The 121896-nt window shown below is 41.7% G+C and overlaps 7 protein-coding genes, 1 non-coding gene and 2 pseudogenes across 9 annotated transcripts; 3 read left to right on the top strand and 7 right to left on the bottom strand.

Moving 5' to 3' along the window:
• Positions 1 to 835: 835 nt before the first annotated feature.
• Positions 836 to 4872, bottom strand: LOC121796394 (cytochrome P450 71AP13-like). Its single transcript, XM_042195254.1, has 2 exons — positions 3955 to 4872; positions 836 to 1718 (listed from the first exon to the last, which is right to left on the bottom strand). The coding sequence occupies exons 1-2, from the start codon at positions 4855 to 4857 to the stop codon at positions 1068 to 1070; spliced, it is 1554 nt and encodes a 517-aa protein (XP_042051188.1). The 5' UTR covers positions 4858 to 4872; the 3' UTR covers positions 836 to 1067.
• Positions 4873 to 16517: 11645 nt separating this feature from the next.
• On the top strand, positions 16518 to 19999 carry LOC121797089 (probable polyamine transporter At3g19553). The gene is made up of 4 exons (XM_042195819.1): positions 16518 to 16539; positions 17149 to 18105; positions 18188 to 18197; positions 19117 to 19999. The coding sequence occupies exons 1-4, from the start codon at positions 16518 to 16520 to the stop codon at positions 19652 to 19654; spliced, it is 1527 nt and encodes a 508-aa protein (XP_042051753.1). The 3' UTR covers positions 19655 to 19999.
• A 383-nt stretch (positions 20000 to 20382) lies between these two features.
• Positions 20383 to 21973, bottom strand: LOC121796393 (UDP-glucuronate 4-epimerase 4-like). The gene has a single exon (XM_042195252.1). The coding sequence runs from the start codon at positions 21883 to 21885 to the stop codon at positions 20611 to 20613; it is 1275 nt and encodes a 424-aa protein (XP_042051186.1). The 5' UTR covers positions 21886 to 21973; the 3' UTR covers positions 20383 to 20610.
• Positions 21974 to 23363: 1390 nt separating this feature from the next.
• LOC121797087 lies at positions 23364 to 26623 on the bottom strand (annotated as a pseudogene).
• Positions 26624 to 39000: 12377 nt separating this feature from the next.
• Positions 39001 to 40723, bottom strand: LOC121797086. The gene is made up of 2 exons (XM_042195818.1): positions 40622 to 40723; positions 39001 to 39553 (listed from the first exon to the last, which is right to left on the bottom strand). The coding sequence occupies exon 2, from the start codon at positions 39529 to 39531 to the stop codon at positions 39001 to 39003; it is 531 nt and encodes a 176-aa protein (XP_042051752.1). The 5' UTR covers positions 39532 to 39553; positions 40622 to 40723.
• A 29442-nt stretch (positions 40724 to 70165) lies between these two features.
• LOC121797547 lies at positions 70166 to 70272 on the top strand. The gene has a single exon (XR_006049908.1). It is a non-coding gene; the product is annotated as a small nucleolar RNA R71 (small nucleolar RNA).
• Positions 70273 to 73717: 3445 nt separating this feature from the next.
• On the bottom strand, positions 73718 to 75937 carry LOC121793404 (MYB-like transcription factor ODO1). The gene is made up of 2 exons (XM_042191408.1): positions 75575 to 75937; positions 73718 to 74607 (listed from the first exon to the last, which is right to left on the bottom strand). Exons 1-2 carry the CDS (start codon positions 75835 to 75837, stop codon positions 74106 to 74108), a joined length of 765 nt encoding a protein of 254 aa, XP_042047342.1. The 5' UTR covers positions 75838 to 75937; the 3' UTR covers positions 73718 to 74105.
• A 10414-nt stretch (positions 75938 to 86351) lies between these two features.
• On the top strand, positions 86352 to 88643 carry LOC121793402. Of its 2 annotated transcripts, none has more exons than XM_042191407.1 (8): positions 86352 to 86533; positions 86612 to 86758; positions 86860 to 86957; positions 87568 to 87640; positions 87723 to 87783; positions 87859 to 87944; positions 88022 to 88111; positions 88363 to 88643. In XM_042191407.1, the coding sequence occupies exons 1-8, from the start codon at positions 86435 to 86437 to the stop codon at positions 88417 to 88419; spliced, it is 711 nt and encodes a 236-aa protein (XP_042047341.1). In that variant the 5' UTR covers positions 86352 to 86434; the 3' UTR covers positions 88420 to 88643. The 2 variants fall into 2 exon arrangements, with proteins under 2 accessions (XP_042047341.1, XP_042047340.1); XM_042191406.1 differs by having other exon boundaries at positions 86355 to 86533; positions 88357 to 88643.
• Positions 88644 to 103417: 14774 nt separating this feature from the next.
• LOC121793665 (pectinesterase inhibitor 10-like) lies at positions 103418 to 104223 on the bottom strand. Its single transcript, XM_042191704.1, has one exon. The coding sequence runs from the start codon at positions 104075 to 104077 to the stop codon at positions 103526 to 103528; it is 552 nt and encodes a 183-aa protein (XP_042047638.1). The 5' UTR covers positions 104078 to 104223; the 3' UTR covers positions 103418 to 103525.
• A 6560-nt stretch (positions 104224 to 110783) lies between these two features.
• Positions 110784 to 115560, bottom strand: LOC121797085 (annotated as a pseudogene).
• Positions 115561 to 121896: the final 6336 nt, after the last annotated feature.

The following is a 121896-nucleotide window of genomic DNA, read 5'->3' as shown; positions in this document are numbered from 1 at the left end:
TTTTGAAATAAAACGGTTGCATTTTTTCCATATTCGTGTCGAAATTTTAATTCCGTAAATTGCATATTTGTGAGTTTGTGAATTTTTATTAGGGTATCCACTATAAGGCGGACACGCCCAATAGCCCCGCCCCAGTTTTTGTCCATAACCTCAGTTTTGTTGTCCACAGCCCCAAAATTGTATTTCCGCCACTATAGTGGACACCTCCAATAGCCCACAAATTTTGTAATTAAAATAATCGCAGTGTAAATAAATAGAAAACGAGGTAATTAGGGCCGAATATTCGTTGTATTGCTAACCGGTAAAATTATACAACGAATATTCAGTGCATTTTTAGAGAGTGGTTGTGTAGATAGTGAGTGGATGAATTTTGCGAAAATAGTGAAAAATAGGTGGTGGAGAGTGGTATTTATAGAGGTAAATAAAAAAAAAGAAAAATTTCGAAATTGAATCCGCCGCGCCGGTTGTCCGCCCCCTATGGGCGCAGCTCCTATAGGCGCGGCTAATTCTCCCCAGCCGTGGGCTCGCCCCAACCCCGCCTATCCCGCATCCGCCACCCTTTCGCCACCAAATGTTGTCCGCCCGCCCTCCGGACAACTTCCCCACTATAGCTGCCCGCCCTCCGCCCCAACCCGCGGCTATAGCCGCTGGCTCCCCATAGTGGACACTCTTATTGTTCTTATCCGCCGGGATGTCCTTGGGATGTTCGCTATTGTGCAGTGGGATGTCCTTATGACGTGACAGTGCTGTGGGATGTCCTTATGACGTGACATGAGGTATTTTGGGGTGTCCGCCGGGACATCCGTCCCTATTGTGGATGCTCTAACACAATTAATAGTAGATCATTATAACATTATTTCAACTTCTTCCTTCCACAAAATAAGGTCTCATTTTGACATTTCGAGATGTCTATAATTTAAAATTACATTTAATTTTTTCCATTTTAGATTAGTGGGTCTCACACTCTACTAAATAATTACAATCATAATTTATTATTAAACTAATAACTAATAGTCCAAATAAAAGTAGACACGCACTTCACTAACTCTTGTCACGTAATTCCCATTTCATCGTGGATGAATGGAGTACTGATTTTGAGTTTTAGAACCTAAAACATGGTGGTTGGCAACAACCAGGAGAGGCGATTTCCGGTGCATGGTGATGCCAAAAACCTCGGTCATGTCAAGATCATCAGGCTTAACCTGATACGGCAGCTCCCAATCAAAATCATGGACAAGCTGCGCCAATCCCATCTCCACAGTCGCCAAACCGAAGGTTATAGCAGGGCAAATTCTCCTGCCCGCTCCAAAAGGAATCAGCTCGAAATGCTGGCCCCTAAAATCAATATCTGAGTTCAAGAATCTATTGGGATCAAACTCCTCTGGATTCTCCCAGTATTTAACGTCCCTACCTATGGCCCATGCATTGATGAAGATGCGCGTCTTGGCCGGAATGGTATGGCCGTTGATCGTGATTTGTGCCATGGATTCACGAGGGACAAGTAGAGGTGCAGGAGGGTGCAATCTCATGACTTCTTTGATCACGGCTTTCATGTACTTTAGGTTAGGAAGATCAGTTTCAGACACCATTTCTTTTTCTCCGACTACATTTCTTACCTCGGATCGGAGGATTTTGAGGATTTCTGGATGAGTTAGCAGCTCTGTCATGGTCCAATCCAAGGTTATGAATGTTGTGTCCGTTCCTGCTGCAAACATATCCTGCACCCAAACATAAATACCTATCATCATTACTTGCATATGACAATAAAATGCAATTTTTGGAGTTACATAAGCATAATATCTATTTATTCATCCAAATTCACACTTAATGCAACCCAAGAAAGGTGAAAATTTATTAGTAAAAGATATTAAAGTTGTCGTGTAGGACGATCATTGGAATACTTTTATATGGTGTACAATAATGGGAGTATTTTTGTCAATATTGTAGATTGCAATAAATTTAAGCAGTAAGGGTGTCCACTATAGTGCCGGCGCCGCCCCCATTCCGATACCGCCCCGCCGGCCTATAGTGGAGGGAGCGTCCACCCCGGGGCAGACGATTTTTGTTGGGGTGGACGGCACTCCGGCGAGTTATGTGCGAGGACGCGCCGGTACCCGATCGCCGCGCCTATATGCGCGCCGGCCTATAGTGCATCGGCGATCGGCGCGCCGGCCGCCCCCATTAATTTTTTTATTTTCGAAAATTCTACTATAATTACCACTCCACCACCACCCATTTTACACCCTTTTCAAACAATCTCCATTCACTCTCTACACTTTCATTCTCTAAAAATGCACGGTGGAGACGACGAATCACCTAGCACTGATGAATCAGGATATGGCGACTATCCTTCCCAGTCGTCGGGTTGGAGTCAAACTTCCCCTCCGTGGGGATCGAGTCCAACTCCTCCTCCATCTCAGCCGTGGAGGTCGAGTCCCACGCCCCAACTTTTTTAGAGGAATTTGAGTCGGTCGGCGTTTGGAGATTACAGACCCAACATCGACGCGGTTAACCATCCGCGGCCGGAGACCCCTTTCCAATCCAGCCAATCTCCTTTCATCGATGTAGATCGAGACGCACTGGAGACGATGATGGGTCTGCTCAGTCTGGGAGTACCGGAAACGCCGGCAGCACGCGTGGATACGCCCGTTCCGACGAGAGTCGGCGGGGGCGGCAGAAGAGGCGGCAGCGGCGGTGGCGGCGGTGACTCGGGCAGCGGCGGCGGCAGCGAGGCAGCGGCGCCGGCAGCCGGCGGTGGACTGGCCACTCACTACATCAAAGTGGAGTCCATTATCGTCACATCGGACCCCATAGTGGGCACCGATCAGACCGATGGGAGCTTTTGGAAGCACGTCATGTTGGCATACAACGAGTTCAAACCTCGAGGCTCCAAACCGCGTGACGGGGATTAGCTACTCAAAAAGTGGTCTAGGATTCTGCATGCCACCAAGTGGTTCAGCTCCATATACGAGATGAACCTGCTCAGTGCTGAGAGTGGCCGAAGCGAAGCCGACGTGAAGGCGCTGTCTATGGCCCAATTCAACACGGCAGGCTGGCCAAAGTTTACCATGTGGGAGGAGTATCTTGTTCTCGAGTACTATCTGAAATTCCGGGCCATCTGTGTGCAAGAGCGGGCCGGAGCTCTTGGGGTGAAGCGTACTAGACATAACATAGCCGGGGACTACAACAGCGGCTCGCAATCATTCGACCTCAACGACGAGCAAACCGAAGAGCCCTCCGCTACACACTCTAGGCGCCCGCGCCCTCCGGACAACAGGACTCTATCCAAAGCGCTAGAGTGGCTGGGAGTTCCTCCCGCCTATTGTCGGCCGCGTCGGGATCGCGCATCCCGCAGCCCGCCCCTATACCTCAACCCATGGCCCCTGGTCCTCACGAGGTCTTGAGGGAGAACCTAGATGTGCAGTTGTTGAAACAACTGCAGGACAACTGCCGTTTCTACGATATATACTGGAAACTCATAGGGGAGATCCAGCGCCGGCTAGGCTTGTCTGATGAAGATTATACTGGGACGGCCGACGGCAGCGAGGGAGGCGGCAGAGAAGAGGAGGAGGAATCCGATTCCGCCACCGAGTAGACGGTGGCGGTTTTTTAATTTGTATTGTTTTTAAATGTTCGTTGTATAATTTTACCGTTTCTAATACAACGAATATTCGGTCCCAATTACCTTGTTTTCTAATTATTTACATTCTGATAATTTTAATTGATTTAATATAGACGAAAAAAATAAAATGATAAGTGGCTAAAAATTTTGGGGCTATTGGAAGTGTCCACCTTATAGCTGCGGACAATTTTTTTTGTGGGCACGGCAAATAAACTGGGGCTGTGGAAAAAAAGAGGGCGGGGCTATTGGGGCTGTCCGCCTACAGTGGACACTCTAAATCTATGAAATTATGGAGCTAGTACTATATAGTAAAAACAAAAATAGGAAGTTACCAAGAGGATAGCTTTAACATTATCCATGGTGAGTGGAATATGGGCATCTCCATTTCTCTGCAAGTGAAGCAAAATATCCACAAAATCCATACATTGGGCTTGTGTTGTGTGCATCTTCTCCTCAATAACATCACTAAAAAGCTTATCAAACCGCTGGAAAGCACGCCAAAGTCTCCCCCTATGCCCCGTCAGCACCTGCAAAATCTCCATCGACGGGAAGAAATCCCCAAGGGAAAACCCCCCAAGCAGTTCCTGATACTCATCAAGCATCTCCTTAAACCCAAACCTCTCATACTCTCCGCCGCCAGAGAAGTCCTTGCCGAACACAATCCGGCAGAGAACGTCGCTGGCGTACAAATTCAGCAGCTTCGACAGGTCGACAACACCGGTGGAACTGGCGCTGGCCGACACACGGCGGACGAGTCTAGAAGCTTCCTCGGCTCTAACGGAGGAAAAAGATTGAACCCTTTTGGTGCTGAGCAGCTCGAGGGTGCAGAGCTTCCTGGTGCTCCGCCAGTGGGGGCCGTAGGGGGCGAAGGCGACGTCGGTACAGTTGTAGAAGAGCGTTTTGGCCGCGGAGATCTCGGGCCGGGTTGCGAGGGCCAGGTCGTGAGTTTTGAGGGCTTCCTTGGCGGTGGCGGCGGAAGAGAGGATGACGGTGGGGATCTCACCCAGCTGGAGGTGGAAGAGGGGGCCGTATTTTTTGGAGAGAGAGAGGAGGGAGAGGTGGGGGTGCTTGCCTAGGAGGTGGAGGTTTCCAATCAGCGGGAGCTTGGGGGGGCCAGGTAGCCTTGGGGGTTTTGTAGAGAGAGAGAGGAAGATTAATGTGCCTAGCCCCAGTAGTATGGGGAGGAGAAGAAAAAGAAGAAGGTAGCCTTCGTGCAACAGCTGGACTGGATTCATTCTTGTATGATTTTGATTTTTTATGGAGTATTGATGGGGTACGAACTAAACCCTAATGGCAAGCCCAATAACAGTGACGACCCATCAGCCCAGAGCCCAAGAAAGAGTATCTGTTCGGCACCAAAGAGTTCGGCACGACCAAAGAGTTCGGACTCAGCCTACAGCTCGGTAAAAGCCGACCAGTCAAGCTCTCCTCTCAGATCAGTGGGGTACGAACTAAACCCTAATGGCAAGCCCAATAACAGTGACGGCCCATCAGCCCAGAGCCCAAGAAAGAGTATCTGTTCGGCACCAAAGAGTTCGGCACGACCAAAGAGTTCGGACTCAGCCTACAGCTCGGTAAAAGCCGACCAGTCAAGCTCTCCTCTCAGATCGGCAAGAGCTGATCGGTAAAGTCCAGCAGTTCGGTCTCAGCATTCGACCGAACTAGGAGTTAGTGGACTCATGAAAGGCCTCCACGACCTCCGCTATACCCACGATCTATTTAGTGGTACGAAGCAGTTATGGAGCAGTTATTGCTCACCCACGATCTTGTTAGTGGGGCTGCAAACCACGATCTTAGTTCCATGTATAAATAGAACTTAGATCAGATAGAAAAAGGTTAAGCTCTCTAGAGATAAAATACCATATAGCAAGTCTGTGTTGTAAGCTGTAATCCCAGATCAAGCAATACAATCTTGCCCTCCCTTCTTCCCGTGGACGTAGATTTACTTCAGTAAATCGAACCACGTAAATTCTTTGTGTCGTAGTTTTCATTCTCTACCAGCATTTACTAACATCAGAAATTCGCGGATCCATCACTGGCGCCGTCTGTGGGAAACAGAGAACAAAATTTGTGATAAAGCGAATTTTTGATCCATTTTTTCCACCCAAAAAATGCATACCAGATCGCAGAGTACCCGTATTCCTGCCCGTGAGAACCAGGAGGAAGCCAATCCATCCCACAGGTCTGGAAAACAGCCTAGGGATAAATCCACCACCAGTTCTCATGGCGAAGGAACAAGCCGCTCCAAAAATCGTCCCACTGAGTCTTCCCAGCAGCCCGATTTGAATGAGGCTGTCAAGCAGTTTTTGGAGGCGAAGCAGGAGGAATTCTTAACCTTCCTGCGAAAAAGCCAAAAGCAGCCGGAGACGAAAACGACGGATTCTCCTTCTCCCTCCGCACAAGAAAGTCACTACCGCAGTAGTGTCGCATCTCCCAGGAGAAAGAATCCCCGTCCCCCACATGTTCCAGTTCCTCCTCGGTACCGGAATCACAGGAGAACTCAATCTCCTCCATACCGACGAGATATCGGATTCGCCGTGTACGGAGCACTGAAGACTCCGTTCTCGGACGACATCACCCGAACTCCCCTACCACAGAACTACCGAACTCCGTCGATGACTTACGACGGGCTCGTGGACCCTCACGATTTCTTGGGGCGCTATCAATATAACATGGCGAACCAGGGTCTCAACGAGGTCCACATGTGCAAGCTGTTTCCCGAGCTGCTCATCGGGAACGCGAGAAGGTGGTTCGATAGCCTCCCCCAGGGCAGCATCAGATCTTACCGAGATCTAATGGATGCCTTCCACAGGAGGTTCTTTCAGAAAGCGGAAGCCCGAATCACTTCGGCTCAGCTGCTTTCCATTCGTCAAGGTCGCGACGAAAAAATCAGCGACTTTATGACAAGATTCCACAAAGAATGCCTGCAAGTAGACGATCTCAACGATCTGCTTGTCATCTCGGCATTCCAAAATGGAATCCTGCCCGGAGCTCTCTACAGGAAGCTCGTTGAGTGCGGTCCGCAGACAGCTCAGGAAATGTGGGACATTGCGGACCAGTACTCCCGGGCCGATGAGGCAGACCGTCGCAAACGGTCGTTAGACAGCTCATCGACCCGAGGAGACAGAAGGAAGCCCGATCATAGCGATCAGGGGCATCCTCGCCGGACTCCATTTGAAAGAATTCAAAGGGCTCCGGTGCAAGACAGATTGGGACCTCGTCTCAATCCCGAGAAGTCGCCCGCTCAGTTCGTACCGCTGAACAAGCCGAGAGCGGAAATTTTCGAACTGCACTCTGACCTATTCGAAAAGCCAAAGCGGATGACGAAATCAGCCGCGCGCCGACCACAGGATAGCTACTGCTCCTACCATCAAGACCACGGTCACGATACTGAGGAGTGCAGAAACTTGGCTGCAGGTATCGATGTTCTTGTGAAGGCAGGGACATTGAAAAAATACCGAAGCAAGCAGCCAAAGAAGAATAAAAAGCAGAGTGGTGCGAACTGCGCTCCTCAGGATCCGAAAAGGCAGCCGGATCCCGAAGACGATGACGAGCCGCAATATGATGGAGTAATCCAGACTATTGACGCGCTCCCTGCCGGGAAGACCAAGTCGTCCCTAAAGTCAGAACGCAGAGGCTCCAATCGAGAGGAGCCAACGCATAAAAGGCTGAAGCAGGACGAAGTGATTACGTTCTCGGCTGCTGATCCCGTCCCGGCCATCTCTCCTCACCAAGACGCCATTGTCATCCAAGCCGGAGTGGCAAACAAACTGATCCACAGGGTGTTTGTGGATACAGGAGCGTCGGTTAGCATTCTTTTTAAGGAGTGCTTCGACAAACTAGAAGTGGACCCAGCTCGGCTCAGTCCGGCTCCGCTTCCCCTGAAGAGCTTCACCCAGGAGGACACCCGCCCTGAAGGTATTATCAGCCTTCCGATCACGGTGGGGAAAGCGCCTACTAGCTCCAGTACGATGATTGAGTTTTTCGTGGTGAAAGCTCGGTCCCCGTACAACGTCATCCTGGGAAGAGACTGGCTCAACACAGTTCGGGCCGTTTGCTCCACCTATCACCTCACCATCAAGATCCCTACTAAAGGAGGGATAGCGGTCATCCGAGGTGACCAAAAGAGAGCAAAGGAATGTCTGCAAATTGCGCTTAGAAGTGCCGAGCAGTCAGATCGGCACCACCAAGCATAGCAATCACAGCAGCCGGAGTCAGAGGCGATGACCGAAGTCATACCGGAGCCGAACTCGATGACAGTTCAGCTGTACGAAGACGATCCATCCAGAACGGTTAAGATCGGCTTCGCGGGAACGCCCCTACTTCGGGAAAAAACCATCCAGCTCCTCAAGGAGTATAAAGACGTCTTTGCATGGTCTCCGTTGGACATGACCGGAGTGCCCCCCGAGGTAATCACTCATCGGTTAAATATTGATCCTTCAGTCCGGCCGATAAAACAGAAGCAAAGACTCTTTGCGGCAGAACGAAGTCAAGTCATCCATGACGAAGTCCGTCAATTATTGAAGGCGGATGTGTTATTCGAAGTGAAGTATCCTTCGTGGGTGGCCAATCCTGTCATGATCAAGAAAAAGGAAGGAGGATGGCGGATGTGCATAGATTTCACCGATCTAAATAAGCACTGTCCCAAAGATTGCTATCCCCTTCCGAACATAGATAAAAAAGTAGAAGCTTTGATAGGCTTTGAAATTTTTTGTTTTCTTGATCTGTACAAAGGATACCATCAAGTTTTAATGGATGAGATTGACGCTTCAAAAACGGCCTTCATTACTGATTTCGGCATTTTCGCTTATAAAAAGATGCCATTCGGTTTAAAGAATGCCGGAGCCACTTATCAAAGGATGGTAGACAAGCTTTTTCGGCACCTGATTGGAAAGGAGGTCGAAGTGTATGTTGACGATATAGTCGTCAAAAGCAAAAGCACTTCGGAGTACGAGCACAACCTCAAGTCCACTCTCAACGTGCTCAAGAAAGCCAACCTCAAACTTAATCCCCAAAAGTGTACCTTTTTGGTAGATTCGGGAAAGTTTCTGGGTTGTTGGGTTTCAAAGGACGGACTCAAGGCAAACCCCTCAAAAGTTCAAGTTGTTCAAAACATGGCGATGCCGAAGTCCATACATGACGTGCAAAGGCTAACCGGATGTCTAGCCGCACTGAATCGATTCCTTTCTCAAGCAGCCGAAAAGCAACTGCCGTTCTTCACGGTGTTGAAAAAGGCACCAAAGTTCGAGTGGGGAGCCGAGCAGAAAAAGGCCTTTGACGAGCTCAAAAGTTATCTAGCCGAGCTTCCTATTCTCTCTGCTCCAACCGAAGCCGAAGTAATATTCTTATACTTAGCGGCATCGGATCAAACCATCAGCGCGGTGCTTGTACGAGAAGAAGGCCTAAAGCAGCTTCCCATCTACTTTACAAGCCGAGCATTAAGAGGTCCAGAAACCAGGTATCAACCTCTGGAAAAGATTGCTCTGGCATTAGTAAATGCAGCAAGGAGACTGCGGCCATACTTCTATGCTCACAAGGTATGCGTCTTAACTGATCTGCCACTTCGGCAAGTGTTGACCAAACCAGAAGCATCAGGCAGAATCGCCAAGTGGGCTATAGAGTTGGGAGAGCACACAATTGAATATCTACCTCGGAAAGCCATCAAGGGACAAGCCTTGGCAGATTTTCTTGCAGAAGCGAAGTTCGATCAAGCAATTCCTGTTATTGCCGAACAGAAGAATTCTGCTAATGTCGAACTAACACAGCCCTTGGAATCCGAAGTAGAACCGCCGGACTGCTGGAGCGGATTCGTAGATGGAGCTTCAAACAAGATGGGAAGTGGAGCTGGTATTCTACTTGTCGCTCCTGACGGACACGAGGTAACCTACTCACTTCGGTTCCTATTCCCCACTACTAATAATGAAGCCGAGTACGAAGCCCTCCTGGCCGGACTCCAGTTAGCGCAAAGTCTGCTCGTCAAATCTCTCAAAGTCCATTGTGATTCACAAGTCATAGTAAATCACATGTTGGGTACAAGTGAAGCTCGTGACGAGAGAATGAAGAAGTATTTGGACAAAGCGCAAAGCATCAGCCGAAGTTTCTCCTATTTTCGGATAATCCGCATTCCCAGAGCGGAAAATAGCCGAGCAGATACCTTAAGTAAGTTGGCCTCAGATCCGAGCTCAAAGGCGGAAGAATTAATGCATCGAAGCATTGATGAAGCCGAGGTACATTCAGTATCCAGCTCGCCGAACTGGATGACGCCGATCTTGCAGTATCTGGATCAAGGACAATTGCCCGAGGATAAGAGAGAAGCTCGGAAGATCACGTGCCGAGCACTTCGGTACGAACTTCATGAAGGAGTCCTCTTTAGAAAGTCTTACCTCCAGCCGTTATTGCGGTGCGTAGGACCAGAAGAGACGGACTACATCCTCAGAGAAGTTCATGAAGGATCGTGCGGTAGCCACATCGGAGCCAGAGCTTTAGCTAAAAAAGTTCTGAGATGGGGATATTATTGGCCAACCATGGTACAAGAGGCAGTGCAGCTCGTCAAGAAGTGTACGAAGTGCCAAATTCATGCAAATGTCCCAAGGATGCCGCAGACCGATCTATACACTATGCAAAGCCCTTGGCCTTTCATGCAATGGGGCATAGACATAGTGGGACCACTTCCTCAAGCTCCTCGGCAAATGAAATTCCTTATCGTTGCCGTGGACTACTTCACGAAGTGGGTGGAGGCGGAACCATTAGCTACGATAACGAGCTCAAAGGCATTGGACTTCGTCTGGAAGAACATAGTGTGCCGATTTGGCATACCCCACATCCTCATCTCGGATAATGGGACTCAGTTCACCGACAAGACGTTCAAGAATTGGTGCCAAGAGCTGAACATTCAACAGCGGTTCACTTCGGTCTCCCATCCCCAAGCAAACGGACAAACGGAAGTAACGAACCGGATTCTGGTGAAAGGGTTAAAAGCTCGGTTAGAACAAGCCAAAGGACAATGGGTAGAAAATCTCCCTCAAGTCCTATGGTCCTACCGAACTACACCCAAAACCTCCAACGGTGAAACTCCGTATAGTCTGGTGTATGGCACTGAAGCCGTAATTCCGGTGGAGATCGGCGTACCCAGTCCCCGAACTCTAAATTTCTCCTCAGAAATGAATGACGACGGACTGAGAGCAGAACTAGATCTCGCCGAAGAAAGAAGAGAATTGGCGTGCATAAAAGCAGCCAAGTATAAGGAGCAAGTAGCCCGGTATTATAACCAAAGGGTGAAAAAGCTTCAATTTCAAGTGGGAGATCTCGTCTTGAGAAACAACGAAGTAAGCCGAGCAGAAAAGCTGGGCAAACTCGAGCCCACATGGGAGGGTCCGTATCGGGTGTCAGAAGTCCTCGGCAAAGGGTCTTATAAATTGACTCACATGTCAGGAGAACAAGTACCCCGAACATGGCACGTCTCCAACCTCAAGAAGTTCCACTTGTAAGAGACAAGGTCCGGTCAGTCTGTCTTGTGTCTAGTTCGGTCATAGGGGTACATGTTTTTATTTGTTTGTTTTTTACTTGTACCTTTTACTTGTCGTTTTATAAAAAGTTTAAAGTTTTTTTCTTTCATCTTTTTCATTTTTTCTCTATGTGTTTTGTCTCTATGTGCTTGTCGTCTCTTACAAATGGTACCAAGGTATATCGTTCTTTAAAGACTGATCCCCTTTTTAGATCGATTATTAAAGACTATTGTGAGTCCAAGCTTCTAAGGAGGATATAAGACTACAATTCAGCTTAACAAGCAGTCCGTCTGAAACGAACTGCAATAAGCCAACGATTGTGAGTCCAAGCTTCCAAGGAGGATACAAGACCGCAATTCAGCTTAACAAGCACTTCGTCTGAAACGAACTGCAATAAGCCAACGATTGTGAGTCCAAGCTTCTCAGGAAGATACAAGACCACAATTCGGCTTAAGAAATAAGCACTTCGTCTGAAACGAACTGCAATAAGGGAAAGTCCGATCCACGCGATAAACCTCGCCGAATTAGGACGACCAAGTTCGGTCAAAGAAGTTTACCTCATAAGACCGGGGACGACCATGTCTAGTCAAAGAGGTTTACTGCATAAGACCACTTCGGTTAACTGGGAAAGTCCGATCCACGCGATAAAACTCGCCGAATTAGGACAAGGGAAAGTTCGATCCCGGCGACAAATCGCCAAATTAGAACACAAACCAAGTCCGGTCAAAGATGTTTATTTCATCAGACCAAAGACGAGTCCGGTCAAAGATGTTTATTTCATCAGACCAAAGACGAGTCCGGTCAAAGATGTTTATTTCATCAGTCCAAAGACGAGTCCGGTCAAAGATGTTTATTTCATCAGACCAAAGACGAGTCCGGTCAAAGACGAGTCCGGTCAAAGATGTTTATTTCATCAGACCAAAGACGAGTCCGGTCAAAGATGTTTATTTCATCAGACCAAAGACGAGTCCGGTCAAAGAAGTTTACTTCATAAGACCAAGGACCAAGTCCGGTCAAAGAAGTTTACTTCATAAGACCGAGGACAAGTACGATGAAATTTTTTCGCTAAGCTGTAAATACAGTGTTAGAAGCGAAAACAAAATTTCATTTTTCAAATCTTGTTCGGCATACAACTCCGCTACCCTACAAAATGGCGTTACGCTATTACAAAGGACTATTCTACTGTCCAGGGTTGCTGAGGTTAAGCCACCTATCTGCAAAATCCTCTGGAAGCCGAGTTCGGTTGTTCCGAGCAGATGAAGAATAAGCAGGTCGACGAGATGCTATCCTCGACCCAACGCCTCTTCCCCGAGCCCGAGAAGTCCTAACACCTCGGCGATGAAGAGTCTCTGCAATAAGCATCTGCTGATCTTGCTCGCTCATAGTCACAACTCCTCGGCGAATTTCAGTCCGTCCCTGTCTTGACGATTCCGGTTGCTCCTGAGCCCGTTCTCGTCTTGACGTTTCCGGCTGTTCCGGAGTTCGTTGTTGACTGGGAGTAGGATTTTGAACAAGGGAACCAGAGGTTTGATCTGGAGTGCGAGCATCTGTTGGCACGATATGCCGAAGGAATCTTTCTATGGAGGGGCGCCGAGAAAGAACAATGTTGTACCGAGAAGCCCAGCGCCGCAATGATTTCACAACTTGTTGGCAAGCCGAGCTCTCCAGCGCATTGTTCCTCCGGAGTACATGATATTCCTCCCACAGTTCGTCAACTCGACTCTGAACATCTGATATGGTCACTCCCCCGCGCACACGGATGTAATCCTCGTACGCAGTCCTCTCAGCAATGGTCGTATTCAGCTCGGCCTCCAGATCCTTCTTATCGGACTCTAAGTCCTTATTATCGGCCTCCAGCTTCACTAAACGAGCCAGAAGCTCGTCATTCTTCGTCTGATCGGCTATAGCTCTTTTCTCAGCTTCGTCTAAAGCCGAAGAGTACAGCCGTTTCCAGTGAAGTATCTCCATCTCCTTGAGTACAAAGCAGCTATATTAGTTCGGCAGCTGTACCGAGCAGATAGTAAAATACAACAGGAATAAAGGCGAGTACGAAAAGCTATACGAAGACAAGTGTAGAGAATTTTTCATTCACAAGGAAAATTTTTTACACCAGGAGGGCTTCAAGGCCATTTTACAAGGAAGAAACTAGACTAAGAGAAGGGAGACGAAATCATACTCCACCAGCTTCGTCTCCGGCTCCTTGGTCTGGTTCAGCTTCTTTCTCCTGAGCTACCTCAGCCTCGGCCTCGCCTCCTGCCGGCCTCGCCTCCGCCTCCTGATCGGCTTCCTTCTCCGGATGCCCGGCCCGCTCGACTTCGGCCTCCAGCTCCAGCGGCTCGGCCTCACCCTCTCCGTTGTAAGTCGAAGCGGGTGAAACGGGTCCCACGGAGGCAAAGATAGCCTCCAGGTTCTCGTCCCGATCAGCTCGACAACTCCGGACTCGGTCTGCAGAAAGCAGGACCGAGGATGAAGCGAGCTCCTCAAGGAGCGGCAGATTCTGAAGCCGAGCTGCTATCTCTCGGCTGTACAGAGGCAGCACGACGTCAGCCCCCTGCTCGCCCTTATCGGTAATTAGCCTTACCAGACTACCGACAAAGGCCGAGAACTGGCTGCTCAAAAAGAGTTTCTCCGTGTAAACACGGAGAGCCTCCCCCTGGGCAGCCACGGCGGCAGCATCCCTCCGTTTCGTCTGCTCTCGCTGGATGACGAGCTGGTTTTTGGCAAACTGAGCTTCATCCTGGGCCGAAATCCTAGCAGCTCTGGCTTTCTCAAAGTTAGCCTCAGCCTGTTCGGCCCGATGACAAGCAGCCGCCAACTTCCTCTGCATCTCAGCATAGTCATTGGACGCTTTGGAGAGTTCGACGGCGACGAGCTTGGAGAGCATATCGTTCCTCTGAAAATGGATAAAGAAAAAAGTCAACAAAGGGGCCACAAAAAATACAGGAAAAAAGCAAGGCCAGAAAATCAAGAAGAGAATTCACCTCGGCGAAGTCCGTGGGCCATAAAAACGGCTCACAGATATGTTCCGAAGGAGGCGCCAAGACCACATCTTTCTCTGGCGCTCTCGGGGGCTTCTGGGCCTTCCCCTTCCCCTTTGCCGAAGTCGACTCCGGCTTCTTCGGATCCGAAGAGGTTTTTTGCCTTTTCGGAGTCCTCTCGGCATCAGACGCCGAGCTGGTGGTTTTCGGCCTCTCCGGCTCCTTGGACTCCGAAGATTTGCGGCTAGCCTTACTCAGCATGTACACTGCCAAAAAGCAAGAAAGCAAAGTCAGGTTTTCTTCGTTAAAGCAGTAGAGCATAAAGATAAAGAGAAATCCTCACCCTCGGCCTCTTCGTCCGAAGACGAGATGTCGAACACGACGTCGCCCTTGACGAGCTCAGACTCCGTGTATTGTTTCCTAATTATGGGAATCTTGTTGAGCTCGCCATCGAGCTCGTCCAACGGTTCAGGCCGAGGATGACGGATAACGGACTCCGGCCCTCTCCAGGGAAAACTAGGAGCCGCGGTCCTATCATAGTAGAAGAAGCGATTTTGCCACTTCGGCCACTTCGTTTTACAAAAGGCCCTAAAGGGCTGTAAAGGGATCAAGTAAAACCAAGACCCCTTCCTCTTAAATTGAAAGAATTTAAGGATCGCCTTCAAAGACAAATCCCTTCCTAACCTACGGAGTTCGGCAGCGAAGGCCGACAAGTGCCTCCAAGAGTTCGGAGTCACTTGGCCTAAAGGAAGCTGAAAAAAATCTAGTAAATCTATAAAGGCAGAAGGGAGGGGGAAACGAAGCCCGCATTCTAAGCAGGCCTCGTACACGGTGGCGTACCCCTCCGGCGGGGAGTCAGCCCTATGATCACCGTCAGGTACCACCGCCTTCCCCCCAGGAAAAAAGTATTTTTCGGGTAGGGATATCACAGTATCCTTACTCAAAATACTATGGAAATACTCTACGGTCTTCTCCCCGGACTCTTTCCGGCCAGAAGACCCCTTATCCCCTTTCCTACCGCTACCCGACTCCGAAGAAGAAGAAGACATTTTTCTTACTTTTTGAAGGTGAAGAAAGTCTGAAGAAGCTCTTGAAAGCGGAAGAAAATTTCTCGAGAAAGAGAGAGTATAGAAGACGCAACAGCAAAGGTGTTCAAATGAGGAAGAAAGAGCATATTTATCAGATTCGGGAAAGATTTCGAGATCGTTGCGCCGTTTCGAATCCCACCTTTTCAGGATTCAACGGCCGGATTTTACTGTCGCATTTAATGCAGGCACGCGCAAGGCACGTCCCCTGACGTCAGCCTCCCTCTTACCATTATCCAGAATGCCGAAGTGACTCACCTCGCCGAAGTGATTCACTTCGCTTTTCGGGGGGGGTAGTGATGGGGTACGAACTAAACCCTAATGGCAAGCCCAATAACAGTGACGGCCCATCAGCCCAGAGCCCAAGAAAGAGTATCTGTTCGGCACCAAAGAGTTCGGCACGACCAAAGAGTTCGGACTCAGCCTACAGCTCGGTAAAAGCCGACCAGTCAAGCTCTCCTCTCAGATCAGTGGGGTACGAACTAAACCCTAATGGCAAGCCCAATAACAGTGACGGCCCATCAGCCCAGAGCCCAAGAAAGAGTATCTGTTCGGCACCAAAGAGTTCGGCACGACCAAAGAGTTCGGACTCAGCCTACAGCTCGGTAAAAGCCGACCAGTCAAGCTCTCCTCTCAGATCGGCAAGAGCTGATCGGTAAAGTCCAGCAGTTCGGTCTCAGCATTCGACCGAACTAGGAGTTAGTGGACTCATGAAAGGCCTCCACGACCTCCGCTATACCCACGATCTATTTAGTGGTACGAAGCAGTTATGGAGCAGTTATTGCTCACCCGCGATCTTGTTAGTGGGGCTGCAAACCACGATCTTAGTTCCATGTATAAATAGAACTTAGATCAGATAGAAAAATGTTAAGCTCTCTAGAGATAAAATACCATATAGCAAGTCTGTGTTGTAAGCTGTAATCCCAGATCAAGCAATACAATCTTGCCCTCCCTTCTTCCCGTGGACGTAGATTTACTTCAGTAAATCGAACCACGTAAATTCTTTGTGTCGTAGTTTTCATTCTCTACCAGCATTTACTAACATCAGAAATTCGCGGATCCATCAAGTATATTTCAACTCTCTTATTTATAAGGGTTTCATTCTCTGGAAATTTTTAAATAAAATAAATTGGAATATTTACGTATACACAAAACTCTCTTCATATTCCGTATATTTTAGTAATTGTAATACTATGAATTTTATTAGTTTTGTGAAGGTGTGTATCAGTGTATGCATGCATGATTACTTGATCTGTATAATGTTAGTAATTCACTCCTGTTTAATTTTTCATTAATTATTTACTATTAATTGATTATTTAAATAAATATGAACTTATTAACTAAGAACGGTATCGTACAATTTTATTTTATAGGAGTACTAATGTTTTAAAAACTTTTTACAGTTAATAATACAATACAGGAATAACAACCTTTGCATTCACACATTGTTGCAAAAGCACAATAATCATTTTTATTTTCATCTCATTTTACCATCAAAGTTTTTAGCTTATTGAATAGGTGGAGTAAGTATTTTGACATTAACATTATTACTCATCGAATATTAATTAAATGGTGGAATATTTCAGCTTGTTGATATTGTCATTAAACGTGGTTAGAGTGAGAGGACCACACTGAGTCAATTTTAAAGGAAGATTGTAGCATCAGAAACTTAAATGAGATATTTTTGGGGGTTGGTGGACATCATTTAAGATTATTTTTATGATAAATTTAATTTAAGGTTGGATCTCGAGATACCGACAATTTCTCCCGTCTCCGCACGTGTGAATTGAAGGTTACACGTGGGTGGGATGGAGATAGAATTTACTATGTAAACAAGTCAAACCTCCATAACTATATCTTTTCACATTAATCCTATGCTATGAATCTGATGCTTTGGTGACCGCCGATCTTTTCCCTCCCATTCTCTTCTTTCCTGTAATCAGTTATTCCCACGTGAGTCTCCCTCTCTCCCTCTGTGCGCGAGGACGAGGAGAGGGAGGAGCCAAATCCAAATCCAAAGCTGACGATACTACCTCTAATCGCCTTGATTTTCTACGAGGTCTCCGGAGGCCCCTTCGGAGTGGAGGATTCCGTCAGAGCTGGCGGCGGCCCTCTCCTCTCTCTCCTTGGTTTTCTAATTTTCCCCTTTTTCTGGAGCATCCCCGAAGCCCTAGTCACGGCCGAGCTCGCCACCAGTTTCCCTGAAAACGGCGGCTACGTGCTTTGGATATCGTCTGCCTTCGGCCATTTTTGGGGATTTCAGGAAGGCTTTTGGAAATGGTTCAGCGGGGTTATGGATAACGCCCTTTATCCGGTACTCTTCCTCGATTATCTCAACGACTCTTTCCCCATTTTCAACCACACCATTGCCAGTGCTTTGTTAGGGATTACAATGTCGTTGACCTACTTGAATTACAGAGGATTGCACATTGTCGGATTCTCAGCTGTTTTACTCGCTTGCTTCTCGCTTCTGCCGTTTGTTGTGATGGGCCTTTTGTCGATCCCCCGGATTAGGCCCAGGCGCTGGTTGGCGTTGGATCACGCCAAGGTGGATTGGAGGGGCTACTTCAATAGCTTGTTTTGGAATCTCAATTACTGGGACAATGCTAGTACATTGGCTGGGGAGATTGAGAATCCCAGTAGTACCTTTCCCAGGGCGCTGCTGGGGGCGGTGGTGCTGCTGGTGTGCTCCTATTTGGTCCCTCTGCTTACTGGGACAGGCGCTGTGGAGACCGATCCCACTGAGTGGACTGACGGTTACTTCGCCCAGATAGGGATGCTCATCGGTGGTTCTTGGTTGAAGTGGTGGATCCAGGCTGCAGCTGCTTTGTCCAACATGGGCTTGTTTGAAGCTGAGATGAGCAGCGATGCCTACCAGCTGCTGGGGATGAGCCAGATTGGGATGCTCCCTTCAGGTTTCTTTCTTTTTACACTTGTCTATCTCTCTGTTTATGTGATCTTCAACTTGATCATTACTGTCTTTACCATTATATCTAGGAATTTATAGGTTGTTCAAGCAATTGAATAGCTGAGCTTATAAGTTAAAAAGAGAACAGTGAACTAGAGAGAGAACTTTCTAGTTGGTAGAGATAATTTTAGTTGGAATAGATTGGTAGGTGGAAGGACTTGGAAAGAGGTCGAAAACACAAATAGAATGCGGATCAAGTTATATAGAATGATAACCGAACCGATTGGATCAGTTAGCAAATGCCGTTGCCACTTAATCAATGCAATCTAGCTCTCGCCCTTTCCGCCTTGCACATTTAACACTTGTTTTGCGCGATAAACCGATCAAGTAGCATGTATTTCACCCTTAAACCAAACCGATGCATGAAATGAGCCTTATCAGTAGGATACATATCGAAACCATAGTGTTTTTTTTAAAATTGATTCTTGTTTATAAGATTATGAAACAATAACTTGAGGCCTATCAAGAACTTATTCCTTGGGGAGCTTATAAGTTGTCTGAATTTATTTTCTTAACCCATAGTAGTATGTTATTTTGGAGCTTATTTTGCCCAATGCTGCTTAAAAGTTCATAAGTTCCTAAACAACTTGTAAGTTTTTATTCAAGAGCTCATACTATATAATTTAAAATAACTTTGTTGATTGATATTGTATTTATAAACGCCCCCTAAAAGCACCATGCGAAGGTTTTTTCTTTAGTGGAATCTACAACGACAATAGTGGTATTCTACTAAGCAACCACATGTAGAAGTTTTACAACAGTGTACAAGTTTAGTTACTCTCCATTCCCATCTATAGCGTAAAATGTTTGATTGGCCAATGTTGTCCTAGTTTGCTAAAAGAGTTAACACTTCAGTCTCCAGCACATGAATTATTGGTTGTTTTTCCCAGTTGTAGACCATGAAAAATTCACCTTATTCAGCTGGGAAACACTGTAACAACTGCTCCTATTTTTGCAGATCAAAATACGGGACTCCCACATTCAGCATTCTGTGTTCTGCAAGCGGCGTCATATTCCTCTCATGGATGAGTTTCCAGGAGATTCTTGAATTCCTAAACTTCCTCTACGCCGTTGGAATGCTGTTCGAGTTTGCAGCCTTCATCAAGCTGCGAATACAGAAGCCAGAACTACACAGGCCTTACAAAGTCCCCTTGGATACATTTGGTGCTGCGATGCTCTGCCTGCCTCCGGTGTTGTTGCTCGTTTTGGTGATGTGTCTTGCGTCCTTGAAGACGTTCATAATGAGCGCTGCTGTGATCTTTCTGGGATTTGCTTCGTATCCCGTCTTGAACCATGCAAAGGAGCAGAATTGGATCAAGTTCAACACAGATGAAACTACATTAAGGCCATCAACTGACTCTGATCTTGAAGGCCATTTGGAGCATCAAGAGCTCACCGATGAGGAATCTCACAACCTTCTAGCAGATTTTCCGTCTTCTACAACCGGCCAAGCCTCGGCTGTCGTCTCCTCGGAGGGGGACCCGCAGTTGGAGTAGAAGGTAACTATATATATCGATGATCCACATGGTAGCAGTTTATATAAAGGAAAAAGATCTGGATTTTTTCAGCTTTGGCTTCCCAACCACTATTTGAGAATTTCATTCGTGCATGAGACTGAAAAGAGAAAATGCACAAAACGGGCAGATGATAAATTAATTTAAAATATTCATGTAAACGCAGTGTATCTATCGTTCTCCAAAAAGATAGGAAATTGCTTATATATTTTCCCTAGACGCTGGAATATATAAGAAAGAGAAGAACGGTTTATGGAAAGGATTTTCTCATTAACCTTGTGTTCAAACATAACCTAAGGATTTGAATTCATATGTGAAGTTGCATAAGAGCAGCAAACTATGTATGTCCTTGCGTACGGTATTAATATTCACATATGCTACAATTTATTTTGATAAAAAATGGAAGTTGAATATTTTGGAATATACTTGACGAAATCACCAAAAAAATGAAGCATTAGATGGTTATGTAGGAATGTGATCTAAAATATTTTTATCTGGATTCTTGTTATCAAACTGAGTCATCGTTGTTATGAAGAGAATGCCTATCCCGCGGCATTTGAGCTCAAAAGTAATCCTTGTCTATAATTAATGAAGTAATGATGAGGTAGCTAGTAATGAATATCTAAGATAGGGGTAGCTGCATCATAATCATATGGTTGAATCACCAACGAACATTGTCCAAGAAGCATCCATCTTTATCAGCGCCGAAATAATCATGAAAAGTTGAAAACACAAACGAATCATGAGAGGCATTGTTTAAGAGCTGAGAGGGAGAGATCATCTATCATCAGCATCATGAAACACTTTTTCTAAATAACTTCTCCCTGCGAAACTAATGTACAATACCTATTAGTAGGTAGTAAAAAAAGCAATAATTATTGAGTCCAAGACAGAGGTAGTACTACTAGTACTAGATAGCAAAATGAGATTGGAAATCATCAGACAGTCTTCTTCTTGGACGCATAGTAACTAACATACCACTTGACAAACCTAGCCAGCCCAGTTTCAAGATCAACAGTGGGGTTATAACCAATCTCCTTCCTGGCCAAACTTACATTGGCATGAGTAAACAAAACGTCGCCGTTCCTGGGCATCTGCAGCACCTTCTTCCTGGCCTTCACCTCGAGCAACTTCTCCAATATGCTGACCAGCTTCCCCACAGGTACGGGGCTGGTGTTCCCCAAATTGTATATCCTCAGCTGGGCTGCCCCCCTCTTGGCCCCCCCGCTGCTGCTGCCGGTGCTCTTCTTGGCCGTGTCTAATGCTGCCAAACAACCCTTCACCACATCATCAATGTAGGTGAAATCCCTGGCGGCCCCTTGGAAAATCTTGATCTCTTTCCCTCTTAGTATGTCCTTGGTGAAGAAGTAGTAGGCCATGTCGGGCCTCCCCCAAGGCCCGTAGACGGTGAAGAAGCGCAGCCCGGTAATGGATAGGCCGTATATGTGGTTGTATGTGTGAGCGATCTCTTCGCCGGCCTTCTTGGTGGCGGCGTACAAGCTGGCAGGCTGATCGGTCCTGTCCTTCTCCGAGAAGGGGACCTTGGAATTGAGGCCGTAGACGGAGCTGGAGGAAGCCCAGACGATGCTGGGCTGAGGGTTTGCGTTCTTGCAGGCTTCGAGCAAGCTGACGAAGCCCTTGATGTTGCTGTGGATGTATGAATTCGGATTCTGCATTGCGTAGCGGACTCCGGCCTGTGCGGCCAGATGCATCACGTGACTGAAATGGACGATCTCGAACAATTTCGCCAGCAGAGAGCCGTCGTTTATGTCGCCCTCGATGATGAACACGCCCTGCCGTTCCAGGAGGCTTTTTCGGGCTTTCTTCAGCCCGGTTTCGTAGTAGCTGTTGAAATTGTCGAGGCCGACCACTCCGTCGCCGCGCTTCTTCAGGGCCATCGCCACGTGGGTGCCGACGAAGCCAGCGGCGCCGGTGACGAGGACGGTGAGACCGCCGCCCTTGGCCGAATTTCGGGCCTTGATTTCCCAATTAGGGCTCAGGGTGTGGAGGCTGCGGCGCTTTCCGGCGGGGGAGGCGGCTGGGGGAGAGCAGAAGAAGAGGAGGAGGACGAAGAAGAGGAGGAGGAATGACCAGAGGGTGAGCCTCGGGTGGAAGCGGACGCGGTGGAAGGCATACGGCGCCGATTTGAATTTTCCGGTGGAGGAGGGGATGATCGGGTCTAAGTGTGAGAGTATGGGCTTCAGTTGACTCATCGGAAATACCAGCGATTGCGTGTCTGATGTTGGGACTCAAAGGGGATTTCGCCATCTCGGTGGCTTTTGCATTTTTATACCAACACTCACATTCTACAAAATTCAATTAATGTCACTTTTCAATCAGGATTTTATTTTTTAAAATTATTTTCTACTAGTATTTCATAATTATTTCTCGAAACTAAATACATTCTAAATGGTCAATAATCAAAGTCCAGTCCACAGCAAATGGTAATGATAGGTCACATTTATTGTGTTGGACATTTGTGATTATTATGGTCACAAACTTCGTATAATTCAAAGAAAACGCGTACTCTAATCATATTGTCATAAATCCTCCGTGATTTCATATTTATACCTATTTTATTAATTAGAAACGTCTTTCAACTTTAATTATAATATCATTAATATGCCCATATTTTTTCTATGCGGATAAGCGAATTTTTTATATTATTATCCCTTTTATTTTATTCTCTTTCTATTTTAACTATTTATTATATTTTTTCAAAATGAATGCTTAAAACAAAACACTCCGCAAGTTGGTGTACACATAAATATTAAGATTATACATGAAATAATTTATATATTGACTAATTAATTTCATGATTCAATATAATTTAACAATAAATATTCTCTAATCCCTATCCAAACTCAAGTGACCATCTTTAAATAATTATTTCAAAATTTAATGATCGATCACAAGAAAATTAATTAAATCCACTGCTTAATTACTTAACAAATACTAACGAGTTTCCAACATTGAAATCACCTTATCAGTTTGGCGACCCCATACTCCTAATTTTGTGGGTGAAGCATAATGGTGTCTCAACATTAAAATATGATCCCAAAAGCCCAAAAAGAGAAATGCACGCAACAAAATTGGCTGAATTATAATTTTCGACCCAATGCCTTTTCATCGTGCTAACTAATTTCTGGCCTTTTTACTAGAATCGGGCGAAACTATCTCATCAACGTATACTACTAATATCATAAAAACAATTATAAAATTCTCATAGATAGAGTCTTTGAGAATTAAAGTAATAAAACAATTGCTTTTTCTCAAACCCTAGCACCTCAACTAGCAACTAGGGAATATCTCTACTATTTTCTGTCAAAAACGTGTTCTACCATCATCGATAGGATCCCACATCCTATCATTCTCTCTACTCCCTTCTATCTAACTCAAAAGATTGTATTTTTGTTGGAGATTTAGAATTGCGTAACTGCCGTAGAGTTGGAAGTGTGGAAGATATGAGAGTCAATGAGTCAATCTTATAAAAGAGTAGCTGATTTTGGGCCTCTCAAAAGTGTCTTCAATTAAAGGAATTGGGCTCGCAAAAAAGAATTATTTTCTTAGGCCCATATGTGTATTCCTTCTCCCCCCATCAATAATATATGTTTCGTTCTTTGAGTCCATTCGCATCGTTTATATTGGTCGTGAAGTCAAGTCCTTCAAACGAAAAAAAGAATCCAAGTTCTTAGGAAAAAAAGTCCAGCTAACATCCATTAAATAATTCAGAGTGTTACAATATATTACCCAATCTAAGAGTGGGTATAGCAACCGAAGTATTTGTCTTTTGCAGCACAATTCCAAGACTTACTGACATATCAAGCTTCTTACCATCTGCTAACTTCCAATCAAATGAATGCAGAAACGTAGCCAACAAATAAGCAACCATTCTTTCTGCCAAGGGCAATCCAGGGCACATTCTTCTCCCCGATCCAAACGGAATAAACTCAAAATAGTAGCCTTTGAAATCCAAGCTTGTAGAACCTAGTAGAAACCTCTCAGGCTTGAACTCTCCTGGGTTGTCCCAGATTGTAGGATCCCTTTGTATTGCCCAGACATGTAGTAAAATCATGGTACCCTTGGGGATTGTGTATCCTCCGACAGTTGTGGTCTGAAATGGCACTCTTGGGACTAGCAAGGGTACTGGAGGATGCAATCGGAGTGTTTCCTTGATGACGGCATTTAGAAAATTGAGTTTGGGCAAGTGGGACTCTTCTACTATTTTGTCCATCCCCACCACCTCAGATAGTTCCTTCTGTGCTTTTTCCATGGCCTTTGGGTTGTTGAGGAGCTCCGACATTGCAAATTCCACTGTTGTTGCTGACGTGTCCGACCCTCCACTTATGATCTCCTGTACTATATATTTTCATTTTTCGGATACAACTTACTAGAATGAAAATGAAAATGAAAATGAAAATGAAAATGACTAAAATAAGGCACTTACAACTAACAAGGACGTAATTTAATCTCGTGAGAGAGTTGGCAAATCTGAATCCTTTTGGTCCAACACGATGTGCAGAAAATCCTTCCAAGCTTCTCGTGCTGAGAGATGAACTTTTCCGAGTATTTTATCAAGAGAATCCACCACTTTCTCCATCTGTCGCTCCACTCCCTGTAGATCAAGCCTCGACAAAACAGGGAATAGATCAGAAACATTAGGTTTCCCGAGGAGATGACTGATCTCCGAGTTGATGGCTCGGAACTCAGCTCCAAGCCTCTCTGTCTCTCTGTCTCTCTCCACTCCGCCCCACATAAGGCTCATCAGCAGGCTGACTTCCGTCTGAAACACGAGCTGTCCGAAAGCAACAGGTCGTCCGATGTTGTCGTAGATGGATCGGACGGCCTTCCTGATCTGGTCCCTCCTCAGCTCGCGGGAGGCGTCGAGGCCGGAGGTGCTCTGCGTCTCGCGCACGAGCACCTTCCTCATGGTCCGCCAGCTGGAGTCGGGGGGCGAGAAGACGACGTCCCTGGCGCCGCGGCTGTAGGCGAGGTCGGCCACGGTGGGAGAAGAAGTGGTCCTGGTCGCGGACGACCTGCTTGAGCAAGGAGGGGGAGGTGATGACCACCGCCAGCTTGTTGCCGAGGCGGAGCTTGTAGATGGTGCCGTACTGCTGGGACAGGTCGGCCAACTGTTGGAGCATGTTGTGGCTGCTCATGAATGGAAGATACCCCAGGATCGGGATGCCACGTGGCCCCGGCGGATATTTTCCACCATCCTTGCTTTTGTACCACAATATCAATATGGATGCTTCATGCTACTACTATTACACCTCCCAGGATTATTGAATCCATCCTATCTCTTCTGTCTCAACTTAATTTAACTACTCCAAGTAGTATACTTATTTATACTAGTACTATAAGAATTGCACCTTGATCCCAAAGTCTTGAACTGTGGTTTAACAAATTAATACTAGTAATTGTGTTCTTCGGTTGACTCAAATGAATTCATAATGGACGCCGCACACGCTATTCTTATTTCAGAAAAAATGGCAATTAATGTTTTCAAACCTTTCATATTCTAATTTTGTCATATTCACACCTTCTAGGGAAATGCGCCCGGAAAGATTTGGGTAGGCATGGCCCACATAATTGAAACCGGATACATGTGTTCAACTTGCATGAAATAAACCTAGATTTGGGCCGAAAACATTTTAAAGAAGGTTCATGACAATGTAAAGTGACGAAAATGACCCCTTTAAAATTTCAAACTTCCCAGCTTTGAAAGCTGGAAAGCAAGGGCAGCTTTGAAAATTCATCATCAATTCTGGGCTTACTCTTCAATGCAGATATAAAACTTACCTATTTTTAAAGAAATGAATCTACTCCATTTCATGTGAATAGTGAGGGCCTTCTCTTATTTCTAGGGCTCCAATGAATTAATTAGGCAACACTGAACATTGGAAATGATCAGATTTGACATCATTTCATGGTATTTTTTATAAAGCGAACACGCCCTTAATTTATTGCATGTACCAGTGAATGTCACGTGGCATTCTTGCATTTGAAATTTAAGGGTGTAAGAAAAATATACAATGAAAGTCATGACGTACCAATTTGAAGAGTTCTTGCTATATAAAGGGTAACCACATCCGTTGACTTCATACATTTAATTTTCATTTTGATATGGAGATGTCAATGATGATGAAAGTAGTGGGTAGAATGATCCTCTCAGAAAGTCAAATTTTAATTTCTTTTCCGACCATTAATTTTTTTTATGTGAAGATTTCAACATATACTGTATTAATCAACAAACTATATGTCACATGGAAAACTCATTCAACGATGACGTAGTTCGTGATTTAGTTAATCGAACGGCTTTATTTTGCACCACAATTTATAATTTCATTTTGATATTGAAGATAATTTGAATGAAAATAGAATACATCCTACTTTATTTAGGAACAAAATAGCTATATCACATCTTAGGGCTAATGAATAAATAGACGTATATATCATATTGCAGAAAAAATAAGATACTATTATGAAGATAATACGAAGCATAATTTGCCAAACAATGAGTTAGTACGGTTGGCCAAGGAATCAATCATCTATCTACCTGTCCCACCTAACATAACATAACATTCAGAGAAGTAAATGTTCCCCCTCAAATTTTCTAATATATGTATATGATACGAGTATATCTTCGGAAATATCTCTGATCTTTATTATTATATTATCATATCTTTTCCATATAATTGTTATCTTATTCACCAAGTTAGGTTATTCGTAGGAGTATTATAAATATGGACTTTGTTATTCTTTTCTATCATTCAAGAAATATCAAATTATCTTATTTTCCTTTCATCGTGTTTTACTTTCTTTTGCAATCCTAAATCTTGGTTTGATCGACGGGCAAAGCTCCTTTGATTACCGTTTATCGTGTTAAGGGAACTTCACCCTTAACAATTGGTGCTTTAATTCGGTTCTCATCCTCCGAATTACCTCCATCATATCATCCACCTATGCTGCCTATTACCATCACCAATTCGACTACCGTCGGCCGCAATTCGCCCACCACCTATCGCAGCCCATATACCAGCCACCACACCACTACCCATCGCAACCCATATATCAGCCACCACACCATCCGATTGGATCATTAGATCTGCAACAATCCTATCCACAGGATAGGCACTTCCACCCACAATATCATCCCTACCAGGCCCGACAGCCCACTTGCTGGGACCCGCCATGGGTGCTCACGCAGCAGAGTTCTTCGACCTATGATCAGTCGCCGCCTCACAACCCATACCTCGCCTATGGTGAAGCGACATACCAAGGTTCTGACCCCAATAATCCTGACCTCATGGCTCGATCGTTCTCCTCTGCCCAACTAGCCGCCGTAAACGATTACAACGAGAAGTTACGTGTGTATAGATTGGACCAAGCCGCCCTGCTCGCCCATGTGACCGCTTGGTTTGAGGAGAACACTGATGATGAGAATATAACCGATGAGAACATTGATAACACTTTCACGATGGTATTGACTGCGGATGTTCCCAAAGACATTCACGATGTTCCTAACAGCATCACCGAAGTTGCCATCAACACTGCTGTCGGGGTAGATGTGAGCGATGAAATTGAACAGAGTGAAGGATCTCAAGACGAGGCACGTGAGATGTCGCTCGCAGAGTCAAGGCCGTGGCCGGTGAACCCTGCTCTATAGACAGCTCCACCCTTCCTCAACCAGCAGCCTATTGCTGCCTCCGACTGGCATCCACCGAGCCTCTACTCGACACCTAGCAACCCTGAATTCAGTTATGATTCCCTAGAACTAATTGCTGATGTTACTGATGCATCAAAAAAACCTTTCCCAATAACTGCAATTGATCAACTACTTGACCGAGATCACGTTGGAGCGGAAGGGGTATTTTTAGATGATGAAGAGAAGGTTGGAATTTTGACAGATTCATCGCCTTCCCCAGTGTATCTAAAGATCTAGGAGCTTTGTTTTTGGGCTCGTAGTGAAGCGCTAGAGTGCATGCCAACTGGACCGGATTACTGGGCGACAACCTACATTTCCGATGTCAATGCACTTATGATTTATTGTCCACGACGACTGAGATGCTCTACTGTTTGGTGTGTGATGGGGTACGAACTAAACCCTAATGGCAAGCCCAATAACAGTGACGGCCCATCAGCCCAGAGCCCAAGAAAGAGTATCTGTTCGGCACCAAAGAGTTCGGCACGACCAAAGAGTTCGGACTCAGCCTACAGCTCGGTAAAAGCCGACCAGTCAAGCTCTCCTCTCAGATCGGCAAGAGCTGATCGGTGAAGTCCAGCAGTTCGGTCTCCGCATTCGACCGAACTAGGAGTTAGTGGACTCATGAAAGGCCTCCACGACCTCCACTATACCCACGATCTATTTAGTGGTACGAAGCAGTTATTGAGCAGTTATTGCTCACCCACGATCTTGTTAGTGGGGCTGCAAACCACGATCCTAGTTCAATGTATAAATAGGACTTAGATCAGATAGACAGGGTTAAGCTCTCTAGAGATAAAATACCATATAGCAAGTCTGTGTTGTAAGCTGTAATCCCAGATCAAGCAATACAATCTTGCCCTCCCTTCTTCCCGTGGACGTAGATTTACTTCAGTAAATCGAACCACGTAAATTCTTTGTGTCGTAGTCTTTATTCTCTACCAGCATTTACTAACATCAGAAATTCGCGGATCCGTCACTGGCGCCGTCTGTGGGAATCAGAGAACAAAATTTGTGATAAAGCGAATTTTTGATCCATTTTTTCCACCCAAAAAATGCATACCAGATCGCAGAGTACCCGTATTCCTGCCCGTGAGAACCAGGAGGAAGCCAATCCATCCCATAGGTCTGGAAAACAGCCTAGGGATAAATCCACCACCAGTTCTCATGGCGAAGGAACAAGCCGCTCCAAAAATCGTCCCACTGAGTCTTCCCAGCAGCCCGATTTGAATGAGGCTGTCAAGCAGTTTTTGGCGGCGAAGCAGGAGGAATTCTTAACCTTCCTGCAAAAAAGCCAAAAGCAGCCGGAGACGAAAACGACGGATTCTCCTTCTCCCTCCGCACAAGAAAGTCACTACCGCAGTAGTGTCGCATCTCCCAGGAGAAAGAATCCCCGTCCCCAACATGTTCCAGTTCCTCCTCGGTACCGGAATCACAGGAGAACTCAATCTCCTCCATACCGACGAGATATCGGATTCGCCGTGTACGGAGCACTGAAGACTCCGTTCTCGGACGACATCACCCGAACTCCCCTACCACAGAACTACCGAACTCCGTCGATGACTTACGACGGGCTCGTGGACCCTCACGATTTCTTGGGGCGCTATCAATATAACATGGCGAACCAGGGTCTCAACGAGGTCCACATGTGCAAGCTGTTTCCCGAGCTGCTCATCGGGAACGCGAGAAGGTGGTTCGATAGCCTCCCCCAGGGCAGCATCAGGTCTTACCGAGATCTAATGGATGCCTTCCACAGGAGGTTCTTTCAGAAAGCGGAAGCCCGAATCACTTCGGCTCAGCTGCTTTCCATTCGTCAAGGTCGCGACGAAAAAATCAGCGACTTTATGACAAGATTCCACAAGGAATGCCTGCAAGTAGACGATCTCAACGATCTGCTTGTCATCTCGGCATTCCAAAATGGAATCCTGCCCGGAGCTCTCTACAGGAAGCTCGTTGAGTGCGGTCCGCAGACAGCTCAGGAAATGTGGGACATTGCGGACCAGTACTCCCGGGCCGATGAGGCAGACCGTCGCAAACGGTCGTTAGACAGCTCATCGACCCGAGGAGACAGAAGGAAGCCCGATCATAGCGATCAGGGGCATCCTCGCCGGACTCCATTTGAAAGAATTCAAAGGGCTCCGGTGCAAGACAGATTGGGACCTCGTCTCAATCCCGAGAAGCCGCCCGCTCAGTTCGTACCGCTGAACAAGCCGAGAGCGGAAATTTTCGAACTGCACTCTGACCTATTCGAAAAGCCAAAGCGGATGACGAAATCAGCTGCGCGCCGACCACAGGATAGCTACTGCTCCTACCATCAAGACCACGGTCACGATACTGAGGAGTGCAGAAACTTGGCTGCAGGTATCGATGTTCTTGTGAAGGCAGGGACATTGAAAAAATACCAAAGCAAGCAGCCAAAAAAGAATAAAAAGCAGAGTGGTGCGAACTGCGCTCCTCAGGATCCGAAAAGGCAGCCGGGTCCCGAAGACGATGACGAGCCGCAATATGATGGAGTAATCCAGACTATTGACGCGCTCCCTGCCGGGAAGACCAAGTCGTCCCTAAAGTCAGAGCGCAGAGGCTCCAATCGAGAGGAGCCAACGCATAAAAGGCTGAAGCAGGACGAAGTGATTACGTTCTCGGCTGCTGATCCCGTCCCGGCCATCTCTCCTCACCAAGACGCCATTGTCATCCAAGCCGGAGTGGCAAACAAACTGATCCACAGGGTGTTTGTGGATACAGGAGCGTCGGTTAGCATTCTTTTTAAAGAGTGCTTTGACAAACTAGAAGTGGACCCAGCTCGGCTCAGTCCGGCTCCGCTTCCCCTAAAGAGCTTCGCCCAGGAGGACACCCGCCCTGAAGGTATTATCAGCCTTCCGATCACGGTAGGGAAAGCGCCTACTAGCTCCAGTACGATGATTGAGTTTTTCGTGGTGAAAGCTCGGTCCCCGTACAACATCATCCTGGGAAGAGACTGGCTCAACACAGTTCGGGCCGTTTGCTCCACTTATCACCTCACCATCAAGATCCCTACTAAAGGAGGGATAGCGGTCATCCGAGGTGACCAAAAGAGAGCAAAGGAATGTCTGCAAATTGCGCTTAGAAGTGCCGAGCAGCCAGATCGGCACCACCAAGCATAGCAATCACAGCAGCCGGAGTTAGAGGCGATGACCGAAGTCATACCGGAGCCGAACTCGATGACAGTTCAGCTGTACGAAGACGATCCATCCAGAACGGTTAAGATCGGCTTCGCGGGAACGCCCCTACTTCGGGAAAAAACCATCCAGCTCCTCAAGGAGTATAAAGACGTCTTTGCATGGTCTCCGTTGGACATGACCGGAGTGCCCCCCGAGGTAATCACTCATCGGTTAAATATTGATCCTTCGGTCCGGCCGATAAAACAGAAGCAAAGACTCTTTGCGGCAGAACGAAGTCAAGTCATCCATGACGAAGTCCGTCAATTATTGAAGGCGGATGTGTTATTCGAAGTGAAGTATCCTTCGTGGGTGGCCAATCCTGTCATGATCAAGAAAAAGGAAGGAGGATGGCGGATGTGCATAGATTTCACCGATCTAAATAAGCACTGTCCCAAAGATTGCTATCCCCTTCCGAACATAGATAAAAAAGTAGAAGCTTTGATAGGCTTTGAAATTTTTTGTTTTCTTGATCTGTACAAAGGATACCATCAAGTTTTAATGGATGAGATTGACGCTTCAAAAACGGCCTTCATTACTGATTTCGGCATTTTCGCTTATAAAAAGATGCCATTCGGTTTAAAGAATGCCGGAGCCACTTATCAAAGGATGGTAGACAAGCTTTTTCGGCACCTGATTGGAAAGGAGGTCGAAGTGTATGTTGACGACATAGTCGTCAAAAGCAAAAGCACTTCGGAGTACGAGCACAACCTCAAGTCCACTCTCAACGTGCTCAAGAAAGCCAACCTCAAACTTAATCCCCAAAAGTGTACCTTTTTGGTAGATTCGGGAAAGTTTCTGGGTTGTTGGGTTTCAAAGGACGGACTCAAGGCAAACCCCTCAAAAGTTCAAGTCGTTCAGAACATGGCAATGCCGAAGTCCATACATGACGTGCAAAGGCTAACCGGATGTCTAGCCGCACTGAATCGATTCCTTTCTCAAGCAGCCGAAAAGCAACTGCCGTTCTTCACGGTGTTGAAAAAGGCACCAAAGTTCGAGTGGGGAGCCGAGCAGAAAAAGGCCTTTGACGAGCTCAAAAGTTATCTAGCCGAGCTTCCTATTCTCTCTGCTCCAACCGAAGCCGAAGTAATATTCTTATACTTAGCGGCATCGGATCAAACCATCAGCGCGGTGCTTGTACGAGAAGAAGGCCTAAAGCAGCTTCCCATCTACTTTACAAGCCGAGCATTAAGAGGTCCAGAAACCAGGTATCAACCTCTGGAAAAGATTGCTCTGGCATTAGTAAATGCAGCAAGGAGACTGCGGCCATACTTCTATGCTCACAAGGTATGCGTCTTAACTGATCTACCACTTCGGCAAGTGTTGACCAAACCAGAAGCATCAGGCAGAATCGCCAAGTGGGCGATAGAGTTGGGAGAGCACACAATTGAATATCTACCTCGGAAAGCCATCAAGGGACAAGCCTTGGCAGATTTTCTTGCAGAAGCGAAGTTCGATCAAGCAATTCCTGTTATTGCCGAACAGAAGAATTCTGCCAGTGCCGAACTAGCACAGCCCTTGGAATCCGAAGTAGAGCCGCCGGACTGCTGGAGCGGGTTCGTAGATGGAGCTTCGAACAAGATGGGAAGTGGAGCTGGTATTTTACTTGTCGCTCCCGACGGACACGAGGTAGCCTACTCACTTCGGTTCCTATTCCCCACTACTAATAATGAAGCCGAGGTACACTCAGTATCCAGCTCGCCGAACTGGATGACGCCGATCTTGCAGTATCTGGATCAAGGACAATTGCCCGAGGATAAGAGAGAAGCTCGGAAGATCACGTGCCGAGCACTTCGGTACGAACTTCATGAAGGAGTCCTCTTTAGAAAGTCTTACCTTCAGCCGTTATTGCGGTGCGTAGGACCAGAAGAGACGGACTACATCCTCAGAGAAGTTCATGAAGGATCGTGCGGTAGCCACATCGGAGCCAGAGCTTTAGCTAAAAAAGTTCTGAGGTGGGGATATTATTGGCCAACCATGGTACAAGAGGCAGTGCAGCTCGTCAAGAAGTGTACGAAGTGCCAAATTCATGCAAATGTCCCAAGGATGCCGCAGACCGATCTATACACTATGCAAAGCCCTTGGCCTTTCATGCAATGGGGCATAGACATAGTGGGACCACTTCCTCAAGCTCCTCGGCAAATGAAATTCCTTATCGTTGCCGTGGACTACTTCACGAAGTGGGTGGAGGCTGAACCATTAGCTACGATAACGAGCTCAAAGGCATTGGACTTCGTCTGGAAGAACATAGTGTGCCGATTTGGCATACCCCACATCCTCATCTCGGATAACGGGACTCAGTTCACCGACAAGACGTTCAAGAATTGGTGCCAAGAGCTGAACATTCAACAGCGGTTCACTTCGGTCTCCCATCCCCAAGCAAACGGACAAACGGAAGTAACGAACCGGATTCTGGTGAAAGGGTTAAAAGCTCGGTTAGAACAAGCCAAAGGACAATGGGTAGAAAATCTCCCTCAAGTCCTATGGTCCTACCGAACTACACCCAAAACCTCCAACGGTGAAACTCCGTATAGTCTGGTGTACGGCACTGAAGCCGTAATTCCGGTGGAGATCGGCGTACCCAGTCCCCGAACTCTAAATTTCTCCTCAGAAATGAATGACGACGGACTGAGAGCAGAACTAGATCTCGCCGAAGAAAGAAGAGAATTGGCGTGCATAAAAGCAGCCAAGTATAAGGAGCAAGTAGCCCGGTATTATAACCAAAGGGTGAAAAAGCTTCAATTTCAAGTGGGAGATCTCGTCTTGAGAAACAACGAAGTAAGCCGAGCAGAAAAGCTGGGCAAACTCGAACCCACATGGGAGGGTCCATATCGGGTGTCAGAAGTCCTCGGCAAAGGGTCTTATAAATTGACTCACATGTCAGGAGAACAAGTACCCCGAACATGGCACGTCTCCAACCTCAAGAAGTTCCACTTGTAAGAGACAAAAGTCCGGTCAGTCCGTCTCGTGTCTAGTTCGGTCATAGGGGTATATGTTTTTATTTGTTTGTTTCTTACTTGTACCTTTTACTTGTCGTTTTTTAAAAAAATGTTTAAAGTTTTTTTTCCTTCATCTTTTTCATTTTTTCTCTATGTGTTTTGTCTCTATGTGCTTGTCGTCTCTTACAAATGGTACCAAGGTATATCGTTCTTTAAAGACTGATCCCCTTTTTAGATCGATTATTAAAGACTATTGTGAGTCCAAGCTTCTAAGGAGGATATAAGACCACAATTCAGCTTAACAAGCAGTCCGTCTGAAACGAACTGCAATAAGCCAACGATTGTGAGTCCAAGCTTCCAAGGAGGATACAAGACCGCAATTCAGCTTAACAAGCACTTCGTCTGAAACGAACTGCAATAAGCCAACGATTGTGAGTCCAAGCTTCTCAGGAAGATACAAGACCACAATTCGGCTTAAGAAATAAGCACTTCGTCTGAAACGAACTGCAATAAGGGAAAGTCCGATCCACGCGATAAACCTCGCCGAATTAGGACGACCAAGTTCGGTCAAAGAAGTTTACCTCATAAGACCGGGGACGACCATGTCTAGTCAAAGAGGTTTACTGCATAAGACCACTTCGGTTAACTGGGAAAGTCCGATCCACGCGATAAAACTCGCCGAATTAGGACAAGGGAAAGTTCGATCCCGGCGACAAAAATCGCCAAATTAGAACACAAACCAAGTCCGGTCAAAGATGTTTATTTCATCAGACCAAAGACGAGTCCGGTCAAAGATGTTTATTTCATCAGACCAAAGACGAGTCCGGTTAAAGATGTTTATTTCATCAGACCAAAGACGAGTCCGGTCAAAGATGTTTATTTCATCAGACCAAAGACGAGTCCGGTCATAGATGTTTATTTCATCAGACCAAAGACGAGTCCGGTCAAAGATGTTTATTTCATCAGACCAAAGACGAGTCCGGTCAAAGATGTTTATTTCATCAGACCAAGGACCAAGTCCGGTCAAAGAAGTTTACTTCATAAGACCAAGGACCAAGTCCGGTCAAAGAAGTTTACTTCATAAGACCGAGGACAAGTACGATGAAATTTTTTCGCTAAGCTGTAAATACAGTGTTAGAAGCGAAAACAAAATTTCATTTTTCAAATCTTGTTCGGCATACAACTCCGCTACCCTACAAAATGGCGTTACGCTATTAAAAAGGACTATTCTACTGTCCAGGGTTGCTGAAGTTAAGCCACCTATCTGCAAAATCCTCTGGAAGCCGAGTTCGGTTGTTCCGAGCAGATGAAGAATAAGCAGGTCGACGAGATGCTATCCTCGACCCAACACCTCTTCCGCGAGCCCCAGAAGCTCTAACCCCTCGGCGATGAAGAGTCTCTGCAATAAGCATCTGCTGATCTTGCTCGCTCATAGTCACAACTCCTCGGCGAATTTCAGTCCGTCCCTGTCTTGACGATTCCGGTTGCTCCTGAGCCCGTTCTCGTCTTGACGTTTCCGGCTGTTCCGGAGTTCGTTGTTGACTGGGAGTAGGATTTTGAACAAGGGAACCAGAGGCTTGATCTGGAGTGCGAGCATCTGTTGGCGGGAAATGCCTAAGGAATCTCCCGATTGAGGGACGCCGGGAAAGAATGATGTCGTACCGAGAAGCCCAGCGCCGCAATGATTTCACAACTTGTTGGCAAGCCGAGCTCTCCAGCGCATTGTTCCTCCGGAGTACATGATATTCCTCCCACAGTTCGTCAACTCGACTCTGAACATCTGATATGGTCACTCCCCCGCGCACACGGATGTAATCCTCGTACGCAGTCCTCTCAGCAATGGTCGTATTCAGCTCGGCCTCCAGATCCTTCTTATCGGACTCTAAGTCCTTATTATCGGCCTCCACCTTCACTAAACGAGCCAGAAGCTCGTCATTCTTCGTCTGATCGGCTATAGCTCTTTTCTCAGCTTCGTCTAAAGCCGAAGAGTACAGCCGTTTCCAGTGAAGTATCTCCATCTCCTTGAGTACAAAGCAGCTATATTAGTTCGGCAGCTGTACCGAGCAGATAGTAAAATACAACAGGAATAAAGGCGAGTACGAAAAGCTATACGAAGACAAGTGTAGAGAATTTTTCATTCACAAGGAAAATTTTTACACTAGGAGGGCTTCAAGGCCATTTTACAAGGAAGAAACTAGACTAAGAGAAGGGAGACGAAATCATACTCCGCCAGCTTCGTCTCCGGCTCCTTGGTCTGGTTCAGCTTCTTTCTCCTGAGCTACCTCAGCCTCGGCCTCGCATCCTGCCGGCCTCGCCTCCGCCTCCTGATCGGCTTCCTTCTCCGGATGCCCGGCCCGCTCGACTTCGGCCTCCAGCTCCAGCGACTCGGCCTCACCCTCTCCGTTGTAAGTCGAAGCGGGTGAAACGGGTCCCACGGAGGCAAAGATAGCCTCCAGGTTCTCGTCCCGATCAGCTCGACAACTCCGGACTCGGTCTGCAGAAAGCAGGACCGAGGATGAAGCGAGCTCCTCAAGGAGCGGCAGATTCTGAAGCCGAGCTGCTATCTCTCGGCTGTACAGAGGCAGCACGACGTCGGCCCCCTGCTCGCCCTTATCGGTAATTAGCCTTACCAGACTACCGACAAAGGCCGAGAACTGGCTGCTCAAAAAGAGTTTCTCCGTGTAAACACGGAGAGCCTCCCCCTGGGCAGCCACGGCGGCAGCCTCCTTCTGAGCCTCCCGGTGCTTCGTCTGCTCTTGCAGGATGATGAGCTGGTTTTTGGCTGACCGGGCTTCATCCTGAGCCGAGATCCTAGCAGCTCGGGCCCTCTCAAATTTGGCCTCAGCCTGTTCGGCCAGACTACGAGCGAGATGCAACTTCTTCTGCATCTCCTCGTAGTCGTGGGATGCTTTGGAGAGCTCCACGGAGACGAGCTTGGCTCTCTGAAGATGAACAAGGAAAAAACTCAACAGAATGGCCATCAAAAAATGAGGAAAAGAAGCCAAGTCAGAAAGCTTACCTCCACAAAATTCGTCGGCCATTGAAAAGGCTCAGGGACGTGTTCCGGGATGTCTGCAACCACCTCGGAGATGACCAGGTCTTTCCCCGGCACTCTTGGGGACTCATGAAATTTCCCCTTCCCTTTAGCCGAACACGACTCCGGCACTTTCGGATCCGAAGAAGAGGTTTTTTGCCTCTTCGGATTCTTCTCGGCTTCAGACGCCGAGCGAGGGGCTCTCTGCCTCTCCGGCTCCACAAGCTCGGAGGACTTTCGGATAGCCTTATTCAGCATGTACACTGCCAAAAAGCAAGAAAGCAAAGTCAGATTTTCTTCGTTAAAGCAGTAGAGCATAAAGATAAAGAGAAATCCTCACCCTCGGCCTCTTCGTCCGAAGACGAGATGTCGAACACGACGTCGCCCTTGACGAGCTCAGACTCCGTGTATTGTTTCCTAACTATGGGAATCTTGTTGAGCTCGCCATCGAGCTCGTCCAACGGTTCAGGCCGAGGATGACGGATAACGGACTCCGGCCCTCTCCAGGGAAAACTAGGAGCCGCGGTCCTATCATAGTAGAAGAAGCGGTTTTGCCACTTCGGCCACTTCGTTTTACAAAAGGCCCTAAAGGGCTGTACAGGGATCAAGTAAAACCAAGACCCCTTCCTCTTAAATTGAAAGAATTTAAGGATCGCCTTCAAAGACAAATCCCTTCCTAACCTACGGAGTTCGGCAGCGAAGGCCGACAAGTGCCTCCAAGAGTTCGGAGTCACCTGGCCTAAAGGAAGCTGAAAAAAATCTAGTAAATCTATAAAGGCAGAAGGGAGGGGGAAACGAAGCCCGCATTCTAAGCAGGCCTCGTACACGGTGGCGTAACCCTCCGGCGGGGAGTCAGCCCTATGATCACCGTCAGGTACCACCGCCTTCCCCCCAGGAAAAAAGTATTTTTCGGGTAGGGATATCACAGTATCCTTACTCAAAATACTATGGAAATACTCTACGGTCTTCTCCCCGGACTCTTTCCGGCCAGAAGACCCCTTACCGCCTCTCCTACCGCTACCCGACTCCGAAGAAGAAATAGAAGCCATTTTTCTTACTTTTTGAAGATGAAGAAAGTCTGAAGAAGCTCTTGAAAGCGGAAGAAAATTTCTCGAGAAAGAGAGAGTATAGAAGACGCAACAGCAAAAGTGTTCAAATGAGGAAGAAAGAGCATATTTATCAGATTCGGGAAAGATTTCGAGATCGTTGCGCTGTTTCGAATCCCACCTTTTCAGGATTCAACGGCCGGATTTTACTGTCGCATTTAATGCAGGCACGCGCAAGGCACGTCCCCTGACGTCAGCCTCCCCCTTACCGTTATCCAGAATGCCGAAGTGACTCACCTCGCCGAAGTGATTCACTTCGCTTTTCGGGGGGGGGTAGTGATGGGGTACGAACTAAACCCTAATGGCAAGCCCAATAACAGTGACGGCCCATCAGCCCAGAGCCCAAGAAAGAGTATCTGTTCGGCACCAAAGAGTTCGGCACGACCAAAGAGTTCGGACTCAGCCTACAGCTCGGTAAAAGCCGACCAGTCAAGCTCTCCTCTCAGATCGGCAAGAGCTGATCGGTGAAGTCCAGCAGTTCGGTCTCCGCATTCGACCGAACTAGGAGTTAGTGGACTCATGAAAGGCCTCCACGACCTCCACTATACCCACGATCTATTTAGTGGTACGAAGCAGTTATTGAGCAGTTATTGCTCACCCACGATCTTGTTAGTGGGGCTGCAAACCACGATCCTAGTTCAATGTATAAATAGGACTTAGATCAGATAGACAGGGTTAAGCTCTCTAGAGATAAAATACCATATAGCAAGTCTGTGTTGTAAGCTGTAATCCCAGATCAAGCAATACAATCTTGCCCTCCCTTCTTCCCGTGGACGTAGATTTACTTCAGTAAATCGAACCACGTAAATTCTTTGTGTCGTAGTCTTTATTCTCTACCAGCATTTACTAACATCAGAAATTCGCGGATCCGTCAGTGTGCATTTGATCCAGGAGGGAATAGCCCGCAAAGCGTATGTTCGCGATGCTTTTCATTGTGTTGTGGTTCCCACCTTGAGGACAAGGTGGATTTTAACCGTGGGGGAGTTGATACGAGTATATCTTCGGAAATATCTCCAATATCTTTATTATTATATTATCATATCTTTTCCATATAATTGTTATCTTATTCACCAAGTTAGGTTATTCGTAGGAGTATTATAAATAGGGACTTTGTTATTCTTTTCCATCATTCAAGAAATATCAAATTATCTTATTTTCCTTTTATCGTTTTTTACTTTCTTTTGCAATCCTAAATCTTGGTTTGATCGACGGGCAAAGCTCCCGCGACTACCGTTTATCGTGTTAAGGGAACTTCACCCTTAACAGTATATAACTCATTTATTTTAAGTCATATCCATGAAAACATACACCATCAAAAATTTTATGTTTACCTCTAATTTGGTGGAGTAGCTAGTTGCCATGACCGACTTGCCGCCTAACTGTGCGAGCACAATTTGCAAAATATCTGACCAGTTGGGCACATTTTAGAGGGTCATTAATATGTTCCTTGTAGCAATTTAAACATGCAATCTTCTCGTCAAGGCACGGTATGGGCTTGCTATTTCGAAGCTCGAACTCTTTATCATGAAGACCCTTTGCTCTTTCAGTGACCTCCTGCAACATGTTCTCCTCATTCTTACGCAGCCTCTCCACGACTTTCTCGCTCTCCTCAAGGACAGACCGGATGGCCTCTAAGTTTGAATTTGGAGGTTTATGAGAAGGCAGTGGTGGTGGCGGGTAAAGAGAAGGCTGAATTGGCCATGCAGTTGAAGATGGGCCTCCAAGTGCCTCTAAATCACCAGGAACCTGTTGTGCTTGAGGTTGTTGGGGATTTTTTTGTCTTGGCTTCCTGGTTTTCTTTTTTACCTTCTCAGTCTCACCATCATCGAGAAGTTTTTTAACTAAGTTGCTGCTGATCTGAACTGTGAATGATTCATCCATGACACCAGTTGCTCTTTAGCTCCTGAAATATTTATTCCAGCAAGACAAATAAACACGTGGAAATAAAATTTTAATTGATGGTTCCACCTAACCTAAGGTTTTACTGTCTTAACTTGAGAACGGTTTAGGAAACTCCAGAAGATGAGGATATCAATTAGGATCTTATTTCCAATGAAATTGATTACTCACAAGCATCCAGTAGATTTCTTGACCATAATAAGATTCTCTTGATTCTTGATAATGGTGATCCAAAACCAATTAGCTGATTGCATTATATGAAAACAATGTACATTTTCCTACTCAATGATACATTCAATCTTGCCATAGCTGGAAACAAATCAATCAATGATCACCAAAACTAAATAATGCAAACATAGTCATTGTATTATGTTCTATAATCAGAACATCAACAAGAGCAGAACTAATGCATACCATAACTATTCATTCTGTTCTATCATATATGCTATAGTACTTTACCTATGTTCATCCATCTACACCTATGCCACATCCAATGAAGATTATGGAGAGAAAAGAATAATTGTTAAGTTAGGATGAAGTAGAGCCGGTTCCCTAGGACTTGGACTACAACCAATTATTGAGTATCAAAAGTGAAGTAATAGATAGTATCAAGCAGAATGTCATCCAGGAAAAATAGCTACATAAGTGAATTGTTCTTAGAAGAGTAAAGACATTTGACATTGTGTGAAAAAATGAATGGCACAAAACAATTAACAGGAAACATGGCAAGTCAGCATTGGGTAATTGAAAACAAGCAGCATAAATTTTGGCATGCTATTCACATTAAGATTTAGATATGCTATTCACGTTGAGCTTTAGATATGCAATTCACATGAGAATTAGATATCCTAGATAGTCTTTCATCACCGGGTGAGATTTAGATATGCTATTCACAAATACAACGAAGGTGAGTACAATAACTATTTCCGAATCAAATTGTACCTTCTCAATTGAAATTTTCTTTTTGGAAGAAAAACAGTGGAAACCCAAACCACATTACAAAAATTGCAAAAAAAAAAAAAACGCCAGAAAACATGTAATTTAAAGAAGAACAAAGAGAGAATATCGTTACCTGAAGACGGAAACTCCGCGAAATGATGGCAACGAGCAACGAACGACGAAGTCCTAGATGCTGACGGGGTGGCGGCGGTTAGCGTGGAGCTGAGACTGAGAGACACAGTCGCAGGCCGCAGAGATCGCATAAGTTGCGACTTGCGACTAAAGGGTTCATTTTTTATTTGTTTTAGTTTTAGTTTTAGTTTTAGTTTTAAATTTATTAATCCCTCGTCTCATAATAGATCACACACTTAGGGATTGGTACAGAATTTTAGGAGAAGTTGTTTTGTGTATTAAGTGGAGAGAATAATATATCTATACATATATAAAGGGAGAGTTTTGGGGGTATTTATGAAATTACCATTTAAGTTTAAATATATAATTTAGATACTATAATCTAGATATTTAAGAATAAACACTATAATATATAATAATATATATGTTGCCATAACGCCACCAATTGAACATGAAACGTATGCATAATTATTTTAGCCATTAGAGCTAAATGGGGCTGCAATTGAACATGAATATAAAACGCATACTCCTACGTTATTATTTCAGGTATTAGAATTAAAAGGCTCCAATTGAACATGAATATAAAAAGCCATTATTAATTACAAAGATTATAGAAAGCCAACGGACTCCAATTGAGCATGAAACGCATGCACTATTATTTTGGGAATTACAGCTAAAACTTTTAATCTACCCCATCTTGACTCTATATAAATAAATGGATGCAGTATTGAAATGGCAAGCACAAGTAGATAAAGAAAAAAAATAAATAGCGAATTTTAAAGTGAGCACAGGCAATCAAAAACAGCCATGTTTGCTCTTCCCTCGACCACCGGCGTCATTCCGAAGATGATGAAGATCGATTTGTTTTCTTCCATTTGTGTGTGAATGTGCATAGCCGGGTTGTAAAGGCTTCAATATTTTTAAATGAGCTTCAAGATCTGCATTGAATGTATGTATTATTAGCATGTTTGTACAAGAGTTGTAATAAAAGGACAAGTCAACAGAGATTAACAAAATGCTTTGGAAACTACACCAACTTATTACCGCGCTGTTTGTACAATGGTAATGAGAAGATACAAATAAGAATTCCAGTTACTACGCTCTAATAAGCATATCGATATACATATATGAAGCCACACAAAAGCAATTCTTAAGAAAGTCCAAACAAATAGTACAATTTGTCTATTTTTACTAACAAATTTTGTGTATAAAAATAATTATATTTTATTCTATTTTTATTAATTTTCTCAATCAAATTTTTAACTCTTGAAAAATATAGATTATCATGTATTTCATGTCAATTAATTATTTTAGTTGTTTTTATGGATATGTTGTTAGACTGTTATAGCCTTTGAATACTGTTCAAATACTATTAAATTTTTATAGATTATCATTTTTGTTAATCAAATTCAAATACTATAAATTTGGACATTTTTTAAACATTTTTGTATTAAAACTCAATTTTTCCATAATTTGAACTATATGGATCATGGCCTTTCAAAAATAAAACTAAATCAGAATAAGAATTATAATTTTTAAAATAATATAAGTATATGTTGTTTATCGATGACCACATTCTCTATAATCGAGATCCAACCATGTTGTGACCAACATGCATGTTCGTATTAATTTATTTCAAAACTTATTGAATTATACTCAATTTAATTAACCATTTGAAATTAGAATAAATAAAATTAACAACGGCTGGCGCTTTCAAGATGCAAGTGTGTAAAGTGTGAACAAATCTTTTATTTTCAAAATGTTCTTATTTTTCAAATAATTTTGTAAAATAATTATTATTGTTGGATATTTAAAATATATCTATATATACATACATAAAATGGTAGTTTTGGAAAATTTTAAAATAATGTTGTTTTAATTAAAAATTATCTATCAATTGAAATTATTTTTATTATTTGAAAGGTCAAATAATTATAACTCTATATATAAAAGGGGAGTTTTAAAAAAAATTAAAATAATGTCATTTTAATTAAAATTTTATATATCAATTAAAATTATTTTTATTATTTGAAAGGTCAAATAATTATAACTCATTTACATAAACATTTAAAACTAAAATACCAGTAACTAATACCCTAAATAGTAAGCTCATTAACAATCCATATTCCTTAATTTTAGTTTTATTCCTATTGTCATCACACTCCATCAAATGGCGTGACGCGTGAGTAATGGAATGTGATCATGGGGAGCCCTTTGGCTTTTCACTTCTTATAACATTCATTACCTTAATTTTATTGTTTATAGTGTTTTAATTTCATATCTTTCTATATTCTTATTTTGTGCCTATAAAAAATATCAAGTTGTATATGGATTACAATTTGTGTTAGGAATCCAAAATATTTTAATTAATATTCTTGAGTTTATTTAATAAGTGATTTTTCCGGTGCATAATTTTTTTTGATGTCATATGGAGTACGTGTCATGTATAGCATTGTTTTTTTATTTAATTTAATTAATTAATAATTTTAATTATTGTTTTGAAAATATTTTAGCCCGTGCATAGCACGGGAGTGTATAAATAAATAAAATATTAGCTGATAATAAAATCTATATCTATAACTTCAATAGTGTAGTGTATAATTGTAAATTACACGACAAGTGGCTTCTGAAAAATTCGTTACCGTCTAAATGGTATTAAGTTACCAAGGGAAGTCAATTACTTATTATTGTATTTCATTTCACCTTTGTATATTTATGGAAATACCATTTAAGTTAAAAATTAATACGATTAAAGATAAAATGACTGATTAAACATATGATTGAATGTAAACGTGTGATTAGGAGAATTCTAATAGCAACTAACAACGTATTTCTTTAATAAATGGAAGACAGTGACAATTGGAATTAAATTTAATTCACTAAAACCTAATAATATAAGTAGTGGTTGAACTTCTACATCCATTTGGTTCAGATTAAAAAAAATTCCATTGAGAATGATTAAAAATTTCTATGCCATTTTATTACTACTTTAATTTATAATAAATTAAATTGGAATCACTAAGAGTCAATAAAGAAGAATATAAAAGGAATTAGAATGCTATTTATATTAATGTGAGAGAGAACTTTTACCAAAAAAGGAAATGTGACAACTTTTATGGGATAAACTAAAAAAGAAAGTGTATCATCTATTATATGGGACGAATGGAGTATCATTCATGCTAATTTAAAAATGAATTTGAATTGAAAATAGTGTAATAAAAATAAATGTAGCAACCCAAGTACCCAACTTTCTTTTTATTTACTAAATCCCAAACCTTAACAAAAACAATTAACCAAACTGTTGCAATGTATTGTTTTATTCAACTTAATTTCTCCTATGATATACAATCCTTTAAATAGGATGTGGATTATACAAATTAGGTAAAGACTTACCCTAATCACAAATGCCAATTACACGGTGATATCAATTAATTCCATAATTCCCTTGATTTTCTTCCTTGTAATTTGATCTTCTTTTATTTCTTTCTAACACTCCCCCTCAAGTTAAGTAGGGGATCATCCATACTTAACTTGCCCAACACTTCATGAAAACTTCTTGAGTCCACAGCCTTGGTGAGGATGTCTGCTAGTTGGTCTTCGGATCTGACAAATGGTAGTTCCACAATTTTTGCCTCGATGTTATCCTTGATGAAGTGCCGATCTACTTCAACGTGCTTTGTCCGATCATGTTGCACTGGGTTTTCTGATATGCTAATGGCTGCCTTATTGTCGCAGAAAGGTTTGCAAGGACTAGGGGGCATTAACTCTAACTCGGTCATTAGTCTCTTCAGCCACAGGATCTCGGTCAGTCCGCTTTTCATTCCTCAAAACTCAGCCTCTGCACTCGACAATGCTGCCACCTTTTGTTTCTTACTTCGCCAGGTGACTAAATTGCCGCCAACAAAGGTAAAGTACCCTGCAGTTGATTTTCGATCATTCGGATTTCCTGCCCAATCAGCATCGGTATATCCATGTATGTCCATATGTCCATGCTTCTTGAACAACACTCCATGTCCTGGTGTTCCTTTCAAGTATCGGACAATCCGCAGAGCTGCTTCCCAATGAGCCGCATGTGGTTGGTGCATAAACTGACTTACCACTCCAACGGGATATGCAATGTCAGGTCTAGTATGAGACAAGTAGATCAGTTTTCCAACTAAGTGTTGATATCTCGAACGATGAGTAGGTTCAGCTCCTTCTACTATCCGCAAGCCATGGTTCTGGACCATAGGCGTGTCTGCTGGCTTGCAGTCCAGCATTCCAGTTTCTGCTAACAAGTCGAGAACATACTTCCTTTGATTAATGAAGATTCCTTGTTGAGATCTTAGCACTTCTATTCCCAGAAAGTACTTCAGTAGCCCAAGGTCCTTCATCTCAAATTCTGAAAAGAGATTCTGTCTCAGCTCCTCGATTTCTTCCTCGTCATCACCAGTAAGAATCATGTCATCAACATAGATAATAAGACATGTGATCTTTCCTTCCCTTTTCTTCAGGAACAACGTGTGGTCGGAATTGCTCTGGTTGTACCCATACTTCTTCATCACCTCGGTAAATCTCCCAAACCAAGCTTGAGGCGACTGCTTCAATCCATACAACGTTTTCTTGAGCTTGCATATTTTCCCTCCTTCAAAGTCTTCTGAGAATCCTGGTGGAGCCTCCGTGTAAATTGGCTTCGGGAGTTCACCATGCAGAAAGGCATTAGTGACATCAAACTGGTGTAAGGGCCACTCCTTGTTGGCCGCAATAGAGAATAGAACCCTGATCGTGTTTATTTTGGCAACTGGAGAGAATGTCTCGGCATAATCAACTCCATAGGTCTGAGTGTACCCTTTTGCTACCAGTCGTGCCTTATATCGCTCGACCGATCCATCTGACCTCCTTTTTATGGTTAAGACCCACCTGCATCCTACGGCTCGTACACCTTCTGGCTTGTCACACACTTCCCATGTCTTGCTCTTCATCAGTGCTTTCATTTCTACTTGCCTTTTTCCAATGGGGAAGTTTCATAGCTTCCTCGGCAGTTTGAGGAATCTCTTCTTCTTCTTCATATAAGGCGGTTGTGAACGCCTTAGCCATTTCTGTGAGGTTGGCTTGAGCAAGATTCGCCACTGAATATCTGCTCTTAGCCCATATCCTCTCTGGACTGTATCTCTTTGGAGGAATTCCCTGAGTACTGCGTTGAGGGAGAATGTATCAACCAGTATCCCCATCAATAGCGGTGACCTCATTTGTCTCAGAGTTGTCAGATGTAATTGTACTTTCAGAGTTAGGTTCGGGATTTACCTCGGATATCACTGGAGGAGAATTGGATTGAGGCATGGTTTGCTGAGGAGGATCTACAGTGGATGTGACCTGCTCGGCGGTGACGCTAGCTTGTTCTGTGAGTTCCACCTCTGAGTTACTTGGTTGAGGCACCAACCAACTTGGGGGTCCACTAATATCCCTTAGGCTATTTCTACTCTCCCCCTGACCCCGAAGTTGGGTGTGATAGAAGTATTCGCACTCAAGAAAATTACAGTTCATAGTGGTGATTATTTTCTTAGAGGACGGATCATAACATCTATACCCCTTCTGATTAGTCCCATACCCAAAAAAACACATTTCACAGCGCAAACAGAAAACTTTGTTCGCTCGTGTTTCGGTATATGCACATAGACAGAGCATCCAAAAATTTTAAGCGGAAGAGTGAGAGGTTCAGGGATTTTTGTCATTTTCGAAAGGGTTTGAATGGGTATTTTCATGTTGAGAATTTTTGTAGGAAGACGATTTACAAGATAAACTGACGTAGCTACCGCTTCGGGCCAAAGGAACTTTGGGATATTTGAGTTAAAAAACAAGGCTCGAGTTATTTCAAGAAGAATTCTATTTTTCCTCTCAGCTACCCCATTCTGTTCCGGTCTATAAGGACATGTGGTTTGGTGAACTAACCCATTTTTCTTAAAAAAGTCTTCCATGTCTTTATTGACAAATTCCCTACCATTATCGAACCTAAGAATTGAGATAGGTTTTTGAAATTGTGTCTGAATCATTTTTAAGAAGATGGCAAATTTTTCAAAGACTTCAGATTTATTTCGCAAAAAATACACCCAGGTCATTCTAGTGCAGTCATCGACAAATAGAAGGAAATATTTAAAACCATGATCACCAGTAATGGGCGCAGGGCCCCACACATCAGCATGAACAATAGAAAAAATATCCTTAACACGTGTATTACTGGATTTGAAAGATTGTCTATGATTTTTAGCTAAAACACATGACTCACAAGAAATGTCTTTAATATGTGAAAATTTTGGAAAAAGCAATTTAAAATAACCCGATGAGGGATGACCCATTCTCCGATGCCACAACCAAGCTTCTCTATCAGCAGATCCGTGAGCAAGCATTGCGGCGCCACCTTGGTGAGCTATCTCATCCACATAGTAGAGGCCTTGACGCTCAGTGGCACGCCCAATTATCCTCCTCGTCCTGATATCCTGTAAAACGCAGAAGTTCGGGTGCATCAATAAAGTACAATTTAACTCCTTGGTCACATGGCTGATAGACATTAATTTGTGAGACAGTTTAGGCACATAAAGACAATTATTGAGTTTCAGGTTCGGGGATATCTCAATAGTTCCACTCCCACTTACATACGTCAATTCCCCATCAACAGTCTGAATTTGGCTTTTATTGCCCCATTAAAAACAGAAAAATCATTCCTATCATAGGTCATAGTATCTGTAGCCCCACAGTCAAATATCCACTCACTTGAAGTACTATCCTGTAATTTTTCAGCCATGCACACAATATGGGTATTTTCAAGAGGTGCAAAATAATTTGGGGTAATAAATGAGATTTCTGAAGATCCGGGGTCAGTTTTCGGGTTTCCAATTTTTATGGGGTCCAATCTCCTATTATTATCACCATGGGGTAGTAGTTGAGTTTTACTAATCTTGGGGGATTTATATGCAAAATTGGAAATAGGGTTAGGGTTAAACACCTCCAACCCGTTACCTCCGAGAGATCCGCCGCTCTTCCTGAAATCGGTGATTGCCGCTGCTCCGATCGCGCCGCCCCGGTTCTCCTGCCATCCATGAGCGTCGGCGGCCTCCTGGTTGCCCGCTCTGGTCGCTGAAAACAGGCCCTCACCATTTTCGGTTACACCGATTGCTAGTTTTGCCTTGGCCTTCTGATTGTCGTCCCACCACTCCGGGAATCCGACGAGTATGAAGCACGTCTCCTTGGTGTGCTTGTGCTTCCCACAGTGTGAGCACCACAATTTTGACTTGTCCTGTTTGAATGGCCGGCGATTTGGAGCAGTCGGTGTGCCGAGTCGATGCGACAGTTGTCCACTCCTCTGCTGGTTGCGGGCCGCGAATCCGAGCTCGATTCCGCCCGATGATGACGTATCGTTGGTTGCGACGGTGGATTCGATGGTGGTTGCCGGCATGATTCTACGCCGGGCGGTCTCCCTCTTAATCCACCCATACGCGACCTCGGCTGAGGGCCACGGTTTGTCTTTGAGCACTTCCCGTTTCATTTGGTCGTATCTCGGGTTCAGGCCGGTTAGAAATTTGAATAGCCGCCGTGTTTCAACGTACCGCCGGAATTGCCCTATCCCTTTGTCGTAACACATGACCGGCTGTTCTTGGCTCCGATCTACATCAATCCACGTTCCGTGTAAGTGACGCCAATAAGTTTAGAGGCTTTGTTCACCTTGCTTGACATTCTCTGCTTTTTCTTCCAGATCGAAGAGCAAAAACGGATCAGATTTGCTCTCGAACGTCACGGCTAGGCTCTTCCATAGGGCTTTGGCCGTCTGATGGTGTGCGAAATCGATGACTATATCAGTCTCGATGTTATCTAAGATCCACGGGAAGACAATCAAGTCTGTCTCCTCCCACTCCATGTAATTGGCCGCCCCTGGTTCGGGTGGTGGCGGGTTGCCGTTGATGTGTCAGAGTACTCTCCTACTCCCAATCTGGATCTTCATTAGCCGTGCCCACAACGAATAGTTCGTTCCATTGAGCTTAACGGCGGCGGTAACATTTTTGCTTACCCTCGGTTTGTGATCGTCTGAAAGTTTGGGTTTGGTTTCATCGTCGGCCATGGCTTGATTCTGCCTTAGGTCGAGAAATGGTTATCGGGCTATGATGAATTTTTTCTGAGCCTTTGCTCTGATGCCATGTTGCAATGTATTGTTTTATTCAACTTAATTTCTCCTATGATATACAATTCTTTAAATAGGATGTGGATTATACAAATTAGGTAAAGATTTACCCTAATCACAATTGCCAATTACACGGTGATATCAATCAATTCCATAATTCCCTTGATTTTCTTCCTTGTAATTTGATCTCCTTTTATTTCTTTCCAACACAAACCCATCTCAATTAACTCAAAACATTTATTTCTCATGACATATAACTTGGACTCTCAGGAAAAATCCCTCTCAGCCCAATTGTATGATGTATTTTGGCACTATATTCTCAAACATAATAAAATTTAATTACGAATTTAGTCTTTAGCTGATAACCTGAGTTTTAACATTTTCAGTATCTTGACAATTCTATTAGTGCTATTATTCCCTAGACATAGATATAATCACTTTAGAGTTTAGAGAGACTTTATACTATTCCTGGACATTTTTATTCTTTTAGCTATTTTTTTGAACTAAGAGCAAAATTATCTATTGGTTATTCTTTTACTAATAGTATGTTTTATTCAAAAAGCATTTGTAATGATATTAAATACTTTATCAAGTACCTTCTTTATTATTTTTGTTTCAATCAATTTTCACGTTATTTTTTCTCTTATTTTTTTCTATTTTTATCTTTTTTTTAATCTTTTTTCATTTGCTTATTCTTTTTTTTTTCCTTCTTATTTTGCATTCTAAAAACATGAATTAGAAATCATATTGAATTTAATAATCATAAAATATCAGTAGTGATAAATTGGAATATATAATGTGTTATTATTGTTTTATATATTTATGAATATAATATCCTAAATTCATGAGTGATTATTGTATTAAATTTTAAACTATACGATTTGTACCAAAAATGTCTTAAACATTCAATATATTAATAAAATACTCAAAAACTAATTATATCAGATTAACAGTAATATTATAACAACAGTAAATATATAAAGTATTTATCAACACAACTAAAATCTATACATCAAATATAAAAGGCATAATTTAATTAGTTGTCGATTCACTTATTTGCTGGTTTTTTTAATTTATTAATCGAATTTGATTAAATGATTAATAATTTTGGATTTTTGTAATTAATTTATTCAAATTTATATTTCGAGAATAATAAATAAAAATAGAAAAGAAGAAAAATAATAATAAGAAAACAATGTATAAAACGATTTAAATCCAAATCACAAAAAATATACCCGATGAAATATTTATATATAATTTCAGGTGCCATTAATGACACATATTAGATATAGTCAATGGACAATTTTTTCCCTTAGCTCAAAAAAATAGTCAAAAGGATAAAAATTTCCAGAAATAGTGCAAAAGTCCATCCAACTAAGGATGACAATTTTTGATACGACACGGACCGGCACGAAATTAACACGACACGAACACGCACATTCAGAATTTGGGTCCTTATAGGGTCGACCCAATAAGAACACGAAGATAACGGGTTGGGTCGGGTCGGGTTTGGGTTATACGTTTAAGAAAAAAAATTTATTTTTTATTAATTAAAAAATTATTAAACTTTAATTTTTAATTATTTTTGTTGATTAAAAATATTATACTTTAATTTTAATTAATTAAAAAATATTATACTTTAATTTTAATTAATTAAAAAATACTATACTTTAATTTTATTAATTAAAAAATATTAATTAATATTATTTAATTTTATTATATAGATTTAATATTACTATACTTTAATTTTATTATTTTAATTAAGAAAATAATTATTTTAATTTGGCAATTTTTTATTTTATCGTGTAATATCATGTTTAAATCGTATAATAACATCATGTTTTAGTCGTTATCGTGTCGTGTCAAGCTAACTTACTATCATTAATAGAGAGTTGACTTTTTTCTGGGTACACGATAACACGCACGAACCCGTTGGGTTGGGACACGATAAGAACCCGATGATTTTGGGTTGGGTTGGGTTGGGTTGGGTTGGGACACGATTAGATTGGGTCGATAATGGGTTGACACGATAACGACCCAACCCGCACGATTTGACAACCCTGCATCCAACGTGATTATACCATACGTTTAGTAACTAATGGTGCTAATAAAATTGTCCGAGTACCGAAAATATTAGAATTTAATTATCCAATGACTAAATTTACAGTTCACTCATTAAAATTAAAGCAAACGCCAAAAATTTTAAAATTGGACAGATAAATTAATAAATGTATGCTTTTAATACTTTTTTCCATCATAAATTTCATATCTTATAAATAAATAAATAAATAAAATAAAATAAAATAAAAGGACCGCATGGGTTATCTCTAATTTCTGAAAATGATGGAGGCTAGGAAATAAACTAAAAGTCTAAAAAACACAGTATTATTTTTAGAGCACCACAATTTTTTTTCTTTTGATTTGATTATATTTTGATATTTCACTATACACTTCGGTCACGTTTGGTTGACGGAAAAATAAAGCTGACTAGAAAAATGATTCATGGAAAAATGATTCATCAGAATATGATGTTGGAAATATTGCAGCCTTTATTAGGGCAACCCTTGCTATTACAAAAGAACAGAAACTGTAAGGTAAATGTAACAATATGAATTACAACGAACGTAAAGAGATGCAAACTATAGTATTCTTCAAGTCTAGTCGAGGTGACCCTCTCTCCGTAAGACGAAATATGCCCCGACTAGTGCTCACGGATTGACGTAATGTCCCCAAAGATGAAACGACTTTCTTTCTATCAAGTTGAAGTACCTCAAACTCGTAGGCTCCGGTGAACTTGAATTGGAGGCGAGAACCGAGCAATGCAATGCTCCTAATGCGAACTAGAATGCTTGAACTAGAGAGAAGAGAGAATGATTTGTTGGTGTGTTCTTCCACTCTAAGATCAAGCCTATTTATAGGCGAGAGAAAGCACTTGAAAGGCCTTGCCATCAAGTTATCTCTTTATGTATTTTGAGGTTACCTATGATGAAAGGCCATAGGTCTTGGCCACATCAAAGGTCTCCCACATTTTCCACATGTTTCTAATATATGATTCCTAACAACTTTGCTTTTCTATGTTTGAAAATATAAAGATTTTAAATTTTATAATTACTTTAAAATACTAAACTAAAATACAATAACTATTTTTCATTAATAAAATAATAATAGTATTAGTACTACTACTAATAATACTAATAATAATAATAAAAATTTAAAAATTTATTAATTAAAAATATATTTATAATTATTATATTACTCCCTCCGATCGAGTGAACCATTTTCCATTTTAGAATGTTCCATTTTGAATGACACATTTCTAAAAATAGAAACATCACTTTCTCTATATTTTCTCTTTATTCTCTCCACATAACTCACAAAACAACACTACATACTTTTGGTTCTGATGCGAATTTCAATGCGTAATGGGAAAAGTAAGGGAGAGATTGAAAGAAAAAGTTTTAAAAGTATTGTTAGTGGAGAATGAGTCACACCTCATTAGAGAGAAAAGAGTTTCCAAAATTAGAAAGTTCATACTTTTCAGGGACATGCTAAAATTGAAATAGTTCATACTTTTCAGAGATTGGGGGAGTATTTATTATTATGATTATATTATTGTAATAAATATAATACTCCCTCCGCCCCACTTTAGGAGTCTCAGTTGAGTTCGGCACGAGTTTTAAGAAATGTAAAGGAAAGTTGGTGAAAAAAGATAGTGGAATGTGAGTCATACTTTTTTATATTAGTTTTATAATAAAATGTGAGTGGAAAAAAGTTAGTGAAATGTGAGGCCTAATACCATTTATGGAATATTCTAACCGGGACTCCTAAAGTGGGACACCCAAAAATGGTAAACCGGGACTCCTAAAGAGGGACGGAGGGAGTAATATAATTATATATTCTAATCATAAATGATATAATAATAAGTACTTAGTTGAAAAGTAAGAGAGAGTAATAAAGTAGGAAATGTAAAGAGATAGTAAAGTAGGTGATGTAATAAAGTAAGAGTGATCGGAGAGGAAATGACTCAACTTAGTTGGGACATCCCAAAAAGGACTACGACTCAACTTCATTGGGACGGAGAGAGTATCATTATTATTATAGTTATAATTATAGGTATTTACTTATATTATAATTGACTAGAATTTAATTTTAAAATTTCAATAAGATTTTGCTGATTAATTATTAATTCATAAAATAATAATTATTATAGTACTATTATTTAATGTTTATTATATAATTCATAATTTCAATAATTATTAGTATCATAACTATAATTATATTATTAGTTATTTATTAGATTGAAATTAAATATGATTCATAGTTTTAAATTATCTTATAATTTTTTAATTAATAATAATGATGACGGTAATGGTGATAATAATAATAATAGTAATAATAATAATAATAGTTGTATAAAATTATACTCCACTCCATTAAATACCTAAAATATAAGAATCCTAAAATTGAGAAAAAGAATACATAAGAAAATTTAGGATCCAAAATCTGAAAAAGTTGTAGTACTATTTTCTTTGTTTTCAGGATTCTGATTACTTTTCCAATTTTATTAAAAATCAAAACAAACACATGAATTTAAAAATTAAGAAATCAGATTGTTTTTTCAGATAAAATCCTGACAACCAAATATGGCCTCCCGGAAATGTAGATTGAAGTTTTTCACTATAATTTTGTATCTTTAGACAATGGTATGTGTCTGTAGATTTCTATAAACTATGATTCACTACTCATATAGAAGTCGCCCTTTACACCATTTCTATAAACTATGATTCACCTACTCATATAAAAGTCGCCCTTTACACCATAAACACCTGGGAATATTTCTATGCTTAATTTCTCTAATTCGAATTCCACTTTGCTAGAAAGTTCTCATGCATGGTACTCAGTCTGAATCATTTTATTAGTATTTTGGACTGTTCATAATTTAAAGAAACCATTTAGTAGTACTTTTTTTGCATTTTTGGTTCATATTCTACTAACTTTTTACACTTAGTTTCTTTTTATTTTATCCCTTTACTTTTTTTTTTCAGAAAGTAAACAATTTCTTAAAACTCATAGTACTATTAAAATGACTTTTTAAATAGTAGATGGATGGAGTAATTTTTATTCCTGACGCATTGAAACATAAGTTAATTGGATTTAAGTGGTAGAGTAGTCGATTATTTTAAGCGATTAGGATATTTGAGGAATGAGGACCTCAGTGTGTTGAACTCATTCCAAGATATTTAGCTCAATTAATTTATCAAATTGGGTGAAAGTTTAACAATTTATAAGCTAAATTAACTATATAATTATATTGTTTTAAAATTTTATACTTCGTACTAACTTCTACGCCACGTGCAATTTAATTAGCTAATAACATAATCGATAAATAAATTGAAATTAACGTCATTATATATATATTGGGGAGCACTATTCTCCTTTTCCACTCTAAGATCCTTTTCTCTTCTTACTAATAACCGTTAGATCCTTCCAATCAACGGACCACGTTAATCCTTATTAATTATTTCCGCGTTGCATTATAGCTCCTTTCGTTGTGCATTATGGGGGTAATATAGTAAAATTGAGAAAATGGAACCGCCCATTTTTTTGGTTGGGGCGAATTTCACGCGATTTGCAATCTTCCAACTCTTCAGTTTTCTCCTTCTTTACTCCAGCAGACGCCTCGACTCTCCCCACTCCTTCCACTCTCTAAAACCCTAATTACATCTACCACAATTCGATTTCCACAGCCTCCGCCACAGATTTCGTCGATCACACTCCACCGTGGTTACATCTGCCACAAAATCGACCGGCGTTGACGTGTTTCGACGAATATTCAACAAATCTCGCAGGTATGTAAATGGAAAACATTCAACTGAGCGTATGCCTAGGCTGTAGAATATCGGAATTACCTAGTTAATCGTCTAGGGTTGTCTCTGATTATGAGTGCTGGACATTGTGTTGGGTTTACCACGTCTCGATTCAGGTATCTTAAATTTTTTGGTTTATGTCAGATCAAATATGCCAAAAAGAGGTCGTCCGCGCTCTCAAGCATCATAGGATGCAGGTATATTTCCGTCGTTGGTTGTGCTTTTTAATAGCGTATTTGTTGATTGTGAGGAATGCTCCTTGCATGTCTATTTGTTGCTTATACATTGTAAAAATGGGATAACTGGACAATGTTATGTAATTGTGTTGAGGTCAATTGCTTCGTTAAAATTTTTTATGTGTTTTCACTTTTTATGAATATGCAGAGCATTATTTAGATGTCTAGTTTCATGACTTGTACTAAAGAATGCATTTTAGGGGTATTTAGATGTGTAGTGCTTAAGAGTATATACATATATTGTTTGTTCGGATTAGTGCATTATGTATATGTTTGGAGATTCATTGTGTGTTTTAAATTGTGCATTATGTAGAGTAGTTAGTGTGCTGCAGAATACACTATGTAAGAATTATGTGTGCATTTTTTATGCCAGACAGTGCATTATGTATTATGATGTATGCATTATGTTGCTTTTAACATTGGGCATTGGTTGTATTGGTTTGTTGCCTCAGATTGTTACAGAGGAATCTGTTTGATGATTAGATATAAAATGATTAAACGTGCATCCACAATGATCATTATTTGTTTTATCTTATGCATTATGGGTAGGGTTTTATTCATTATTTGTTCGTAATGCATCATGTTTATCTTGCTGTACGTAATTATCCCGACTTATTTCTTTTGATGTTGTCTTTTTAAATATGTAGTGCATTATGTAAAAGAATAATAGCATACGTTGCAGTATATGATGCATTTTAGAGGTGTGTGTAGTGTATTGTGTGTTTTACAAATTAGTTTTAAGACAAATAGTTATGTGCATTATTGAACTTAGTCTGTACATTATGTACCAAGATATATGCATTATAGTCTGAATATTAAGCATTACTATTGGTATTAGCTGTGGTGGTTAAGTTTCATGATGTGCATAATGTGATGCATTATGTAGGCTGTTGTGACTTTAACTCACTAGACTCAGGGAAATTTATATTTATGCATTATGTACGTGCTTTATTTGGTTTAGGTAATGAATTATTTATCTGTTAATTGTCATTATCACCAGTATAAAATGCATTATGAGAGGTATTGTGTCTATGACTTAATCAACTCAATTTCAACTTACATATGTGCATTAATGGGTTTAGGCAGTGCATTATGCAGTTTGTAATTTTCATTATACGCAGTATATTATGCATTATGGGAGGTATTGTGTCTATGGCTTGACCAACTCAATTTCAACTTACATATATGCATTATTGGATTTAGGCAGTGCATTATGTAGTTTGTAATTTTCATTATATGCATTATATTATGCATTATGGTAGGTATTGTGTGTCTATGGCTTGATCAACTCAATTTCAACTTACATATGCGCATTATTGGATTTAGACAGTGCATTATGTCGATATCCCAGATGGCAAAATGAATATAATAAACCACAACTTTGCAGAACCTCACGTATCCTTCAGCGCCAAGTATGGCCACACACCATCTACTTCTGGTACGTACTGCGGTTACTGGGATTTGTTGCATCGTATTAAACAAAATTAACATTATATTGATTGCTTACAAACCTTTACTATTTGTTGTAGGAAAAATTCACTGCCGATGCACTTACCAAGTGCAAACAACCAAAAATGGCATGGCTGGTACAACGCTGCAGTACCCATGTGGTGACAATGCCATGGAGGAACAACGTAGTAACAATGGAGACGGGGGTGTACGTCATGCGCCATATGGAGACGTACTTCGGGGAGAAGGAGAAGGATTGGGATTGCGGCCTGAGCGCAAAAGGGAAAAAAACTTAGAGATGTTTAGAATCAAGTTTGCAAGGACGCTCCTTACTTGTGCGCATAACACCATAGGTGCCGCAAACCAGTCTAAAGCCACACGATATTGGAGAGAGACACCTGTCAAGTTCAACTTCGAACGGTGGGTTGAGAATTATGGGCTGGAGCGAGTGAAAGTTTCGGCTAGGGTGTTGGAGGTTCATGGGTTAATTGATAGATTGAGTGATATAGTATGCATTATGATAATTTTTGTGTATACGGGTGAATTTCTGCGCTTGTTATTATCAGGCAGTTGGTTTTAATTTTTTAGGTGTTTTTTACCAGGGAGATCAACTCGGTGGAGTATGAAAGTGCTCATTAGTTGATTGAGCCGAGTGTTATGTATCAGCTAGTTGTCGGTATTTGCACTGTATTAGGCATTGGTAGATTTATTGAATATATGGGTGAGTTGTTGTTTTTATCATTATCAGCCGTGTGTTTTTAGTTTTATATTTTCTTTTTTACATTGGAGATCAAATCAGTTAATCATTAAAGTGCCATCAGGCAATTAAAATTTTACATTATTGGTGTTTTGGGATGCATTGTTTGCTAATTATTTTGCATTATGTGTCTGTCTAAGAGTGAATGCAATATTTGTACATTATTTAGCTAATTCTATGCATTACTTATCATGTTTTATGCATCATTAGACTGCTGTTGTACATGAGTTTAAGAATGAATGCAATATTTGTATGTTCATTACTTGAGTGATTATGTACATTATTTGGCTATTTGAATGCATTATTTATCATGTTTTATGCATCACGTGGTTGCTGTCGTACAAACTAGACCCTAGCCTCTAGGCTTGTTAAACCCCTAGGGAAAACAAGAAACGTGCGCCAAACATCGAAACACGACACAACTTAAATTAAACGGGTCAGGATAAATATTCATTCCATATTACAAATAATGCATTATAGAAACTAAACTACGCATTATACTACACTAAAATGTACATTATGTATGTCTGTTTTAAAAAATACCTACGCGCTATGCATGTGCAACCCGAAATGAATTACTGCAGCTCGTGTATTTGGACAACATTTTTTTGACTTAAAACATACTACACCCTAGCCCCTGTAAAAAAATTTCATAACTTTATTCGGTAAACATTTTAATTACAAAAAAACGTGATTTATATATGTAAGTACTATACCCAAGCCCATATGCTTATTAAACCCTTGGGGTAAACAAGTAACGTATTCCAAACATCTAAACACGGCACATAAAAAACCTAAATGAATGAGGCATACTCGAGGTCCTTCATTACGTCCTCCAACGTTTTATGCATTATACAAACAGTAGATATCGTTATGCATACTCATTTGATGCATTATATGTATTCAACTGGGCATCTTCGTCCGACTTCCTCCGCTTGATACTGAAACCAGACCGGGCATTCAACTGGTCATCTTCGTCCGACTTCTTCCTTCCTTCCCTATTGCATACTACGAGATACCATGTTGTGACATCATCGACCTTCCTCATCGCTTGTTTGCGCGTATCAAAGCCAACTGCGCGGTCCATCATTAATTCATGAGGCATACTCGCGGTCCATCATTAATTCCTCCAACGTATTATGCATTATACAGACAATAAATTTCATTATGCACTTTCAGTTGGTGCATTATATGTAACCGTGCACCTTTTCATACCTTTATTCGGTAAAAAATTTTAATTACAAAAAAACGTTATTTATATATGTAAGTACTATACCCTAGCCCCTATGCTTATTAAACCCTTGGGGTAAACAAATAACGTGTTCCAAACATCTAAACACGGGACATCAAAACACTAAATTCATGAGGCATACTCGCGGTCCATCATTAATTCCTCCAACATATTATGCATTATACAGACAATAAATTTCATTATGCACTTTCAGTTGGTGCATTATATGTAACCGTGCACCTTTTCATACCTTTATTCGGTAAAAAATTTTAATTACAAAAAAACGTTATTTATATATGTAAGTACTATACCCTAGCCCCTATGCTTATTAAACCCTTGGGGTAAACAAGTAACGTGTTCCAAACATCTAAACACGGGACATCAAAACACTAAATTCATGAGGCATACTCGCGGTCCATCATTAATTCCTCCAACGTATTATGCATTATACAGACAATAAATTTCATTATGCACTTTCAGTTGGTGCATTATATGTAACCGTGCACCTTTTCATAACTTTATTCGGTAAAAAATTTTAATTACAAAAAAACGTGATTTATATATGTAAGTACTATACCCTCGCCCCTATGCTTATTAAACCTTTGGGGTAAACAAGTAACGTCTTCCAAACATCTAAACACGGCACATCAAAAACCTAAACGATTGATGCATACTCGAGGTCCTTCATTACGTCCTCCAACGTTTTATGCATTATACAGACAGTAGATATCATTATGCATACTCATTTGGTGCATTATATGTATCCGTTTTTTTAGACGTAGCTACTAAACCCAAGCCCCTCAACTAATTAAACCCTTAGGATAAACAATAACCGTGTGCCAAATAATGAAACACGACGCGTCTTATTCGTATGCATTGCGGTTCACATATTGAGCATTATATAGGCAATAACTAGTGCAGACATGTGCTGCATAATTTCCTGTATAATAGTTTAATCCTAAGAAATCAAATGACCCTTTCAACATTAAGCTTTCCTCCTCTGTAAATTTTGGCAACCGATTTTTTACAATGGAACGCAGTATTGCTGGATAATCTCCATATACTATTGGATTCATAAACCTACAAACAAACATGAATACATTAATTCCACATTTACAATATCCAATTAAATTAGACTAATCGAACTTGCTCACCAACAACCGACTATTCAGACTGATCTTTATTGTTATTAACACAATCGATACAAAAACAAACGAACGCGGCGCTTAATTACCTTCTTCCATTTTTGAGAGAACAAAGATCTCTACACCGTCGGCAACAAACGAATTACCTTCGTCCATTAATGACAAAAAAACGATTGCAACAACGCCGGCATGACAAGACAGAAAAACCGAGGATCCAGCAGCCGAGAGACGACAATTGCAACGTCCCAAATACTAAAATAATAATTGCAAAGATGAAAGACTGAAATAATTGCGTCAGCACGCGTGAAAAAAAATGTAAAAACGGAAGATCTTCAATTGAGGATTTCATGGAAATTTCCATAACCACCAAAATATTGTTTCACTATTATGCCCTTCCACGATTAAAATTGGATTAAAATGTAATATTTAGGCTGAATATTTTGGGCCTTTGGATGTACAAAATAAACGGTTGAGATCAAGAAGGAAATAGGAGGAAATATGGGAAAAGGAAATGAATACATCCCTATATATATATATATATATATATAGAGGATAGTGATCAAGATATAACTAATCTTAGTGTATAACTAGAGAACAAATCTCAGTCACTCATTATCTTAATCCAATGACCAAAATAAGTAAACATTTTTAGTTAATAAAAATTACATAAGGGTATTTTAGGAAATTAACTTTATTCTCATCTTCCCCTAACGCTAATTGCTGGTGTGTAGTCTCCGGATTTCCTCCAATTCCGCGGGGGAGAGGTTGGAGGCGTCGGCTTCGTAGTGAGACAGATCGATGTCGTCGCCTTCGCAGAGGAGGACGCCTTAAGAATTTGTGCATCCATGTCATACGATTTGAGAATCGAAGAAGCAGATTCATACCGACGAAATCGACGAACTTGTTTTTACGAACGCTGCGTCTGGAGACGATGAGAACGCGAGGCAAGATCACAGAGAGATCAACAGCAGCCACGCGCAGAAGTAAAATATGCCGAGCAAAATCAAATCGAGAGAAGAATTTGTAAAAATCAGAAATAGTATGTTTTTGCTGATTAAAGTTTCGATGATGAGGTTTTCTTAACTGTAAATTAGTAATGAAATTAAATTGTTAATGGAGAGAATATACTGCTGGGCCATAACGTCAAATTGATATAAAAATGGCTTTACATGTACTCGGAAATGATGTGGAGGAATTGGCGAAGATGCCGTTTTGATGAAAAGCTGTTGTCGTTTACTCATTTTTCATTTTTTAAATTCATTTTTCTGCCCCACAAAAGCATTATTTTACTTCACTCTCGTTTACAAAACACATCACTCTTAGGCATGATTTTACTTCACTCTTGTTTACAAAACACATCACTCTTGGCATGATTTTACTTACAAAATACATCACTCTTGGCATGATTTTACTTCACTCTTGTTTACAAAACACATCACTCTTGGCATGATTTTACTTCACTCTTGTTTACAAAACACATCACTCTTGGCATGATTTTACTTCACTCTTGTTTACAAAACACATCACTCTTAGGCATGATTTTACTTCACTCTTGTTTACAAAACACATCACTCTTGGCATGATTTTACTTCACTCTTAGGCATGATTTTACTTCACTCTTGTTTACAAAATACATCACTCTTATGCATGATTTTACTTCACTCTTGTTTACAAAACACATCACTCTTAGGCATGATTTTACTTCACTCTTGTTTACAAAACACATCACTCTTGGCATGATTTTACTTCACTCTTAGGCATGATTTTACTTCACTCTTGTTTACAAAATACATCACTCTTAGGCATGATTTTACTTCACTCTTGTTTACAAAACACATCACTCTTATTCTGATTTTACTTCACTCTTGTTCACAAAACACATCACTCTTATTCTGATTTTACTTCACTCTTATCATCTGCTTAAAATCCAGCTAGTCAATTGATCAAACACCTTCTAGCATCAGCATTTACAAATTTCTCTCTAATCAAATAAATAATTAAGAATGAAAATTTAGCCGAATTAGAAGAGGATGAACTTCAATTACTATTATTACAAGAATTTACGTAGCTCAATTCGCCGTATTTATAGCTGAAACTGATCGCCGCCTTTGCTCGGGCAAATTCTAGCTTTGATGAACAGAGCTCCGAATTCTTCAATAATTCTTGAATTCACATACAACATTCAGCAACCTAAGAGTAATTAAACTCAATTTCGAGCCGGAATTCCCATACCGGATGATGATTTCGGCGAGCAACGACTTGTCGATCACCGTCTTCAGCTTCACATTCTTCGGCCCGATCAGCTTCTGCGCGCGCTTCGCGATCTCCGCCAGATGCTGCGGCTCCAGCTCCACCACCGACGCCACTGTCGCCACCTCCGTCTCCGACAGCCGGTTCGCGATCAGCTCGAACTCCGCCGCGATCTCCTTGATCAGATCCACTCGCTTCATGTCCGTGAAGTTAACCTTCAAATGAAGTAAAAATTTACATAATCTAATTTTTTTGTGCAATGACCATTATACCCCACATTGTTATTGTGAAGTAAATTTGTGATAGAGGGAACTAATTTCTCCTTAAATTAGAAAATTAACCCTAGCCCTTGATTTTGTTGATCTTGTGGTTGTGATTTGTTCTCTAGTTATTTGGTTAAGGGGTGTATGCCATAGATCACTACCCTCTATATATATATATGCGATGCTTCAACGCCACGAGCAAAGAGACACTAGGAAAATGATGTGTAATTTTCGAGTTTTAATATCAAGTGTATAATCACACAAGTTTAATTAATTAACTCTAATATTACAGCAATACTGCAAGAATACAGTGTCGATTGTAATATTTCGAGTGTCGATCCACAGGGAAGGAATTGATTATTTAATTCTAAAACAAAGAAAAGACATACTAAAAGATGATTTGTTTTGTAGATTTTGATTTCTAAAAGTTGATGACAAAATGCAACTACAAGTTAACTAAGGGAAACTTTTCAAATAGGAGAAAGACGTCACTCCAAGTTGCTCACGAGGCTTGTATTATTCTACACCTTTAATAATGAAACATACGGAGGGATTAAAACATCAACCTAATCACGTACACTGAACATGTTTGTGACGTATAATTCACAGTCAGCTGAACACTTGTTCCATGAATTAATTTTCAAAGACATTAAATTCCTGCGGAAGCGCGGGAATAAAAGATCCTCTACTATAAACTCCTACTTAATCCACTATCAAATTATCCTCTGAACAATTCTAATTCGATAGCAATCCAACAATCAATCATTCCTAAACTATGTTAAAGAGACAATAGCATAAGAAATAACATCACTACGTTATTAGCCAAAAACATAGTGAATAAATATTGCGCACATTGTTGGACACAAACATATGATATCAAAGGTGTAAAAACATCCTTACAAGGCCTAGATTACAACTTGGAGCAACATAGAGAGCCTAGCCTAAACACATGGTAAATATAACAAAGAAAACCGTAGGATTCGAGCTCTCGTTGAGTGGAGTGGAGATTTGGAGTCGGATCGTCGGAAAGTTGATCGAAACTCGTGTGAATTCGCCACCACCCAAGTCCACTCTCTTTCCTCAATTTTTGTTCAACAATTAATGCCCCTCACGTCACCTTTCTTCTCCCTAAAAAATGTCACCTCCAAAAATGTCCCATCACACTCTCTCCTCCCCACCTTTTTCTCTTTTTTTCTCGGGAAGGGAAACCGCTGCCTTCAACTGCAATATTGCAGTTATAATTCATCCACCCGGCCGGGTAGTATTTTTGGACATAAAATTAACCCGGCCGGGTGACATAAATTCGACCCCTCCTGACTTCCCATGCCTCGCGAAAATCACCCGGCCGGGTGGTATTTTTGGGCATGAAATTAACCCGGCCGGGTGGCCACTTTTGAGAGCTTTCTGCACAGCTTTTCACCCTCCGAGCTTCCTTCTTTGTTTCACCATTTACTCCTCTTCCTACACCATAAAACACACTTTTGCAAGCATCAAACTATATAAATCATGTAAAGTTATGGGAATAACAATGTAAATTTGATTCACATCAAATACCCCCAAACTTATTTACTTGCTCGTCCTCGGGCAAGATCATATAAAGCACAACACTTTGAAGCTCAACTCACAAAAGTTTTTTTCAGAAGTTTTTTTTATAAGAATGAATCACGTAGAGACATGAATGACAAAGTCGAGACCCCCAACAATTTCAATCAAGATTTCCCACTCTCATGAACCATCACTTATCAACTTAGAACTTCAAGTCAAGGTGCATTTCAAAGTAAGTCCAAACATGTGATCAAACAACTCAAACCGTCATCATTGACTCGTCAAGCATTACTTATCACATAGACTCGCGGATTTCAAATCAAACTTCTTTAACTCTACCAAGGTGTTTACAAAACATCCACACGCATCAACGATAAGGTCCAAGGTCTTAATTCAAGGTTGTAATGGGGCTAGGGATGAGGTAGGATACATATGGATAGTGAGCTCAAAAGCTACACATTTGAGTGTCAAATTCTTCCCTCCTACAACTTCCTTTCAAAGAAACAATCAATAAGACTTTACAACCAAACTTTCACTCCCCCAAACTTGAGATCCATTCTAGACAAGATTACATCTTAAAAACAAACAGAAGCTCTTACTTTATTTCACAAATTTTTTTCCTTCTTTCTTTTTTTTTTCTTTTTTTTTATAAGACCTCGACTTTTGCAAATTTGGAGGTCGTCTTTTTCTTTTTTCCTTTCTTTAAGAACTTCACTCTTTTCACCTATATATTACATCAAGTCTAAAAATGTCTACACTTTACAATTCACCACCCTACACTCAAAACTCAAATCACCAAAGCTCAAACTTGTTTTTAGCACCCAAATAGTAGCAAGGTCTATTGATGAGGCTAAAATGAGGCTTATTTAAGTGGCTAAGTGATTGGCTAAGTGTTTACACAAATAATAGGGAATTAGCTCAAAGTGGCTTCTAGGGGATCATTTGATGGACTAGGCATGTGATTATTTGGCCATAGAGTTCATCCTAGTGCCTTATCCTCCCAAATCGTTGACACAAACGAACGCAAGCACTTCACTCGATAAAGCAAATCAACCCAAAATAATTTCCACAAGACATGCGATTTTCATACTCTCCTCAACTCAAGAAATCGGATGTAATCATGACATGCTCTTTCAAGTAAATTCATGCACCCATTCCATTCATCCTAGGCTTCAAAGATCAAGTAAAATCAAATAAGATTTCCCAACCAGAAAGCCGAAGATCTAACATGCATCCGTCAAATACATGATTCAAAACACATTTAGCATAAAATACACCCAAGAAACATGCATCATGCATAAATCAACCCCCCCCCAAACTTGAATGCATCATTGTCCCCAATGCATGCAAAGAAGAACATTAAAAGTAAAGGGAAAGAGAACTCCCCCAAACTTGGCGTGACGTCCATAGTGCATTCGGGTGGGCGGGTGGGTGTAAAAATCCTCTGCAGGTGTGCTTCCTCCTAAGCTCCAATCCAATCTCCATGATGCTCCTAAAAAGAGAAAAAAAACTACAAAAAGAAACACTCAATTCAAAATAAATGTTAGAGGAAAGAATTGAGCAAACAAAACCTCCAACATATGAAATCAAAAATAAAAGAAAAATAAAAACTTGGGTTGCCTCCCAATCAGCGCCTTTGTTTATAGTCGTTGGCTCGACCTTCTTCATTCTTGATCGACACTCTTGAGTCCACTAGTGTAGTCACTTCCTCTGTCTCCATGCCTCCTTCAACTCCAACATAGGCCTTCAAACGTTGGCCATTCACCTTCCAAATGCTACCATTCTTCTGATCCCGAACATCCACAGCACCATAGGGGTATACCTTGTGCACCACATAAGGACCCCACCATCTAGACTTGAGCTTGCCCGGAAACAGTTTAAGCCGAGAGTTGTACAAAAGGACCAGTTGTCCCTCATGGAATTGACGAGGCTTAATGGCTGCATCGTGAATCTTCTTAGCCCGCTCCTTATAGAGGTCAACGCTCTCATAAGCACGGAGCCTAAACTCATCCATCTCGTTCATGTCGCACATCCTCTTCTCGGCTGCAGCATCATAATCCAAATTGAGCTTTTGCAAAGCCCAAAAAGCTTTATGCTCAAGCTCTACCGGCAAATGACAAGCCTTCCCAAAGACCAATTTGTACGGCGAAGTTCCAATCGGGGTCTTATACGCCGTTCGATATGCCCACAAAGCATCATCTAGCTTTTGAGCCCAATCCTTTCGAGACGGCCTTACCACTTTCTCAAGCACCCGCTTAATCTCACGATTGGAGACTTCAACTTGACCACTTGTTTGGGGATGATAAGGGGTAGCAACCTTGTGTTGGACACCATACTTTCCTAGGAGGTTTTCAAACAATTTGTTGCAAAAATGAGTTCCTCCATCACTAATAATGGCTCGTGGTGTCCCAAAGCGGTTAAAGACGTGATTCTTGATAAATTTCAACACCACTTTGGCATCATTGGTTGCCGAGGCCACTGCCTCTACCCACTTAGATACGTAGTCGACAGCAACGAGAATGTATTGCTGCCCATTAGACTTGGGAAACGGTCCCATGAAGTCTATACCCCAAACATCGAAAAGTTCTACCTCGTGAATATTATTCATCGGCATTTCATTCCTCCACGAGATATTGCCGGCTCTTTGGCAACTGTCACATCTTTCTACATAGGCTTTTGCATCCTTGAAGATCGATGGCCAAAAGAATCCGGACTGAAGCACTTTAAAAGCGGTTCGACGTGCTCCAAAGTGGCCGCCATACAACGAATCATGGCATGCAGACAAAATCTGAAGGTGCTCATGCTCTCCAACGCACCTTCGAATCACTCCATCACTACAAATCCGGAAGAGAAACGGATCTTCCCAAACATATGTGCGGGTGTCACTCAAAAACTTCTTCTTTTGGTTAGATGACAACCCTTCTGGTATAATGCCCGTGACAAGGTAGTTCGCCAAATTGGCAAACCACGGCACATCTGTTTTCCGAGCCTCCACTTGCAACACTTGCTCGTCGGGAAATTTCTCATTTATCCTCTTCTTTCTCTCATCTTTCGTCTCTTCCAATCCCTCTAATCTGGACAGATGATCAGCTACCAAATTCTCGGTCCCCTTCTTGTCTTTTATTTCCACATCAAACTCTTGTAATAAGAGGATCCATCTCACCAACCGAGGCTTTGCATCTTTCTTGTTCATCAAATACTTGATAGCTGAATGGTCCGTGAACACTACCACCTTCGTGCCAAGTAAGTATGCACGAAACTTCTCAAAGGCGTACACTACTGCTAACATTTCCTTCTCCGTCGTGGTGTAATTCAGTTGAGCTTCATTGAGTACTTTGCTAGCATAGTAGACGGCGTGTAGGACCTTATCTCTCCTTTGGCCTAGAACGGCCCCCACAGCATAGTCCGAAGCATCACACATCAACTCAAACGGCTTTGACCAATCGGGTGTGATAATAATAGGAGCTTCGACTAGCTTCTTCTTCAACAATTCAAATGCCTCAAGGCATTTCTCATCAAAGACGAACTTGGCATCCTTTTCAAGCAAGTTGCAAAGTGGCTTTGCAATCTTTGAAAAATCCTTTATAAAACGTCGGTAGAATCCCGCATGTCCAAGGAAACTACGGATGCCCTTCACATTCGTTGGGGGAGGTAACTTCGAGATCACATCAATCTTCGCCTTATCCATCTCCAACCCCAACTCCGACACCTTGTGTCCCAACACTATGCCCTCCTTGACCATAAATTGACACTTTTCCCAATTTAGCACGAGATTTGACTCCTCACATCTTTGTAGGACCCGTCTCAAGTTTTCTAAGCAAAAGTCAAATGAGGATCCAAAGACGGAGAAATCATCCATGAAGATCTCCATGATATCTTCATTCATATCGGAAAAAATTGCCATCATGCAACGTTGGAATGTAGCCGGTGCATTACACAAACCAAAAGGCATCCGGCGGAAGGCATAAGTTCCAATAGGACATGTGAATGTCGTCTTTTCCTGATCTTCCGGGGCAATTGCAATCTGATTGTACCCCGAATATCCATCTAGAAAACAATAATGGGAATAACCCGCGATCCTATCGAGCAACTGATCCAGAAATGGCAACGGGAAGTGATCTTTTCTCGTCGCCGTGTTCAACTTTCTATAATCCATGCACACTCTCCATGAGTTCACCAATCGAGTTGCCAAAACTTCATTCTTCTCATTGACAGTCACGGTTATTCCCCCTTTCTTTGGTACACATTGCACCGGGCTAACCCACTCACTATCGGAAATGGGATAGGTCATCCCATATTTCAACAATTTCTTCACTTCTTTTTCAACCACTTCTTGCATAAGTGGGTTCAACCTCCTTTGTCTCTCTCTTACCGGCTTAGCTCCATCTTCCATCAAGATTTTATGCATGCATATTGCGGGGCTAATTCCTTTGATGTCGGCAATGGACCAACCTAGAGCTTTCTTGTGTGACTTCAGTAGCTCTATCAACTTCAATTCTTCTTCATCATTCAACATCGCCGATATCACAACCGGTAAAGATTCATCCTCACCAAGGAATGCGTATTTCAGATTTGTCGGGAGTGGCTTCAATTCTAGCTTTGGTGGTACTTCAATTGAAGGCTGCACATCCGCCACGAAAGTATCCACCACACATTCATTCTCGAGACTTGGTTGATCAATTTGAGCATCCTCACTTTCATCAAAATCAAAATCAACTTTAATTGTCGAACCAAAGTCTCTTTCCAAGCTCCCCTTATCATAAACGCTTCCTTCTATACTTGCCGAGCAACGCATCTTGTCAAAGATACACTTGTCGAGGACATCAACTCTAAAGCACGCTTTTGCATCACTAGGATGCTTCATCGCTTTCTCCACATTAATGGTCACTTGCTCACCATTAATTCTAAACGTGACTGAGTTGTCCTTTGCTCCTAGCAACACGTCCCCTGTGGCAAGAAACGGTCTGCCAAACAGAATTGGCACCTCTTTGTCCTCAGGCATATCCAATACTATGAAATCAACGGGGATGACGAACTTATCTACCTTGACGAAGACATCCTCTACTATTCCTGTGGGCTTCACAATGGAGTGATCAGCCAATTGTAGAGCAATGTCGATGGGCTCCATTCTGTTCTCCAGTCCAATGGCACGTGCTGTTTTCAACGCCATCAGTGAGATCCCCGATCCTTGATCCAACAGACATTTTGTGAAGATTGTGTTGCCTATCTCACAAGGAATCACACAACTTCCCGGATCCCTCTTCTTCATTGGCATCATTCCCGAAATCAGTTGTGAGCAATTCATGCTCAAAGCCACTATCCCCTCATCTTGCAATTTCTCCTTATTTGCCATCATATCCTTGAAAAATTTGGAGAACTTGGGGAAATTAGTGAAGAGGTCCACCAACGATACATCCACATTCACTTTTCGAATCACGTTCATCATCCACTCGAAGCTTTTCTCCTTTGGAGCTCTTTTCTTCCTCTTCGGTGGATATGGTGGAGGAGGAATGTGATCGGGGAAGTTGAACTTGCTTTTCGGGTCTAATGCCGGACTTGTCGTCAGCTGTCCCTTTGATCCCATCTCTACTTTCTGTTTTTCCTTCTTTTCTGCCAAAATCCTCTCGCTTAACTCAGATTCTACACCATTTTCCATACTGCCGGATGCAGCCTGTTCTTGACCATGTTGGGCACCCTGCACCAACGTGGGACTTCCCTTACATGCCTCGTCCGCCCCTGCGTGCGAGGAATGCAAGCCTAACATCTCATCCGCCCCTGCGTGTGAAATGCCGGAAGTACCTTGGCCGTCCATTGATGGTGTCGAATCCAACTCACGACCACTTCTCAAAACCACTGCTTTGCACTGTTCATTACCTCTCGGATTAGGTACAGTATTACTCGGGATAGTGTTAGGAATCCTCGTGTGTGATGCCGTGGCAAGCTGTCCAATTTGAGTCTCGAGATTCCTCATTGTGGCATCGATCTGCCCAAACTTTTCCACAGTCTTATCTTTGAAGTTCTCATTTTCCTTTTGACTCTTCATCATAAACGAGAGAATCTGTCCCAATTGATCCTCAACGGTTGGCCTCTTCTCATAACCTGGGGGTTGAGTGTTGTTCCTCCATTGATTACCCGAGTTGTTACTAGGACCAGCTTGATTCCACCCCGTTTGTTGAGGCCTCCAATTCTGCTGATTATTGTATTGGTTGCCTTGATTGAACCCTTGGCGATTGTTGCCAATATAGTTCACATCCTCCACGGGTGGTCCTTGAAGACTTGGGCACTGATCAGTATGATGCCCGCCTTGGCACAACCCACATCTCATCACCGTCACAGCTTGAGGTTGAGGAGTCAGTTGAAGAGATTTCACTGCTTTTGTCATTGAAGACATTTGAGTGCTAATGTCCGCCAGCTGAGCCTCAATTGCGGTCACTCTTTCCGCGTCCTTAGTAGCACCAAATGTATCTCCTGCTCTATCAGCTCCTCGCCTTGGATTGTGCCAATTCCTTTGATTGTTGGCCAACCTTTGGAATAAGGCCCTCACCTCATCGTGAGTTAGTTCATCTAGGTTCCCATTCGAACCTGCGGTCACCAATCCCGTGCCTTCACTGTTGAGTCCCTTGTAGAATTTCAAAAGGTCATGCCCCGGAGCTAATCCGTGACTTGGGCATTTTCTTATCAACTCTGTGAATCTCTTCCATGCCTCCGTGAAGGACTCATCATACTTCTGTCGGAATGAGGTGATCTCCTCTCTCAATTTCTCAATCTTCATTGGAGAGTTGTATTCCACAAGAAACAACGACTTCAACTCTTGGAATGTTGCAATGTTGTAGCCCGGTAATGAGTCATACCACGCTCTTGCCTTCTCCCTCAATGAGAATGGAAATAAGGCCCTCTTAATCCGATGATGCTCCACATTTGGAGGTCTATGAGAATTTGTCAGCTCGTAGAAGGCATTCAAATGGCTCACCGGATCTTCATCATCCCGTCCATGAAAAAGATTTCCTCCATTCACCAAACTGATGTAGTGAGGTGGAATGTTGACGTTGTCATTTGCGTAGGCACACTCCCCTGGGTACTCAATTCCCGATCTCAGAGTGTCGCCAAACCTCACCACGGGTGGTGGAATCTCATTGTTCTCTGCCATTGATTCACCGTCTGAATCCTGATCCCTTTCTTCACCAAAGAGTCGGTTACTTCTGAATGGACTCGAATAGTCCGGGAATATCTCAAACTCTGAACCTCTGACCTTACTTCTTCTTTGATAACAGAGTAGTCCAAACGGTGGTGTACCCTGTGATCGCGTGTGCATTCACTTTTTTTTTTTTTTTTTACCTGCGCAACAGAAAATACACCAAGCACAAGCACAATATATTTCCCTATTACCGAAAGCGAGACCTCTCGACAACTTCGGGGTAAGTACTATAAAGTGTGTGTGCTTAAGTGAAAACTAAACTACCTAACTAAGAGTTAAAAGATGTCACCTAGAAAATATACTCCTTCGTCTTCAAGTCCAGACGCGGTAGATGGCTATCACCTCCAAGAACACGAAATGAGTACCTACAAAAATAAGAGAAAGATCAAATAAAAATAAAACAAAACACAAACTAGAAGTTAAACAATCTATTGCCTTCCCCGGCAACGGCGCCAAAACCTGATGTGTAATTTTCGAGTTTTAATATCAAGTGTATAATCACACAAGTTTAATTAATTAACTCTAATATTACAGCAATACTGCAAGAATACAGTGTCGATTGTAATATTTCGAGTGTCGATCCACAGGGAAGGAATTGATTATTTAATTCTAAAACAAAGAAAAGACATACTAAAAGATGATTTGTTTTGTAGATTTTGATTTCTAAAAGTTGATGACAAAATGCAACTACAAGTTAACTAAGGGAAACTTTTCAAATAGGAGAAAGACGTCACTCCAAGTTGCTCACGAGGCTTGTATTATTCTACACCTTTAATAATGAAACATACGGAGGGATTAAAACATCAACCTAATCACGTACACTGAACATGTTTGTGACGTATAATTCACAGTCAGCTGAACACTTGTTCCATGAATTAATTTTCAAAGACATTAAATTCCTGCGGAAGCGCGGGAATAAAAGATCCTCTACTATAAACTCCTACTTAATCCACTATCAAATTATCCTCTGAACAATTCTAATTCGATAGCAATCCAACAATCAATCATTCCTAAACTATGTTAAAGAGACAATAGCATAAGAAATAACATCACTACGTTATTAGCCAAAAACATAGTGAATAAATATTGCGCACATTGTTGGACACAAACATATGATATCAAAGGTGTAAAAACATCCTTACAAGGCCTAGATTACAACTTGGAGCAACATAGAGAGCCTAGCCTAAACACATGGTAAATATAACAAAGAAAACCGTAGGATTCGAGCTCTCGTTGAGTGGAGTGGAGATTTGGAGTCGGATCGTCGGAAAGTTGATCGAAACTCGTGTGAATTCGCCACCACCCAAGTCCACTCTCTTTCCTCAATTTTTGTTCAACAATTAATGCCCCTCACGTCACATTTCTTCTCCCTAAAAAATGTCACCTCCAAAAATGTCCCATCACACTCTCTCCTCCCCACCTTTTTCTCTTTTTTTTCTCGGGAAGGGAAACCGTTGCCTTCAACTGTAATATTGCAGTTATAATTCATCCACCCGGCCGGGTAGTATTTTTGGACATAAAATTAACCCGGCCGGGTGACATAAATTCGACCCCTCCTGACTTCCCATGCCTCGCGAAAATCACCCGGCCGGGTGGTATTTTTGGGCATGAAATTAACCCGGCCGGGTGGCCACTTTTGAGAGCTTTCTGCACAGCTTTTCACCCTTCGAGCTTCCTTCTTTGTTTCACCATTTACTCCTCTTCCTACACCATAAAACACACTTTTGCAAGTATCAAACTATATAAATCATGTAAAGTTATGAGAATAACAATGTAAATTTGATTCACATCAGAAAACACTTGAAACAACAAAACACTTGGATCATCAAATATGGGTGGTACGTGCGATTTGATATTAATTAGATTTTCTGACACTTTAAACAACAAATGTTTATAGAAGTAAAGTTGATACATATGTACTCTAATTCAAAAAAAAATGATGATGTGATTGAAAAAGGAGCAATTAATATGATTCAACATTCCACTTAGGTCACGAAATAAAATTTTAGGAATGGGTGATGCGCCACCAACTCCAGTGTGCTGAGATATTGCAAATCTTGGTGTAGGGTCTCTATCACCTTGCTCTTCTTCTCATATGTATCACCCTCGTTTCACATTTAATCAAATAATCACTAATTAGTTTTGTTGATATGTTTTTAGGAAATTAGTTGATGATTACTTATTAATAAAAAATTACATATCCGTTGTTTACTTCAATGTATATAAACCTAGACGATTGGATAGGTGTGGATACAAAAATTTCTCTTGGTAAAAGCTATATATTCTAAATTTTGAGAATGATAGCATCTCTCTCCACAGTAGAAGACAGATGGCACCAACGTCTCAGATTCGATGCGTGATAGAGAAGTTGGCACCACCGCATCTGATTCAAGGCATGAGAGAGAATCTGATGCCTTTTGTGGCCACATCATCGTGCATCGTAGATTCAGTAAATCGACACGGGGGCGACGACTCATATAACATTACAAGATAGTCTATTTTTTTGTGAACATGCTAAAATAGTTAAAATGACCTATTTTTTGGACGGATGGAACATTAACTATTCTCAATTCATTTTCTTTCAAGAGTAACGATTTTATTGGTATGTTAAAATTGTATGAACATACTTCTATAATTGTAATAATATGATGGCATATAATTTGGTTGGATATTATGGCATTAATAACGTTAATGGATTTAAAGCGGTATATCTATCCCACAGCTAACCATACCAACTCCATGAAGAAAATCGAAAGAATTAGTAGTATATGATTTGTTGGACACAAAAAAAATCATCGAAGACAAGATCACAACCCAGCACAGCACTAGTTTTGTTTTCAGACTTTGGAACTCTTTTAGCTTTATTAGTTTCAAAGCAACAGTTAATCATGTCCCATTTCACGGTACATAATAAACTTAGTTACGTTCAAGTGAAAAATCCTACTCCTACTAATAACATAGTAGTATTAAATTAAAATAGAAACTTAGTAATTTTATGCAATTACAAAACTATACTAAAAATATATGAGCTTTCTTATTATTAAAAGGATCCGTACATAATTCACAGAAGGCTTCATATTTACATGTACATTTTGTCACGTTTGACCCTAATCAATATTGCCCCACCCTTGGTACGTGGCACAAAAGTCTAACTACTTCTCCCAGCAACCCCATTTAAAAAATGATAATTCCCTGTAAATCTTGGTTGGTGGGAAACCTAATCACAAGAAAGGTTTCACTTTCATATCCCATCACCATACACAAAAACTAATTACTATCGATTCGAGCCACACACATGTTACTTAGTAACGTGATACGTGAGCTCGAATCGTTATATTTTTCATTTCCCTCCTCTCTAGCTAGGTATATACAAAGGCGAAATTAATTTTTATTAATGATTATTCCCGTTCTCTATTGGCCCCAACTCCAAAATCATTGAAGCATTCGAAGCCAAAGTCGTGGACCCCGAAGTCCTGGCAATCGAGCAGCCACTGGCAACTCGGGTCCCACGATGAGGCAGAGAAGGTCGCGAGGCCCTCCTCCGATGATGGAAACTCCCACGGGAAATCCATCATTAGAGGATCATCCCGGAATAGGCAGCTAATCAAGGGGTCGTTTTCGTACAAGTTGTTGTCGTCCGATGAGCTGTTTTGGTCGGCTGGGGAGTATGAGGTTTCCTTGGAGGAGGCGAAAGGGGCGTCCGCAGCCAGAAGCTGCGGGTGCTTCTCCTCCGTTTGTTCGGATTGGGATTTTTTTGGGTCCTTTTCTACATTGTTGAGGGGTTGGTGCGTGACAGGATCGATCCCCATTTTTATAAGCTTCTTTTTAATGTGGGTGTTCCAATGATTCTTGATCTCGTTGTCAGTTCTTCCCGGCAATTTTGATGCTATTTTAGACCACCTGTTTGATTTTAAATAGTAGAGACAAATCAAAGTTAGAATGATAAATTAAATAGGGTCGCATGATTTTTAGTGTGTATATATAAAGAAAGTTTGTGATGATTAGCTACATTTTTTTTGGAGGAATATTAATATCATTTGGTAGTTTGGTGACATGAAAAATAAAGAAAAGAAATAGTATAAAGCTTACAAAAGATATGCGATCTTGTATGTAATTAAAAACTCGTAGGTGGGCAAAAGGTGTAAATAACCAAATATTATCATTATGAGAAAAAAGATTAATAAAAAGAAGGACGCTAGTATTACTTTTTACCAATCAGAAGCCTTTTACCGCTCAAAATAAATACTCCTTAGAAGTACATTTGGAAAGAGAGCAATAATGTGTTGGAGCTCAAAAAGTAGTAAGACATAAAGACAATATACTGTATCCCACTTTTTATACTCCATATTGAAGCTTTAGAAGTTGCACTAATATATGAAATTAATTATTTAATTTAATGACCCCCATCTAAAAAAGATAAGATAATCAATGAATCGAAAAGTTAGAAATCAATTAATTAAAAAGTGGGTTTAAGTTGAGTGCTTAAATGTGGCCAACACAATATGTGTTGGCGAAGGAAGAGCAACTAATTAATTTACTTGACACAGCCTTGAGTGGAACTTGGGGAGTGTAATCATTGATGATAATTCACTAGTATTTCACTTATTAAATATGTCAAAAATATAATATAGAATATAATATGATGTACTAACTATTTTTACACTTTGAAGCTACATAACGTAAAAAACAAACATAGAAAAAAGAAATTTAATTTACACGACAACCTGCATATTAACATTAATTTGTACTCCCTTAATTAAAAATCCCATTATATAGAAAAAAAATAAGTAGGAGGAGTAGTAATGGAATGTATGTTGATCAAATGATAGTGTTTAAAATTTTAAAAAAAAAAGAAACGAAAGCGAACCTATTGCCAAGGCGTGCATGAAGATCAATGACCAACTGCTCCTCCGGCTGGTTGAGGAGGCCCCGCTTCAAGTCGGGGCGGAGGTAGTTGGTCCAGCGGAGGCGGCAGCTCTTCCCGCAGCGGCGAAGGCCGGCCAGTTTGGGGACGGCCCGCCAACAGCATTGGCCATTGGTGAGGATGAAGTTAATGAGCTTCTTGTCTTCCTCGGCCGTCCACGGGCCCTTCTTCACCCCGAGCTTGTCACAACACGGCTGCCGACCCATTATTATTGATCTACCTAACACAAATTAATCTTGCATATGATTAGATATGTGTATATGTTTTGAATGATTAAACAGGGCCAGGAACTCACTCAAAAGTCCTCTCTTACCCACCTATATATACTACTACTAACAAAGCTACCCATAAATACTATGTGTTATGTGTGTGGGCCAGCATTGGTTTTTTGAAAGGAACTGATGAACTGCAAAAGCCTGTTCTGGTGGTGTCGACTCCAGATAGGGAATGATGGCAAGACAAAGCTACAAAAGAAAATCAAAGCTGAAAAAAATGATTAATTTCTTTTTGATGTTTTGCTACAGAGAGTGGTATTCTGTGAATGCAATCTTACTCAACCATAACATCACCATTTTCGTCATCACCACGTTTACGTTGTGTTATAGTACTATGTTCACTAATCACTATGTGTGTTTTCATTCATATCTAGTAATCATAATAATAATATATCATTTCTACTACTTTCTTAAAAATTAATTCAAGAGTTTAACATAGTATTTCCAGAATCTTGCTAGTGTTTGATTTGTTTTACAGTATATATGTACGTCAAGACTAGCAACGAAAAGAAATAAGTGGAGTAGTAGTCGTATTTAATTTGGCACTTAAATTCAAGATCAGTTGACAGGTGTAATTTCTATCTCTGAAGACATTGAATCATACGTTGAAACATACGTACTTTTAACTCCAAGTTGAGTATAATAAAGAGAAGCTAGAATGTAGTACTCCATGTTTTATGTTTATATGTTTAATGTTTAAATATTCTTTTAAAGTAGTTTATATTTAAAACATTAAGTAAGTAGTACTTATTACACTCCTTGTAATATACGGTATTACGGATTTCAGTAGGGCTGGGAAAAAATACCGAAATGCCGAAATACCGGCCTTATCGTACCGAAAAAATACCAAAAATATCGAATTTTTGGTATATCGTGATTTTCGGTACGGTATGATACTTTACTGAAATATTTCGGTAAGGTAAATGTATGAATTTTTATATACCGTAATTTAAGGTATATACCGTAAAATATGAATATAATAATATATAAAGTATTTTATATATTTTTAAATTATAAAATTTATTATGAAATGTAATATAATATGAATAAAATATACTAGTATTTAATACCCCATATATTATTTAAATTACTATAAAATATAAATAGTATTCTAAAAATTCAAATATTCAATTTTTATTGATATTGAAAGTAAGGTATACCGCAAAAGTATGGTATACCGAACTTTGGTACGGCATACCGAAAATGAGGTACGATATCGGTATGAAAATTCTCCATACCGAAAATAAGGTATACCGAAGTTCGGTATACCGAAAATTTTGATAAGATAAAGGTATGATTTTTTCGCATATCGAATTTATGGTAAGGTATACGGTATGGTGGTTTCGGTAAGGTATACCGTATCTACCAACCCCTAGATTTCAGCCTTAGTTTGTTAATACTTACTCCAATATTTTACTCACAAAATAGTAAAATCTTAAAACAGACAGAAATATTTCTTATGACAAATGCCTTAAAATTAATACTCAGTCCATTCCTAATTGATTCCTATTCTCTTTCGGGACATCCCACCTAATAAAATGACCGTTCCTTTTTTTCAAAATATAGCATACTTACTCTGTTTTATTTTATATTTTATCTTATACTTTATTCTTTTTTCATTATTCTACTTTGTTCTTTCTTATATTTTTTTTTCATTTAAGTCTTTCTAACACTATTTTCTTAATACTTATGAAAAGAAATGCATCGCTTTGTTGGTTGAAAATTGACTGTGATACAAAGATACACTAACCGGACGTAATACAATCCAATAAAGAATGGAGAAATTAAACGGAAATAAACTGAATTGAAATTACAAAGAAGAATTCGAAACAATAAACCGTAAAGATGTAAGCCGAGTCGAGGAATCATCTTTCCGCAAGACGAGATACGCCCCGGTAGTGCTCTCGGTTTGGCGTGTCGTCCCCAAAGATAAAACGGCTTCGTCTCTGAAGTAGCAGCACCGCTAGCAGCAGAGCTCCGACGAACGGGATTAAGGCGAGGGCAGAGCTTCGACGGGAAGATTATGCAGAGAGGGAGAGAGCGTGTATGCAAGAATGCTTGAGTTTGTTGTGTGTTGAATGCAATGGATGCATGCCTATTTATAGGCCAAGTCCACCCGCAGGGGTTGCTGGAGTCAACAGACATAATGTATGTCATCAAGGCCATTGACCGTAACCGCCGGGGGTTACTGACTGGTGCACTAGCCGTTGGGAGCTGAAGAGACACGATGCATCTGAACACACTATACGACGGGATACACCATGGACCGTCGGGGACCTTTTGTCTCCCGTTATGCGTCGGGGTCCAGCGGGGACCTTTTGTCTCCCGTTATGCGTCTGGGTCCAACAGAGATAGCGTGAAGTTTGAGGTGGTCTGAAAAGAACAAGCGGGGCTTGAACCACGCTCAATGACCAGCTCCAAAGAACAGCCGAAGGCACAAGGCACAAGGGGCACGGTGCGCGGCTCGCGGGCGGGCGCGGCGGTGCGCGCGTGTAGGCTCTGTCACCTATCTTATTCCACGATAATTATTACACATAATAATTCATCTTATTAAATACTTCATCAAAGAAGTTTATCATCCCCGATGTGGGATAATTAACACTTAGTTAATTGATCCCTTAGTTTTTCTCATAGTTCATTTCTAGCTTTATTGTAAATAACTTTAATATATTATTTCTCACTCACAGGGAATCGGATTTGAGAAAATGAATATGCTACGGTCATCTACTCGAAACGTAGATCGACACTATTGCATTTAATTTTACAAAATTAAATATATTTTATTATTAGTCAAAGTCGTTTGACCAAACACGATTCCAACACTTATATTATGACGGGATGGAGAGAGTAAGGAGTACTATGCATTGAATCAACGACGTTGCATGAGATGTCTTAAATAAGAAATTCTAGATAGTTCCAATGCAAATAAAATAACTTCAAAATTTAACATTATCCGATTTGTTGGTAAATGTATTATTATCCGCAAGTTGGATCAATCTGAGTGATTCATTTGATTTTGTTCAATAAATTGGTACACCTTTGCGGGTTTCTTTAAAAAAAATATTATTATTAGCCGAAAATTTTACGTGTCGTCTTCTCAGAGCTTACTCAATTTGCACTGTATTTGCATGTATTTATATATACTTATGTGTAATATTATATAGTTAAGGCTATCTTAGCCACGAATATCAGTTGGGGCAGGTAGTAAATCCAACACCTTGGTTTTTTGACTTGAGGGTCTCATTGTTCAACTTGGACGTCTAGTTTGAAAATTGAAACACTTCTTACTATAAACTTTAATTAGGTGAGAAATAATAATATAAAATTTTAGATATTTTGTGAGCCTGATGTAAGATTATCTTACCAAGAAACTTTGATTAAGTTATTCTCAATGGTTTTTTTATACTAATAGTGTTTTTCTATATAAAGAAATGCTCAAAATTAAATCAATTAGTTTTCATGAGAATAGTGATCTTACAACTACTCCAAGCTAAAAAGAAGTTACAAACAACAAGCACAACACACGACAGAATATGCAATTATTGAAAATTTAAATGTGTTGTATCCCACATTAGTAAGTAGCTGTACTAGGAAATTTTAAAACGACGAGGATTTAGCCAATTTGTTAGAGCGATGTCTAAGATTAAGACAATGCATCATACTTGAGGAGAGGTGGTGAGCGAGCGGACTAGCTGATATAAGGTTGTGAGACACACTATTAAGGAAAAACACGCCACAGAGACAAAACAAAATAACAAGCAATGCAAAAATACTAAGGATAAGAGTAGTTATTTTTCGGCACGATATAATTTGAAATTTTGATGAGCACTTCTTTATTAATCTAACCCTATTGACGAGTTTTGGAATAAACCATATATATATATATATATATATATATATATATATATATATATATATATATAGACTTATATTATAAAGAATCTATCAGCAATCAGCTATATTATTGCAATTCATCCATAGCCGCCACATGAAAGTTGAAACATGTCTGGTTTTAGGCAACCCATATTTTAGAATTGCGACATGAACCAGAGTCGTGACATACTGACATATCATAAGTCTTGGAATTAAGTAGGGTAATTAATAAATAATACGATGTCTCCTATTTTGAGTCCCGAAATACTAATAACAAATTAACAATTATCATCGGTTATATAGAACACGTATGACCTGTACATGCATGCATCTAAATACATACTTTCTCCATAAGGATAGAAAAACTGACAACTAGTACTAAATTAACGTACGTGTCACCATTACAATTTACAGATGCTATTTGGCCAGAAATTCCCCTACAATAAGAGCTTCTTGATCATCCACGTATCAAATTTCTGTTTATTGTCTAATCTTCATAATTTGTTTGGTAAACTATGATTCAGCGTATACTAGCGTTGATTCGGATGAGAGTTGTAAGTAAATTGTATGCTAGAGCTTGTTTACTTCGCTAGTTATGTCAAGAAAAAAAAATTAGATGGATTTTGCAAGTTATAATTTTTAATAGACCTTAGAAATAACTTCAGGTATGAAAATATGTCATATACTAATTCATACTAGTATTTAGCATTTCTAACTAAAAACATAAGTTTATATGCTCTAAACAGCCTCATCGATCATTCAAAGTAAATCAGCCTCATCGATTGTATTGCATGGATTTGTTTATGGGTCACTTCTGAAAGATTTGTTTATAACCCGACACCACATTAGGAACGCAATTGACACATCAAGACATTACAACCCTACTTGAACTTGAGTCATCCTAGAACCAACTCGAACATGGGTCATCCAGGACCCAACCCAAGCCACATTAGCTCCGATACTACTTGTTAGGACCATCGACCCCATTTATTTATTTTTGAATTTCTCCCAAAAGATCTCAAACTAATTATAATTGGATAACACTTATATATAACATCTGACGTAGAATGTGTTTGTAACCCAAACCTAATTACATTCTAGCTTAATAACCCTTGATAAATTGATTCACATAATCATAAATTTCATAATTGTATAAATATGTATATACATATTTGCCTCAATTCTAGAACTGGTGCTCGTGATATTGCCCAGAGTATTTTACTCTTATGAAAAAGAGTGAAAATATATGTAAGTTGTAAATTTGAGGTGGCCGTCAATGTGATCGAATCAATCTTAGTCACGAAATTTGAATTAAAACAAAAGAAAAACTATTTTAAATGCGAAAAACAAAAATTGGTTTAATATATTTGGTCGAAGCTATCATTCGCCGAAATATATATGTACCCATTCACCCTAGTATTTATTATTCCTAAATACACTCTATTAACTTTGCAACAAATATCTAAAATTTAATAACTCAATATTCTAAGTGCGGTTCTACAAAAAAAAAAACGAAATATTTGCAAATCAAATATCGTGCCAATTAAAGACTCTTTCCTGAAACAAACATAGATTATTGCATTCTAATTTGATATAGCAAACCTAACCAAATTGGATATATACGTTTAGTCGATGAAAATCGAGATCGCCAATATTACTGCCCAACTATTCCTCCAAGTGTGATTTGGTGAAGCAATCGATTTGACTATCGTAATTACCATCATGAAAATGTCTCTTTTCACTCTAAAAAAAGAAAATATCGCATATTCATTGAGAATTTTACCACGTGAAAAACTCCTTACTATTACTATGACACTTCACCTTATTCACAAGTACACTAATTGCCAAGTTTCAATGTACTAGTGTTATACTTCTATAAATATATATTTAAAATAAGACTGAACTACAAAAATGTCTCTGGACTATGTGTTTATCTCGCTCATAGTCTTTAGACTTTAAAAATATCGTCGGATATCCTTGGACTAAGGGTTTATTTCGAAATTAGTCATTTTGACTATTTTCCACCCGAAAATGCCCTCTTGGGCTGTTGGACAATTTTGTCTTTTCACATTTTTTACTTTTTCAATCTGATATTATTTCAATAATGTTCTAAATCTGATATTAATTTAAAATTATCTTCTTCTTCCCTTTTTTCATCCTTCATTTTGTTTCATTTTTAAATATCATATTTAAGTTTAAAAAATTAAATTTAAAACATTAATAAATTATTTTAATTAAAATTAATCATTTATAACTTTGATTTTCAACCTTTCTTACAATTGAATGTGTAACTTTGATTTTCAACCTTTCAATTATTTGATAGTACTTTCGAGAACTACCACTTGATTTTTTCTATATTTTTTCTTGCCATAGAACATTTTACACAGCTTAGTAAAGAGAGTTAACTGTTGTTTAACTTATTCGTATTTCTTAACTACTGATCACATTTATTTATGTTTAGAAAACAGACCAAATCAGAAATTAACAAATATTTTATGGTATTGATGTCAATTTTTACCTTTAGTGCTAAAAATATTAACAGCTACTTAAATCACAATATTTAATCAAATTTTAGTTCGTTTCATAAAATTTAAGATAAAATAAAAAATTTTAAAATATCAAATATTTTCAATCACAAAACTAATGTCTTTAATTAGTGATATTTTTATTAAAATAAAAGAAAGAAAAACAAAAGGAAAAAGATACTTATTATATAATGATACAACGTCGATTTGAACATCACCGAAAGACGTTTTTTACACAAATGAGACACTTATGACAAATTAAAACTCCATAATTTCATGTTTTATTTTAAAAATCTTATAAGACTATAGAAATGAAACTATGCAGCCAGCTCACACAAAACTCTTTTATAATAGAATACATAAATTAATAATTTTAATTAAAAAGAATTTATTAGTATTTAAAATTTTAAATTTTAAATTTAATTTTAATTAAATCTAATATTGAAATAAATAAACAAAGTGAAGGATGAAAAAATGAAAGAAAAAGATAATTTTGAAATATATCAGATTTAGAACATCATTGAAATAATATCAAATTGAAAAAGTTAAAAATGTGAAAAGACAAAATTGCCCAACAACCCAAAGGGCATTTTAGGGTGGAAAATAGCCAAAAGAACCAATTTTGAAATAAACCCTTAGTTCAGGGGTGTCTGGCGATATTTTTAAAGTCCAAGAACTATGAGCGAGATAAACCCATAGTCCATGGACCATTTTTGTAGTTCAATCTTAAAATAATTTAGTCTAAGTAGTTCACATGCAAATTTACAAGACCTTTTCAAATTCAAAATTATAAATATTAATTACTCTATGACAAACTAATACAATATATTTATTGTATCGAATATTAATTACTCTATGATAAAAATTTTAAAACACTTGTAATAGCGTTTAAATTTTTATATTTTTAAAGATGAATTTTTTGTGGTGAGTAATCATAAATAATAGTAGTAAGTAGGACATCATTAGTATGTGAGCGGTAATCGTATATCTGGAGTAAACTATAAATAATAATCTAAAATGAATCTACATATGGGAGTGAAATAATGTGTGGGCCTGGAAATCATTAGCATTACAAAAAATGAGAAATGAAATCCACAAAATGTCACTTAGGATCTTGAATTAAGGAGTAAGCTTGAATTGCAATATACTAATCGTATATAGCTAGGAAGGATTCAAGTAATTAATACAGTAATTAAGAGAATTGTATAAAATCAATGATCTTATATATAAATATAACCACAAGTCGACTTCAAGAAATATAGATGTAGGGAGACAAGAAACCAATTGAAATGAAGTGCCACTTATAATTCATTAATCTAACACATGGTTGTGGTTGCAAATTCATAATCACAAGTGTGACCATGGTCCGAAACTAGCTAGTTCAATTTTACAATTCACATTCTCTTCTCACAAGACAAATGTAATTGTCATAGTAATATTTAACTAATGACATCTCGTCTAAGATATGAGTCGAATCTTCAAAACATTAAAGTCTTTAAATTGACTCCCGTCAGAAATTAATGTCGAGAAAGTGTTCTTTTTTCGAGTTATTAAGAAGTTGATTGTTGTAATTGACTCAAGTTGTTGTTTCATGGTTAGTAGTAATTGTTTATGCAATCTCCTTATCCATTATATTATGTTCTTCTGTGAGTTGCAATATTCTATACTTAATAATAATTAGGATATATAAACTAATCCGACCCAATGTAAGTATTATTTTTAAATCGAGTTGAATCAAATCTAATATGGGTCAATTTTTTGGTGCGAATTGTTAACACGGCAAGATTTTTTTGTGAGACATTAATTCTACATATTTAACTCGAATTATTGAAGCTAGCTATGAGTATAATATTAGCAATCTGAGCTAATAGTACATAGTATATCACAATTTCTTTATTAATCGTCCGCAAAACATAGTAGTATCACTTTTTTGGGATAATGCACCACAATGATTTCTTATTTATAAACTCTATAGAACAACATAAAAATTCTAGTCAATAATTAATAACTAATTAATAATTCAAACATGGGTAGATCAATTTAACTAAGCAAATCTGACTTATTATGCCATCTAAAACGTTTTACAGTTAGATATATTAATTAAGTAATATAGATTAAAAAAAAGCACAACTGCACTATTATAACTCAATGGTGTAAATTCAATTGCGATAAATTTTCGCAATTATTGCACTTGCTGCAGATAAAAATAACACTAAAGAAAACACAAATAATATTATTTAATTGACTAAGCAGTTTTATAATTGCGAAGTCATTATGTTAATCCCCATTCATAAGAAAAGTCTCATTCCAAAGACTCGTAGTTCCAAAGGTTTAATTAAGGCAACATTACGCCATTATGGCATAAGCACCATCTGCAGTAACACTGCTTAAAGAGACACTTCATCTAAAATCAGAAAAGGAAAAAAGAAAATATTGTACAAGAGCTTTTATATTATTTCTAATGTATTGGATACTAGTATTAATTTTGTAGAAATTAGAAAACGATCGGCGGCAGCAATATTTAGACGAGTGAATTGACTCATTAGTCTCTAATATATTTGGTTGTAACACTAATATAATTACGAATGAGGTTTTTAGCCACTTGGGGAATGACATGAGATTTTAGGAGAAATTGTTTCATTTTTTCCTAAAACAACTTCTTCTAAAATCTCATGACATTTTCTAAGTGTGGCATCTATTATGGGATGGAGGGAGTACTAATTTACAAATGCTAACATGTAAAATTCTAAATATAAAATAATGTACCACAAGCTTAATTTCCGCGAATATGAGTCACATTTTTTCATTTTAGTCCATCGGCAAATAGGAGTCCCAGTTCATTATTACTATAAATGATAATAGGTCTCACATTCTACTAACACATTTCATTCATATTTATTTAAAACTAATATATACAAGTGAGACTCATATTTCACTAATTTTTCCGTCAATTTTTCTTAAAATCTATACTGCCAAAAATGAGACTGCTACTAGCGGACGAAATGAGTATAGTACTTTGATTTTTTAGGATGATTATAAATGAGTAGTTATTGATTCAAATGAACTAAACTCCTACCACCTTCTAAAATTTTAAAATTTTTCGAAACACTATATATACGCTATTTGCACGTCATTTTCATTCGCACCACTTATTTTAATAAGTTTTCTCCCCATCTTAATTTCTGTACAAGAGCAACAACGTGAAATGAGTAACGTGGGTGGTAGTAGTGGTGGTAGTGGTGGGGATGCTGAGGAGTACGAATGGCAAATGAACGAAGAGTTGGAAGCCTATACGTCCCGTGAGATAAACAGGTTGATACAAAGGGCCTTGCAATTAGGGGTCCAACACGTTTGTGGCATGTCGACTGCATTACTGATATAATGTATGCCTGTATTATCTTGCACAACATGATTGTCGAAGATGAAGGTGTACAACTGACTAGTTGGGCCAATGACGATGCTAATGAAGCCGGCCCAAGCCACGGCGTGGCCGCCCCCAACGTACGAAGGGGGTACCTCACGATGAAGTCGGCCGCCTCAAGGCACATGCCGACATGCGCCAAGTGGATGCTCATATTCGACTCCAAAAGGATTTAATTGAAGAGTTGTGGGCGCGGAGGACCGCACGTCGTTAGATTTTTTTAATTAATGTAATTTTTTTAATTAATGTAATTTTTTTAATTTAAATATTATTATTGAATTTTTCTGTATCTGTGTTGTAAATTTAATTCCGTATTTTGTGTGATTGTTAATTATTTGTTTTTTATAATTTTGTTTATTGTGGCTAGTCTATTACTTGTCCAGTTGCTTGTTCTGATGATGTGACAGGAGGAGTTTTAATCCTGATGATGTGGCATGAGAAGTTTTGGCTAACTATTACTATTGTGGATGTTCTTAATACTTGTCGGCAGTCGGGTATGATTTTGGCATTAATTTGGTTTTGATTAATCAATTTTGAGTTAGCTTGGACTCACTTATTTGGTTGAACAAAATTATTTTGAAGAAATTAAAAAGTGTTAAGTAAATCTTGAGTCGGCATGGCTAGAATGGATAGCGTTAGCCATATCCAATAAAATCCTTAATGAAAGAGATAAGTAATCAACAAATTTGAGCTCAAACAAAGGCCGTACATGGCCTCCTCTCTTGGCTTCAGCTGTGCAGTTCCCATCTCAATCTCAAGATGGACGAAAGGCAGAAATCAACGAGCTACAATTCGGTGCATAGGATGGGTAAACACTAAACACACCGCACGCCATCCCCAACTGTTTGTTGTATTGTCTCTTTGAAACGGGTTTTATGAAAGGCAGGACCCGGAAGGCATTCTCGGAGCTCCGAAGCCGGGACACATAGCGGGACTTGAATTCAAGCGAAAACTCGAGAAGGATTCTGAGGCCAAAGAAGCATTTGAACGCCAAGTCCGAGAAGAGAAAGATCGCATGAGAAAACTTCGCGAGGTAAAGCCTTTGTAGCTCAAACTATTTTTTTTGTCTACTTTGTAGCTTGTCTTTTCGATTCTGATATACTCCACTATGTATGTTTTTGGTGTTTTCATTAGTCTCGGGTGATACCGGATACTGTAGAGGAGTTGGTTGAGTATTTTCTAGATACTGAAGCTCAGATGATCGAATTTGAGATTTCCAGATTGAGGCCTCGGTACATTTCTTGATTTATACCACGTCTCGCATTTTTCATGACAACAACTATTGATTTTTACTCAAGTTTAGTGTACCTTGTTATCTCTATGTTCTTGGAACTCAATCTTGATTAGTAAACTCATACATATGCTGATATGCGTTGTTATATGTGTCATTCAACAATAATATGCTATCTTATCATGATAAATCAACCATATGGGATAGAGGCGTGAGGTTTTTCTAGGGGATTACTGTTGAGTTACTAATAAGTAAGATGTACTACAAGATAAAACAATGGTGACAACGCAAAAGAAGTTTAAATGTTGCAAATATTAGAGCAAGTGTTTTATAGTTCCGGTGTGAAACTGAAACAAGCAAGAGACATGTTAAATTTGTTATGTCACACAAAGCATTTAATAAATGTCACCAAAAATTCCTCTTCTTGTTCTGCTTTTATACGTTTAAATTAGCTAGTTTGGCATTCGGCCCAAACTTGTTGTTTGGTTAGAATCAACTGTGCGCTTAAAAGAATCTGCTTAAACTGTTGGGCGTGAGCGAGAAAATAATTCATGCATTGGGCTATTTTTTCTCTGATAAACTTTTCATGGTATGGTGATACCAAAATGTAGATTGAACGACGAATTTTTCTCACACCTGAAACTAGAACTGGGGAAACTCAAATTTTCTGTGTCTAAGACTCAGGTTTGTCTACTCCTGTGCCCCGTATACCCCCTTTACAAATAAGGAGAAGCGCTAAACACCTATTAACTGGTTTTGTTTGTAGGATGTGGAAGACAGAGTACTTGAGTTAGAGACGCTGCAAAAAGCCCTGGAGGAAGCCACAGGTTAGGAGTAATAAATAGTTTGCGAAAGAAATTTCTTTAACATTTTTTTTTATCAAACTCGCTATTCTCCTACAGAAGCATATGATAAAATGCAAGCTGAACTCATAGCAGCAAGGCAGAATTTGATGAGACTTTTACAATCGACTGATATCAAGGCGACTGTATGCTACTTATCTTCTCTCAGAATATGTTTCTTGTTCCCTTTAGATCACTGACAGCTTCTTCTTACACGATGCAGCTCTTGGACTTGCTTGGGGAAAACGCATTGAATAGATCCTTATTGACACTCCTTGATCAAAACATCGCAAGTGCATATCAGGGTAACCAGGTGAGAAAAATAATTCATTTTTAATTGCTCTTGGCTCTATTTTGTACATATAGAGGGTTGTTCTTGGTTCTAGCGTTTGACGTGAAATCCATAAAATTGTTCAAATCATTCCATGATTTATTCAAGTTGATTGAAGATAAATAACACAATTTGTAGTACTCCGTGATGGATATGGAAACCAATCTGTCATTACCCTGTTTAACATTCTGATGCTACTATTTTATTACCTAAACTCGATGATGCAGAAACAGGTTGCGGAATACATGGAAAAGATTCGTGGGGCGATGCTCAAGTATATCACTGTCTGATTCGTGTAGAACGATGATGTACCAAATATAACTATGTATGGTTTATTTACACATGTGCAGAGATACTGGTTCTCAAATTCAAGATATCAGGTGTTCATCATTCTGCTGTAGGTATAATTTTACCAAAATTAAAGAGCTTGGAATGTTTTATTTTTCTTGATGAATGTAAATTCAAGACTGTATTATTCCATGACCGAAAAAGGAGAGTTATTTGAGACTGAGTAGTTTGCTTGTTAGCAATTCTAAGGCCATCCCCAATGCAGCCACCTCAGGGGTGGGCGCCCACGAGACCCTGCGTGTCTGCATTGCAGGGCTCTCGGTGCCCGCAACGGTTTTTCTGGCTTTTAAATATTTTTTATTAATGTAAATATTTTTTTATCTGTAAAGATCCACATTCGAAACCCTAAATTTTCTCACGCTTCACTATCTTTGTCTCACTATCTATTAATTTTTCAGAAGAGTGAACTGAACCAAATGATCCTAACTTTTGCACTTGTTGTATCAGTGACCCCTAATAAAAAAAATAACACCAGATGGGCCTAACGTTAAATATAATCACGAATAAAGTTTTTTCGGACCAAAACACCTTCAGGCCTTAAAAGGGCATTTTTGTCACTCCATTATATTGCTGACATGTGATTTCTGCCACATTTCTGTCAGCAACTTCTTAGGTAATTTTCTAATATGTTTTTGTACTTCATACATAATTAAAATTTTATCATTATTTACACTTTCTAATTTTTTTATAATATACATATTTATCATTATCTGCATTAATTAATATGAATATAATAAAATGAGACCATTTCTTCCTTATAAAACTCATTTTCTGGTATTTTTCCGTGTTTTTATTTCCCGTAATTTATTTTATTTACATTGATTTATGGATCAATTTTATTTATTATGAAAATATCCTTATTTTACAGTATTAATTTATAAATTTACATTGTCTTATTTCAAATACTATTATTAATTTATAAATCTTGAAGGATTAAATAGCTAAATATCACATGCTTGAATTTTTTCAAAATATTACTCACGTTTCAATTTTATCATGAATGGCAAGAAACTATGCAAATTTATATCTAAAGATTGAATGTTCATATGATGTTAAAAATTTCAGTTTGAGCTAAATTAAAATTACATCAATAAAATATCAATCATAAAAACCGTCTTAAAGTTAGGCTTAAAGTAACAAATTAGTTCGATGATATATAATGAAATAATATTTTAAATGTCAATGTTTTCAATAAAATAATTATTGTATCATTTAATTAAATGTGAAATATTTTTTATTCTCTGTATTATTGATTCGGATATTATTGCATAATAACTTCACTTTTCCATATTTTTGTTTCTCAATGAATTTCCTACATGATATAACTAGAAGGACATAAGAATTTATTTTTGTACAAATATTGACAAAACTTTAATCACGTATGAAGTACTAGAACTTATTAGGAAATCACTTAAGAAGCTGCTGACAGAAATGTGACAGAATTCATATGTCAGCGAATTTAGGGATTGCCAAAAATGTCCTTCAAGCTATTTGGGCATTTTCGTCCGAAAAGTGGCTAAAAAAACTTCATTTGTGATTATATTTAACGTTAGGCCCCTCTGGTGCTATTTTTTTTGTTAGGGGTCAATAAAACAAGTGCAAAAGTCAAAGTCATTTTGTGCAGTTCACTCTTTTCAGAATTGGATCAAAGTGCTCAAGCGACGTTCATGGCCTATGCGACAACATTAGGGTGGGATCCGAGCCAGGTTCCACCCGCACAAGGCATAGTCCTGACAATGGGGCATTTGAAGTTCGAGCCATTTTGTAATTGGGTCTTATGTCTCCACATAAATATTCCTGAGTTTTTTTTTTGGGAAATTTCAACCTTTTATTTCAGCAATTTAGAAGTCCCAAAATCTGGCTTGAAAGCTATAAAACGTTGATGCATCTTTTTGCAGGTAAACTTGATGTCTAGAGATAATTATATGTTGATCTCGAGCTCTCGAGTTTGTCAGCTTTGTGCCCACTGGATGGCTGTTATTGGTCCAAAGTGAAGGACTTGGCTCCTTTTATGAGTGAATTTGGACTTAATAAAGTATCGAGTTATAGTTGAGGTACACATTTCTGGTTTACAATTATATTAAGTAATTATTTTACTGGTCATCCCTGTATCTATATGATGGGGTACGAACTAAACCCTAATGGCAAGCCCAATAACAGTGACGGCCCATCAGCCCAGAGCCCAAGAAAGAGTATCTGTTCGGCACCAAAGAGTTCGGCACGACCAAAGAGTTCGGACTCAGCCTACAGCTCGGTAAAAGCCGACCAGTCAAGCTCTCCTCTCAGATCGGCAAGAGCTGATCGGTAAAGTCCAGCAGTTCGGTCTCAGCATTCGACCGAACTAGGAGTTAGTGGACTCATGAAAGGCCTCCACGACCTCCGCTATACCCACGATCTATTTAGTGGTACGAAGCAGTTATTGAGCAGTTATTGCTCACCCACGATCTTGTTAGTGGGGCTGCAAACCACGACCTTTGTTCAATGTATAAATAGAACTTAGATCAGATAGAAAAGGGTTAAGCTCTCTAGAGATAAAAGCATATAGCAAGTCTGTGTTGTAAGCTGTAATTCCAGATCAAGCAATACAATCTTGCCCTCCCTTCTTCCCGTGGACGTAGATTTACTTCAGTAAATCGAACCACGTAAATTCACCGTGTCGTAATTTATTTTTACGAGCATTCATCATCATCAATAATTCGCGGATTCATCACTGGCGCCGTCTGTGGGAAACAGAGAACAAAATTTGTGATAAAGCGAATTTTTGATCCATTTTTTCCACCCAAAAAATGCATACCAGATCGCAGAATACCCGTATTCCAGCCCGTGAGAACCAGGAGGAAGCCAATCCATCCCATAGGTCGGGAAAACAGCCTAGGGATAAATCCACCACCAGTTCTCATGGCGAAGGAACAAGCCGCTCCAAAAATCGTCCCACTGAGTCTTCCCAGCAGCCCGATTTGAATGAGGCTGTCAAGCAGTTTTTGGCTGAAAAGCAGGAGGAATTCTTAACCTTCCTGCGAAAAAGCCAAAAGCAGCCGGAGACGAAAACGACGGATTCTCCTTCTCCCTCCGCACAAGAAAGTCACTACCGCAGTAGTGTCGCATCTCCCAGGAGAAAGAATCCTCAACCCCGACATATTCCAGTTCCTCCTCGGTACCGGAATCACAGGAGAACTCAATCTCCTCCATACCGACGAGATATCGGATTCGCCGTGTACGGAGCACTGAAGACTCCGTTCTCGGACGACATCACCCGAACTCCCCTACCACAGAACTACCGAACTCCGTCGATGACTTACGACGGGCTCGTGGACCCTCACGATTTCTTGGGGCGCTATCAATATAACATGGCGAACCAGGGTCTCAACGAGGTCCACATGTGCAAGCTGTTTCCCGAGCTGCTCATCGGGAACGCGAGAAGGTGGTTCGATAGCCTCCCCCAGGGCAGCATCAGATCTTACCGAGATTTAATGGATGCCTTCCACAGGAGGTTCTTTCAGAAAGCGGAAGCCCGAATCACTTCGGCTCAGCTGCTTTCCATTCGTCAAGGTCGCGACGAAAAAATCAGCGACTTTATGACAAGATTCCACAAGGAATGCCTGCAAGTAGACGATCTCAACGATCTGCTTGTCATCTCGGCATTCCAAAATGGAATCCTGCCCGGAGCTCTCTACAGGAAGCTCGTTGAGTGCGGTCCGCAGACAGCTCAGGAAATGTGGGACATTGCGGACCAGTACTCCCGGGCCGATGAGGCAGACCGTCGCAAACGGTCGTTAGACAGCTCATCGTCCCGAGGAGACAGAAGGAAGCCCGATCCTAGCGATCAGGGGCATCCTCGCCGGACTCCATTTGAAAGAATTCAAAGGGCTCCGGTGCAAGACAGATTGGGACCCCGTCTCAATCCCGAGAAGCCGCCCGCTCAGTTCGTACCGCTGAACAAGCCGAGAGCGGAAATTTTCGAACTGCACTCTGACCTGTTCGAAAAGCCAAAGCGGATGACGAAATCAGCCGCGCGCCGACCCCAGGATAACTACTGCTCCTACCATCAAGACCACGGTCACGATACCGAGGAGTGCAGAAACTTGGCTGCAGGTATCGATGTTCTTGTGAGGGCAGGGACATTGAAAAAATACCAAAGCAAGCAGTCAAAGAAGAATAAAAAGCAGAGTGGTGCGAACTGCGCTCCTCAGGATCCGAAAAGGCAGCCGGATCCCGAAGACGATGACGAGCCGCAATATGATGGAGTAATCCAGACTATTGACGCGCTCCCTGCCGGGAAGACCAAGTCGTCCCTAAAGTCAGAACGCAGAGGCTCCAATCGAGAGGAGCCAACGCATAAAAGGCTGAAGCAGGACGAAGTGATTACGTTCTCGGCTGCTGATCCCGTCCCGGCCATCTCTCCTCACCAAGACGCCATTGTCCTCCAAGCCGGAGTGGCAAACAAACTGATCCACAGGGTGTTTGTGGATACAGGAGCGTCGGTTAGCATTCTTTTTAAAGAGTGCTTCGACAAACTAGAAGTGGACCCAGCTCGGCTCAGTCCGGCTCCGCTTCCCCTGAAGAGCTTCACCCAGGAGGACACCCGCCCTGAAGGTATTATCAGCCTTCCGATCACGGTGGGGAAAGCGCCTACTAGCTCCAGTACGATGATTGAGTTTTTCGTGGTGAAAGCTCGGTCCCCGTACAACGTCATCCTGGGAAGAGACTGGCTCAACACAGTTCGGGCCGTTTGCTCCACCTATCACCTCACCATCAAGATCCCTACTAAAGGAGGGATAGCGGTCATCCGAGGTGACCAAAAGAGAGCAAAGGAATGTCTGCAAATTGCGCTTAGAAGTGCCGAGCAGTCAGATCGGCACCACCAAGCATAGCAATCACAGCAGCCGGAGTCAGAGGCGATGACCGAAGTCATACCGGAGCCGAACTCGATGACAGTTCAGCTGTACGAAGACGATCCATCCAGAACGGTTAAGATCGGTTTCGCGGGAACGCCCCTACTTCGGGAAAAAACCATCCAGCTCCTCAAGGAGTATAAAGACGTCTTTGCATGGTCTCCGTTGGACATGACCGGAGTGCCCCCCGAGGTAATCACTCATCGGTTAAATATTGATCCTTCAGTCCGGCCGATAAAACAGAAGCAAAGACTCTTTGCGGCAGAACGAAGTCAAGTCATCCATGACGAAGTCCATCAATTATTGAAGGCGGATGTGTTATTCGAAGTGAAGTATCCTTCGTGGGTGGCCAATCCTGTCATGATCAAGAAAAAGGAAGGAGGATGGCGGATGTGCATAGATTTCACCGATCTAAATAAGCACTGTCCCAAAGATTGCTATCCCCTTCCGAACATAGATAAAAAAGTAGAAGCTTTGATAGGCTTTGAAATTTTTTGTTTTCTTGATCTGTACAAAGGATACCATCAAGTTTTAATGGATGAGATTGACGCTTCAAAAACGGCCTTCATTACTGATTTCGGCATTTTCGCTTATAAAAAGATGCCATTCGGTTTAAAGAATGCCGGAGCCACTTATCAAAGGATGGTAGACAAGCTTTTTCGGCACCTGATTGGAAAGGAGGTCGAAGTGTATGTTGACGATATAGTCGTCAAAAGCAAAAGCACTTCGGAGTACGAGCACAACCTCAAGTCCACTCTCAACGTGCTCAAGAAAGCCAACCTCAAACTTAATCCCCAAAAGTGTACCTTTTTGGTAGATTCGGGAAAGTTTCTGGGTTGTTGGGTTTCAAAGGACGGACTCAAGGCAAACCCCTCAAAAGTTCAAATCGTTCAGAACATGGCAATGCCGAAGTCCATACATGACGTGCAAAGGCTAACCGGATGTCTAGCCGCACTGAATCGATTCCTTTCCCAAGCAGCCGAAAAGCAACTGCCGTTCTTCAAGGTGTTGAAAAAGGCACCAAAGTTCGAGTGGGGAGCCGAGCAGAAAAAGGCCTTTGACGAGCTCAAAAGTTATCTAGCCGAGCTTCCTATGCTCTCTGCTCCAGCCGAAGCCGAAGTGATATTCTTATACTTAGCGGCATCGGATCAAACCATCAGCGCGGTGCTTGTACGAGAAGAAGGCCTAAAGCAGCTTCCCATCTACTTTACAAGCCGAGCATTAAGAGGTCCAGAAACAAGGTATCAACCACTGGAAAAGATTGCTCTGGCATTAGTAAATGCAGCAAGGAGACTGCGGCCATACTTCTATGCTCACAAGGTATGCGTCTTAACTGATCTGCCACTTCGGCAAGTGTTGACCAAACCAGAAGCATCAGGCAGAATCGCCAAGTGGGCTATAGAGTTGGGAGAGCACACAATTGAATATCTACCTCGGAAAGCCATCAAGGGACAAGCCTTGGCAGATTTTCTTGCAGAAGCAAAGTTCGATCAAGCAATTCCTGTTATTGCCGAACAGAAGAATTCTGCCAATGCCGAGCTAGCACATCCCTTGGAATCCGAAGTAGAGCCGCCGGACTGCTGGAGCGGATTCGTAGATGGAGCTTCAAACAAGATGGGAAGTGGAGCTGGTATTTTACTTGTCGCTCCCGACGGACACGAGGTAACCTACTCACTTCGGTTCCTATTCCCCACTACTAATAATGAAGCCGAGTACGAAGCCCTCCTGGCCGGACTCCAGTTAGCGCAAAGTCTGCTCGTCAAATCTCTCAAAGTCCATTGTGATTCACAAGTCATAGTAAATCACATGTTGGGTGCAAGTGAAGCTCGTGACGAGAGAATGAAGAAGTATTTGGACAAAGCGCAAAGCATCAGCCGAAGTTTCTCCTATTTTCGGATAATCCGCATTCCCAGAGCGGAAAATAGCCGAGCAGATACCTTAAGTAAGTTGGCCTCAGATCCGAACTCAAAGGCGGAAGAATTAATGCATCGAAGCATTGATGAAGCCGAGGTACATTCAGTATCCAGCTCGCCGAACTGGATGACGCCGATCTTGCAGTATCTGGATCAAGGACAATTGCCCGAGGATAAAAGAGAAGCTCGGAAGATCACATGCCGAGCACTTCGGTACGAACTTCATGAAGGAGTCCTCTTTAGAAAGTCTTACCTCCAGCCGTTATTGCGGTGCGTAGGACCAGAAGAGACGGACTACATCCTCAGAGAAGTTCATGAAGGATCGTGCGGTAGCCACATCGGAGCCAGAGCTTTAGCTAAAAAAGTTCTGAGATGGGGATATTATTGGCCAACCATGGTACAAGAGGCAGTGCAGCTCGTCAAGAAGTGTACGAAGTGCCAAATTCATGCAAATGTCCCAAGGATGCCGCAGACCGATCTATACACTATGCAAAGCCCTTGGCCTTTCATGCAATGGGGCATAGACATAGTGGGACCACTTCCTCAAGCTCCTCGGCAAATGAAATTCCTTATCGTTGCCGTGGACTACTTCACGAAGTGGGTGGAGGCTGAACCATTAGCTACGATAACGAGCTCAAAGGCATTGGACTTCGTCTGGAAGAACATAGTGTGCCGATTTGGCATACCCCACATCCTCATCTCGGATAATGGGACTCAGTTCACCGACAAGACGTTCAAGAATTGGTGCCAAGAGCTGAACATTCAACAGCGGTTCACTTCGGTCTCCCATCCCCAAGCAAACGGACAAACGGAAGTAACGAACCGGATTCTGGTGAAAGGGTTAAAAGCTCGGTTAGAACAAGCCAAAGGACAATGGGTAGAAAATCTCCCTCAAGTCCTATGGTCCTACCGAACTACGCCCAAAACCTCCAACGGTGAAACTCCGTATAGTCTGGTGTACGGCACTGAAGCCGTAATTCCGGTGGAGATCGGCGTACCCAGTCCCCGAACTCTAAATTTCTCCTCAGAAATGAATGACGACGGACTGAGAGCAGAGCTAGATCTCGCCGAAGAAAGAAGAGAATTGGCATGCATAAAAGCAGCCAAGTATAAGGAGCAAGTAGCCCGGTATTATAACCAAAGGGTGAAAAAGCTTCAATTTCAAGTGGGAGATCTCGTCTTGAGAAACAACGAAGTAAGCCGAGCAGAAAAGCTGGGCAAACTCGAACCCACATGGGAGGGTCCATATCGGGTGTCAGAGGTCCTCGGCAAAGGGTCTTATAAATTGACTCACATGTCAGGAGAACAAGTACCCCGAACATGGCACGTCTCCAACCTCAAGAAGTTCCACTTGTAAGAGACAAAGTCCGGTCAGTCTGTCTTGTGTCTAGTTCGGTCATAGGGGTACATGTTTTTATTTGTTTGTTTTTACTTGTACCTTTTACTTGTCGTTTTATAAAAAGTTTAAAGTTTTTTCTTTCGTCTTTTTCATTTTTTCTCTATGTGTTTTGTCTCTATGTGCTTGTCGTCTCTTACAAATGGTACCAAGGTATATCGTTCTTTAAAGACTGATCCCCTTTTTAGATCGATTATTAAAGACTATTGTGAGTCCAAGCTTCTAAGGAGGATATAAGACCACAAGTCAGCTTAACAAGCAGTCCGTCTGAAACGAACTGCAATAAGCCAACGATTGTGAGTCCAAGCTTCCAAGGAGGATACAAGACCGCAATTCAGCTTAACAAGCACTTCGTCTGAAACGAACTGCAATAAGGGAAAGTTCGATCCCGGCGACAAAAATCGCCAAATTAGAACACAAACCAAGTCTGGTCAAAGATGTTTATTTCATCAGACCAAAGACAAGTCCGGTCAAATATGTTTATTTCATCAGACCAAAGACGAGTCCGGTCAAAGATGTTTATTTCATCAGACCAAAGACGAGTCCGGTCAAAGATGTTTATTTCATCAGACCAAAGACGAGTCCGGTCAAAGAAGTTTACTTCATAAGACCAAGGACCAAGTTCGGTCAAAGAAGTTTACTTCATAAGACCGAGGACAAGTACGATGAAATTTTTTCGCTAAGCTGTAAATACAGTGTTAGAAGCGAAAACAAAATTTCATTTTTCAAATCTTGTTCGGCATACAACTCAGCTACCCTACAAAATGGCGTTACGCTATTACAAAGGACTATTCTACTGTCCAGGGTTGCTGAAGTTAAGCCACCTATCTGCAAAATCCTCTGGAAGCCGAGTTCGGTTGTTCCGAGCAGATGAAGAATAAGCAGGTCGACGAGATGCTATCCTCGACCCAACGCCTCTTCCCCGAGCCCGAGAAGTCCTAACACCTCGGCGATGAAGAGTCTCTGCAATAATCATCTGCTGATCTTGCTCGCTCATAGTCACAACTCCTCGGCGAATTTCAGTCCGTCCCTGTCTTGACGATTCCGGTTGCTCCTGAGCCCGTTCTCGTCTTGACGTTTCCGGCTGTTCCGGAGTTCGTTGTTGACTGGAAGTAGGATTTTGAACAAGGGAACCAGAGGCTTGATCTGGAGTGCGAGCATCTGTTGGCACGACATGCCGAAGGAATCTTTCTATGGAGGGGCGCCGAGAAAGAACAATGTCGTACCGAGAAGCCCAGCGCCGTAATGATTTCACAACTTGTTGGCAAGCCGAGCTCTCCAGCGCATTGTTCCTCCGGAGTACATGATATTCCTCCCACAGTTCGTCAACTCGACTCTGAACATCTGATATGGTCAATCCCCCGCGCACACGGATGTAATCCTCGTACGCAGTCCTCTCAGCAACGGTCGTATTCAGCTCGGCCTCCAGATCCTTCTTATCGGACTCTAAGTCCTTATTATCGGCCTCCAGCTTCACTAAACGAGCCAGAAGCTCGTCATTCTTCGTCTGATCGGCTATAGCTCTTTTCTCAGCTTCGTCTAAAGCCGAAGAGTACAGCCGTTTCCAGTGAAGTATCTCCATCTCCTTGAGTACAAAGCAGCTATATTAGTTCGGCAGCTGTACCGAGCAGATAGTAAAATACAACAGGAATAAAGGCGAGTACGAAAAGCTATACGAAGACAAGTGTAGAGAATTTTTCATTCACAAGGAAAATTTTTACACTAGGAGGGCTTCAAGGCCATTTTACAAGGAAGAAACTAGACTAAGAGAAGGGAGACGAAATCATACTCCAACAGCTTCGTCTCCGGCTCCTTGGTCTGGTTCAGCTTCTTTCTCCTGAGCTACCTCAGCCTCGGCCTCGCCTCCTGCCGGCCTCGCCTCCGCCTCCTGATCGGCTTCCTTCTCCGGATGCCCGGCCCGCTCGACTTCGGCCTCCAGCTCCAGCGGCTCGGCCTCACCCTCTCCGTTGTAAGTCGAAGCGGGTGAAACGGGTCCCACGGAGGCAAAGATAGCCTCCAGGTTCTCGTCCCGATCAGCTCGACAACTCCGGACTCGGTCTGCAGAAAGCAGGACCGAGGATGAAGCGAGCTCCTCAAGGAGCGGCAGATTCTGAAGCCGAGCTGCTATCTCTCGGCTGTACAGAGGCAGCACGACGTCGGCCCCCTGCTCGCCCTTATCGGCAATTAGCCTTACCAGGCTACCGACAAAGGCCGAGAACTGGCTGCTCAAAAAGAGTTTCTCCGTGTAAACACGGAGAGCCTCCCCTTGGGCAACCACGGCAGCAGCATCGCTCCGCTTCGTCTGCTCTCGCTGGATGACGAGCTGGTTTTTGGCAAACTGAGCTTCATCCTGGGCCGAAATCCTAGCAGCTCTGGCCTTCTCAAAGTTAGCCTCAGCCTGTTCGGCCCGATGACAAGCAGCCGCCAACTTCCTCTGCATCTCGGCATAGTCATTGGACGCTTTGGAGAGTTCGACGGCGACGAGCTTGGAGAGCATATCGTTCCTCTGAAAATGAATAAAGAAAAAAGTCAACAAAGGGGCCACAAAAAATACAGGAAAAAAGCAAGGCCAGAAAATCAAGAAGAGAATTCACCTCGGCGAAGTCCGTGGGCCATAAAAACGGCTCACAGATATGTTCCGAAGGAGGCGCCAAGACCACGTCTTTCTCTGGCGCTCTCGGGGGCTTCTGGGCCTTCCCCTTCCCCTTTGCCGAAGTCGACTCCGGCTTCTTCGGATCCGAAGAGGTTCTTTGCCTTTTCGGAGTCCTCTCGGCATCAGACGCCGAGCTGGTGGTTTTCGGCCTCTCCGGCTCCTTGGACTCCGAAGATTTGCGGCTAGCCTTACTCAGCATGTACACTGCCAAAAAGCAAGAAAGCAAAGTCAGATTTTCTTCGTTAAAGCAGTAGAGCATAAAGATAAAGAGAAATCCTCACCCTCGGCCTCTTCGTCCGAAGACGAGATGTCGAACACGACGTCGCCCTTGACGAGCTCAGACTCCGTGTATTGTTTCCTAACTATGGGAATCTTGTTGAGCTCGCCATCGAGCTCGTCCAACGGTTCAGGCCGAGGGTGACGGATAACGGACTCCGGCCCTCTCCAGGGAAAACTAGGAGCCGCGGTCCTATCATAGTAGAAGAAGCGATTTTGCCACTTCGGCCACTTCGTTTTACAAAAGGCTCTAAAGGGCTGTAAAGGGATCAAGTAAAACCAAGACCCCTTCCTCTTAAATTGAAAGAATTTAAGGATCGCCTTCAAAGACAAATCCCTTCCTAACCTACGGAGTTCGGCAGCGAAGGCCGACAAGTGCCTCCAAGAGTTCGGAGTCACTTGGCCTAAAGGAAGCTGAAAAAAATCTAGTAAATCTATAAAGGCAGAAGGGAGGGGGAAACGAAGCCCGCATTCTAAGCAGGCCTCGTACACGGTGGCGTACCCCTCCGGCGGGGAGTCAGCCCTATGATCACCGTCAGGTACCACCGCCTTCCCCCCAGGAAAAAAGTATTTTTCGGGTAGGGATATCACAGTATCCTTACTCAAAATACTAGGGAAATACTCTACGGTCTTCTCCCCGGACTCTTTCCGGCCAGAAGACCCCTTATCCCCTTTCCTACCGCTACCCGACTCCGAAGAAGAAGAAGACATTTTTCTTACTTTTTGAAGGTGAAGAAAGTCTGAAGAAGCTCTTGAAAGCGGAAGAAAATTTCTCGAAAAAGAGAGAGTATAGAAGACGCAACAGCAAAAGTGTTCAAATGAGGAAAAAGGAGCATATTTATCAGATTCGGGAAAGATTTCGAGATCGTTGCGCCGTTTCGAATCCCACCTTTTCAGGATTCAACGGCCGGATTTTACTGTCGCATTTAATGCAGGCACGCGCAAGGCACGTCCCCTGACGTCAGCCTCCCCCTTACCATTATCCAGAATGCCGAAGTGACTCACCTCGCCGAAGTGATTCACTTCGCTTTTCGGGGGGGGTAGTGATGGGGTACGAACTAAACCCTAATGGCAAGCCCAATAACAGTGACGGCCCATCAGCCCAGAGCCCAAGAAAGAGTATCTGTTCGGCACCAAAGAGTTCGGCACGACCAAAGAGTTCGGACTCAGCCTACAGCTCGGTAAAAGCCGACCAGTCAAGCTCTCCTCTCAGATCGGCAAGAGCTGATCGGTAAAGTCCAGCAGTTCGGTCTCAGCATTCGACCGAACTAGGAGTTAGTGGACTCATGAAAGGCCTCCACGACCTCCGCTATACCCACGATCTATTTAGTGGTACGAAGCAGTTATTGAGCAGTTATTGCTCACCCACGATCTTGTTAGTGGGGCTGCAAACCACGACCTTTGTTCAATGTATAAATAGAACTTAGATCAGATAGAAAAGGGTTAAGCTCTCTAGAGATAAAAGCATATAGCAAGTCTGTGTTGTAAGCTGTAATTCCAGATCAAGCAATACAATCTTGCCCTCCCTTCTTCCCGTGGACGTAGATTTACTTCAGTAAATCGAACCACGTAAATTCACCGTGTCGTAATTTATTTTTACGAGCATTCATCATCATCAATAATTCGCGGATTCATCACTATATTTTATTGTTCTACACCTAATTATACTGGGTGTAGTAAAAAAGGTGAATGAATTGTATCTAGGTTCTTGCATAGCGTTCATTAGATCTACTGCATTTTGCATGTGACCTAAATGCCAAGGTCAATTAGCTGGTGTGACAATGAAATATGCATGGCTGGAGCCTGTCAATTGGAACTCTCTGTCCCGTCTTATAGAAATGTAAGGAGAAGGAAGAAAAACACCTGTACACTCATGTATGCCTGGAACATCAATACAATCATTTAACCTTTTAAGTTTTTAGTTTATATAGTCAACTAAAAGGATTACTAAAGTGAATATTTAATTTTCTGTTGGACAAACACTTGAAAGACGGTGATCTTGTGAGTAGATGGAGAATTTTTAATCATATCTAATTTACTTCTTCTGTCCCACACATTAAAGATCTAGGTTGTTACAACTTCACGGATGGAATGACTTTGCTTTCAGAAGAAATAAAATGATGGCTTATTTGTAAGAAATATTAGCTGCAGTTTTCCATTTGGAAATTGGGACTCATTTCAGATATAGGAAATGGTCTCTCCCTTTCTATCTTTCCTGACACATGATTTTTTTTTAAATCGGAGCAGTTTAAAGAGCCTAGCTTTAGGCTCAAATTTTTATGGAGGCTATTTAACTGAGTTGAATGGAGTTCTGTTGAAGTTTTATTTTACAGTTCTACTTGATATAGCTGTATATAATCAATACGATGCATTGTTATGCACAAGCTACTTTTTGTACTATGTTTTTCATCCACATTTATGATTTATCTTCTTTCACCTTATACTTCTTTCAGATTAAGTGGTTGCTGAAACTTTCTCAAATATGTGGAGTCTCTGAGGTCCCAAAGTTCTCAAGGGAAGCCGAGTCTTATCTTCAAAATTTAATCGATCAATTTAGCCTCGATTATGCCTTGGAAGTTAAGAAAATTGAGAAGGTTACTAACCATGATGTAAAAGCTGTTGAGTAATTGAAACAAAAATGCCAGCCACATCCGGAGATAAAAAAGGTGCATGTGTCTATGTTTAGCTTTGGATGATTTTGAACTGTATGTCTGGCTTTAGATGATGTTGAGTCTTGTTTTGATTTTACAATATTGCTTTGATTAATATACAAGAAATTCCAGTGATTGTAGCATCTTTATGATTTTAAATCTTGATGTTCCTTTTTTTCTCAGAGGATTTATATTTCTCTGTGTACAATCATCTTATTATGTACTACTCCCTCCGTCCTCAAAGAATATGCACTTTGAGTTCGGCACGAGTTTTAATGTAAAATTAGTAAGTAAGAGAGAGGTAGAGAGAAAAAGTAATTAAAGTATTATTAGTGGAGAATGGTCCCACCTTATTAGAGAGAAAAAACTTTTAAAATTAGAAAGTGCATATTCTTATGGGACGGACTAAAAAGGAAAGAATGCATATTCTTGTGGGACGGAGGGAGTAGTAATTACTAATAAATACTATCCATTTCATTTAGGTGCTTGAATTTTTCCATTTTGCTTGCACATCGGAGGACATTAACAACCTGGCACATGCGTTGATGCTGAAAGATGCTCTCAATAAAGTCATACTAGCTTATATGGATAAATTGATCAGAGCTTTGTGTGACATTGCTACTTCAACTGCTTCTGTGTCCATGCTATCTAGAACTCATGGACAGGTAGTATACTTGGGTGCAGAAATTCGAAATAACTTACTCCAAATATTATCATTGATTAAAGCATGTATGAAATAAGGAACACAATTATTGGGTGTGTGCTGTGTGGTTGTCTTTGAATATCTATACTTTGTGTACCTAATAAATCCATTATTGAGTAGATAATTAATACACACTATTTGCGGTGACCTAGTAACCGACACATCCAAACAAAACCATACCCACGCCACGTATATATTTATTTCTATTTATACACATTTATGTAGTTCATATATTGCGGAATGAAAGAGAAAATATGTTATAATACGAGATTAGTCGTGATTTCGTTAACTTTGATCGATTAATATTGTAACATATTTGTAGTGGTGGTTAATTGTGAATTTATGATACTAGTAATTTTAGTAGTTAATACTCCGTAACACAATTTTGTTCTATTCGAACCGACACATTTGTCTCTTCAATTAGGATCGAGTACTAATGTCACACCCAAATCCAAATCCACAATTTGAAACATATTGATACTACAAGTATTCAAACAACATTCTTGTAAAAGAATATACAGTACATGAGATGGAATACATATATTTGAATAGAATATACATTAATTAGAGAGCAGCATAATTATTGATGAAGGTTAGAGAAATACTCGTCAAACGCGCAACTGTGTAAACAAATCCTCTTGCCAAAACTTGTCTTCTTCCCACGGCCTTGAAATCATCCATGCAAGTATCATCATCCGTCAAAGCTGCACTAACCCATGTTTGGACATCATCCATTTGTCCGAAGAACTGACGACTCCCTTTTCGAGACTGATCCAGCCGTTTAATCGACTGGTGCAGCTCGAACACCGCGTCTCCCACCACCTCCACACACTCGGTCGCCCGCCGCAGCTCTCTCAGCACCTTGGAAGTCGTCTGTGTGGCGTTGTACGTCGCGATGAGGGCTGTCATGGCTAGGAGCTTCGGGCTGCCCTTGATCTTCCCCGCGTGCTTTGACAGAGCTTTGTTGCATAATCTTGGGTACAGCGTCGTTTTGCATGAGTTCGTCACGTATATGGAAGCCGAGTGCGCCGAGCACGATGTTGTCGGGATTGAATAGAGGAGGCATAGAAATACAAGAATTAGGTTTTTGGGAAGGAGAAGATGAGATGTCTTCATTGTTGATAAAACTAGCTAGCTAGGAGGAGGGTGAAGAAATGGATATTTTATTATCCAGGGATTTTGGCACTATATATACATGGTTATGTCCTTCTTGTGAATATATTGACATTTGCTCTTTACCAACATGGTGATAGTATTTATCATATTCCTTGTTTAGTATATATATGCATACAAATTTGATTGCGAGTAAAATCAAAGCAATGTCGTTATAATTCATTTAATTAATATCTACAAAATGGAGACAATGATTCAAGTATACTAATGAATAGCTTGAAGATATTATGCGTTATGATTGTGACATGTAAGGTTGAGATTTTTTTAAGATGGGAGTGGTTATGATCGAAAATCGGATGAAGAATAGCCACGGTTAATTTATAATTAGCGTGGGACCAAGAATTGAATTCAATTAAAGCTATATAAGTTGCTAGTATATGTAATTAAGTCTATGATTGATAATCAAGTTTGTCATATTATTTCTGATTATAACTTTGAGATAATTGGTTAATCAAACTTACACAAAATCACCCAACATCATGTACTCCATATAAATAGTACTACTGATAGTTTTGGTCGGCTAGTCTTGTCCAAGATTACCATCCACTTTGACAATCAGCTAGGACAAGATAAGCTTAAATGTGAATCAGTTCTACAATTTTGATTCAACATACGCAAGAAAGGGAGTGATGATGATCGATTCATTGATAGTATCTTAGATGAAAATGGACTGTAGTTGGGAAGGTTTGATAGTACTCCCTGCGTCCCACGTTACTTGAGTCGTATTCCATTTTAGGTCCTCCCATGTTACTTGAGTCATTTCTATTTTTAGCTAATAACAAAACATCTAATCACACTTACTCTATTCTTTCTTTTACTTTGTCTTCTCTTCTCTCTCTTACTTTATTCTCTCATCTACTTTATTTAACTCACTAAATACAACTTTCTTAAATCTCGTGCCGAAAAGAAACGCCTCAAGTAACGTGGGACGGATGAAGTATATTGTTGAATATTGGTGGACTTCATTTGGGCCTGGTTTATTTGTAGCCCATGTGTATCTTAATTGGGCCTGACCCAATTCACTCACCTCTCACTCCTGGATGCCGCCACGTGCCCCTCTCACTCGGATCCTTGTCTCCAGCCGTTGGATCCAGGTTTGTGTTTGTTATGAGAGTGAGACCCTTGGTCTTTCTTGATTATTCTCATATTCTCACTCTCTCTCTACTCTCAGACGCTCTCTCTCTGTTCTCTCGCTCCCTCTCTTCTGTTCTTCTTCTCCGACGGTTCTCCGCCGGATTTCTGATGCTCTCTCACGGTTGAAAGTGTAGAGGAGCTTGCTACAGTAACTAGGGAGGCAACTGCTTCGGTTGCTGAGTAGTTGGTGAACTAGGGTTTTGTTTTGGAGCGTGTTCTGTGAGGTTTTGTTTCTTGAACGGTTAGATCTGGTGTTTAGGGGTTGTGTTGGCCTGGAATCGGGAGTGTGAGGTGATTCACCGGTTAATTCGGCGGTACTCCTTTGGATCTGAGTTCTGGAGAATAGGCTGTATCATCGGCGGGTGTCTGAGCCGTTGATTGTTGTTTCTTTCATGTGTACTTAAGTTCTCTTGTCTATTTGTGACAGATCTGAGAAGATCTATTTTCTTGTGTTACTGACTCGTTTACTTAGTGTACAGGTTGAAGGAGCTGGAGATAGGAAGCTATCGTGAACATGTGTAATAGATAGCTTACTTTTCTGTAATCTGTATTTGAGATTGGTTGTAATCTTGAATGTATTATCAGTCGCTTGGTTGGAGTTTGACTGAGCTCCCTATTCAAGAATAAAGAGGTCTTGGTAATTAGTGAACCCGATCTAGTCTGATCCCTACAGTGGTATCAGAGCCACGGGGGGACTAGATCGGCACGCCAAGTCGCATAAGGAGGTGGGCAAGTGGAATCCTCCTTCGAGAGGGGGTTCACTCTGGTAAATTGGCTGTAACCTTCTTGTTTTACTGTTTTCTGTTGTAGTTGCCAACCTTAGGCTTGGGTTATTGTTGCTGGTAGTTGGTTCTTGGCAAGAACTTAGGTTTTAATTGCTTTCTTGTGTTCTGTTGTTGCTTCTGCTGTTGTTTGGTAGTGCTCTGTGTATCTGACCTCATTTCACTTGGCCACCAAGCACTGATACTGCCAAAGTGACCCCCTGCGCCCTCCAAGAGTGAGTGATTGCGAACTGGGATAGCCTTTGCCAGTGTGCTCGTGACAGTCAGGGATTTTGAGGCTGGTTGTCTGTGAGAAAGTGTGTTCTAAGTGTTTGCTAAATGTCTCTGTGCTTTAAGGTGTGTAAGGCTCTCTGTGTTTGTCTTGCTTCTTGTGCTCTTGTGAAAATCTTTGCAAAAATGACTCAACCTGTTGGTTTGATCCCTTTCAATGGTAAAAATGATTTTGTGATCTGGAAACAGAAAATGAAATGTGTTTTGATTCAACAAAAGGTGTTTAAAGTTGTTGATGGTTCCTTACCTGAGGGTACTGATCAGGATAAAATTGATGAGATGAATGAGTTGGCTAGAGCCACTATTGTGTTAAACCTGTCTGATTCTGTGATTAGGAAGGTTGATCATATTGAATCTGCTTCTGAAATGTGGAAAAATCTTGATACTCTGTATACTGAGACTTCTATGTCTTCTAGAATGTATCTGCTGGAAAAATTGTTCAAATTTAAGCTTGATTTGTCTAAAGACATTGATGATAATATTGATAAATTTCAGAAGCTTGTGCAAGACATTAAAAGGTCTGATGATAAAACTATAGATGAATACACAAGCATAGCTCTTATGAATGCCATACCTGATTCCTATAGTGATGTTAAAGCTGCCATTAAGTATGGCAGGGATTCTGCCCCCCTTGATTTAATTGTGAGCTCCTTAAAATCTAAAGAATTGGAATTAAGGGAAAGAGCTGCAGATAAGAGTGCTTTTAATAAGGCTCTAAATGTTAGAGGTAGATCTCAAACTAGAGGGGGTAAAGACTCTAATAATGGATCAGGCTCCAACTCTAAGTCTAGAAAAAAGTATAGATCTAGATCCAATAGCAGGGATCCTAAATCTTTTAGGAAGTGTTTCAATTGTGGGGAAGTAGGACACTATAAAAAGGAGTGCACTAAGCCTAAAAGGAAGAAAAACCCCAATAATGACACTCAAATTGAAAATCTTGCTAATGTGGCTAAGTATGATGCTGATAATGAATGTGTTTTCATGGTGCATGATCTGATGTTTATTAATGCCTCTCCTGATTGCCCCTTTACCTCAAATGACTGGCTCTGTGACTCAGGTTGCACTTATCATGTTAGTCCTTACAAGGAGGTCTTTTCTGAGCTAAAACCTGTTACTAATACTTATGTGTCTATGGCTGATGATAAGAAATGTGAAATTCATGGTATTGGCACTGTGTGTTTAAAGTTTGACAATGGTTTTGTGCTCTGTCTGAAAAATGTGAGATATGTCCCTGATCTTTGCTACAATTTGATGTCTTGCACTGCTCTTGAAGCTGCTGGGATGGGGGGAAAGTGGGGGGATGGTGGCATGAAAATTTGCAGAGGATCTATGTGTCTCTTTAAGGCCAGCAAGAAATGTGGTTTATATGTCTGCAATGCAGTGCCTCTGTCATGTGAAAATGCCTATGCTAATGTGGTTAAAAGTAATAAAACAATGTTATGGCATGAGAGGCTAGGGCATATGAGTCAAAAAGGTTTAAACATTCTGAAAAAGCATGCCATTTTATCTGATTTGATAGTTTACCTTTTTGTGATACTTGTGTGCTGGGTAAACAACACAGGGTCTCTTTCCCTTCTCCTGTGCCTACTAATGTGAGTAACTGTATTTTGGAATATTTGCACATGGATGTTTGGGGGCCTGCCTCTGTGTCTTCTCACTCTGGTTCAGTGTACTTCCTATCCATTATTGATGATTTCTCTAGGAAGGTGTAGTGTTTTCTCATGAAACATAAGTATGATGTCTTTGAGAAACTAAAAACCTGGAAGATTTTGATTGAAACTCAAACTAGTAAGAAGATTAAAGCAATCAGAACTGATAATGGCTTGGAATTCTGCAATAAACAGATTGATGACTTATGTGCTGCATATGGTATTAAAAGACATAGAACTGTTCCTTATACACCTCAACAAAATGGGGTGGCTGAAAGGATGAATAGGACTTTGCTTGATAAAGTAAGATGCATGCTTAGTAAATCTGGTTTATCTAAGAAATTTTGGGGTGAGGCTTTGTTGACTGCTGCTTACTTGATAAATAGATCTCCCTCTGTGCCTCTCAATGGACAATGTCCTGAATTTGTGTTTACTGGTAAACCTATATCTCTTTTTCATCTTAGGGTGTTTGGCTGTGCAGCTTTTGTGCATAACAAAACTGATAAACTTGAGCCTAGATCTAGGAAAGGTGTTTTCCTTGGATATCCTGAGGGTGTTAAGGGTTATAGGATCTGGATAAGGGATGAACCAGGGTTTAAGGTCATAATTAGCAGGGATGTTGTCTTCAATGAAGCTGAATTCCCTTGCCTAAGGTTGACAGTTGACCAAACTCCACAATCTGTGGACAATGAACCTCTTATGGAGGTGGAGTCTACAGAGCCACTCACTGGTGTGGAGAATCAGAATGATACTCCAAGTGAGGTGGAGCAGCCATTCTGGAACACTTACCCAGTCTTTACACCTGATGAGACACCCAATGAGGGAAATTTAAATGATATTGTGCCTCAAAATGTGGATAACATGGCTGATAATAATGATATGCATGCTAGTCCTGTAAGGAATAATTCTCCTGTCCAGAATATTATGCAAAGTCCCTCTGGGGTGCAAAATGCCATTGATGATACTGACTTGAGCAATTATGTGTTAGCTAGGGATAGAGCTAGAAGACAGAATGTTTCAAAACCTACCAGATTTGTTGGCTTGATTGCTCTTATTAATTTGGCTTTTAATGTGCATGAGTCTGATGGGGATGAACCCCAATCTTATAAGCAAGCAACTAAATCTATGTTTTGGAATCAATGGCAAAAGGCTATGTTAGAAGAGATGCATTCTCTTAAGATTAACCTTACCTGGATACTTGTTCCTTTGCCTCCTGGAGCATCTGTGGTAGATTGCAGGTGGTTATACAAACTGAAAAATGAGGTGGAGGGTCTGAGGTACAAGGCCAGATTAGTTGCAAAAGGGTTTACTCAACAAGAGGGGGTAGACTACACTGAAATTTTTGCTCCTGTTGTTAAATTCACTACTGTCAGATTGATGCTTGCTTTGTGTGCTCACTTTAATTGGGAATTAAAACAGATGGATGTCAAAACTTCCTTTTTGCATGGTGATTTAGATAAACCTATCTACATGAAACAGTCTGAAGGCTTTGTTGATCCCAAGTTTCCCAATCATGTGTGTTTACTAAAAAAGGCTTTGTATGGTTTGAAACAATCTCCTAGGCAATGAAATATTAAGTTTAACAGTTGTATGCATAAATTGGGTTTTGTAAGAAGCACTTTTGATGCATGCTTGTATGTTAAGGATCTTGATTCCCCTGAGCTTGTGTTCTTGTTACTGTATGTTGATGACATGCTTATTATGGGACCTTGTCTGAAAACTATAAAGTTCATTTGGGCCTGGTTTATTTGTAGCCCATGTGTATCTTAATTGGGCCTGACCCAATTCACTCACCTCTCACTCCTGGATGCCGCCACGTGCCCCTCTCACTCGGATCCTTGTCTCCAGCCGTTGGATCCAGGTTTGTGTTTGTTATGAGAGTGAGACCCTTGGTCTTTCTTGATTATTCTCATATTCTCACTCTCTCTCTACTCTCAGACGCTCTCTCTCTGTTCTCTCGCTCCCTCTCTTCTGTTCTTCTTCTCCGACGGTTCTCCGCCGGATTTCTGATGCTCTCTCACGGTTGAAAGTGTAGAGGAGCTTGCTACAGTAACTAGGGAGGCAACTGCTTCGGTTGCTGAGTAGTTGGTGAACTAGGGTTTTGTTTTGGAGCGTGTTCTGTGAGGTTTTGTTTCTTGAACGGTTAGATCTGGTGTTTAGGGGTTGTGTTGGCCTGAAATCGGGAGTGTGAGGTGATTCACCGGTTGATTCGGCGGTACTCCTTTGGATCTGAGTTCTGGAGAATAGGCTGTATCATCGGCGGGTGTCTGAGCCGTTGATTGTTGTTTCTTTCATGTGTACTTAAGTTCTCTTGTCTATTTGTGACAGATCTGAGAAGATCTGTTTTCTTGTGTTACTGACTCGTTTACTTAGTGTACAGGTTGAAGGAGCTGGAGATAGGAAGCTATCGTGAACATGTGTAATAGATAGCTTACTTTTCTGTAATCTGTATTTGAGATTGGTTGTAATCTTGAATGTATTATCAGTCGCTTGGTTGGAGTTTGACTGAGCTCCCTATTCAAGAATAAAGAGGTCTTGGTAATTAGTGAACCCGATCTAGTCTGATCCCTACATATATCTTAGATGAAAATGAACTGTAGTTAGGAAGGTTCTCTGTTTCTATTTTCAAACATCAATACCTATCAATATTTTCTAAAGCTAACCAAAGCAATTTTTGAAGAAATGGGTTCCCGGAATTCATCAATAATGATTTTACATATCCAGAAACACCCCCTACAAAACTTATGGTCTAGAAGAGAGGATCAAACCATAATGAAGCACTGTTTCATCGAGCAACTATGTGATGACCTGTGCTCAGGAACGCTTTGCATCATTCACCGAGCTCCTAAGAAGATTCAGCTTCTTGGCCAGTTCTTCAGCTTCCCCAGTATATGATTGGGGCGTCAGATCTAAGAGACTTTTCTTGGCTTTGATAGGAATGCTCAGGCCTTCGATGAACTCTCTTATGCTTTCTCTAGTTACTGCTCTTCCTCTCGTTAGCTCTTTAAGCTTCTCATATGGCTCTGGAACACCATATCTCCGCATTACCTATAAAGAGACAAATAAAAGAATTGTGAAATGATGACTCTAAACACCTGAAAGAAAAACTGCCTCATATGGCTCTGGAACAAAACTAAGTCTTGCATCACATTTACTGCCCAAGTTGCTTTCTATTCTCAAAAAGAAAGTAGAAGGAATAGACAAGTCAAACAAAGAAACAGGTGAGGTGTTACGGACGTTCTCCGTAACGAGGCCGGATGGCTAACTTCTCGGAGAGATAAGGTGATCGAACCTTCGACGTGCTCGAAGGAAAGCTCACGAATTGCTGATTTTCGGACGTTCTCCGATGAACAACAATTTGGAAACGAAATATGATATTCTTGTTACTCAAGACAAGTTTGTGGAAAATAATATATTCATTGCATGAATAAAATGATAACAACCTAGCCCTATTTATAATACTAGAATACTAGCTTAGGGAACAAGAAAACAAGATACGAAAAGATACTATGAATCAAAAGATAACTAAACAAAAGATATGGAAGATAAAATATATCTAAACTAAAGGACTACTCGTATCAACTCCCCCTCGGTTAAAATCCACCTTGTCCTCAAGGTGGGAACCACGAAGCGACGAAAAGTTGAAAGCAGAAGCTTCGGCGAATCATCTCCTCCTGGATCAAACGCACACCGAACAGTTGAACGTCTCCCTTCATCACAGCCATAAAAAATCAACGAAGGAGACCCAATGTGGTCGGCAAAATTCCACGCCACAACGACAAGCTTGTCCACGCCTCCAAGAATGTTCGAATCCAACATGTCATTGCGCGGAGGGATCAACCTTGCATCGGTATCGAGCGATGTTGATCGATGATTCATACTTGTAACATCACTGATACTCAAATCCACATAGACACCAACAATTATGCACAAACCGGTGTAAGCACTATCTCCTTTCTTGCCCCAACAATTCTCAACAATAGATTTGGATTGCACTTGAACAACATGGAATGAGGCGATGACCTTCGGCACTTCCTCTATGGAATCGTCCTCCTCTACATCGTCTAACGATGCCTCTTCCTCATTCTTTTTACTTGAATCATGAAGACCATCATCGTCATCAATTTTATCCACCTCTATAGCTCGTACTTCATCATCTACTAATTTCTTCTCATTGAGCCGCAAGTCAACTTGATTCAACACTTTTGCATCACTCTCAATTCCCAAGTATTTCTCTTCACAAGAAACAAGCTTCGTAGCGGAGTGGAGGCTCGGGGAACGCAGGCAGGAGGGCGGGCGTTGGAGCAGGGGCTGCTTCACAGTAGTGGACAATTCGAGGCAGGCCTCAGCTTGACGGAGGTGAGTCGTAGGATGGCCGCAGGATGGCGATAGTTGCTGATCCATGTGCAGCGGCGGGGACGGTGCAGCCGCAGAGGCCGGTGGCGCTGTTGCGCGGCGGTGACTTGGCTGCGGTTGTTGGTCGAGCACGTGCTGCAGCGGTGGCTTCTGGTCGAGAACGAGCTGTGGATGTGCGGGGGTATGGGGGCTTGGGAATGTGGGGTGCAGGTGCCGGTTCCGGGTTTGGGGATGCTCTCGCTGCTGGCCAGTATACGCGCTAGGTGGAAATCGTGACGACACGTCCGAATCAGCGTGAAGAAAGCCTCGGGGGCCGAAAGAGGGGCGCGTCGTGTGTTTTGACTCGGGAGTGTCCGATGTTCCACGATGCGTCGGGCCATAAAACAGTTCTGGTTCTGGTACCGGCTGTGGCGGTGGTTCCGGCAGCGGAGGAGCGCGAATCTCTCCCACACGACAACCGGATGTACGGGAGGGCGGATCCCAGCAAGTCCGGCGACGCCTCGATCCGGAATAGAAGTCCACATAGTGTTGTTGTTCGGACTCTTCCATCCCCAGGTATCGATCCCGCGGCCTGTCCCAGCACGTGCGGTGCCGAGGCTCGGGGCGATCGCGGTACGGCGCCCGATGAACGTTCTGCTGCGGAAGACGGTCGTCGCGCCAATGTAATGCGCGGGCAGCGCCTCGTCGACGACGGATATCCCCACCACGGTCTCGTCGTCCGTGGATGAAAGGCTGGTGGACATCGTCGTCTGCCTCCCAAGCGTCGCGCGGGGAGTGATACCCTTCGTCATCAAGTTCGTCCGAGAAATAGGGGGGATCAGGTTCGGGAACGCGCGGCGCTTCCAACTTCTCCAGCCTGAGTTCCATTCTGTCAAATCGCGCCAAGATCTTCTCCAACCCGGTGGAGAAAATCGCGGCCGTTCCTGCCACATCGTGCGGCGCAAGCTTTACTGCTCTCTCCTGCCACATCGTGCGGCCGATCAGTATTCAACCGCTAGCTTTACTGCTCTCTCCTGATCCTCTCCCTCCGAATGCAGCGCAAGCGCTGTTGAGTGTATAACCTTTTGATCAAAAAATTTAGCCCAGAATCGAGCTCGGGCTCTTAGAATTGGATCCTGTGGCAGCAAGGGGTCATGGGACCAGACGTCGTGCGGATTCAGGCAAGGGGTTTCCTGTTAAGGATATTGGTGGTGAATAGGTTATTGATGAAGAAGGTGGAGGATTAGGCGTGGCTGTGATGGTGGTGCTGCGGCTGTTTTTTTTTTTTTTTTTTTTTTTGATATGGAGGATGAGTACGGGATGAAAGCACCAGTTGTTACGGACGTTCTCCGTAACGAGGCCGGATGGCTAACTTCTCGGAGAGATAAGGTGATCGAACCTTCGACGTGCTCGAAGGAAAGCTCACGAATTGCTGATTTTCAGACGTTCTCCGATGAACAACAATTTGGAAACGAAATATGATATTCTTGTTACTCAAGACAAGTTTGTGGAAAATAATATATTCATTGCATGAATAAAATGATAACAACCTAGCCCTATTTATAATACTAGAATACTAGCTTAGGGAACAAGAAAACAAGATACGAAAAGATACTATGAATCAAAAGATAACTAAACAAAAGATATGGAAGATAAAATATATCTAAACTAAAGGACTACTCGTATCATGAGGATATTAGTGGTGCTCAAAATTAACAGAAAGTTCAACGGTTACGGTGATAGCATGAGATGAAGTATGATATACTCCCCCTGTTCCACATTAATAGAGTCGTATTCCTTTTGCGACGTTCCACCATAATAGAGTTATTTCTATATTTGGCAAAAAGCAATTCACACTCTCTCATACATACTTTATCCTCTCTCATACTTTATTCTCTCTTCATATCTCTAACTTTATCTACTCTCTTACTTTATTCTCTCCACTTCACATATTAAATATCTATTTCTTAATCTCGCCGCCGAAAAATAATGTCTTGGAACGGAGGGAGTAGTTTGCATAGAGTTTGAATTGGTTCCGCAAGCACTTCCCACGTCTGGTTCAAGTCTGCATACAGGGAGGCTTCATTGAACTATATTTAATTAATAAGATAATGGAGATTACGAAATCATACGAAATGAAAATGTATCACTAGGAAAAGCTGCTTCCAATCATTGAACTGGCATGTAAGTTGTGGTTACCAACAAAGATTATACACTTCTATTTCTTACTTGGAGCTTAGCAATTCCCTGCAATGCACTTTGTAGGCAAGAAGGAAATGTCCTAACCCTATGGCCATGTTCCTCAGAACAGTCGAATCAGTCAAGTCTCACTGCAACAAAAAGATCAGCCGACAAATAAGGAATTAGATTCGTTAAGTCACCAGTTAATATGTATTCCCTGTTTATACACAATTCCCACATCTAATATAGTTCAATTATGCCGAACAATGAAGAATGGCCTCAACTACTTTAAATACATGCACACCTGGATGCGTGATGTAGGTAACTTTGTGCTTAGATGCGATAAGCCTCCATTTGCAATTCCACAATTGCCTTCACTATTTTCAAAGTAAATTGGATTAACTTTGTGCCGCATCGTCGAGGATCCAATCTCCCCAGCCTTAGTTATCTGCTTATAGTTGAGAATGCAACAATTTGGCTTGATGCAAGAGATGAATGATAAAGCTAACAACAGATTGCTGCTCTCACCTGCTTGAAGTAACCCAATGATATGTATCCCCATATATCTCTGTCAAAGTCCACTAAAATGTTGTTGAACAGGATAATAGAGTTGAAAACTCTAGCCATATAGTCATGAGATTCAATCTGTATTAGAAGGAGAATAAATGGTTTACTAGTTAAAGATTTTCATAGAGAAAGTCCTATTGTCTAGCTGAAAATAGAAAAACACAAGGGATATTGTAAAGTTTGTATCAGACATCATTATTTGATATGAACATTAAACAAATGGCTGGACTCCAAAGAACATAAATCAGATCATGTACATGAAACTGGAAATAACATGGAACAACTAAAATAATGAAATTATTATTCACTGATGTACCTGAGTTACATAAGGATTAAAACTTATTCCAAGAGATGTCAAATACTCCTATGCAACTTGTGGCCAATTTACTTCAGGATATGCAACTAGATGAGCATTGTAGTTTCCAACAGCCCTAGCAAACTTCCCGAAAATTTCAATTTGCGACAGTATCTCACGTTCTCTACTGAGCCTATATGCAAAGCCTGCCATTTCCGGGAATTTAGGGTTTTTTTTTTCCTCAAAACTTCCGGGAATTTAGGGTTTAGGGTTTTTTTTTTCTCAAACACCATCACGGCGGGGGGTTAAGGCAGACCCCCAACCTGTCTATATCAAAAAACATCAAAGGAACATACATCAACCAAGCCCAAAAGTGACTCGGTCCGCACGAGAGATACAAATCACAAGAGCTAACAAAGCTACTCTGGTATCCCCACAGACCGGGTACTAACCATCTAACTAACGAGAAATCAAACATAACAAAACAATACATCAAAATAAAAATAAGGATGATGGCCAAAAGTTGGAAAAATCCCAAGGAAAACAAAAAACCATAAATCAAAACCATGAACCATGTGAAGTAGTCATCCATCTCGATATCTGAATCTGAAGTTCAGATAGCCCAACTGGTCCATCCTCACGAGCGACTTCAAATACCGAGGCGTTGAATCTGCATCAAAGAAGGTGATGGCAGGGGTCTGAACCCCCTACCTGCCAAAAAATCGGCTGCCCGGTTGCCCTCTCGATAGAGGGTTTAGGGTTTAGGGTTTTTTTTTTTTTTTTTTTCAAAATTTACTTCATATATTTATATCATATATATGAAGGAGGAAATTACGAATCAACTCCTATAACAAGGAGGAAAGACAAATTATGCCACCCAGGGTTCGAACTCGAGACCTCCAGGATGGACGCGGTATCCAGCACCCTTTACCGCTAGGCCAAGGGGCTTGGATGGTTTAGGGTTTAGGGTTCAGGTTTTTTTTTTTTTTTTTTTTTTTTAAATTAACTTCATATATATATATATCATATATATGAAGTAGGAAATTACAAATCAACTCCTATAACAAGGAGGAAAGACAAATTACGCCACCCAGGGTTCGAACTCGAGACCTCCAGGATGGACGCGGTATCCAGCACCCTTTACCGCTAGGCCAAGGGGCTTGGATGGTTTAGTTTTTTTTTTTTTTTTTTTTTTTTTTTTAAATTAACTTCATATATTTATATCATATATATGAAGGATGAAATTACAAATCAACTCCTATAACAAGGAGGAAAGACAAATTACGCCACCCAGGGTTCGAACTCGAGACCTCCAGGATGGACGCGGTATCCAGCACCCTTTACCGCTAGGCCAAGGGGCTTGGATACTTGGATGGTTTAGGTTTAGGGTTCAGGTTTTTTTTTTTTTTTTTTTTTTTTTGGGGAAGGGTTTAAGCCCCTCCTTGGCTCTTTTTTTTTTTTTTCCTTAAAATTAAAGGAGGATCGACGGTGGTTCCCCACCTACCCCCCGAAGTGACTCGAACCCCCGGCCTAACAGTCGGAGGTGAAGCGTCTTACCAAGCTGCGCTTCGTTGTCAAGGTGGGACCCAATGGGTCCACCAGCCCTGCAGGAACGGGTCCAGGATTTTTCACCTCCCCCAGCTCCTGGGTCCAGGCACGGGTCCAGGCTTAATCACCTCCCGATGCTCTGGAGTCAGGACAGTGAATCCACTAGGCCCCAGGGAAATTAATCCCCAAGATACGCCTCCCAGGGGTCGAACACGCGACCTTTAGGATGACGCAGTATCCTTACCTCCCTTCTCAACCAGTTGAGCTAGGAGGCTTGGATGGTTTAGGGTTTAGGGTTCAGGGTTTTTTTTTTTTTTTTTTTTTTTTTTTCCTCAAACACCATCACGGCGGGGGGTTAAGGCGGACCCCCAACCTGTATATATCAAAAATCATCAAAAGAACATACATCAGACGAGCCCAAAAGTGACTCGGTCCGCACGAGAGATACAAAACACAAGAGCTAACAAAGCTACTATGGTATCCCCACAGACCGGGTACTAACCATCTAACTAAAGAGAAAATAAACATAACAAAGCTATACATCCTAAAAAGAACAAGGATGATGGGCAAATGCGTGCCAAATCCAAAGGCAATAAAAAAACTATAAATCAAAACCACGGACCAAGTGAAGAAGTCATCCATCTCGATATCTGAATCTGAAGTTCGGATAGCCCAACTGGTCCATCATGACGAGCGACTTCAAATATCGAGGCGCTGAATCCGCATCAAAGAAGGTGATGGCAGGGGTCTGGACCCCCCTACCTGCCAAAAAGTCTGCTGGCCGGTTGCCCTCTCGAAAGATGTGAGAGAACATAAACTGAATCTGTGCGAGCAAAGTATGAATGCGAGCCATGTGATGTCTCACATCCGCTGCTCCTCCGCGTCCTGAAGTGAACACCGCGACCACTGCTGCCGCATCCATCTCGACCCAAACATGCGATGAGAACTGCATAGCTAAAGTCAGCCCGTGAAGAAGAGCCAAGAGCTCCGCCTCGAAGGCCGACCCAGCTACTAGGGGCGTGCAAAAGGCCCCCAGGAGGGAACCATCTGAGCCCCGAACCACTCCCCCACCGCCTGCCTGTCCCGTCGAGCTAGAAAAGGCCCCGTCGGTGTTCAGCTTCACCCAGGGATAATCGGGTGGATGCCAAAGCACTTGCAGGGACCGTAGCACTCGCCGGCGAGGAGGCGCCAAAGGCATGAAGTCAACGGCCGGGGTGCAACCGCGCCAATGAAGGGGGACTAGCACACCCGCCGCCACCAAGATCCGCAAGTGCCGAACAACCTGCCAAATAACATGCGAAGAACGAAAGAAATACTGCGGTGCTTGCAGCTATTCCTCTCCGTCCAGATAAACCAGTATACCAAACAGGGAATGATGAAACTAATGTGCAAGGCGGTGGCCCTGTGAGAGGACCTCCACCAAAAACCTAATCTATGTGCAATGTCAGTGCACGTGTGAATGTGTGTGCTGATGTAAGGGAACCAGCCATCAAAGTAATCCCAAACCGATCTCGCCAGAGGACTCGACACAAACAAATGCTGAAACGACTCGACTGAAATAGAAGAGACACAACAGAGACACTTGGATGCAAGAGAGATACCACGGGCCTGAACATAACACTCAACAGGGAGCCTGTGGAGGAGGAGACGCCAGATGAAGACAGAGATGGTAGGGGTCAGCCGCCCAGCATTCCAAACCATGCGAAGTCCGAAATGTCTAGGGGACCGTGTCCGGATGAGCTCCCAAGCTGAGGCCGTCGAGAACTCGCCATCGCCAGTGAGGCTCCATCGCATCACATCCCGCCTGCCCACCTCAATCGGGACAGCCCTGATAAGATCCAACACATGCAAAGGCACACCATACAAAGCCAGATAATCATGCAGTTTTTCAACATGCCAAGTATGATCATGCCAAAATCTAGAGACCTCAGCGGCAGGAAGATCAGTCCCGGGCGGACAATAGGTCCTAAGGGGGAGATCCCCGACCCACACGTCGTCCCAGAAACTAATCCGCCCTTCGCCTAGGGACCACCTAATAAGACCATGAACCTGACCTCTAATGTCCGTGAGACGATGCCAAATAGGACTATCATGCACAGAGTAAGGAGAAATGAAAGCACGACCAGCATGGAAACAATACTTGCGCATGGTGAACTGCGCCCAAAGTGAATCCTGCGCGAGAAATCTCCACCAGAGCTTGATGCTGAAAGCTTTGACGACCTCGCGGAAACGACGGATGCCGAGGCCTCCCTCATCCAACGGCAGACAAATCTTCTTCTTCCAGCTAACCCAGTGAATCTTCCTCTGCTCCCCAACCGTGCCCCAAAAGAACCGGGCCAAGATCTGCTCCAACTCCCTCATCCAATACTGATACGGCTTCAGGACCTGGAAGATGTGAAGAGGGATGGTTACAAGGGTGCTCTTGATCAGAGCGAGGCGCCCTCCAAGAGAAAGATGTCTGTGAGACCAGCTGTGAATCCGGTCCACCATCTTCTGTCGGATATCTAAAAGGTAGCCGGCCTTCAGCCCCCCCTTATAGATAGGGACACCGAGGTAGGTGAAAGGGAGGAATCCCTGCTGGTATCCACTCGCCTCTGCCACCTCAGCCGCCCAAGCGTCGAACTTCTCAAAGAGGTAGAAATGACTCTTTCCCCTGTTCACCATCTGACCCGACACGGCAGAATAGTGCTCGAGACAATGAACCAGCCTCTCCACGGACTGTCTGTGCGCCCTGACAAAGATGATAACGTCATCGGCATAAGACAAATGGGATATGGCCGGCGCGCGCCTAGCACATCTATACTCCATATCGGGATGTGTGTCCACAAGCCTGTTCAAGCTCCTCGAAAGATAATCTGCAGCAAGCACGAACAGCGACGGCGATAACGGATCTCCCTGGCGAAGTCCCCTCGTAGACTGAAAGAAACCTGCCGGAGCCCCGTTCACGAGCACTGAGAACCAGCAAGAAGAGATGCATCGATCCACCATACTCACCCACCCCGGCGGGAATCCCATCATCTCAAGCACCAGGAGGAGGAAAGGCCACTGCACTCGATCATAGGCCTTAGCCATATCTAGCTTGAGGGCCAGATTAGGCGACTTTGCCTTCTGAATCAGCGACCTGCCGATATCGTGAATCAATTCCTGAGCCAAGAGCACATTATCACTAAGCAAGCGACCCTTTACAAAACCGCTCTGGTTCGGCGCCACAACCTGAGGAAGCAGCGGCGCCAAACGCGATGTCAAGATCTTGGAGATGATCTTGTTGGTCACGTTGCAAAGGCTGATCGGCCTGTACTCTGCCCAGGTCGCCGGGCTTGCCTTCTTCGGCAAGAGAATGATGGTCGTGGCCGTGAAGCTGCGGGGCATGGGAGCTCCTGAGAAGAAGTCCGCCACCGCTGCCACCACCTCTGCTCCTACGATGTCCCAACAGTGCTGGAAGAAAAGAGACGAGAAGCCATCCGGTCCCGAGGCGCTGTCCCCACTGATGCCAAAGACCGCCGCCCTCACCTCATCATAGTCAGGAACTGCACAGAGGCCCTCGCGGTCGATGGAGTCTGGGAGACCGCGCAAGAGATCAAGGTCCGGCTGCTCCAAGTGCTCAACGTCTGACGTGAGAAGCCGCTGGAAGTAGTCAACCGCCGACTGTCTGATGTCCTCCTCCGACGTGAGTGTCTGTCCTCCTGCCTGAATGGCGTGAATCCGGGACTTCACCCGCTTCTGTCGCACCCACCCGTGGAAGAATTTGGAGTTCCTTTCGCCTTCTGCCGCCCACCGAATGGCAGCCTTCTGCTTCCAGAAATCCTCCTCCATCCTAGTGCGGAGTACGTAGAGGGCGGTGCAACGGCTAAGCTCACTCCTGTGGGCTCCTGTCGGGTCCCCGTCGTAAGCCGCCTGCGCAGCGGCAACCGCCTCCTCTGCCTCCCTCAGCTTTTCAAAGATGTTCCCAAAGACCTCCCTGTTCCAACCCTTGAGAAAACCCTTAACTCTGCTGAGTTTGAACTGAAGATTAAGCATGCCGAAGAAGCCCGTCTCCGCCGTCCACACTCTGGCAATCTCATCCCTGAAAGTGTGATGCCTAACCCACATGTTCTGAAACCTAAACGAAGGCCTCGGAATCTGAGCCGTGAGCTGGCACCGCACAAGCAAAGGGGCATGATCTGAAGAGATCCTAGGCAAATGAGTCACCCTGGTAGCCGCAAAGGCGGTCGTCCAGTGCTCCCCGAGAAGAACTCTGTCCAATCTCTCCCAGAGCCCACTCCTCGTCCATGTGAACGGTGGGCCATCAAAGCCTGGGTCCAGAAGCTGGCAGTCTGCTACGGCGTCGGCGAAGTCCATCATCTCTCCGTGCCTGTCTGTCGTGCTGCCCTGTCTCTCTTCCTCCAACAAGAAGATGTTGAAGTCACCACCAACAAGCCAAGGGGCCCCGTCAGTAGCTAGAGAGATGTCCCTGAGCTTATTCCACAGATCGTATCTCCCCTCCCTCGAGCACTTAGCGTACACTACGGAGAGATAGATTGAAAAAGGGAATATCGCAGCAGAAACTCGGACGTGAAGGACCTGCTCAGAGTCATCAATGACCTCGACCTGCCAGTCCCTGTGAGAGAAGATCCAAATCTTACCGTTTGTGTTCGAACACCTAAACTGTAACCCAAATCGCCTACTAAAGAAAGAAGGCCGGGAATCCGTCTGGGGCTCAAGCACCGCGGCAAACAAAACACTATACATATCGATCATATTTTTGAAAGTACCCTGGGTAGTAGCGTTCGCTATCCCCTGGGCATTCCAGATCATGAAGTGAGAAGACATGGGAAACTCAGTAGGCTCCCGAGGCCGAAAGCCTCGCCTTCTTCGATGAACCCTCTGCGGGAGGGGAAGTGGGTCCAATGTACTGCAGCACCGGATCGTCGGGTTCAAGCCTTGTGTTTGGTACCTCACAAATCATATGATCCCGGTGGTCATCGCTGTCTACCTCAACCTCGTCATCACCCGAGGGAAAAT

This window comes from Salvia splendens, chromosome 3 (genome assembly GCF_004379255.2).
Source record: "Salvia splendens isolate huo1 chromosome 3, SspV2, whole genome shotgun sequence".
Lineage (NCBI taxonomy): Eukaryota > Viridiplantae > Streptophyta > Magnoliopsida > Lamiales > Lamiaceae > Salvia > Salvia splendens.
The sequence above is the reverse complement of the archived record's forward strand: the minus strand, read 5'-3'. Positions and strand labels throughout refer to the sequence as shown.

What these genes read in the sequence shown, in the direction of transcription:
- LOC121793404 (XM_042191408.1), bottom strand. Translation starts at nt 75,837, where the DNA reads ATGGGTCGGCAGCCGTGTTGTGACAAGCTCGGGGTGAAGAAGGGCCCG. An exon ending in CATGCACGCCTTGGCAATAG is followed by an intron (nt 74,608 to 75,574) that starts GTTCGCTTTCGT and finishes AAAATCAAACAG; the next exon opens with GTGGTCTAAAATAGCATCAA.
- LOC121796393 (XM_042195252.1), bottom strand. Translation starts at nt 21,885, where the DNA reads ATGAGTCAACTGAAGCCCATACTCTCACACTTAGACCCGATCATCCCC.
- LOC121793665 (XM_042191704.1), bottom strand. Translation starts at nt 104,077, where the DNA reads ATGAAGACATCTCATCTTCTCCTTCCCAAAAACCTAATTCTTGTATTT.
- LOC121797089 (XM_042195819.1), top strand. Translation starts at nt 16,518, where the DNA reads ATGAACTTATTAACTAAGAACG. An exon ending in GAACTTATTAACTAAGAACG is followed by an intron (nt 16,540 to 17,148) that starts GTATCGTACAAT and finishes TTCCCACGTGAG; the next exon opens with TCTCCCTCTCTCCCTCTGTG.
- LOC121797086 (XM_042195818.1), bottom strand. Translation starts at nt 39,531, where the DNA reads ATGGATGAATCATTCACAGTTCAGATCAGCAGCAACTTAGTTAAAAAA.
- LOC121793402 (XM_042191406.1), top strand. Translation starts at nt 86,435, where the DNA reads ATGGCCTCCTCTCTTGGCTTCAGCTGTGCAGTTCCCATCTCAATCTCA. An exon ending in TTTCTGTGTCTAAGACTCAG is followed by an intron (nt 87,641 to 87,722) that starts GTTTGTCTACTC and finishes TTTTGTTTGTAG; the next exon opens with GATGTGGAAGACAGAGTACT. An exon ending in GTGCATATCAGGGTAACCAG is followed by an intron (nt 88,112 to 88,356) that starts GTGAGAAAAATA and finishes TCGATGATGCAG; the next exon opens with AAACAGGTTGCGGAATACAT.
- LOC121796394 (XM_042195254.1), bottom strand. Translation starts at nt 4,857, where the DNA reads ATGAATCCAGTCCAGCTGTTGCACGAAGGCTACCTTCTTCTTTTTCTT. An exon ending in ATGTTAAAGCTATCCTCTTG is followed by an intron (nt 1,719 to 3,954) that starts GTAACTTCCTAT and finishes GTTTGGGTGCAG; the next exon opens with GATATGTTTGCAGCAGGAAC.